The sequence below is a fragment of the Myxine glutinosa genome, chromosome 2, assembly GCF_964187855.1.
Source record: "Myxine glutinosa chromosome 2, kmMyxGlut1.1, whole genome shotgun sequence".
NCBI classification, from domain to species: domain Eukaryota; kingdom Metazoa; phylum Chordata; class Myxini; order Myxiniformes; family Myxinidae; genus Myxine; species Myxine glutinosa.
The window spans coordinates 96463167-96589826 of NC_136262.1; the positions used below are offsets into that span (position 1 = coordinate 96463167).

General features: G+C 44.4%; 3 protein-coding genes and 1 non-coding gene across 6 annotated transcripts in view; 1 reads left to right on the forward strand and 3 right to left on the reverse strand.

Moving 5' to 3' along the window:
• Window positions 1–1092: 1092 nt before the first annotated feature.
• LOC137422748 (U1 spliceosomal RNA) lies at window positions 1093–1254 on the reverse strand. Its single transcript, XR_010983585.2, has one exon. It is a non-coding gene; the product is annotated as a U1 spliceosomal RNA (small nuclear RNA).
• A 14835-nt stretch (window positions 1255–16089) lies between these two features.
• Window positions 16090–74889, reverse strand: PDIA6 (protein disulfide isomerase family A member 6). Its single transcript, XM_068107716.2, has 13 exons — window positions 74699–74889; window positions 73384–73528; window positions 71882–71939; window positions 71411–71537; window positions 70926–71056; window positions 27525–27631; window positions 27102–27216; window positions 26748–26891; window positions 19641–19725; window positions 18798–18870; window positions 18418–18576; window positions 17549–17645; window positions 16090–17417 (listed from the first exon to the last, which is right to left on the reverse strand). The coding sequence occupies exons 1-13, from the start codon at window positions 74739–74741 to the stop codon at window positions 17349–17351; spliced, it is 1353 nt and encodes a 450-aa protein (XP_067963817.2). The 5' UTR covers window positions 74742–74889; the 3' UTR covers window positions 16090–17348.
• A 20365-nt stretch (window positions 74890–95254) lies between these two features.
• On the reverse strand, window positions 95255–96434 carry LOC137422336 (ornithine decarboxylase antizyme 2). The gene is given in 5 exon segments (XM_068109088.2): window positions 95255–95633; window positions 95761–95846; window positions 95928–96100; window positions 96295–96378; window positions 96380–96434. Coding segments are annotated over 5 exon segments (486 nt in total). The 5' UTR covers window positions 96407–96434; the 3' UTR covers window positions 95255–95517.
• Window positions 96435–97442: 1008 nt separating this feature from the next.
• Window positions 97443–126660, forward strand: part of DCTN6 (dynactin subunit 6) — a 40240-nt gene continuing 11022 nt past the window's right edge. The window contains exons 1-3 of one of the 3 annotated variants that reach the window (XM_068107713.2): window positions 97443–97673; window positions 113960–114024; window positions 114168–114273. In XM_068107713.2, the coding sequence (XP_067963814.1) occupies window positions 97633–97673; window positions 113960–114024; window positions 114168–114273 (212 nt within the window). In that variant the 5' untranslated portion in view covers window positions 97443–97632. Of the gene's footprint in view, window positions 97674–108187; window positions 108515–113959; window positions 114025–114167; window positions 114274–119854; window positions 119878–126660 lie in introns of those variants that run through there. The other 2 variants (XM_078771265.1, XM_078771266.1) reach the window with 2 other exon arrangements.

Here is a 126660-nt window from a genome sequence, read left to right on the forward strand (position 1 = left end):
TCTTCCCGTCATAAAACAGTGAATTATTTTCATTCATAAAACTTTGAATTCTTCCCGTCATAAAACAGTGAATCATTTTCATTCATAAAACTTTGAATTCTTCCCGTCATAAAACAGTGAATCATTTTCATTCATAAAACTTTGAATTCTTCCCATCATAAAACAGTGAATCATTTTCATTCATAAAACTTTGAATTATTCCCGTCATAAAACAGTGAATTATTTTCATTCATAAAACTTTGAATTCTTCCCGTCATAAAACAGTGAATTATTTTCATTCATAAAACTTTGAATTCTTCCCGTCATAAAACAGTGAATCATTTTCATTCATAAAACTTTGAATTCTTCCCGTCATAAAACAGTGAATTATTTTCATTCATAAAACTTTGAATTCTTCCCGTCATAAAACAGTGAATCATTTTCATTCATAAAACTTTGAATTCTTCCCGTCATAAAACAGTGAATCATTTTCATTCATAAAACTTTGAATTCTTCCCATCATAAAACAGTGAATTATTTTCATTCATAAAACTTTGAATTCTTCCCGTCATAAAACAGTGAATTATTTTCATTCATAAAACTTTGAATTCTTCCCGTCATAAAACAGTGAATTATTTTCATTCATAAAACTTTGAATTCTTCCCGTCATAAAACAGTGAATCATTTTCATTCATAAAACTTTGAATTCTTCCCGTCATAAAACAGTGAATCATTTTCATTCATAAAACTTTGAATTCTTCCCATCATAAAACAGTGAATTATTTTCATTCATAAAACTTTGAATTCTTCCCGTCATAAAACAGTGAATTATTTTCATTCATAAAACTTTGAATTCTTCCCGTCATAAAACAGTGGATTATTTTCATTCATAAAACTTTGAATTCTTCCAGTCATAAAACAGGGAATCATTTCCCGAAGTAATTGGTTCAAAGCTTCAGAAAGGCCTCGTTTCTCCCATCACTAATCGTTACCTGGTAACACCGGGTACTTTCGCTCGTTCAACCAATAATTGTTTTATTTCACGATTGGTTTCACGTGGAGAGACATAACTACTGCAGCAGTAGATAAAATCTGTTGTTGAGTTTGTAATATCAGGGGACAGCGCGAACGCAGTCCCCACTACCACAAATTGTACGGTCGAGTTTCCCACATTTGGGGAAATCGCAGGGGTCAACCCGTCCGGAGTGCAATGGCCAGGCCTCGCCCTGAGAGAACCACCTTCGTGATCATGGTATCGCCCCGTCAGGTAAGTATGAGTTGTTATCGCCGCGTCGGCCTCTTGTTCTCGCTGCACCTCGCACGTCGTCCGAACGTTTTCTCCAAATGGTCTGTGGTGGACCGCCATCGCGCACACCTCGTGTGTAGAATTTTCCTCTTCGTTATTCCATTTACAAACATTCTTCCTTTGCTGCCGCGATTTGATAATTTATACATTTCTTTGGAATTCACACCCTCTTGATATACCCGCCCTGCGTGACGACATGCAACAATGAGGTGACGTAATCATTACCTCCGCCACCGATGGTCTCTGGGGATTATGTTTTGGATTCTTTCTTAATTAATAATGTCTGTTTGTTTATGTCTGTTTGTCTGTTTAATTGTTTAATATCTGTTTTAATGTCTGTCTGTTTGTTTCTCTGTCTGTGTCTGTGTTTTAATGTCTGTTTTAATTGTTTAATGTCTGTTTAATTATGTCTGTTTAATTAACTAGGGCATGCCCGTACTATATATATAGGACGTGCCCGTAAGTGCGTGATGTTACCGTACAATGAATGTATCGTCCCGACGCCGCAGCTCGGATGGCGCTGCAGTTAATCGGGCCCCCAAATTCCTCATCGACGATAACTAAACAATATATTATATGAATCGCACCGTACATACCTCCTTCTAGATCTTGTTCTTGTCTTGATATACTCACTCAGGCTCACTCTATCACGCCTGAGTCCTCCCAGCTCCTCCAAATGGCGCCCGCTAGCCGCTACGTAAGTCCGGAAGTGACGTCCTCATTTGACTGTCCGGAAGGTCGCAAATCGCAGTTACGATGAATCGCAAATTAGTTTTAATTAGTTTTAAAACATAGTTTAACGGCAACATAGTTTGCCGACGGGAAATAAATGAATACGCTCTCAAATGTGCCATCCGAGGCAGAGTGTGTTCGCCACGTTCGGCACACGTGATAGCTCGCTGCTCTCTGATTGGTTGAATCGTTTTTTGGACATAGCTCGGTAACTACTTCTGCGATTAATTTAAAACCTTGAAAAGGCACATCCTCGGGTCCCCAGCAATATACCTGGCAAGTTTCAAGTATATCGGACCGGTAGTTGTCGAGAAACAGCGGTCACAGACATACAAACATACAAACATACAAACGTACAAACAAACATACACACAGAGATTAGTGGAATTATAGATAGAATAATGTCTGTTTGTTTGTTACTTGACAAAAAAAAAAATTATTCACGAAACTTCACCAAATGTTAGAGTTCGTGGTCCGACAAAATCTTATATATTTTTGGGGTCAAAAGGTCAACATAGACCAAGGGTCAACCACTTTTTTCAAATTTCTAAAATCGTCAATTTTCATTGAAATTTGAAATTTTTACATTGATTTTTACATTTGATTTTACATTGATTCACTTGAAATTTGAAAAGGATTTACATATCGGCTAACTGAATTCAACCACCAACTATATTTGAGGTCAACATAGGCCAAAAGGGCAACATAGGCCGAATTTGTAAAATTGTCAATTTTCATCCGATTAACTTAAAATTTGAAGATGATTTGCACATCAGGTCACTGAGTTCAACCACCAATTCTTTTTTTTAGGTCAAAAGGATGCTCTACTGAACGCCATTCTACTTTGTTCTCTTTTGCCAATGGTAGCTCTATAAGTGATTTTTCATTTGTTTGTTTGTCTGTTTGCCTGTTTTTGAACAAGATATCTCAAAAAGTTGTGGACGGATTCGGATGAAATTTGCCAGAGACGTAATAGTAGACTAGCTATTTATGAAAAAATGCTCTAAAAAAATTTTGGATAGCATTTTCTGTTAAAAGCAGGCATCCATGCTGGATCACTTGGTTGGGGTGTGTGGAAAATTATGTGGGTGGATGCCACCTGGATTTTGACCTTGAAGGTCAATTTCAAGGTCAAATGGACCGAAAACATGCAAAAATGGGTATATCGTTAGCCTATTTTTCATAACAGTTTCTGTTGCACTTAGAAATTTATAACCTTATTAGATCAATTGCCCGTAGGATGTAGAAGAATATGTGAGTCTATTCCACCCTCAATGTTGACCTTGAAGGTACTTTTCAAGGTCAAATCGACCAGAAAGTGCTAAAAATGGGTATTTTCGAGCCTATATTTTATATTACAATAACTTTCTGTTTAATGTAGAAACAGGCATCTGCATTGCATCAATTGCCTGTAGGTTGGGAACAAATAAGTGGTTGGATGCAACCCTGGTTTTTGACCTTCAAGGTCAATTTATAGGTCAATTGACCCCCTAAAATAGGGAAAAAAATGGAGATTTTCTCACCTATGTTTTGACAGCATTTTCTGTTGTGTGTAGTAACAGGCATCCATGTTGAATGCTTGGGGTGTGTGGAAAGCTTGTGAAAAAGTGGTGTTCTTTGTCAGACCTGAAGATATACAGTGATATCATTATAAATAAATAATTATAAAGAAATAATCGTGAATTTATACTTTAATTGTACAAAGGTATCACATAATTTTGTATGAAAAAATGTGAAAGAAAATATTGTCTCAAAATGTTTGTCAAATGTGTTGTGTAAAGTAATTAATATTTGCTTTGCTTCCTTTTTTCAGCATCCTGCCTTTGCAGTTGAGCCCTGGTTGACGCGATGGAGCCAGTGGCCATACTCAAGCGGAAATGTGGACAGAGAGTCACAGAATCTGCATCATGCTTTTTGCATCATCATGCATCATGCTCAAACTATGCCAGTTGCTGACCTTCGCACAGGGTCATCTCAAGGGAAAAAGAGAGCGAAAGTGGTTGCAGCGGAGCAGAGAAAACTGTGTGATAGAAGCAACGTGGACATTGAAGGAGCTGGGGCTCCCACGTCGATCGGAAGAATGGACGCGACAAAAAGCTGGAATTCATCCGAGTTGCTTTAATCAAACCAAACACTCAGGCACTCTGAAAAGCCCGTTTATCGGGCAGCAATATATATACATATTATCCCGGAGCGTTTGCCCAGGAAGGGCGAGAGGGGGCGTGGCCCAGCGTCCTGGCTGCGGCCTGGCAAGTTGAGGGCGAGCCTGCCCGGGCGTCCTGGACGAGCCCGGCATGGTGATCGCTCCGCGTCCTTGATAGGTGCAAGGCGATTGTGAAAACCCAGCGGTAGCCGCTACACACGTCCCCCCAGAATCGACTTGCACCGGCAGGGTCAATTTGAGGGGGGTCCTGATGACCCGGCCGAAGCGACCCCTGGCGGGTCGTGGGAGGGGGTCCGGTGTGGTGGTGGGCGGTCGAGTGGGGGGCACCGTGGACGGGGGGCGGCCTCGCCGCGGCGGAAGGGCCACCCGTGGTGGGTGGTCGACGTCCACGTGCGCCGGCTTGAGGCGGTCCACCGCAATCCGGTCCGACCTGCCGCCGATGTCGATGACGAACGACTTGTTGTCCCGTCGCAGCACCCGGAAGGGCCCGTCGTACGGTGGCCGGAGTGGCCCCCGATGTGCGTCGTGACGCACAAAAACATACTCCGCTGTGCGAAGTGCTGGGGGGACGTAGGACTGGGGGTCACCGTGGTGGGATGTTGGCACGGGGGCAAACCGTCGGGTGGCCTCCTGGAGGTCCGAGCGCTGGTGAGCTGTGGACCAGGGACTGGTAGCGTCGGGCACGAATTCGCCCGGGACGCGTAGCGCCTGGCCATAGACAAGCTCGGCGGTGGATGCCTGGAGGTCCTCCTTGGGGGCCGTGCGGAGGCCCAAAAGGACCCACGGCAGCCGGTCGGCCCAACCGCCGCCTTGAAGGCCGGCCATGAGCGCGGCCTTCATGGAGCGGTGGAATCGCTCGCACAACCCGTTTGCTTGGGGGTGGTAGGCCGTAGTACGGTGGAGCTTGACCCCCAGGTTGCGGGCGACCGCGCCCCACAGCTCGGAGGTGAACTGTGGTCCGCGGTCTGACGAGATGTCCGCAGGTGCGCCGAAGCGGGCGACCCAGGTGGCAATGAAAGCCTGCGCCACGTCGGCGGTGGTGGTGGAGATGAGGGGAACGGCCTCCGGCCACCTGGTGGTCCTGTCCACCATGGTGAGCAGGTGTGTGAACCCCCGTGACGGGGGGAGGGGGCCCACCAGATCCACGTTGACGTGGTCGAAACGTCGTTCGGGCACGGTGAAAGGTGCCAGCGGGGCCTGGGTGTGTCGGTGGACCTTGGCCCGTTGGCAGGCCGTGCAGGTGCTGGTCCAATCGCGGACGTCCCGACGAAGGCCGTGCCAGACGAATCGCGCCGACACCAGCTTCTGGGAAGCTTTCCGGCCCGGGTGGGAAAGGCCGTGGAGGGAGGCGAAGATGCGGCGTTGCCAGGTAACGGGCACGATGGGGCGAGGCTGGCCTTGGGAGACGTCGCAGAGCAGGACAGTGTCCGCGAAGGGGATGTCGGCCAGGCGGAGGCCCGTGTCCACCGCCCGGAGGGCTTGCACCGTGGTGTCGGTGGTTTGGTCCGCCGCCATAAGCGCAAAGTCCACGCCCAGGTGGACCGCGTTCGCGCTGGCCCGGGAAAGACAGTCGGCCACGGCGTTGTTTTTGCCGGCGACGTGCCGGATGTCCGTGGTAAACTCCGACACGACGGAGAGGTGGCGCTGTTGGCGGGCCGACCATGGCTCCGTGACCTTGGCCATGGCGTAAACCAACGGCTTGTGGTCGACGAACGCCGTGAAAGGTCGGCCCTCCAGGAGGTGGCGGAAATGGCGGACGGCCAGGTGTAGACCGAGGAGCTCCCGGTCAAACGTGCTGTATTTGAGCTCGTTCGACCGGAGCTGCCGGCTGAAAAAAGCGAGTGGCTGCCAAACCCCGTTCACCCATTGCTCATGTACGGCGCCCACCGCGTAGTCGGAGGCATCCGTGGTGAGGGCGATGGGAGCGTTGAGCACCGGGTGAGCGAGCAGTGTTGCGTCGGCGAGGGCCCGCTTTGAGCTTTGGAAGGCCGCATCCATTGCTGCGGACCAGGCGATGTCGTGCTTGGCCGGCTTGCCCCGGAGGGCTTCGTAGAGGGGCCGCATGAGTTGAGCAGCGCGGGGCATGAAGCGGTGATAAAAATTCACCATTCCCAGGAATTCCTGCAGGGCCTTTATGGTGCGGGGACGCGGGAACGTGGTGATGGCCTCGACCTTGGTTGGCAGCGGCACGGCCCCGTTCTTGGTGATGTGGTGGCCCAAAAAATCAACGGCCGTCGTGCCGAAGTGGCATTTGGCCGGGTTGACGATGAGGCCGTGCTCGCTGAGGCACCCGAACAGTGTTCGGAGGTGGAGGAGGTGCTCGGCCCGGGACGTGCTGGCGACGAGGATGTCGTCCAGGTAAACGAAAAGGAACGGCAGGTCACGCAGCACGCCGTCCATCAAGCGCTGGAACGCCTGAGCTGCGTTCTTGAGACCAAACGGCATCCGCAAGAATTCGAATAAGCCGAACGGCGTGATGACTGCCGTTTTAGGGACGTCGGCCGCCCTGACAGGTACCTGGTGATATCCCCGTATGAGATCAATTTTCGAAAAAATGACCCATCCCGCCAGACGGGCGGAGAAGTCTTGGATATGCGGGATCGGGTACCTGTCGGGGGTGGTAGCGTTATTGAGACGGCGGTAGTCGCCACACGGGCGCCATCCACCCCCCGGCTTTGGCACGATGTGCAGTGGCGAGGCCCACGCGCTATCGGAGCGCCGCACGATGCCGAGGTGCTCCAACGCGTCGAATTCGGCCTTCGCCACGGCGAGCTTGGCTGGGTCGAGGCGGCGGGCCCTGGCATAGACCGGCGGGCCCGTGGTTGGTATGTGGTGCTCGATCCCATGCCGTACTGCGACGGCCGAAAACGTCGGCCGCGTGAGGGCCGAGAACTCCGTGAGCAGGCGAGCAAACTCGTTCGCCGCCGGGACGGCGCATGCCAGCTCGGTCGGCGCGGAGCTGCTCAATGTGCATACCAGGGAGCTGAAGGTTTCGGCGTTGATTAAACGACGCCGTTGGACGTCCACCAGCAGTCCGTGTGCGCAGAGGAAGTCGGCGCCTAGCAGAGCCATGGGCACGTTTGCGGTTACAAACGTCCAAGCAAAGCGTTGGCCGCCGAAGCAGAGGGTGACGTTGCGCGGGCCGAAGGTGCGGATGGTCGATCCGTTGGCCGCAACCAAGGAGGGGCCGCCAACCGCGGATTGCCTGTCCTGGTCAGAGGCGGGTATGACGCTCAGTTGGGCGCCGGTGTCGCACAGGAAGCGCCGTCCGGACGCTTTATCCGTGATGAACAGTAAGTTGCCCGTGTGGCCGGCGCTCATGGCTGGTAATGCGCCTGCCGAAGGTGCACGGGGGTCGGCATGTCCGGGCCTTCTGTCCGAACCTGGCATGATAGTAACACCACGCTTGGTCAGGTGGAGGCCCCGGTCGTCGTGCTGGAGGTGGTCGGCTCGGTGTAGCGGCCGCCAATTGCGTCGGCAGTTCAGTCGTCGACCATACCGGGTGCTCGGGCGCCATGGGTGTTGCGTCGGACGGCGGTGGGTCCCATGTCGCCGCTGCGATGCGCTGTCCTGCGGCGGAGATCTTGTCGGCTTCTCTGGCAAGGGCCCGGGGATCTGTGATCGTCGTGCTTGCCAGGGCGAGGCGTACCGGGTTAGGCAGCTGATGGATGAACAGCTCCCGGAACAGGAATGCCGGAGAGTGCTCGCCGAGCAGTGAAAGCATGTAGTCCATTCGCTCGGAAGGGCGCGTGTCGCCGAGCTCGGGCAGGTCGAGCAGGCGCCGTGCGCGCTCCGCCGATGGGAGGGCGAAAGCGTCGAGGAGAAGCTTCTTAATCGCGCCGTATTTGTCAGCGGCTGGCGGGCTCTCGAGGAGGCTCAGGGCGCGGGCCGCAGTGGCCGAACCGAGCGCTGCTACCACATGGTGGAAGCGGGTGTTGTCGGCCGTGATGCCTTGCAGGGCGAACAGGGAATCCGCCTGTGCGAACCAAACCGCCGCGTGAGCCTCCCAGAAGGTAGGCAGTTTAAGGGCGACTGCCGTGTCCATGTCGGTAGGTCACCAATGAAGGAGCTGGGGCTCCCACGTCGATCGGAAAAATGGACGCGACAAAAAGCTGGAATTCATCCGAGTTGCTTTAATCAAACCAAACACTCAGGCACTCTGAAAAGCCCGTTTATCGGGCAGCAATATATATACATATTATCCCGGAGTGTTTGCCCAGGAAGGGCGAGAGGGGCCGTGGCCCAGCGTCCTGGCTGCGGCCTGGCAGGTTGAGGGCGAGCCTGCCCGGGCATGCCCGGGCATGCCCGGGCGTCCCGACCGAGGCCTGGCAAGTTAAGCGCGGGCCTGCCCGGGCGTCCTGGACGAGCCCGGCATGGTGATCGCTCCGCGTCCTTGATAGGTGCAAGGCGATTGTGAAAACCCAGCGGTAGCCGCTACAACATCATAGAAAGACTCGAGGCACTATCTGAATCAGACTTTGAAGGATTAGAAGTCAAATGGCACAAGATATGCTACAGTGTATTTACATCGGACTCCAAGCTCTCCAGACTGAGAAAACAACGTCTGCCATCGAGTACCAGTACTGATGTTCAGGCAGGCCCTTCCAGCAGTACTGCATTACAACCAACACGACGCAGCTCCTTACCTGCTGTTGACGGAAGAAATGCATCTTTTGCCAGCAGCAAAGCAAGGTACCACTTCACAGAGTGACCACGCTGGGGAAGTCAACAGAAATAACTGAATAGGCCAAATCGGATCTGGTAATGAGGACACGACTGGCAGGGGTTAGTGACTTGATTGCAGCCGAGGGATGCTACCATCTACCTTGCTGGGTTGCTTTTGAGCGAAGATGCAAAAGGCAGAAAGCAACATCAACATCACGAAGAGCAGACAGAGACTGGTGCATGGGCAGGCTATGTATGGACTTAACCAGAGGATTGTCCCAGGGTCATGTATACGACATGGGGAAAGTATGGGTCTGGTATGAGAGCATCTGCAGGGAAGAGGGTGCACAGGTGCCTCTGAGGTACAAGAGACGATCAACGTTCTATGAAGAAGTCCAACAGTCAGTCGGATCGAAAGCCAGCTACGTCCGACCCCTCTCTCAAGGGCACTTGCTGAAGTATCCTGGTGAGCAATCAGATGTCATCATTTCGAAACATCTCACAAAGTCATCTCAACATTCCATGTTCTTATCTGATTCGGAGTCTACAGGAGATGAAGGAGAATACAGCGAAAGAATAGGCTTCCAAGAGAACAACATCTTCCAAGACATGGTGCACGTTGCGCTCCAAATAAAGCAAGACCTTCTTGAGACCCCAGGACATCCCAGCATGTGGCGAGGAATTGATGAGGAGCATGTGGCACAGGTGATCCCAGATAGCCTCTACTTGTTCCTCCGGCTCCTGTTTGGAGGCACCGATGTCGTGAATGAGGGTCTGGTGGATGATGGCGACATCAGGCGGAAAGCTTGTAGTATAGCTCAGGACATTGTGTATGCAGTGTCCAACAGTCGGAAACTGACACCAAAGCACAAGGCAGAGTGTGCAGTCGACCATCAAAGCTGACAGAAAGCTGATGCAGCGGCTGCTGAATGCCGTAAATGCTGGCCGGATAGTAGAGATGCTAGAGGTTCTGAGACATGAGCTTTCTCCAGTGCCGCTGGCATTGGCTAAGCCAGGGGGCGTGATGAACTCCACCCAAAGGCAGAACTGATTAATATTCTGTCAGCTACAATGGAAATTCCTTCCGAAATTCCAGATGCTGACATGAAGGCATGCGTCCTGATCGATGGCCATGCCCTCATCCAAGCGATGGGAAAGCCTCATGGGTGCCACACATTTGGTGACTATGCTGCCGTCTTCCAGCAGTCAGTGACGAGGCACTTTGGTCAGCACACAACAAGGGTCGACATTGTGTTTGACCGCTACATTGGAGTCCACTCTACAAAGGCAGCTACAAGAGCCAAGAGACTTGGGAAGAAGAAGCCCATACAGAAGATCATTAATGGTCCGCAAGTCCCACTCCCGCAGGTCTGGAACCAGTTTATTGCATTGGATGAGAACAAGGCCAGCCTTGCACGCTTTCTTTCAGAATCCCTCATGAAAAGTGCGAAGGAGCTGCCACAAAGATACGAGCTGGTCGTAGGAGGCGGTTTCGCTGATGTCAAAGATGCAAGATCAACCAGGAGAGATGACGTCAGACTCCATGGAAACCACGAAGAAGCAGACACAAGGCTGATCCTGCATGGATGCGAGGCAGTTGCTGCAGGCTATGAAAGAGTGCTGGTGATCTGCAGAGACACTGATGTCATGGTACTCTTGGTGCACTTCCTGACGCCGAAGGCATGCCAGGTATGGATGGTTTCAGGCACTGCTAAGAAGCGGAAGTGTTATCCACTGCACACCATATCGGAGAAGCTTCCACAGCATTTGAAGGAGAACCTGGTCAGCTTCCATGCTCTCACTGGGTGCGATACGTCATCATCCTTCACGGGCCATGCGAAACAATCATGCTGGAAAACCTTCCAGAAACAGCCAAATCTTGTCAGTGGGGTTGGGCGTGATGGAACCCTGGAGAACGTTGAGCGGTTCGTTTGCCACCTGTATGGCACTGCAGAGCAACCCACCATTGATCACGCTCGGCTACATCTGTTTGATAAAGGCAAGAAGGGCCTTGAAATGCTGCCCCCAACGAAAGATGCCCTGGAGCTACACATAGCTCGTGCTAACTACCAGGCCAAGATATGGTTACAGGCAGACTAGGAGAACATCATAGTCCCCTCTCCAAGTGAAACACCAGGATGGAAGCTGGAGTCTGGTAATCTGCAGGTAATCTGGACCAGGCTGCCATCTGTTCCAGGTGCCTGCATCCAACTTGTCACCTGTGGATGCAAATCAAAGTGCAGAACTGCTCGTTGCAGCTGTTACAGACAGGACCTCAAGTGCACCACTGCCTGTGGCTGTGACGCCATTGACTGCTGCAATCCTGCAGGCCAGTGAACACTTAAACATTTGCAGGATATCAAGCACATCAAATCATGCCCAAAGACACTTGCGTATTCACCTATTAGTATAGTTAGTGAGAAAATGCCTATTTTAAACATTATTCTTTGTTCAATTTGACCTTGAAAATGACCTTCAAGGTCAAAATCCAGGGTTTCATCCACCCTCATATTTTTGGCCATCCCACAGGCAATTGATTTAGTATGGATGCTTGCTGCGACATGCAACAGAAAATGCTGTAAAAAAAAAAACAGAGAAAATACCTGTTTTTACCCTTTTTTTTGTACATTTGACCTTGAAAATGACCTTCAAGGTCAAAATCCAGGGTGGCATCTACCCACATTTTTTTCCACATCCCCCAAGCAATTGATCCAGCATGGATGCCTGCTTTTAACAGGAAATGCCACCCAAAGATTTTTTGTGTGACTTGGCTGGTCCACTATAATGTATTTGACACGGACGAAATGATTAGATTTTGGTGAAGATCCGGATTCGGATCCGGCTAGTATAATTTTTTAAGTGATTCTTTACCACTGGGAGATATGGCCAAAAACGATATATAGCAGGATATCTCAAAAGGTTCTGGACGGATTTGGACGAAACCTGGTAGCGAGGTTGTGTGTTTGACAAGGACTAATCGATTCGATTTTGGTGAAGATCTGAATATGGATTCGGATACGAGAGTTACTTAATTATTAAGCGATTCTTCACCATTGAGAGATCGGGCGAAAAGCGATATATAACATGATATTTTAAAAAAGTTATGGACGAGTTATGACTAAACTTGGTCGATGAGTTGGTTTGGTGACAAGAACACGCTGATTAGATTTTGGTTCAGGTCCGAATCCAGATCCGGCCTATCACTGGGATACAAAACAAACTGGTCGGCCTGGCGGAGGTATGCGCTCTACCGAGGGCGGTTCTAGTTATGTAATGGGAAGATGATTTTTTTTTTTTTTTTACAGGAACGAGGCTCACGGAAGAGCATGGTAGACTTGATAGTGGTACAAACATCGAGGTAATGAAATTAGTAATACCAGTATTGTATTTCTTAATCCTTATTGCTAATCAATCAATTATCATACGAGATTCATTGCCTCCCTTACTGATTGCTAAAACAAACGTTCTTCAACAGTACCCGTTTGCTCTTCCACCAAACTCGAACCCACTTTCATCAACAACTACAACAATGCGACTGTGTTGCCAATATGCCTCCGCATAGTCGCACAATGGGTAGATGCCCTCGTTCACTGTCCTAAAAATAAACAAGTTTGATTTAAATCCCTTCAGCTGTTTTCAAGTATCACATTTTCACCAGCCATGACAGGTTTCACATCGATCGGTGAAGCGGTTTCAGAGAAGGGATTTTTTTAAATATTGGCTTTCAAGCTAATATGGCTGCCATACCACATGACATATGACCTTTTAAAATGTACATTCTGCATATGTATGGGTTGGGGATCACGTTTGTGAAGTTTCGTGTTGATTGGATAAGGTTCGTTTTTCTATCCAAGATGGCTGCCAAACCACGTGACCTATGACATCATTTTCAAACTATATGCAAGATATTTGTAAAGTTTTGCATTGATAGGGTAAGCGGTTTCAGAGATATAATTATTTAATATTTTCCTTCAATCCAACATGGCTGCCGCACCATTTTTTATTTTTTTTTTGTATACTGAATCGAGGCTCGTGAAAGAGCTAACATTTACTTCACAAACAAATCAACCAGACAAACAAAATATATAAAAAGAGGGAGTGGAAAACAAGATGGGGAGAGAAGGGGAAGCACACAAACACAACATTTGAGAGCAGGGAGATGTGTGGAAGGGAGAGGGCTTGGGGGGAGGAGGCGTGGGAATGGGGGGGGGGGGAGGGAGAAGTATAAAACACTAGGACACCAAGGACTTCCAGGACAGAAGTTGGTATTTCAAAAAAGTGGAATTGGGGTGAAATTAGCGGGGGTAGAAAAGATCAAGGTTTTGGATGGGGGAAGACCTGGAAGGTGGAGTGGGAATGAAGAGAGTGAGGGAGTTTGTTCCAGAGGTGGGAGAAAAGAGGAATGAAGGAGTGAAGGTGAGCAGAGAGTCTTGATTTTGGCAGTTTGACCATAAGAGGGTTGCAGGCAGATCTTGTGCGACCTGTAGGAATATTTGCGGGACAGAGCCCAGAGAGAGCTGGGGGGGCAAGGCCAGAGAGGAGTCGGTAGAAGACGGAAAGACCACCAACCTGCCTGCGGTGAGTGAGTGAGAGGCCCTTGGAGTTAGCTTCATCGTGGGAGATTCCAATGATTCTGAAATGTGACCAATGATGTTTTCGTGATCATCTTTTAATCGCCATGCCTAGTCAATGACGCACAAAGTTTCGAGTCAATCTATTTGGTGGTTTGGGAGAAGATGTTTTTTTAAGGTTTTAGGTTAAATCCAATATGGCTGCATCAAGAATTCCTAATCCAATATGGCTGCATCACCAAACCATGTGACCGATGGTCATAAATTTCATATTTCAATACAAATGGGTCATAGAACATGTGCATGCAATTTCAAATTTTTAGGATAAGGAATTCGAATAAAAGTTTTGGCTGGTGTACCACTTCACCAATGATGTCATCATTATCATGCTTTTTTCCACCATTGTGAGTACTTGGCAATGTGCCAAGTTTCAAATTTTCCATTTAGCAGTTTCCAAGAAATAATTTTTTAATTATTTGCATTTAATCCAAGATGGCTGCCATACCCCATGATCTATGACGTCAAAATTATAAAAACATTCTGCATGGGTGTCACTCCTACCCTGAAAGTTTCGTCTCAATCGGACATATGGTTGCTGAGAAAAACGGGGTTTAGCCCGTACGGACGAACGGACTTACGGACGGATGGACAACCCGAAAACGTAATGCCTCCGTCCACCTTTGGGGGCGGAGGCATAAAAATGTACACATTGTGAAGTGCCCTCGATCAGTTGTAGGTGTTCCACAATATTAAGATTGGTTCTTCCAATATCTCCAAATACCAACGTGCAGGCATTTTACCGCCTGTTTCGCGAACACTGAGATTATAAAAATGGTGAATTGTTTAAAAAATCGTCTATTTATAAATACAGGATACAACGCAGGAGAGATATAATATCTGCCTACTAATGGGAAGAGTGGAATCTAGAAAATATGATCAATTTATACAGGTCAATGTAGCACACCTGTAGATGTGATTGTGTGATTGTGAATGACGAACATTTTTGAAAATACAGATCGAAGGCCCTCTGGCATATTAACCATGGTGGGTATTTTGGATTATAATGCCAGCCATTTGTGTTGGACAGATGCTTCTGAAAACTATAACAGCACTCGTAGAGCACAGAGTCACGCCTCACGCGTTCATTCTGAACAAAATTATCATCGTTAACTGAACACGCTACTATTATGGCCCATATACACATATCATCCATGCACCCTAATATGTCACATAGTTTTTTTGACATGGGATATATAGGCTTATAGGGCATACATTTAATTCTTCCCTCATATTAGGTCATAGATCAGATATATGAGGTTTGATTATTTGCATGATTTAAATTTAACGAATTAGGGCTGGAATACCACTTCACCGATGGTCACCATGATCACACTATTTACCCCATAGAGAGTTGATGACATATGCCAAGTTTAATTTTTTTTTCATTCAGCGATTTTGGAGAAAATGTCCAAATTTTTTCCTTTAATCCAATATAGCTGCCATACTCTGTGACCTATGACGTCAGTTAGCAATGGAATATTTTCATTGGAGAGTCCCTCATACGTTTAAACTTTAACATTAATTGGCCAAGCGGTTGCAGAGAGAAGCATTTTTAAAGCAAAATATATTGGCGTGGACACAGACAAACGCACACACAGAGACAGACAGGGGCATTGCAATAGTCTCGCCTCCCCCTTGGGGCGAGATTAGTGATGCTGCTTTTACTTGTTTGGATGAAGTAGATTCTGTTCTTTCTGAGGATGATGACTTGTTGTTGGAGGGCAGATGATAATTGACTTGAAATTTTTAACTTCCAACGATGCAGTGTATGGTCATCTTAAGGGTGTAGTGAGCAGTATGCCCACCTTGTGGGGGTGGCTAGAGAAAGTTATAGGCCAAAGTATTTCACGAATCAGGTGGCCAGGCCTTATGTTCAACTGAAGGTGATATGGGTAGGAATTTACTTATCGAGGGTCCCACCGATAATTCACCTACTCTTCACAACACACCATGGAATCTTAGTACTTGAACAACCACTAACTATGCCATAGCAGATGAGACACCCAGGGCACACTTCACGATGCAACACTCTACCCGTGAAGTACCAATCCAAGTCGACTCAGGTATCAAACTCAGACTAGAATGATCAGAGGCAAATGTGTTACCGCCACACCACCCTGCTCGGAACAAATGAAATGATATTAAATGAACAAATGAGCATATTACCCATAGGGCAGTGGTTACCAAACGCAGCGTCACAACCCAAACTTGCCAAACACAACATTTGAGAGCAGGGACATCGGGAGATCTGTGGGCCGGAGAGGGCTTGGTGGGAGGAGGCACGGGAATGGGGGAGGGGGTGAGGTATGAAACATATGGACACTGCTCGAACTTCCAGGAAAGAAGTCGGAATTTCAAAAAAGTGGATCTGGGGTGAATTAACGGGGGTAGAAAAGATGAGGGTTTTGGATGGGGGAAGATAAGAGATGGTGGTGAATGGCTGTTTTAAAGACCTGGAGGGAGGAGTGGGATTGAAGGGAGTGAGGGAGTTTGTTCCAGAGGTGGGAGAAAAGAGGAATGAAAGAGTGAAGGTGAGCAGAGAGTCTTGATTTTGGCAGTTTAACCAAAGTTAAAAAGTTTTAAAGCAGAGTGAAGGAAAGAAAACCACCAACTTAGTCAGAAAACCATTTATTCAAATAAAAACAAAGCGGAGCAGTAATTTGGCACCAACATTTGGCTAAAAACTGCATTACAAAAAAAAGCTTTGCATTTCATGTCAGGTCCACATCAACAAACCTGTAAAAACCATCATGTTAAACTAGTTTTTCAATGGCACCAGAAAAAAAATTGAAACCTAACAGAGACAACTTGGGCCAGTGCAAGACAGATAATGAATTCCTGAAAATGGTTTCCGAGACTGAATCGCTCAAAACACGTCTGCAAGGAAGCTTCAGCGCAAAGTTGTCATGGGTTGTCTCATGGGTTGTCATGACTCATGGGTTGTCAGGGAGGGGCGGGGGGGGGGGGGGCATTCCCAAAAAAAAAAATCCAATAAATAATGATTGTGGCTTTGAAGGTTCGAAAAAGATAACTTCCTGTTAAATAACTCAGTATTTGATGAGTAGTGTGTTGGGATCTTTCCAACAGCACACAATTTCCATACCCAATAATCAACAACAACTTGTAGAAACCTCACTATCCTCTGTGAATGATTGTGACGAGTTGTGTCGTGCTCTCTACATCCGTGGAAGCCCGTAAATAAACCAGCACACATGCTCCGATTTACAAAAGGAAATTAAAGGTTTATTCGTCAAAAGCAATGGAAATAAAGGGTTGTTTATGCCTCAGCACTGCAAGAAACCCACTCTCAATCCAGCTAGCCATCTCAAAATCATCTTGAGGAGGCGAGGACGCAGTCGAGCGCATTCTACAATGATGTGCATCAGGAGCATCACCAGTGGGGGAGGAAATAAAATAATGCCAACAATAACAATTTACAGACCAGGTGAGCCAATGAGCTCATTTACAACCTCGACTTTCCAGGTTCATCACCAACAAAACTTGTGGTGCGGTCACGGAAGCCAAAGTAATCGCTCCGAGAGACAACTGCGATACACGGAGAGCAGATATTTGTAACAAAACATGAAAGTTACGAATCAATTTGTGTGTAATACCAAATCGATCTCTTCCATCTTTGTACTGAAACCGAAAATAAACTTTATAAAAACCTGCTGCAGCTTATTGGGTTGAGGGTGGCACAAGAACTGTGAGGATGGGAGCACAGCTTTTTACCACTGTGCACAATTTGGTTATAGAAAGACCGGCAAGAAATAAAGACGTCAACCTCAGGTGACATGAAATAAGTGTGCAAAATGAGAGGACACGAGTCAGAGACATCAGAAACAAGGGTTGCAAAATGAGACAGGTATATCTACAGTTCATCTTTGTCCAGGTCATCAAGCTCCACGTCACTGAGATCATACTCCTCTTCCACAGGCAGCTGCAAAGACGGAGGACAATGCGTTAATCAAACTGGATAACCGACATGAAAGATTTGGCCGTAATGATGCAAAACACAAATGTATTCGTTAAGTTCAAACAATCTGCTCATTTTCCCAGACCCATGCAAACCTGCCCATCTTTCCCATCCCAGGGCTCCACGGTATTCACAGACGGTACAGCTGCACCCTTCACCGGTGCCGTTGAACCTCGTCCTAAAGACACCTCCCTGCAGACAAATCCATATTGCGTTGAAAGGAGAATCAAGAGGGAGGTTTCACGCATAATTGGACAATTTTCCACGTCAAAAAATAATTTTTCAAAAAAGAAAACGTCAAAAAAACTAGATTATAATTTGACGTCGCGACGTCGACCGATATGCCTCTGCCCACATTATCACATCATAATACATACTTGTACCAAGTTTGATTTAAATCCTTTCAGCTGTTCTCAAGTTATCACATTTTTACCTGACATGACCTCTGACCTCTTGATGCAAAAATCTAATCAGTTCATCTTTGCATCATAACATGTACTACTTGTATGAAGCTTGGTCAAAATCCCATCACTCGTTCACAAGATAGTGCGGTAACAGAATTTTTACTCGATGACCTGACCTGAAAATCTTTAAAATCTGACCTTAAAATCTGACCTATGACCTCTTGACCCCATAATCTAATCAGTTCATTTTTGCATCATAACATGTACTACTTGTATGAAGCTTGGTCAAAATCCCATCACTGGTTCACAACAAGATAGTGTGGTAACAGAATTTTTACCTTGCGGGACCTTTGACCTCTTGACCCCCATAAGCTTAGCAATTCATATTTACATCATAATACATACTTGTATCAAGTTAGACTTGGATCCCTTCAGCCGTTCTCAAGTTATTGTGGAAACGAAAACCTATTACGGACGCCGACGGTGGAACGGACAAACCGAAAACATAATGCGGCTGGCGACTTCGTATCAGGCGCAAAATTAACCACTCTGGACCGTACCAAAGAAAGTCGTTGATTCCATTATCGTTGAAGGCTCCCCGAAGAATTGCATATTTCATTTTACGTGCATTCATGGCCGCCATCGCTGGGTATCCAAAACCTCCAATACCAACAGCATCCTCCAGCGCAGGCTGAGCACCAGCCTCGGTCCATACCCATCTGGAGAGAAGAAAGCATACCAACCGACTCTATCCAGTAATCACAACTGGAAGAACGATCCAAAGCAGGCATGGGATGACTTGGAGATATTGGTTCAACGATAAAGCAGTCTCTACTGGGTGTCTGCCATTTGCCAAGCGTTAAAAGGTTGCTCTCACGTGTGTGCTTCGGTGGGAAATAATTTTGACATGCTCATTGGGCACAGTCTGCTGCCCACTCACCCCCATTGTTTCTTCTTGAACTTGTCTGCCATGGAGCGCAGCGTATCCAAATAGTTATTCCTTCCAGAAGCACCTGTGAATGCCAAAAATAGGCAAATAATGCATTGTGGAAAAACAAATAAATGAAATACAGCTGCTATTATTGTCAATCTACAAAAGCTTTTTTTGTTGTTGTTTACTTCATACGAGGTATGAAGAAGGAACCCTGGTGTTGGCTTAGCGGCTAGGGCACCAGCTTAGGATCCTAGTATCCTGGGTTCGAATCCCGGTCGATCGCTGAATTAACGCCAGGGGGGTTGACTCAGCCTGTCATCCTTCCGAGGTCGGCTAATTGAGTACCAGTTCACTGGTAACTGGTAATTCCCTGTTTGTCGTAAAAGGCGACAAACAGGGTTGGCGGCAGGAAGGGCATCCGGCCGTAAAACATTGCTTCAAAGGGGACCAACAAAAACAACAACAACCACGGTGCTCGAAAAAGGCCAACCCCCGCTTTGCGGGGAAAATGGCCTCTAAAAGGTGGGTTTACTTCATACGAGGTCATGTCACTCGTATGCGATTACTAGGTCGGATTTTTTTCTTATTCCAAAATCCCAAGCCGAACAATTATGAATGCATTCGAGACTTGTTCAAGTCCAGCCCTTTCAACTTGATGAGATTATTTTGAGAAAAACCACGCAAAATTATATTTACATGTTTTTTTTCCGCCCCCCAAACATGTTAGTATGTACCGTATATTACTTTGGTCCGATCTGGTAAACTTGCTGGTAAGGTAGAAGAGATCCAAAAAGTAATATACAATGACAAGAATAAGCAACCACAATGAAGAACAACTAAACCACTTACCTGTGTCGAGGATGTGCGGAAGGACAGAGATGATGCACAGCTGGTGGTCATCTGAGCACTTGGTAAGTACGTTTTGATCCAAAACCTGTCAGGGAAGGAAGAGATACAAGGTATTTGAGCGAAAGCAAAGGCCCAAATAATCCCAAATCCACACTGTATGAAACGTTACACCCATTACCTTTTCACCACACATACTGTGTATTGTATCCCTCCTTCCTAAACGATCGTGTAGACATTTGGAAATAAATAAATAAAAACTCCCTTAAGGCCATTTTCCCTGCTAGAGCGGGGTTGCGCCTTGTGGGGCCCCATGACAATCATCATGGTACCCTTTTTGAGGCAATGTTTTTATGGCCGGATGCCCTTCCTGACGCCAACCCTTTAGTCGCCGCTTACGACATGCAGGGATACGGTGTACCTATTCTAAACCGGGGTACACCAGCATGGAAATGAATATAATCAATGTTTATATTGTGTTCATCTGGATGCTGGGCCTGGCTCTATCTCCTGTTGGTGAGATGGCAGTCTAGTTTGCTTTTTATGGCACCAGAAAAGAAATTTTAAACCGAATGCTACAAGATCCGATCATCATCTTCTTTTTTTTTTTTATGCCTCTGCCGACGAAGTCACCGGAGGGATTATATTTTCATGTTGTCTGTCCTGCTGTCCATCCATCCGTGATAGGTTTTCGTTACCACAATAACTTGAGAATGGCTGAAGGGATCTAAGTCAGACTTGGTACAAGTATGTATAATGACATAAAGACAAACCGATTAGATACTGGGGTCAATAGGTCAAAGGTCCCGTTGGCAAAGATTCTGTTACTGAGCTAACCTGTGAACCATTGATGGGCTTTGACGAAACTTGGTACAAGTATACACTGTTATGATTTAAAGAAGAACAGATTCGATTTCGGAATCAAAGGTGAGAGGTCACTTCAGGTAAAAATGTGATACTTGAGAACAGCTGAAGGGATTTAATTCAAACTTGGTACAAGTATGTATAATGATGCAAGATGTAATAATGTGGGCGGTGGCATAATTGGGCAACGTCACAATATCGAAGAGTGCCGCTCTAGTTTTGCTACATTACATATTTGCACATCCACAAAAGGTTTTCCTGGAAAAATCAAGCCAAAAGCTTGCATTTCACACATTTCATATACTAGCGCTGAACTTCCCATCCATAGCAATCGAAATGTGCATGTGTGTGTGCGTGTGCCTTAAAGTTTGGGTAAGTTAAACACATCTATATGAAAAGAGATCATGAGGGCAACAAGAGCGAGTGAATCTCTGTCAAAGTAAAACAAAAAATCATTTTAAGTATCTAATTGATGTAATATTTATACTTCACCGGGTGGTGTTAATTTGTTCAAGTTCTCTTCTACCACCATGCTACAATGGAATCCTTGCTAACAAAACGTGTATTAGCCAATCGAAATTCTATAGTTGCTTTATCTAAACTTAAAAGTGACCAGCAGATCAAGTTTACCAGACTAATTTGGTTTTTTTATTATTTTATTTATGTAGAAGGCTCCAGGCACAGACGATGTCGTTCTCATCGAGGCTAGGCCAAATAAAATATCTGCATTGATAGAAAAGTAAGGGAGAGAATAGTCTAAGTTTTTGAGAAAGCAATATGGTCCTATATGCACCAATAGCACCAATATGGCCAAAATATGTGCCAATAGCACCAAAGCACCAATATGGTCCTCTTTATCGGCGAGCGACAAGAGCCCGAGTTTGTTTTTTGACAATGCCTCACTGATAAAATGGCGCTTTCCAGTCACATGCCGATACAAGGACAGAAGTCATGTTTTTTAACATTATAATTTTTCATCTGATTAGAGGTGGATAGTTTTGGCCGAAACCAAACTTTGGGAAGTTTTCAATTTAGACCAAAACGAAGAAAATTTCAAATCCATCCACCCCTACATCCAATACGGATATCTGAGATGGGTGTTCCAAACATGCAGAAAACACCACGACTGTTTAGAGCCTGTTTCAAGATGAAAGTAATAAAAGTTGCGAAATCAAAAGGAAATCGAGCAGCTGGTTGAGAATTCAATGTGGATAAAACCATAATTCGGCGATGGGGGGAGGGAAGGGGTCAGTCATTGCCGTGCCACAAGAAGGCCAACCGCGGAAGAATGTGCCGACATCCATCCATCGGACAAGACCTTGTTGCGTGGCTTAAATCACTCTGACTCAGGACGTGCCACGTCCACTCTACAGATAAGAACGAAGACCATGGATCTTGCTAAAGATCACAAAATCGAGAACTTCTTCGAATCACCAATGTGGTGTTACCATTTTATGTGATGTCAAAGGTCAACATCCAAACAAGAACAACTGTGAGTCAGAAACCGCCTGAATATTGGGAGGAGAAAATATCAATCTTTTGTGATGAAGTGAATAAAATCATCACAGAGAAGGCATTCCCCCATTTAAAGATTGGCAACATGGATGAAGTGCCACTAACCTTTGACACCCCACCAAATCTTTTTATTTTACAGCTGCGGTTTATTTTACAAAAATATCAATACTTAGGGTGTGCGGATTATACATGAACTTCTTCTCCTCCTCTTACCTTTACAAGGGTAAGGTCCGATGGCATCAGGTTCCTGCCCTGCCTTGATCAAGATACACCTCCACTCCCCTCTGTCCTCAGCAAACTATCTCCACCCTCCAACCACCCCACCTTAATGATATCCCTCGACACAATCCTCCCATCTCAACCAGGGTCTACCTCTTTTTCTCCTAACTTGTACCCTCAATCTATCCACTGTCTTTGCCATTCTCTCTTTCTCTAGCCGCACCAAATGTCCAGCCCATCTCAGCTGGCACTTCACCAATCTCCCCGTCAAGCAGATCTGCTCACCAATCTCCTCCCTTAGTTCATCCATTCTCCTTCCATCCACCCTCTCCACTCCTACAATCCTCTTGACCCAGTTGTTCTCGCAAACCTGCAGCCTCTGTTGTTGTCTCTCTGTCTGTGCCACCATCTCCAGACCACAAAAATAGGCCGGCATTACACAAGACATCAGAACCTTTCCTTTCAATCTCCTTGACATCTGTCTGCCATTATTCCCTCCACCCTCCTCCACATCCACCTGAATCCTCCTCCGCACCTCTGCCTCCGACTATGACTTACAGTCTATGGTCAATGTTTCACCCATATACTCAAGCCTATTTCCTTGTCCGATCTTCTTCCCCTCTAACATGATATTCATTTATTTTCTCTGCTGCCCAACCCACATCTCAATGTTTCTCAATTGCTTCCTACCACTCCCCCAGTAATTCGTGCATCTCCAGCCCACTCTCCACAACGGCCAGATCGTCAGCATACAAAATCCTCCTCTTAATGCATCTCGTTTACCTTCTTGCTTACCAGATACATCACCATGACTAGATGGTACTCACAGAACACTCACCCCATGCAGTCAACTTGGTACGAGCAAACTCTTCTGTTTTTGAAGGTTTTTGTTTTTGTTTTTTTTCTTTGATCCAATATGGCTGCCAGACCACATGAGTGATGACATCATAAATTTACATTCTCCAATGTAGTTGTTATGTAGATCAGACATGAAATTTCAAACTGATCAGACTAAGCATTGGCCCTGTCGATTTATGACGTCATAATTAAGGCACCAATGACATCATTGTTAACACTTATTCCCCATGCAGAGTTCTTTACAATGAGCCACGTTTTAATTTTTTCCATGGGGCGGTTTCGGAGATATAGAGGTACAACCTTTTCATTTTTTACAAGATGGCGCTTGTACCATGTGACCTATGACGACATAATTATCATTAAAAAAATTATAAGGGAGGAGACACTTATGGTGAAAATTGTGTCCATCGGACCAACAGTTGCAGAGAAAAAAAAAATCATTCTGATCGGATGAGCGTTTTACTTGGCGAATTAAGACATCATAATGAAGGCACCGATGACATCACTAACATATCTTATTCCCCATGAGGATTACTTGACATTGAGCCATGTTTCAATTTTTGTCCATTGAGCAGTTTCAGAGATAGAGGTGGAATGGTTTTCCAAGATGGCGTCCATACCATGCGACCTATGATGTCATAATTATGAATTAAAAAATAATAATACAGGCTGAGGCGCTTCTTTGGTAAAATGTTGTATCAATTGGACCAACGGTTGCCGAGAAAATAATTTTTTTAAATGCAGAAACGATCGCACGTAACTGATCGTTTTACCCTGCTTTTCGCTCGCAAGCGCAGGGTAATAAACAGGAGTGGGCCGAGAGCGCTTCCCTGCCTCAAACCGATGTTCACAATGAACTGCTCTGACATCCCAGGACCAACCAAAACTTTTCCCATCGTTGCCTTGTGCATCCCCCCCACCCCAACCTAACCTCTGCTTCCGGCACTCCCATCCCTCTCAGTGTCGCCATCACCATCTCTCGAGACAGTGTCATAAGCCTTCTCCAAATCAACAAATCCCCACGCCATTTTACCTTGCACCTCCAACCTCATTTCCACCAGCTGTCTCAGCGTGAACATCCCATCTGTCGCTCCCCTACCCTTTCTAAACCCCTGCTGCTCTTCTCTGATGGCCTTCTCTACACTCTTCCTTATCCTTCCATCCAGAACCCTCTCCAGCACCTTCATGACATGACGAAGGAGTGTAATGCCCCTGTATTTCCCTGCATCTTGACCATCCCCCTTCCATAAATCGGCACAATCAACCATGTCCTCCACTCCTCCGGAAATTATCCATCTCTCATACATACATCCAGCAAACTCTTCGTCCACCTGACTCTGACTTCTCCCGCTGCAACTATAATCTCTGTACACACCTCATCAATGCCTGGCACTCTTCCCTTTTAACCCTTTTCAATGCAGTCTGCACTTCCTCTTCCATGATCTTCACTAGCTCCCGCTTACTATGTGCTTCTGCTCAGTAGTGCTTCCTTCCCGAGTCAACAGCTCTTTATCCTTCCCAGACCTTCAATACTGCGCCCCTCTGTCACTAACCTCCTGCGACCATCGTTAATCACCCTCCCCCCTTCATGGCCTTGCTATCCTCATCCCTGTCACGAGCCAATTTATAGATCATCTTCTTCCCACCATGCTTTTACAACTTATTATACACCTCCTCTTCCATACCATTCCTTGCCTTATCCACAGCTCTCCTTGCTGCTTTCTTATTTTGCTCATACGTGTGCAGCAACCATGGATCCTTGATCTTCTCTATCCTCTTGTGCTGGGTGGTGACATGCTCTCCTGCCACTGCCTTATAATCCATGATGCTCCACAATTGTCGCTTCCCAACTTCCAAAAAATAGTTCCGTTCCATGCTGTCCACTCCTGCAAGTAATTTTGTGGCTGTCCCTGGCTGCCCCGCTTCTGAAAAAACGAGCCAGCTATGGCCATCCCATTTCTTGCCACCAGCTCCTGACCCTCTATTCTTTGTCCCCAACCAAATTTACCAATGCATTCCTCTTCAACCAGCTCTGCTACTACCACATGCGTGCTAATGTCCACCACAATGCCCATCATTACCTCCAGCTCAACCATTCCCATCATCCTCTACAGTACATCGCCAAATTCCTGCTCTTCTGCCACAGTCCATCCTGATTCTGGCCCATCAACCGACATAAAACACATCATTTGCCTATGTGTCACAACCCATGCCATAACTATCCATCCCTCCCATCTTTCCACTCTGACCACCAGCTTGTTGATTTATTCCCATGCCATTACTCCTTCCATACCCTCCCTTGTGTGCAACAGCTTGTATCCTCCTACCAACCTTCTCACCCTGTCTCCTTTCCATCTGGTCTCATGCACACGCAACACTTCCAACCTCCTTCTCTACATCATCTCCACCACCTTGACTCCTCCCCCCTCCACTCATCCCACATTGAAACTACCTATCCGGACCTTGCTTCTGAACTGATGCCCGCCTGGCACATCCATCTTGATTAGTTTGCGTACCGCACTACAGAATTGGACACTCGTGATTTAAAAAATATCCGAAAGATGCCTGAAACTATATCTTTATTTTGAGCGATGTTTACGATTCCATTCTGTGCATAGCAATTGGGATGATATTTTTATGTCACGTGATTAAGAAAAACTGGTATGATAAAAACATCTGGCACGTTATGTGATAAAAAAAAAAACAGGAATGTCGTCATTGTTGTTTTAGTATCCTTGGTATTTTTGAGATATAATTAATTAAAGCTAATTTATAATTAATCTTTCTCCCTCCATCCTCCATCCTCTTGCAACTTGTACATCTTCTCTAATGGCGGTTTATAATGGAAAAATTACAGTAGCCTTTTTAACTTATTCTAAAATCCCATAATTTTACAGTTGACATTTCATTTCGCAGTTCATTGGTCCTCTACCCATAGGGGAGTATAGGTTTGCTCTCAGTGTGTCTGTTCGTCTGTCCATCCACCTCACCTGTGGTTTTCTGCACTTTTCTTCCATACCATTTAACATATTCAAATGAAACTTGGTACTTGGCTTTATAATGATAAGTTACAGTAGAATTTCGAGTTTTGGGGCGAATCGCCAATTGTTCACGGAGTTATGACCTTTTTGAACTTAGAATGTCACATATTACACATGGGTCTGTTTTCAACTGCCCCGACTCCCACCACACTGCGTTACACCCATTGGCTGGACATCTAGCCTGACCCCACACCCATTGCCAAATGAAGAGGCACAGATCAACAGGCCTGTGTTAATTCATGGCCCAGTGCAATTGCAAAGATCCCAGGTACACATGTTTTTGCTTCATGTATGTACATTGGGTTATTTTTTTTTATTTTCGGAACCGAACGCAGCATGAAACATCACCCAAATAAAGGGATGTGTTTACTCTTGCGAAATTTTCCAGACTTTTCCCCCTAACCCTTTAACATGTTGAACTGAAACTTGGTGGGGGACATGGATTGAAAAGCAATTCTCCCTCCTGTTCTCCCTCTCCCTCAATTCTCCCTCAATTCTCCCTCTCCCCTCTTTGCAGACCACTGAGAATTTGCTTCTAAAAAGCAATAAAAAAATGAGGAACTTAATCGATTGATTGAAATGTCTTTTGCCATGATTGCAAAAAGAGATTCACCTCCAGCACTTCAGGTGGAAGAACATTTTCACTGTGCAAATCCACAGCATAGGAAACTATGTCATCTTTGCTCCGTCCCCCTTCATAGTTAGTTGGCTCACGCTCACCCTTTTGAAAGATCTTGATCGTGGGGAATCCACGAATCTGAAAGCAAGGAGGCAAAAATATTACACAAAAAGTGTTGGTGCAGATTTTACAATTTCAAAGAGGTAATCACACTGCAATCCTGCTTAAAGGACATCCTATGGGATTAGCAATATAATTTTACTCTTTCCTTAGACATCAGGCTAATTATATGAATGGGCTTCAACAGGTGTAATGAGATAAAGTTACAACTCCACCTCAACCACATACTTCATAACGACTAGTGACCATCCGATGAACCGTAGCATCTACGCTCGCAAGCTTCACTTTGCCCTGTGTCTGCTCCTTCACAACCGCGGCTGCAGCCGCCCACTCAGGCTCCAATCTGGTCAAACAATAATTGCAACATCACTCCAACAAAGATACAATTAAACATTCACAAATGCCTATCTCAATACTTTCTCTGCCAAAACCCAAATCTACACAAGTGTTCCACTTGATCATATGCAGGATGAGGACATTAGTAGACATCAATGTACATAATTACATTAATTATAAGGACATTAGGATTAAATAGACCAAACTATACATGACATTTGACCACCGAGATTCCCAGGATCAGGAGCTGTGTGCTCGGACACCACCAAACGCACAAACCTACTCTCATCACCCAGTTTCAATCTGAAAACACACCTCTTGCAGTGCCCACACCATGGAGCAAAGAATTCCACCAGCCATGTTGTCTCGCCATCGAAAACAGTCTTGTCAAAATTGTCGTCGGTCAGCTCGACCACGGCTCCCTGTGAATCGCATTCAATTTTTTTTGCATTCAGTCAAGAGCAAGCAGTTTTCACATAATTACAATCAAACTAATCCACCATGGGAAAAACATCCTTCTTTTACTGTAATGTCCAAGGCTCGTTTTAGAGTTCATGCATACATCATATGCAGGACAAAGATATTGAGATAGATATATATATATATATATACACACACACACAGACTTGGCATTTAATATGGAATTTTTTTTGTTTCTTGACTTGGGTTTACTTTCTTAATTCAGTATATCAATCTGGTGAGTTTCTTTTACACTTTGGTGATTTATTTGTTAAAAGAACCATGTCACTGATTGTCTGTCGCAGCAAGAAGTCAACAACAGGATTATATCACAGGTGGCATGGCAAAATGTACGGACAGGTGCATTTGATGATTGGCTTCACAGTCGGGTATACAAGGGTTGTTGCGTTCTGTATTAGTGGAAAACAACTGCTGCAAGTCTCCAAAAGTTATTGCCGCTTCCTCTGGAGATGGTCCGTCAACTCGACAATGCTGTTTGTCATGGAGTGGTGGCTTTACGAAATTACGGCATGAAACAGCGTGCTATTGCTCGGCAGTATGGCATCACTCAAGGTCAGAAGTAGTGTAATAATGTTGCTTCTGGGACACCTCCGTTTAACATGGGAAATCCCTATCTAATGTCATTTACCCCCTTGTCTTTTTCAAAAATCATAAACACCTCTATTTCTCCCACCCTCATCTTTATGAACCTTTTGTCTGTAGTACCTATCCTTAATGTTGTTCATTAGACCACTCAAACACTACAAATATTTGTTTTCTCTTATAGACCTATCATCCTTCTTCTACATATCATCTGGCAGATTAATCTTTGACCCATTCACTTCCATATTAATTCTTTCCCTCCCTCATTGCCCCTAAACACCTATATTTCTCTCACCCTGTTCTTTACGAACCTTCTAACCTTTTGACATGTTATCCTTATTCATTAGACCACTTAAACACCTGTGATCCTTCTGACCTCATGGACCTTTTAACCTTTTACTCTTAATATCATCTGGTGAATATAACCCACTCAAACAACGACCCTACAAATATTTGTTTATGCGTGGGAAATAATTTAATTCTCCTACAACTCTCTTCACCATCTAATATATTAACAAAAAATATGTTTGAGTTTGGTTCTTTATTAAGATATTTTAACTGAGCTAAGATAAAATGGTAAACCTCCCTCAATGTTCTTGTTTGAGCGCCTCCAGTGCCACATACCATTTTTTGGTAAGCCCCGCCCACTTTTGGTAAACCACGCCCATTTTACTAAGCCCCGCCCACTTTTTGTTAAGCCACGCCCACTTTTTACTAAGCCCCGCCCACTTTTGCTAAGCTCCTCCCACTTTTGCTAAGTCCCACCCACTTTATAAACTCTTCAGCATTGTATCATTTCCAGGTAATACATAACATCATTTTCAGGGAATTTCCATCACATCATTTCCAGTTAAGACACGCCCAGGGAATTTCCACAGGAAATGACACACACCCAGCCCTTCTTATAAAAGGCACCGACCACACAGGCTTTTTCAAACACGCTTTCTGCTTCACTTGAGAATGGACTCCTATGCCGAAATGGAATGGGATAACTTTGCTATTCCTTGGAGTCCTACTACCTGTGTAGCGCTCAACCTTCAGATTGATGAACTGGACTCGAACCTCTTGTCGATGGAGGAAATTGTATCTGAGCTACGAAATGAAAATTCTACTTTTAACACAACTTGGGATAAAGTTATTTTTTTGTTTGAAGATCTTTTGAACAACCAAGACCCACAGAACGAGTTCTACCTTGATGACCCAGCCAAAGAGTTATACCTTGGAGATCCACAAAATCCTGAAAAAGAGTTCTACCATGATGATACTTATTGTGAGTTATCAAAACAAAACCCACAGAACGAGTTCTACCTTGATGACCCAGCCAAAGAGTTATACCTTGGAGATCCACAAAATCCTGAAAAAGAGTTCTACCATGATGATACTTATTGTGAGTTATCAAAACAAAACCCACTGAACGAGTTCTACCTTGATGACCCAGCCAAAGAGTTATACCTTGGAGACTCACTAAATTTGGGAAAAACAAATTATGAGGTCTGCCTAGATGGTTCTAACTGTGGAGCCTACCTTGGAGACTCACTAAATTTGGGAAAAACAAATTATGAGGTTTGCCTAGATGGTTCTAACTGTGGAGCCTACCTTGGAGACTCACTGAATTTGGGAAAAACAAATTATGAGGTCTGCCTAGATGGTTCTAACTGTGGAGCCTACCTTGGAGACTCACTAAATTTGGGAAAAACAAATTATGAGGTCTGCCTAGATGGTTCTAACTGTGGAGCCTACCTTGGAGACTCACTAAATTTGGGAAAAACAAATTATGAGGTCTGCCTAGATGGTTCTAACTGTGGAGCCTACCTTGGAGACTCACTAAATTTGGGAAAAACAAATTATGAGGTCTGCCTAGATGGTTCTAACTGTGGAGCCTACCTTGGAGACTCACTAAATTTGGGAAAAAGAAATTATGAGGTCTGCCTAGATGGTTCTAACTGTGGAGCCTACCTTGGAGACTCACTGAATTTGGGAAAAACAAATTATGAGGTCTGCCTAGATGGTTCTAACTGTGGAGCCTACCTTGGAGACTCACTAAATTTGGGAAAAACAAATTATGAGGTCTGCCTAGATGGTTCTAACTGTGGAGCCTACCTTGGAGACTCACTAAATTTGGGAAAAACAAATTATGAGGTCTGCCTAGATGGTTCTAACTGTGGAGCCTACCTTGGAGACTCACTAAATTTGGGAAAAACAAATTATGAGGTCTGCCTAGATGGTTCTAACTGTGGAGCCTACCTTGGAGACTCACTAAATTTGGGAAAAAGAAATTATGAGGTCTGCCTAGATGGTTCTAACTGTGGAGCCTACCTTGGAGACTCACTAAATTTGGGAAAAACAAATTATGAGGTCTGCCTAGATGGTTCTAACTGTGGAGCCTACCTTGGAGACTCACTAAATTTGGGAAAAACAAATTATGAGGTCTGCCTAGATGGTTCTAACTGTGGAGCCTACCTTGGAGACTCACTAAATTTGGGAAAAACAAATTATGAGGTTTGCCTAGATGGTTCTAACTGTGGAGCCTACCTTGGAGACTCACTAAATTTGGGAAAAACTAATTATGAGGTCTGCCTAGATGGTTCTAACTGTGGAGCCTACCTTGGAGACTCACTAAATTTCATAAAATTAGGAAAAGAGTTTTACCTTGGAGACTTTGAAAACTGGTTTCGTTTTGGAGACTCGGAATGGGGGTTTTGTTTTGATGACTCGGAATGTGATACCTATCTTGGAGGCTCAACAGGAATGTGGTTATACCTTGGGAACTTGGAAAGTTGGTTTTATTTTGGAGACTCTACCTGTGGGGTTCCTCTTGGAGACTCTTTGGATTCTAAAGCAATGAACAATGTTCTTTATTTAATGACGCTTGATTTAAGCAATATCAAGAAAGTTCGAGGAAGAAAATGCTGGAAAATTCTTTCTTCCCATTTCTACTTCTTCAAACTTAAAAGCCTTGAAAGACAGAATTGGAGGAAGAGGAAAAAAAAAAAAAGAAATACGTATTTAAAAAAGAAGAAAAGAAAGATTATGTTAGGGTTTGGGTGGGATTTTGAATGTGAGGGTTAGGGATGGGGTTGGGTTAGGGTTGGGATTTTGAATGTGAGGGTTAGGGTTGGGGTTGGGTTAGGGATGGGGTTGGGTTAGGGATGGGGTTGGGTTAGGGATGGGTTGGGTTAGGGTTGGGATTTTGAATGTGAGGGTTAGGGTTGGGGTTGGGTTAGGGATGGGATTGGGTTAGGGTTGGGATTTTGAATGTGAGGGTTAGGGATGGGTTGGGTTAGGGATGGGGTTGGGTTAGGGATGGGGTTGGGTTAGGGTTGGGGTTGGGTTAGGGATGGGGTTGGGTTAGGGATGGGGTTGGGTTAGGGATGGGGTTGGGTTAGGGATGGGGTTGGGTTAGGGATGGGGTTGGGTTAGGGATGGGTTGGGTTAGGGATGGGTTTGGGTTAGGGATGGGGTTGGGTTAGGGCTTGGGTTGGGTTAGGGTTTGTATATTATTATGACTCACTCGCACATACACACACACACAAAAGTTAAGCCCCAACTAAAAAGTTGTGGGATTCTGTGTTTGGGGTTCACAGATTTAAAAACGTATCCCCATTATACACACACAAAAGTTAAGCCCCAACTAAAAAGTTGTGGGATTCTGTGTTTGGGGTTCACAGATTTAAAAACGTATCCCCATTATACACACACAAAAGTTAAGCCCCAACTAAAAAGTTGTGGGATTCTGTGTTTGGGGTTCACAGATTTAAAAACGTATCCCCATTACATTTTATTTATTTATTTATTATTTTCAAGGGTATTATCTGCTTACTTGTGTTTTTTGTAATTCTTGTGAGTAAAATGAACCCAAGATTTCTTCTCCATTTAAATCATATAATTTGTAGGTCCAAGGGACTGTATCCATTACATCAATGATTTTAAATAATTCACGAGTCCATTTTTGTGTATAACCTTTCTCAAAATGACTTTTCCATTTGTATATTCTTACAATATCACCAACTTTAAACTTGGGCTTTCTCAAATTAATCTCCTTTTCATATTCTAATTTTGTAAATGTTTCTGATGGTTTTGATTGTGTTGATGAATGAACTGTATTATTGTAATTATCTACAATATCCTGAATTAAATACACCCATTTTTGAGAACCGAGTTGTGTGAATTTTTTATATAATTTCTCTTTTAAAGTACGATTAAAACGCTCAATAACAACTGCCTTTCCTTCATTAAAGGTGCTGTATAATTTAATACCCTTCCCCTTAAGAAATTTCATGAATATTTTGTTATAGAACTCTGTTCCCTCATCAGTCCATAACTTCTTTGGTTTCCTTTTATCCCGATCAAATATTAGCTTAAAGGCTAACATTAAAGTATCACCCCTTTTATTTTTTAAAGGGACAACCCAGGCAAATCTACTCCTCAAATCAATAACGGTTAAAGCATACCTGTATCCCCTGTCATTATTCAATTCAATTAAATCAGCGGACCATATGTGGTCAGTGTATTTAGAATAAACCTTCCTTCTTTTAAACTTTGTGATTATAGGTTTGTGTAATTCTTCAGCCAAAAGCTCCTCAGTCTTGATGGCATCATTAGAGCCTAATAGTTTTTTGAGGAATAACCAAGACCAAGTTTCAATTTAGCATTTATCAAATTTCTCACAATAAACCTATCAACTTTCTCTCTCAACGTTGGATTTTGTATCAAAGACAAATTATACAACATTTCGCTGTCGGCTTTATGTTTTTCAGTCAACGTAGTGGTTTTCCCATAAGCAATATCATGCTTCATACACACTTCGTCAACCCTATTTGTAGGTTTAGACCAAGGTTTAGGATTGTCAGCCTCATCTAATCTTTTATCCAAGTTTGTTCCTGGACCACAGAAAGAATACCCTGGAAGGTGTAATTCCCCTGGAATTCCAGTTGTTGTAAATTTACTTCCTGACAGAAACTTTTGTATGTCTCCTCCTCTTTTAGGAGAGATGAATTGGCACTTTTTAGAGCCACATACTTGACATATTCCTTTTTGATAAACTCTATTATTTTTAGCTTTAACATAAGAGATATTTTTAGATTTAGTTTTCTTTTTACATTTGAGACAATAACTCATATTTATTTATCAGAAAAATTCCGACAGAGTATCAAAACCTTTTTGGTTTTCAACATATACATTTCAATCTTTATTTTTAAAACATAAAGAATCCTAAGGAATGCCTTCACTCTCTCCTCCATTTATTTACAAATAAAAACTAACTAAAGTCAATGACACCAACATCATCAATCACATAATCTTTTCCTTCTTCTTCTTCTTCTTCTTCACCACTTTCTCGTTTAAATCTCTGAAATTGAAGACATTGACGTTCTTATTTTTGAAACCATTATCTTCATAAGAGTTGTTAATTCTTTAATTTCCTCTTCGGTGCGTTGAGATTGATTTATTTGCTTTAATACACTCAATCTTTTATGAATCTCAGTGATTTCCATCTTTTTATATTTTTCCTCCCTCTCTCTTTGCTCCCTCTCCTCCTCCTCCATTTTCTCCCTCTCCCTTTCCTCCTTCTCCTTTTTCTCTCTTTCCTCCTTCTCCCTTTTCTCCCTTTCCTCCTTCTCCTTTTTCTCCCTCTCCTCCTTCTCCTCCTTTTTCTCCCTCTCCTCCTTCTCCTCCCTCTCCCTTTCCTCCTTCTCCTTTTTCTCTCTTTCCTCCTTCTCTTCTTCAACTCCTTCCTCATCCCTTGCTACCCTTGAGTTTGAACCCCAAAGAATATTATACATATACTCATCTGGATTTTGAGATATTCTTGTATCTATAATTATTTTTCTCATAATAGGATACCAATAAGATTTGTTGACGATTTCTAAAAGAGTTTTATATTTCATAACTTTGAGAAGTTCATTTTTATTTAATATTTTAAACAAGTCTCTATTTGTGGGTTTAACAATATCAGTATAAGGCCAGTTTTTTATGACAAAATTCCCATGTATATGCTCCAAATCATAAGGTATGTAATACCGAGCACCCTTTTCTTGTAGGTATCCTTGAATACAAAAATTATAATTCTCTTGTAGTCTTCTTCCTGCCATTTATGTATCAGAAATATATGTGAGATTAATATTATGACAGGTAATACCACCCCATCTTCCCACTACCAAATCGGTTTGTATTCCTCGGCTTTCTATCCTTATCTCATTACCTTCCTTCTTTGTCATGCGAACCATCGCTATACTATCATATATTTTTATTTTCTTAAAATCACGTATTTGTTGTTTACTAATTGTACTTCCACATAAATCCTTATCTTCACCAAGTGGATAATATTCTTCTTTACGAGACTGATTTAAATCATGTAGGTCTTCTATGTTTATTGAAAAAGACCAATTATACCCTAAATCAGGCATATCATACCCCCATTTATTAATTCGCATATTAACTAAATGTCCTTCTTTATAAAATTCAATTGTAAGCAGGTAGTTAAATTCAATGAGGAAAGGTGTATGGTCAGTATAACCAGGTGTTGTGGTTGTAAATTTTACTTCTTTCACAAAACGTGCTGTTTTCTTTAAAAATATATATTGTGATAAATCACTTAATCTAATTAAGTCATTCGCATCTGTAGGGTTTGGATAATTGATTAATTTATAAGTATTCTTCATATTAATATTTTTACTTACACTATATTTTTGTCGTTCAGCCTGTGCCTTTGTATAATAATTTGATAAATCAATATCCTGAGAGGATTTTCCAAAGATAGAACCATCTTTTCCAACATAAGTCATTTATATTAGATTAAAAATGATATCATAAAACTTTTCATTATTGTTGAGTTGAAATAATACATATAAACATAATTGACCACAACATTTAGAATTAATTTCTTGAACTTGAAATGTTTGATAAACACCATTCTGTAAGAATTGTATTACTTCAACAGGTGGTGGCATACCATAACTATCAAAATAATATTTATCCTGACTATTATGAATACAAACCCAATGAGAACCATTCTGTGTGTCTAAATTCATAATAATATTCTTTGTATTCTTATTTATATGTATTAATTCATCTCTCATACAGATTACCACATTATCAATTTTTAGTGTTTTACAATACTTGGCTAGTTCTATATTTGACGTTGTATTCTTTCCAAATTGTTTAAACCATTTATCCATTTATTTATGAGAAAGATACAATCCATTACCCCGTTTAGTTAGTTTAACACCCGCTTGAGCGATAGAGGAAAGCATATCACCAACCAACAATCTAGCTTTATCAGGTAGACTTTCAAGTTTTTGAGCAAAATCTACAATTACACCACTTCCACTAATTTGTTTCTCCAACTCCTTGTTATGTCTTTCCAATTCTTTTTGAGCTTTTAGTTGTGCCTTCCTTTCGTTAGCAGTTTTTACCGCTGCTGAAATACCACCAGTCAATGCTCCCGCCGCACTTAAACCAGCAAATAAAGGAATTAGAAACGGGAGAAATCCTCCTCTTGACTCGTCTATTGAATATTTCTTTAACATAGGTTTCGTCATTTTAATTTTAAGTGATCCAACATCATTTAGTGTTTTTACTTGTGTGTGTGTGAGTAAAACATCAATTCTTACAGCTCCTTTTCTTTGAATTGTATTAACATTAATAATACAAGGCTTTTGATTTTGAATACAAGATGTTAATTTATTAAGATTGATTTGATTAACATATACCCCAACCATTTATTTATGAGAAAAAACCTATGTGATATTAATCATAACACCATTATCTGTATTAATCTGTAATTCTGTTTCCTCCAAAAGCAAACAATAAGCATCAACTTCTTCATTCTCCCCTCTTTCAATGTATAGAGAAGTATCCACTCGATTAGACTTTATAGTTTCCTTTTGAGAACTCAGGTCAATTGCGTAGATTGTATATAAACCTTTAAATGCAACCATATCCAAAATAGGATCATTATTACCATTACTTTCACACACCTTTTGGTAGGACTTGTAGGCTTCCGCATAATCATTTTTTTCCCAATCAATTTCCAATCTATCTCGCGGATAAAATGTGCCATCAAGAGAAACCCGAAGTTGTTTCACCTTAGCATTATCACTCAGCGCATTATTCTTATTAGTACCGTCCTCTCCATCTGGTTTTTTAAAAATGAGCCAGAGGTATCGTGGCTTTCCTTGAAGAACACCCAAATTCCAAGTGTAGGTAGTGTGTTCCAGTTTAACGTGTTGACATCTTCTTTTAAGGTATGATACATTTAGCGGTTTCTTTGAGTTAAGTCTTCTATTTAACATCTCTTCCGTTTTAAGATTAGGAGTATATTCACTGATATACCAACACAAATCATTAATAACAAATTTATTGTTGTCTCCAAAAGCATTTTCATCCCCAAAAAGCAACCTATTTACATTATCATTCCTTTGTAGTTGAAATCTAATTTTAAGACCATACAAAACTTTATCATAATCGCAAAATCCAAATATACCTTTAAGAGGTACTGCTACGGTAAAACTATTCACTGCTTTTGTTTCATCATTATACATTGACTTCCTTTGACTATAACCAGGGTCTGCGTTTGTACCCGTTGACATATCAGGAATAAAACCTTCAACAGCTCCCTTACCCATTCTATCACTAAACGAATATAGTGTAAATTTCATCATTTCAGATGTAGCAGAGACATAATCAACCGCTTCAACCTCTTGTGTTCCAATATACAGGCGGACACTGTCAAACATTTTCCAGAAGAAATCATTTACGAGTGTAGCATTAGTATTATTCGCAGCCTTAGTGAATTTAAATTTACACAGCAAGAAACTATCAGCTATATTCAAGTAAGTTTGTTGATTATTTATTTCAAAACTTTTTGTTCCGTTTGAATTCCAGTCTGTTCCTGTTATAGCATTTACCTTAAAATAGTCTTCCTTTTTAGTGGAGTTTGAAATGATAATCGTATCATCCAAATCATAGATACTATCAATCGCTTCCATACTTGTATTTATATAGCATTAAAATTGTTGAAACCCTGACCCAAGTATTTTAATGATTTTTTGTCGTTCTTGTGAAGATAGTTGAGTTTTACCTTTTTTTATTTCTTTGATTGCTTGTAATTTATGAGACTCCTTTTGAGCATCTTTTATACTCTTTATAGCACCCGCAACGGAGCCCACGGCAGAAGCAGTTGAACCAATTAGGTCTTTATGTTTAAGGATGGTTGAACCAATACCCATTAGAGTATCAATTATCCCATCTCCTTTATTTCGAAATTGATGACCTACACCTCGTTGTCTCTTAGGTTTATAGTATCCTCTACCCACATACCTTGTATAGTCTGGTGAAAGGAACATGCCCTCCCCTGTAATTATTTTATATTTTCCCAACTCGTGTTTTCTCACAATAACCATTATTTATTTATTGAAAAACTTCACGTAGGTGAATTCTGATGGATATAATTTCATCATTAAAGGATATCATACGATTATCTTGGTCGGTTATCCTAAAATTTACTCTGTATATGGTTTTTCCTGACACAGGTAAATAGACAAGATTTTTTGGTTCCATATTAAATTTATAACCAATCGGGGTTGAGTATGCACTGAATGAAAATATTGTATTTGTTCTTATTCCATCGTTATAAGCACCATCAATCAAATCACAATGAATTAATACTGAATTTATACCGGAGGATATTTGGATAACATTATCACTGTAAAACGTCCCGTTATTTTCAATCTTTTTTGAAGAGAAACCCAATAGCTCTCTAAACGAATTTTCAATCGTGAAATCAACTTTATAATTATTTTTAAGTTTAATAGTTGATTTTGAAGTGTGTTTTTGAATATCTATTACAATATTTTTTGGTTCATCACCTTTTTCTTTCATAAGGCGAGAGACTTCTGAAGATATTTGAGAAATCTCGTAAGCTCCAGGTGAAACAGTTATAGTTTTGTAGGCAGTGCCTGGATTATAACTAAACTTGTTGTTTTTCTCTGTGATATTAAAAAGGGTATTGTAAGTTTCCATTGACAACAAAGATGCCTCATATGAGGTAAGGGGGTCAAGTTGTAGTGGGTAAGGGAATGAAGCTGTGTAATCGCTCGTTGTGAAATTAAAACTAAGAATTGTGCTTCTCATCTTATTTAATATCTAATAAAATATCTTTGTATTGACATTTATTAATTATTTTCATATTCATCAACTGATCTAAAATGGCTGAGGATTCATTAAAACAATTGTTGTTTCCAGCCTTCTTACTACCTAACAACAATAATAGCCTATTAACTAATTGTGATGGGTCATTTGGAAGAAAACTAACACCTGAACCAAGTTTACTTAAAGCATCAATAATATGTTTCTCCTTCTCATTCTTCTTACTTTTACCAGCAACAGAAACTCCATAATCAAGTGCATTTAACAACTCAATATATACCCTATCTTCCTCTCTTTCCATATCAAGTGGTTCCTCAAAATATTTTGAACCGCTGAATCCGGGGTTTGTTAGAAGAAACATTAATCTTGGAGTTAATTTAACATTTGGTTGAGTAGAACTCAAGAACATCAATTCATCATTAAATATCAATACCTTTTCTTCCACAAGATGAAACACTGCTGGTTCTTCTGTTGGAATGAGACCTGCTCTGGTTTTTGAACCCGCCGAATATTCATTGTTTTGAAGAGCTTCCACAACATAATTAGGGGGTTGATTTACCTGCTCAAGTTTCCGAAATAATCCCTCGTCATCATATTCTAATTCACCAAGTTCTTGTTTTGTTATCTGACTAAAATCTTTGAGCATTTGAAGTTTTTTCGGAGTAAATTCTACCGTGGGAACTGTAGGTGAGTGTTGAGTTTTCAAAAGTGGTTTAAAGAATTTCTCTTGTTTTCTTTCAAAGGCTTCTTCACCAGTTAGTTTCTGTCTCCGTTTCTTCTTTATCTCTTCCTGTTGTTTAACAACTTTTGAAACTAATTGTTGATGTTCCTTAAACTTTCTTTCTCTTTCTTCGGTATTCATTTTCTGTATTTATTTATTGAAAAATATCATTTAGTATCTCATCTTGTTTCACAACAATATATTTATATTTTCCAATCGTGTGTTTCATATAATTTTCAAATTCTTTTTTACTACATAACGTAGAGCAATTATCTCTCCAAAAATTATTTACATCTATTGAATTTAACTTAAATAAAATAAAAGTATTGGCATTGTTTCTTATTGAGCGTCGAGGGAGTTGAAAATATGATTGACTAAGATATATACAATTACAAGAAGAATGTCTCCCTCTTGTATAGTAGCTATCCATTACTGTTTGGTTTCTCTCATTAACACAATCATCAAAGATGACGAGGTTCTTTTTTGATTTATCTAAATCTTGAGGTGAAGGTATATCATCCGTATTATCACTGAGAATACAAGTTATGGGTTTCGATTTTGATTTCTGTGTATCACAAAATAATTGTATTATATCTTCAATATTATAATCATTCAGTTTGTTTTGAAGTTTAAATAAACCGATAATGTCTTCCTTTTTAAGACCTGCATTAAAACCCTGTGAGAGTAGTTGATACTCGGGTTGAAAACTTGACTTTGTAAAAATTATTAAATTATCATAATCTAAAAAATTAGGACCAAGGAGCATCTTTAAAAGTAAACAGGTTTTCCCACATCCGCTTGAACCAACTATTAGACATCTCAATGAATTTGGAATGTTTTTATGGTTATTAAACTTTATCTTATTTTCCCAAACGGGTAAAAAATCATTCATTTATATATTTGGAAAACAAGTCATCTAACTTTTTTTGAGCTATTTTAGAAACTCTATATTTTATCCTGAGTTCGGGTTTAATTTCAAAATAATTCATTATTTTATTTATATAGTATCTTGTATTAACATTTCCATTAAAATTATTTTGAATAATAAATATCATTAAACCCTTATACATTTCCTCAATACAAAGAGTCTCTTTCCTTGTAAGAAATGGTGTATTATCACCATAATGCTTAACATTCATCTCTCTTATTAATCTTGTAAAGTAATTCATTTTTGGTTCTAATTTAAAAGAGTTATATGTTTTTTTATATTTCTTATTATCATTAATTAGAATATAATCACAGAATAAACATTGTTTATATGAACCCTCATTATTAAGCCCTATTCTATCACAAGCTGGACAATTCTCTAATTTATCATATGGAGAGTCTGGAAATTCTAAATATCCTTCAGAACTTATCATATTTATATAGTAAATTTTTACTTAAACTAAACGCAAGTTTATTCATTAATAAATACAATGTTTCAAAGCACAAAAGACAAATTTCAATCAATCTCTACTTCGGTGGAAGATATAGAAAAATATGTCAAAGATGTTAAATTGAACAAAGATAAATATGGAAATTTTTGGGTAAAACCAGTTATGGAAAATAACATGAGCCCCTCTATTTCATTTAAAGGAAGAGCTCTAACTATACCTGGAAAGACATCCATTAAAGTAAATCTAACAAAAGTTTCTCCTCTACTCCTGGCAATTTATTCAAAGCTTGAAAAAGTGATTGACCACGATACTTTGAAAAAGAATGATAAGACCATTAATAATTCTAGAGGAGACATTTGTATTTTCTTTAATAATCCAAAGGGTGTAGATCTAAGTAAAATGAATGATGTTAATATTTCTGGTGAAATGTCATTTCGTTCTATGATAGTTAGAGATTATTTAAAGATAACTTTTGATATTAAAAATGTAGAGATTGAATCCGTTAATGAAAGAAAGTATATTGGTATAGATGGAAAGGTTTTTTCTGCTAATTAAATATGAGTCATTACAGCAGTGAAGATTTTACTATTTCATTGAACTCGGACGATAGTGATGATAGTATTTCATTGAACTCGGACGATGGTGATGATAGTATTTCATTGAACACAGATGATAGTTATGATACTAATAGTTTGTGCTCAAATGATAGTTATGAGAGTAGCTTTATTGATGACTCTGAGTATGATTCTGAGTATTCATGTGATAGTTATGACTTAGATGATTCTGAGTGAAAAAGTGTTTTAGTTTAAGCACAGCGATATATATAAAACGGAGCTGTAAAGCTCAAAAGTGTTTTATTTTAAGCACAGTGATATATATAAAACACCACGTTTTCTCACGCTATAAATATGGTTTATTGTGATACTTGCGAGAAGGAAGTAAAATATTATAAACAACATATTCTCACCGCAAAACATACATACAACATTTTAAACAAACTTTCCCCTCTTCCACCTGAAACAAAACACTGTTCTACATGTAATAAAAATATCCTCAAGAAAGGCTTCAAAATACATCTTAAAACAAATCTACATTTATCAAATTTTATCACAACTAAAAACTCTGATGGAGCATTCAAAGGACATATTAAAATAAGAGTCTTTAACTTCAAACCTCCTGAACCAGAGTCTATAGTTGATGCTGTAGAAATAGTTAAACCTGCTGTTCAAACGTTGATTGAAAAAACACTAAAGGAAATGAAACCACTTAAATTTTATATGGGAGTAAAATTAGAAATGACAAAGGATGAAGGAGTTATAGATGCACCATACATGAGAACTGAGCCACACTTTATATCTTCATATCAAGATTTTAAAACATCAGGAGTCTATGATGAACTTATTAAACAAGAGCAAGATGTGGATAATTCAATCGTAGGAAGTGGATTCAATATAGGAAAAATTATTTACATAGACATTCATATTCTTAAATCAGATCCTCTAAAAGCTTCTTCTTACATTGATTTACCCAGTGTTATCAAAAATAGAAAAGCAGTTATCAATATCAAAAATAAAGACAATAAATGTTTTCTCTGGTCTATTTTAGCACACTTACATCCTCCACATTTTCATGATGAAAGAGTATCTCATTATAAAAAATATGAGAATACATTAAATACGAAAGATCTAAAGTTTCCGATGACTTTAAATGATATTCCTAAATTTGAAAAGATGAATAATTTATCAGTTAATGTTTATGGTCTAACAGAAACAAACAACATTCAGGTTTTAAAGCTTTCTGACAATTGTAAATAAACTCATATTAATCTTCTATATTTTAATTCAGACGAAAATTCACATTATACATACATCAAAGATATTGCTAAATTAATAAAACCACAAGTCTGTAAGAGAACAAATAAAATATATATTTGTTTGCGTTGTCTTAACTTCTTCAATTCACAAGAAAGATTAGATAAACATTCAAATTATTGTGGCGAACATAAATCAACGGTAATCAATATGCCTAAAGAAGGCTCAAAGATCACATTCAAAGATGAAAATAAAAAGATCAAACATCCATTTGTTATATATGCTGATTTTGAAAGTATTTTAGAAAAAATTGATACTGCTTCTCCAGATCCAAAAGAATCATACACAAATAAATATCAAAAACATACTCCTTGTGGTTTTTGTTATTATATCAAATCATCCGTTGGTGATAAATATAACAAGTTAGAGATGTATAGAGGCTCAAATACCCCAGAGGAGTTTGTGAAACGACTAGAAAAAGACTGTGTTCGATTAACCAAGATAATGAGAGAAACCAATAAACCAATGTCCTTAACAAGTAAAGAAAAAAGGGAATTTATAAAAAACAATGTCTGTCATATTTGTGAGGAGAAAATTGGTAAAGGTCTAAAGGTTAGAGACCATTGTCATCTCACTGGTAAATATAGAGGTCTGGCTCATCAAAGTTGTAATATTAATTATCAACTCCCCTCTTTCATTCCTGTCTTTCTTCATAACAACGCTCATTATGATACACATCTATTTATCAAGGAACTCTCAAAGACTTCTGGAAGTATCTCAGCAATTCCAAACACGGATCAGAAATACATTTCATTCACAAAAACAATTCACACATCTCCTATTACTCATATCAGATTTCTTGATACATTTAAATTCATGGCAAGTCCATTGGTTAACTTGGTTCAAAATCTAAAAGAGTTTCCATGTCTTTCAGAGTATTTTTTAGATAAAGATTTTCTAACACAAAAGGGAATTTACCCCTATGACTATATGGACTCATTTGAGAGATTCAATGAAACACAACTTCCTTCAAAAGAAAATTTCTATAACAAATTAAACAACAGTAATATATCTGATAAAGATTATGTACACGCACAAAATGTTTGGGAAAAATATAACATCAGGAATCTTGGCGAGTATCACGATTTGTATCTCAAAACTGATGTGCTTTTATTGGCCGATGTATTTGAAGCCTTTAGATCTGTTTGTCGCACTGGATATGGATTGGATCCTGCTCACTACTACACAGCACCTGGATTGGCCTGGAGTGCGATGTTGAAAATGACAAAACAAGATTTGGATTTGATAACCGATGTTGATATGCTTTTGATGATTGAAAAGGCAAAAAGAGGTGGAATTTCACAAGTCTGCTCGAGTAGATACGCAAAAGCAAATAACAAATATCTTCCAAATTATGATCCAACGAAAGAGAGTTCTTACTTGATGTACTATGACGCAAACAACCTGTATGGCTGGGCAATGTCTCAGGCTCTTCCTTATGGAAAACTTAGATGGGTAAAGGAAAAAGACTACAAAAACGTTTTACAAGATGTATGTATCTCTACACAAAAAGAATTGGATGAAGAAAAAGTTGGTTATTATTTTGAAATTGATTTAAAATATCCAGAGGAACTCCATAACCTACACAAAGATCTCCCATTTGCTTGTGAGAAAGAAAGTCCAAAGAAAGAATGGTTGAGTGATTATCAACGATCGTTTGATATAGGTGAATCAACAGAAAAATTACTTACTACATTATATAACAAGAAAAATTATGTTCTACACCAAAGAAATTTGCGACAATATTTATCAAAAGGTCTAAGAGTAGAGAAGATCCATAGGGTTCTAAAGTTCAATCAAAGTCATTGGTTAAAGGGGTACATTGATTTTAATACACAAAGAAGAACAGAGTCAAAAACAGATTTTGAGAAAGACTTTTATAAATTGATGAATAATGCGGTCTTTGGTAAGACTATGGAGAATGTGAGGAAAAGACAAAATATCAGATTATCAACATCTTGGGAACAAGCATCAAAATTAATTAATAGACCGAGTTTTACTCGAGCTGAGGTCTTTACTGAGAACTTTTGTGCGATCCATTTGATTAAAGAGAGTATTGAAATGAACAAACCTATTTATATTGGGACAACAATTCTTGATTTATCAAAGTCATTAATGTATGATTACTTTTATAATAACTTGAGGAAGAAATATCAAAATGATGTTAATCTACTTTATATGGATACAGATAGTTTTATTTTGAAAATTAATACCAACGATGTTTATTCAGACATGAAAAGAGACATTAATATCTATGACACGAGTAATTACAGTCCAGAGAGTGAGTTGTTCTCTTCTAAAAATAAAAAGGTGATTGGAAAGTTCAAGGATGAATTAGGAGGAAATGTCATGAGTGAATTTGTGGGATTGAGGTCTAAGGCTTATGCTTATAAATACATTGTGAATAACGTTGAAAAAACTGATAAGAAATTAAAAGGTGTAAAGAAAAATGTCATTAAAGAAACAATAAACTTTAAGGATTATTATAACTGTTTAACAACAAAGAAAGAAGAGTTTAGAAAGATTAATGGAATAAGAAGTTATAAACATCAATTATATTCAGAAGAGGTGAATAAGAAAGCATTGGGGGCTTTTGATGATAAGAGGTTTATTTTAGAAAATGGAATTGATAGTCTCCCTTATGGTTATATAAGTATATAAGTGATAAGATATATATAAGTGATAAGATATATATAAGTGATAAGATATATATAAGTGATAAGATATACATAAGTGATAAGATATATATAAGTGATAAGTTAAAAAGGGGGGGTTGGGGATTTTAACGGGCTACCGCCGCCTTTTTTACTATTATATAAATGATAGAACCAAGTATCAACCAGACTAAAGAGTGGAGGTGTAATCAACCTTGGTATATAAATGGAAAACATAATGAATGTGAAAAATATCAAATAGGTATAATTGAAAAGGCAACTGGTAAAAAAATTCACAAAACAAATAAGAGAATTAATTTAAATACCGGTGAATTGGGTAAAAAAGATGGAAATATTTTTGAGTGGACGGAAAACTTTGATGGTTGTCAGGAAAATATATACTTTAATTTAAAAATGGTATGTGGCACTGGAGGTGCTCAAACAAGAACATTGAGGGAGGTTTACCATTTTATCTTAGCTCAGTTAAAATATCTTAATAAAGAACCAAACTCAAACATATTTTTTGTTAATATATTAGATGGTGAAGAGAGTTGTAGGAGAATTAAATTATTTCCCACGCATAAACAAATATTTGTAGGGTCGTTGTTTGAGTGGGTTATATTCACCAGATGATATTAAGAGTAAAAGGTTAAAAGGTCCATGAGGTCAGAAGGATCACAGGTGTTTAAGTGGTCTAATGAATAAGGATAACATGTCAAAAGGTTAGAAGGTTCGTAAAGAACAGGGTGAGAGAAATATAGGTGTTTAGGGGCAATGAGGGAGGGAAAGAATTAATATGGAAGTGAATGGGTCAAAGATTAATCTGCCAGATGATATGTAGAAGAAGGATGATAGGTCTATAAGAGAAAACAAATATTTGTAGTGTTTGAGTGGTCTAATGAACAACATTAAGGATAGGTACTACAGACAAAAGGTTCATAAAGATGAGGGTGGGAGAAATAGAGGTGTTTATGATTTTTGAAAAAGACAAGGGGGTAAATGACATTAGATAGGGATTTCCCATGTTAAACGGAGGTGTCCCAGAAGCAACATTATTACACTACTGTCAGATATCAAAGATCCTGAAACGAAATGCTCAGAGGTGTCCCTACTCCAATACCGAGGCCAGGACGTCCCCGCAGACCCACAAGGAGGGATGATCGCCAGCTGCACCGGTTAGTCCGCAATGGCCGTACCAAGTCAGCTAATCGGCTTAGGGCTGAGTGGTAGCAACTGACAAATGTGCCTGTATCCAGAAGGCGAGTTAACCAACGACTGGTTCAAGCAGGCTATCGTGCCAGGCGTCCTCTGAGAAAGCCACGCCTGACCAGACAACACCGCCAGCGCCGATTGCAGTGGGCCAGAGAGCACCGTCAATGGCAGCCAGGACACTGGAATCACGTGATCTTCAGTGACGAGTCTAGATTTCTGGTCTATCGTCAAGATGGCCACGTCCGAGTGCGCAGACAAGTGCATGAAGCCTACAACAAAGATTGTATAGTGCCAAGAGTCCAAGCTGGATGTGGTGGGGTGACCGTTTGGGCTGCTTTTCATGCAGGGGGCAAAACTGACCTGGTTGTTCTGAATGGAAACCTGAACCAGTTCAAGTACAAGGCCATTCTGGAAGAAACATTGCTTCCATTTGCTCATGCAGCCTTTCGAGGAAACTTTGTCTTCCAAGATGACAATGCATGGCCTCATCATGCTCGCATGATCCAACACTTTCTTGCTGACCGTGGTGAAGAGCCTGTGGAGTGGCCTGCCACGTCCCTGGATATGAATCCGATAGAGAACTTGTGGGCAGAATTAACGTGTCAAATCGACCACTTGGACCAGCAGCCGACCTCTGTGCGTGAATTGCAGCAGGCTATTGTCACTGCATGGCAAGCGATTCCTGTCCAAACCTTGGCAAATCTCGTGAACAGCATGCCTCAATGTGTACGTGCTCTCCTGAATGCTCGTGGGGGTTACACGAAGTACTGAACTGTAATTTTACTGTCCGTAATCCCAGTCGTAATTTAACTTTTGTTTTTGTTTAAAAAATTTTTGGCTAATGTGCAAAATAAAGAGATATTTCTGGAAAACGTACAGAAGTTTAACACAGTACTGTCCATGAATTGAGTTCGATATCAGTTTACATCACTTTCAAGGATCAATTTATTTGCTTCGAAATGTCAAATGTGGTTTTTGTTTCTTTTAAAGGTCACATTAACAAAATCTAGAACAATTTCAACATAATTCCAATGAACTTTTGGTTCTAAGACATCTTGAAAAGTAAGTTCACCCCCACAAAAAAAATATTCCATATTAAAATATTAAATGCATATTAAATTCCAATATATATATATAGTGGGGCGGCTTAGCCCAAATATTCAAAAGAATTGTGCATTTTGTGATACAAGCACCAAATTTGGCACAAATGTACATTAATATGTTGCGAACATTTTCAGATATTGGGCCACTTGAAATTCCGTAATTTTTTTTTTCAAATTTTTTCAAATTTCGTAATTTCAAATTTTTCGGGTGACACCGTCACAATTTCGGTCTTCGAGGCCGGCCGATAGGCAAAGTGTGACCGGAAGGGACGAGGTTCTCCTGACCACGTGGCCCTCGATCTGGGAAGCGAGAGGCGTTCCATTAGTGGACGCGCCCCTCACGCCCGACTTTTGGGCGGCCCCGGCAGGCCGTTTGTTTTGACGTTCCGTGACAGGCCCCGCACCCCCACCTCCGGGCCGACCGGAAGCTTGTGCCGAGTACATCATACCTGAACAACTCAGTGAGGCAGAACACAGCAGTGCACACCAGGGTGACCCCTTCAGTGCATAAACCAATTAACCTGTCCACTGCAGGGCATATAGAAATGAAGTTATTTTCTGCATATAATAATAATATAAGTTCAGTTCTATATAACAATTTCTGTTATCACCACTACCACTACAACTACCACTACTACAAGCTTTGTCTGGAATTTTGTGGACTAACAGACAAACAGACATACAGACAAGCTTGGATCAAAACATTACCTCCTTCCACCATTGAGTGTAGAGGTAAACATCATGGAAATTATATCATGCCCTAGATTTAATTCATGCTTACCCGTGTATTTGCTTCACTGGTTCACAAGGTCTTTTGCATACATGTAATTCAGACTCTCGTCTTCATTGCTGACCACACAATGTTCGCAACATATTAATGTACATTTGTGCCAAATTTGGTGCTTGTATCACAAAATGCACAATTCTTTTGAATATTTGGGCTAAGCCGCCCCACTATATCGGCCGGCCTCGAAGACCGAAATTGTGACGGTGTCACCCGAAAAATTTGAAATTACGAAATTTGAAAAAATTTGAAAAACAAAATTACGGAATTTCAAGTGGCCCAATATCTGAAAATGTTCGCAACATATTAATGTACATTTGTGCCAAATTTGGTGCTTGTATCACAAAATGCACAACAGGTTTGCTATGCTGCTACACTAATACACAGTCGCGTGAAAACGTAAGTACACCCCATGTAAAGTTTTGACTTTTTCAACATATTTCAACAATCAACATACAACTATTTGATCTTCATTTCAACAATATTGATAGATAAAGGTGATATAATATAGCAAATATCATGAAACATTTACATTTTGTAGTCCATTGTATAATTTAAATAAACATAAATGCAAATTTCGCATGTGGAAAAAGTAAGTACACCCTTGGCTCTAATAGGTGGTATTGCCCCCTTTGGCAGAAACAACCTCAAGTAGGCGTTTGTTATAACTGTCTTCCAGTCTCTGACATCGACTGGGAGAAATTTTTCCCCACTCCTCCGTGCAGAATTCTTTCAGTTGTGCGATGTTTGAGGGGTTTCTTGCATGCACAGCTCGCTTCAAATCCCCCCACAACATCTCGATGGGATTCAGATCCGGGCTTTGACTTGGCCATTCCAGAACACTCCATTTCTTTCTTTTCCGCCATTCCTTGGTGGATTTACTGGTATGTTTAGGGTCATTGTCATGTTCCAAGGTCCACCTTCGGTTGAGCTTCAACTTTCCGACAGATGGCCTCAGATTATCCTCAAGCACCCTCTGGTACAATGAAGAATTCATAGTGGATTTTATGATGGTGAGCTGCCCAGGCCCTGATGCAGCAAAGCTGCCCCAAACTATAATATTTCCACCACCATGCTTTACAGTTGGTATCAGGTTCTTGTGGTCAAATGCTGTCTTTGGTTTTCGCAAAACATGTCTTCTGGTACTGTGGCCAAATAGCTCTACCTTTGACTCATCTGTCCAGAGCACATTGCTCCAGAAGTGCTGGTCTTTGCCTAGGTGCCTGTGCTTTTTCTGGTGGAGCAAGGTAACCCAAATTCAAACAAAGCTGAAAATTTCAGGATATGTTCAGAAAACTGTCCTGAATAACATACTAAAAGTCCCCAGACATCCGCCTTGTGCTTCAACGGAAATTCAAGATGGCGTCCAAAATGGCGGCAATTTTAGCATTTTATCATATTACCACCTAAAAACATGATAGAAATGCAAACAGGGTGTCAAAATACATGTTTTCAAGCACGAGGATTGTTTTAAAGATTACATTATGAGTTTATATGACTTATATGTGTCATTCGATCGATTATGAACAATTTCAACTACTTATAAGATTATATTTTATCATCATCGTCTTCATCACTGTCAGGAAAAACTGGTCTAGTCTCTTCATCTTCTCCATCTTCATCCAGCAGTGATGGAAATGGTGCAGCATTGTTGCAGGTCTGGCCATTGCACTTGACGCATAAGGTGGAGCAAGGTAACCCAAGCTTCCTGCAACCGCACGACAAGCCACAGCCATCTGCTTTGCAGCAGCATGATACCATGTTTAGCAGAGTGTCAGGGGCAATGGGCTGGTCTGTTTCAACGGGAATGAGATTGTTATCCTGCAGTCTCCATCCCCACTCTGTTGGCTGCAAGGGATTGCCTGGGAAGTGGTGGTTTGCATGTTATGGTCAAACAAGATGTTACTGGATGTGGCTTTCTTTGCCCGCCGCTGTTGTTCAACTGCCTTTGTGGAGCTGGTGTTATAGCCATCAAATACAACAGTGTTGCCTGCTCCATAATGTTTCAAAGTATAGGAAACGTAACAATGACACACATCACTGTACTTCGATGGTTGTGGCCAGAACACCGACTGCAACAGATGACCCCCATCCACAACGTAGCGACACTTGCCGGGCATGTCCGGCTGTGCAGGGACAAACGACTTCAGGAGTGTACCTAGGGCACTCTTGTTTGTCTTCTGCATGGCGCCATCGTGAAACAGGGAAGAAGGTTGAGGGCCAAGTTCGTATGCCAGAAACTCTTCCAGGTCCGAGCTAGTCCTCAAGACACAGTTTATCTTGTTGAAGAAGAGATCAGGATTCACGACTGTGTTTTGCCCCCTGATGTTGATGCTATTATGCTTATCATTCAACGTCTTCACTTTGTCGCTGTGGTGCAGTGTGATCTCTGTGAAGCGTTTGCCGGCTATCCTAGAGGCCACAGTCAGACCAACGTTCACTGCATCATCACAGTTGACCGAGACATCAGCTACAACTCCAGTCGCGATTGACACCAGACGGTCTCGTTGATAACCAGCAAATGGTGGATGCACCTGCAACCACTGCACGAAAACACCATGATCCGTGTTGAATTTTTCTTTGGTGGATGAACGGAGATCCTTATGTTGTTCCGAGTTAGTTGTGTATACACCAGTGAACTCCTCCAGATCATCACAGACAGGGACACATTGAGGTAAAGCATGAACCCATTTTGCCAAGGTACTGTCGGTAATACCTAGACCATGGGTCATTCCCCCACTCATTTTCAGCATCCTCATCAAGAACTGCTCGATTGTTTGATCAGAGAAATTCCCAGCCCAGAATTAATTAGCTCGGCGGATTGTGAAGTAACCTTTGTCAGTGAACAAATTATACTCATCAGGTGGCATGACTTTGTTGATGGATTCCATCTGCTGGAGGTAGAGTCTGGCAGATTTGGCATAAGGAAGATGACCAGCTGCGTGAAAATGTGGAATCATCTCCCTTACACTGTGAAGGTGGAGCTTCCAATCACCTGTCCTCTCAGCTCTGACAAAGTTCAGCATCAGGATAACCTGATGGATGTATTGCACCCATAGCTTGCCAGTTCTACTATGGCTAGCTGCTTGGTCAAGCTGTTGTGACAGTAGTTGGTGGAACTGCGTAACAATTTCGTCCTCTTCTACATTAGCGGTGCCTACATCTTGGTGAATAGTGTTGTCATGCACACAGGCCAGGTGTTCTCTGTCAGTCTGGTTTAACGAGTCAGACTTCTCCAGCAGGACACTTATGAGAGCTAACAAGGAGAGAATGTGAGCCCGCACTGCTCGAGAGTAAGCATGGCCAGTCAGCATGTGTACCACAGACCCATTGGCATACACTCTTCCCCACAGTTCCGCTAACCCACTCCCTGACATGATATGGCCTATACTACCAAGATATGACATCAGAAGATGAAATCCACCAAGTCGAACAATCACTCTGTCTAAGTCGTTGGAAGCAGCAACTATTTCTGAAGCCTTCTGGAACAAAGGCTGATCAAAAGTTACAGGACAGATTTTCAGATCATGTTTTTCACTTTGTTCTTGGGCAAAACACAGTGCAGAGTAGATGGTGCTGGGGTTACTAGGATCAAGATTGATGAAGGGGAGAGTTTCTATTCTGGAGGTATGAAACTCGACATTCCTCACAACAGTTTTCATGAATCCACTCCAAGGAACTAGAGATGATAGGTTCAACACATACCCAAGCATCCAAACCAAATCAAAAGCTGTCGCTTGAAGAATTTGACTGTCAGAAATGTTCAGAGACTCAACTGTTACACACTGAAGCCCAGGAACTGGCGGTTTGCTGTAAGTCTTGATGGGGATTTGCGTAAATGTACCTAATAGCTCTGTTGATGGTGCTTTCGCTGTGCGCTTGATGGGCGACTTATCCACTGTTCCGTAAGGAGTTACACATGCTATTCCACCCATAGCATGAAATGTGTTGTGACCGGTCAGCGTAGCTACGTTGAAGTCCGCATTGTCAAACACAAATTGCGTAAAACCATTCAAGCCATAGGAAGGTTCGCAAGTGGGTATTAGACTATTCTCAAAGCGTTGCACTTCCTTGTAATCGTCAGCAAAGGTGATACTGCTCAGGATATCTATCAGCTCACGTGAGGCGTAGTTGCGATGTATGTACAATGCAATGGCAAGTAGCAATGGTGAGCTAAATGACCTCGGCCTGCAGGTTGAAATGATGGAATGGGCTATGGCCGTGCACCGTCTGTTTACAACTCTAGACTGTTTATCCTTCGGATCTAGCAATTTTTGCAAGAAACGCTTTAGTGAGTCAGGAATCAAGGTGTTACCATTCTCAGTGTCTTTCATTGTGGGATATTCAGTGAGATCATAAATTGATAAGCGAATATCATCAAGAATAATTGATGCAGCCATTTCAATCATTCGATCATTTTCGTTATAATTCCCAGTTGTTCTGTCAGTCACCCACTTTTCACGAAGGATCCGGTGCGCAGAGTCACGAAAACTGACAATGCTTGTCTTTCCAGGGATACTTGTGATGATGATGTCCTCACCATAACGTTTGTTCAGCTTCTGTTTGAAGTATTTGATGGAATACCCTTCTTCACCTTGAAGAAACGTTTCCATATGTTCCATGAGCACCGAAATAGAAAACTGACATTCATCATTCTCATCTATAAATGAACAGAGTGTATTGAAGGCATAATCTCTTACAGCGTCAGCTGGTTTGCCAACGGATTGTGTTTTCTCAGTATTAGTAAAGAACTCAACACCACAGGCTCTATGGTATTTGGTCTCAGCTGCTACCAAATCTATGACAGCATCTATTCTCTTGGCAACTTTGTTTCCCCACTCATCACATCTTTCACATTGCGCGTTTCGAAACACTGTCCTTATATTCAATGGTCTGAACATTGCTGAAGGGTTTCCTTCGTTTGAGTGCGATTTTGCTACTAGTTTCTATCATAGCGGATATATCACATATTTCTTTTTTAGATTGTCCTTGGCACAAGCAACACAATTCAAGCAAGGTCAAGCGCATAACGTCTTAGCGGAGACACAATGTGCCAAAAATCATAAACTTACCAGTAGTATGTTCTTGAGTACTTTAGATACAGTTTGTTCATTTCTCTATCACAATCAAATACATCGATTTGTGATGATGATGCTAAAAGTGACAACACAGTGACGTGAGACTACTACTGAGAAGTCAGGTCATCTAGCGTGACATCATTCGCCTATGACGTCATTCGCCTATGACGTCATTCGCCTATGAGGTCACAATACCATCGCGTCACCCAGTGGGAATAAGACATTATAAAATAAACCTAGTATAAACCTATAAAAGAATAAACCTAGGTCCTAAGAGCCTAGATAATATGTTTCAGAGTTACAGCCGTTTTTGGCCAACAATGACCTTGATAAATATCATTTGACCTTGAAAATGACACATATAAATCCTATAAACTCATAATGTAATCTTTAAAACAATCCTCGTGCTTGAAAACATGTATTTTGACACCCTGTTTGCATTTCTATCATGTTTTTAGGTGGTAATATGATAAAATGCCAAAATTGCCGCCATTTTGAATTTCCGCTGAAGCACAAGGGCGATGTCTGGGGACTTTTAGTATGTTATTCAGGACCGTTTTCTGAACATATCCTGAAATTTTCAGCTTTGTTTGAATTTGTTCCGGGTTTCACCTTATTTGGTGCTAATGCTCTTGGACTATCAATGATCTCTCCGACTCTCTTGAAAATCCTCTCTATCTCTTTGCTGATGACTCAACTCTCTGCCGCTCCATTCCTCATCCCTCAGATCGGCAGTCTGCAGCCTCCTCACTCTCTGCAGACCTGGACAAAATCACTGACTGGGCAAACAAGTGGAACATGTCTTTCAATCCTGACAAATCTCACACTCTTACGATGTCTCTCCGAAAAGACCGACTGGACAACCCTCCCATCCACTTTCTGAATAATCCTCTCCAAGAAGTTCTGTCACTCAAGCTTTTGGGTCTCACTATCTGCCATGATCTTTCCTGGGAAAACGACATTTCAAATCTGGCCTCCAAAGCCAGTTGCCGACTGGGCATCCTCCGTCGTGCGAAGTCCTTCCTTGGCACACCTGAGCTCCTCACCACATACAAGGCTTTCATCCGCAGCTCAATGGAATACTGCTCTCCCCTCTGGGCTGGTGCTCCTGCCTCACACCTCACTCGTCTTCATGCTGTTGAAACCAAAGCGTTCAGAATCATTGGAATCTCCCGTGATGAAGCTACCTCCGAGGGCCTTTCACTTACTCACCGCAGGCAGGTTGGTGGTCTTTCTGTCTTCTACCGACTCCTATCCGGCCTTGCTCCTCCAAGCTCTATGTCCCCCAAATATTCCTGAAGGTCGCACAAGATCTGCCTGCACCCCTCTTATGGTTAAACTGCCAAAATCAAGACTCTCTGGTCACCTTCACTCCTTCATTCCTCTTTTCTCCCGCCTCTGGAACAAACTCCCCCACTCCCTTCAATCCCACTCCTCCCTCCAGGTCTTTAAAACAGCTGTTCACCACCATCTCTTATCTTCCGGCATCCAAAACCTTGATCTTTTCTACCCCCGCTAATTTCACCCCAAATCCTCTTTTTTGAAATACCAACTTCTTTCCTGGAAGTCCTTGGTGTCCTTGTGTTTATACTTCTCCCCCCCCCCTTCCCACACCGCCTCCCCCCAAGCCCTCTCCCTCCCACACATTCCCGATGTCCCTCACAAATGTTGGGTTTATGTGCTTCCCCTTCTCTCCCCATCTTGTCTACCGCTCCCCTTTTTATATACTTTGGTTGTTTGTTTGATTTGTTTGTGTGATAAATGTTAGCTCTTTCACGAGCCTCCATTATGTATACAAAAAACAAAAAACAAAAAACAAAAAAAGGTGTTCATTGCCGAACTTTAGTCTTGCCCTGATGTTCTTTCTGGACAGCAAAGGTTCCCTCCTGGCACACCCCCCATGTAGATCAAATTTGTGCAGCCTCTTTCTAATGGTAGACTCGTGCACTTTGACATCAACAGTGGCAAAACTACCTGTAGGTCCCATGATGACATTCTGGGGTTCTTCGAGACTTCTTTCAGCATCTTGCGGTCTGCTCTCGGGCTGAACTTGCTGGGGCGGCCAGGCCTGAACAAGTTGGCAGTTGTTTGGAATCTTCTCCACTTGTAGATGATCTTCCGGACAGTCGAATGATTGATTTCAAATTGTTTGGAGATCTTTTTAAATCCCTTCCCAGACTCATAGGCATCTATAACCTTCTTTCTGACGGCCTCACAGAGCTCTTTTGATCTCGGCATGGTGACGCCGCACACTTCAACAACAAAGAGCAAACCAAACGAAATGTCTGAGGTTTAAATAAGACAGGTTCCTCCAAGATCCTCTCTAACGATGTTCTAGTCATTTGCACCTGAATTGGTGCACCTGATTCTAATTTTAGGTATTTGAAGTAGTGATAAATGTAGGGGTGTACTTACTTTTTCCACATGCAAAATTTGCATTTATGTTTATTTAAATTATACAATGGACTACAAAATGTAAATGTTTCTGATATTTGTTATATTATATCACCTTTATCTGTCAATATTGTTGAAATGAAGATCAAATAGCTGTCTGTTGAAATATGTTGAAAAAGTCAAAACTTTACATGGGGTGTACTTACTTTTTCACATGACTGTATATATACATTAGGGTGGAGCTCAAAAAATTTTAAAAAACTAAATTTTTGTTTTTGAAAGTCTTACCCCCTTAATCTGTTCCATATAATATAGAAACACTGTATAAAAAGTTTGAGCACTAAATTATTATGTTTAGGGGTAGCTCAAGGGCCTCAAATATGAAAATTATAAAAATTCAACGAATTACGAGTATATCAGACTATATCTTAATTTATTTTAAACAACACACTTGAACACAGTATTTATTTTTGAACACGTTAATAGTGAATTCTTTGTTCAGTTTCTGACAGAGTTCATAGTATCAGTCTGACAATGTCCAGCAAACCCCAAATTTATTATTTTCATGGCATCCCGGACAGTGTATGTTTTCTGCTATCAGGGTACATTCTGCGATGGTCCTCGACAACTTGCAGCAGGAATTGCAGCTGAGTTTCATCGCGGGTTATCAACCCACTGTACTCCTGAATAAGTGCCACTCCACGTTCAGCGTAGTCATTGACAACTTTTAGAACGTTGACTGTTTCTGCAGCCTGCTTGTAGTCGTCTCTGTCATCCCACAAGTCCGGATCAACCGCGAGAAATCCATCTGGAAGTTCCATCATTCGCAGAAGTTTCATTGACCTTGCTGTGACGAAATCTTCCAAGTTCTTGTCCTTGAATGAATCAAGAGCAACAGTGATTCGCTTGGAATGATCCTGATCTTGGTCTTCTTCATTCTTCATGGCACTCACCATCAGTCTCTTGGTTGATGAACTGACCCGACTGTCGAAGAAAGCCTAGCTAACAAGTTCCTGTGACAAGTACCACACGTGATTGGAAAACTTGCGTGATGTTGACTTTGAGATGGCTGGATGGATTGATGAGTATTCAAGCAGTGACTTCAGCAGCAGCAGGTCACTGTAAGGAGCACCTGATGCTTGAGGTGCAGAGATCCAGGCTGTCAGGTAGACACGTACTGTGAATACACACACATCACGTAATCCTCTCTTTTCTGCAGGAGTCAGTTTGAATTGAGCCTTGAACATCCAGATCTTGAGACAGTATATTACTTTGGACATCCAGCGGGCGTGGTGCATTGCTCCGGGTGACATGAATCGCACTCCTCTGGCAGGAGCAGCACCGAGAAAGACAATCACAAGTTCCAAGAATTCTTTATAATCATCTCTCGGCTGACTCTGTTCAAGATGCTTGTTGGCATAATCGATAGTGCCTTGCTTTATGTCTTCCACTAGACTTGCCACATCATCAGCTGCAATCCCTGGTTCATACTTGGCCGTGTCTATGAATCCCCAGTATTCCTGGAAGCGTTTGAAGAGTGGAACCTCGGGAGAAGATTTGGCTCCCAATCCCATACACACTTGGAACACTGCACCAATTATCAATTCCATAATGTGATGCCTGCAAGCTAGTGACAAGAGCTCCTTCTCAAGCTTCTGCTCTCGGAGGACACAGGCACCAGCGATCCAACCAGTGTTTGAGCTGGTCGTGTCAAAACACATATCTCGGATGCTGTCGGCTATGCCCCAGTCTTCAATGGCTCCAAAGACAGCAGCAGCCTGAGCCTCGCCTGTTCCAGATGGAAGCTTGGCAACTGTGAGTAGCTGAGAAACTCCTTTCCCTGAAACCAATACTGGCAGGCGATCAACCTTCTCTTTTCCAATTATATCAAGGATCAGTTTGCCGTCCCAGTGAACAACAAGGGGAACGTTACCCTGAAACTCCGCCTTTATATTTGCAGATCTCTGGACTCGGTGTTGTACTCTTTGTCGGCGAATTGAGTCTCTGTTTAGAGCAAGTTCATCAATGTTCTGTCCCAAGCTTTTGGCAGTTTCTGCTATAACAAAAACGGCTTTGCGGTCTGACACTTTTGTGCGATCTAGAGCGGCTGCGAGTTCTTCAGTAACGACAGTTTTTCGCCCCCTCTTTCTTTTTTGTGTCTGAAATGTGATGCCTCCAGCAGCTCCCTCACTTGCATTGTCCCCAGTTTCCATCTTTTCACTATCTTCTGCTGAGCTGTTTTCAGATTCAGAACCAGATGAAATCAGTTCAGCTGTAGAAGCTGCTAACTGTTTCATTTGCTCCATTCACTGTCGCCTGGCAAGCATTTCCTCCTCTCTTTTGGACGCCGTTTTCTCCTTCGCAGCAAGCTTTACATCTACTCCAGCCAGCGACCCCCTTCTTCCCTTTTCTCGCTGGGCTAACAAGAAATCCTTGTCTTCTTGTAATACTGACATATTGGTCAGAGCATCAGCATGAGCGACATCAAAAAGGTCTTCAAGCCTGGAAACAAAAGCCGACTCTCTCGCGAGTTGAGTTGGTGACGTTCGCGCTTTGTTCTTTTTCAGAAGACGCCATTCTTCAAATGTCTGCTCAAGCTTGGTTTGGCAGTTTTGATGAGCTCTCATCGGGATTCTAGCTTTCTTCCAAAAGTTAGCTATTTCCGTGATGGTAACATCCGACGATTGTCTTACGGTCTCCTTCAGATCGAGATGGTGATGTAGGAAGAATCCAAGAGCCATACGCAATGATGGCAACTTGCTGCCACTTAATTCAGTCACAGAGTCGCCAAGGAGATACAACTTGGTTTGAGATCTTGTTGCTTTTTCCACAGATGACATTTTCAATCAGATATGAATCTGAAAGAAGTAGAACATAGCATTAAGAAATTAAGAATCAAGAAAATTCAAACAGTTCTATTAATAACTGAGCAGTGAGCACAATGCCTCAAGCAATTACACAAACATACTGCTGCAACAGTGTTGCAGCTGTTGCTTAGTCAGCATAGTCAGTCCATTGAGTCCAAACAGTAAACAAGTCTGAACATGTCTGGAATATAAATTCATGGAAAATTTGCATTATCAATTTATCAGAAAAACAATGGGATTCGGATGATTGGTTGGATAATAGATATGAACCAGTTGAACCACAATGATTATGCTTCTATAATCTGTGATAATATTATACCATGTTTATACACCCATTGTGTCTGTGATTCTCTGCAAAGCCTGTGATAACTTCGTTTTTATTTTCAAATAGTGTTCTGTGATACACCTATGTACAGTGTTTACTTTTAGATACTATGGTGATAAGCGTTCCCAGGTCAGCGCTACATCTCATTTTAGCATTTATTGTCTAGCAGACTCTAGCTCAACGAACATTTTACTCTTTTATTATAACAGATATTGTGTATGTACAATGTACATATTACTACTGTAATTATTTATTTAATGGAGCACAGAGTTTTATAATTTAAAGGTTTTATCTGTGTTCCCAGTAATTAATTTTACCACAATGATTGCATGTTGTGTGTATGATGATAGGAGAGAGTGTCAATTTACTTAGTAGTTAAAATTGGGTTCTTAATTTATCAACAGAATTAATCTATTATCAGTAGTATGCGAAATAAAAGGGCGGCCGCAGCTTTGGGGTATCAGAAACTTTACCATCATTGAGCTACCCCTAAATATTGTTCAATTGTGCTCATATTTTGCCTGAATTTTTATTTCATATATAGGAACAAATTGAGAGGGTAAGAAGATCATATTTCAAAAGTTCAAAAATAAGCTCCACCCTAATATACATATATATATATATATATATATATATATATATATATATATATATATATATTGTTGCGAATATGGAATTTGGCCTCCATATCCGCTTGTAAATATTCCCCTATTTTTTCCAATACTCCCCAACTTTCCCCAGTCCCCCATTCCCTAGTCCCATTGCATGTAAATAACAATCAGTAGAGCCGACCTTCCCCTTATTCCCCCATTAAATGTCGTGCCCAGGTCCACCGCACCACACGTAGACAACTTTCGGACATCTTCCTAGTTATTCTTAATCTATGTCAGTTAAGGCCTCGTTTCCATTAATTATGACTCTTCGTTGCACCAGAATGTGATTATATGGCATCAGTAGTGAGTTTAGGACCTTTCCCATACCTCCTCCCATCTTCTTCCCCAAACAACAACAATAACAACAACTACAACAACAATTACAACAACAACAGAGGGGATGGCGGCGGAGCGGGGGAGGATGCGTCCTCACACCGGCTCGATTAGCTCCAGACCATGCGCTCCACGGGGTTACCCCGAAGGGGCTGGCTGTCAGCTCCTCGTCGGGGGCGGAGCCAGTAACCCCCCCCGCACGCACCCAATGAGAAGCAACGTGCCGATTCCACGAGGCGGAGCTAACGAGCCGAGGGCGTGTCACTCCCCGCCGGATATACGCGGCCACGCGCCGGATGTGACGTCAGATGCGCCCCCAGCTTGGAGTCACGAGTAACCTTTGAGGCTGAGGAGAGATGCGCCCCCAGCTTGAGACGACAAGACGCCACCTCGAGCGCTGAGAGACCTCCTGCATCTTTTGGGCCGCGCCATCCTGTCCCTGAGCACAAGGTGCACCTTGTGCTGGCCATCGAATACCCGCTTTCCTTGTCATCAATCCCCGTGTGAGTCAGTTTTTGTCCTGTTTCTCTGTGGTCTGTCGGGAATAATATAAGGTTGTGTCTAAGTGCCTGTCTTCCTATGATGTACCTCTCGTCCCTGTAATCTGACCTTCCGCACGAATATAACCTCCTCCGGAGGTCTTGAGAACTGAACCCCTGGTGTCGTATTGTGTCATTATAACCCAGCCGGGTGTCTTCTCTTTCCTATTGAGCCAGCGTAGCGCGGCTTCGTCGACGTTCGAGTACAATCGGGTAATTTGTGCGGACGCGACGGCCATTCCGCTCGGCCCACCTTAACATCAAAGTCGTGTCTGTAACAATTGGTGTCAGGAGTGGGATTCGAGGCCCGACCAAATTTTGAAAAAAAAAAAAACGAATAGAGGAAAAAAAAAAATTTGGTCAAAATTTGGAGCGGCCGAAATTTGTTTTGTTTTACGAAACTCGAATTTTGCAAGTCGCGCTATGGCGGATCAAGACGGCTGGGGTCCGGTAGGGGAGAGTGAAGCAGGGTCGGTCCAGGACCAAAATGAGGGACAGGAGGAGAGCGAAGCAGTGAGGGCGGCAGGTTCGCAAAATAGCGCCGTCACGCACGAAGAAGCGGGCGCGCAAAATGGCGCCTCGCTGGTCACCGCGCCCGCGACCGTGGCAGCGCCCCTGGTGGATTCGAACCTTTTCCTCCTGCAAATGAGGGCCCTTATGGAACAAATGGTGGGAATGAGGGCTGATAGTGAGCAAATGAGGGCTGATAGTGAGCGGTTGGGAAACCAAATGGGGGTAATGAGGGACGAAGCGAGGGGTACCAGTGAGGGGTTAGACAATAATTTTAAGGGTTTAGACAAGAAATTTGGGAAGTTAGACGACAAATTTGAGGGGTTAGACAACGGGATAAAAGAGGTGAAAAAGGGGTTAATGGGGGTAGAAAATAGAATGGCTGCCCAGGAGAATCAGATAGAGGGAGTGAAAAATGGGTTAGAGGGGTTAGAAAACAGGATGGAAGGCAAATTGAGGGACATGAGGGACCAAGCGGAAAGGGAAGTTAACCAAATGGGGCAGCAGATAGAGGGGGTCAGAATGGGGGTAGAAACCAAACTGGATGCTCACAGGGAGGAAATGGAGCAGATGAGGGTGGCATCTGGGCAGGAGATGCAAGTGATGGGAGAGGAGATCAGAAGAGGAGTGAGTGAGGAGGTCGGAGGAGTGCGCGAGGAGGTGAGGCACTGTAAGGAGCACATGGAGAAAGAGGTGAGAAAGGGGACTGTAAAGTTACAAGGGGGCATAGAGGTCCTGACGCAGGAGGTGGAACAGCTGACGGAGGGACAAAAAGGACTAACGGAGCAGGTTCAAAGGAACACTGCGGTATTAGGAGGTTTAAAGGCGACACAGAAAGAACTAAAAGATGACTTGGTAGCGACGAAGAGGGAATGTCAGATGGTACGTGAGGGACTGACAACGAGGTTGGACGAGGTGATAGAGGTAATGGAGACGAAGGACCGGCAGGTGAGGACGCACATGGAAACGGTCAAGGTAGCCTTAGAGGATGAGCTTGAGGAGACGTACCGGGGAATAAAAGAGGTGAGGCACAAATTAGAAGAAGTGGAAGAAGGGGTGAGCGAAATTAAGAAGCGACGGAGAGGGGATAACAAAGAGATAAAAGAGGAGATAAAAGAATTGGTCCAAAGTCTGTGTTTGGATCGTGATGTGCTCATTAACCGGATGAGGGATTCGCAGGTGATGGAGGAGAAGCGAAGAGGAAGAGGACCCGGTGTAAGTGGTGACCAATATGGTCGTGCGTATGATGCGCCAGGGGATTTAAGAAGCTTGGGGGTCGAGATGGACCCGGGTGTTCGTGAAAGGCCGTTGGTGAGGTGTGCGACAGGTCTGGTGTGCGAAAAAGGAGGTGTGCAAGAAAGTCCGACTCTGGGGTGTGTGAGGAAAAAGTGCGTGCCAAGGAGTGAGTGTGCTGGCGAGAGTGAGTCGGTCGTAGCGCGTTTGCGAGGGGGCACATGGAAGCGCGGTGTGGTGAGTGTTACAGAGGGTGTAACGGGAGAGTGTGCGCGAGAAAGGTGTGTGACGGACAGGTGCATGAGGAAAGAGTGCGCTGTCAAAGGCAAGGAAGAATGCACACCTGTGGTGAGTGTTACAGAGGGTGTAACGGGAGAGTGTGCGCGAGAAAGGTGTGTGACGGACAGGTGCACGAGGAAAGAGTGCGCTGTCAAAGGCAAGGAAGAATGCACACCTGTGGTGAGTGTTACAGAGGGTGTAACGGGAGAGTGTGCGCGAGAAAGGTGTGTGACGGACAGGTGCATGAGGAAAGAGTGCGCTGTCAGAAGTAAGGAAGAGTGTCCACCTGTGGTGAGTGTTACAGAGGGTGTGACGGGAGAGTGTGCGCAGGAGTGTGCGCGAGAAAGGTGTGTGACGGACAGGTGCATGAGGAAAGAGTGCGCTGTCAGAAGTAAGGAAGAGTGTCCACCTGTGGTGAGTGTTACAGAGGGTGTAACGGGAGAGTGTGCGCGAGAAAGGTGTGTGACGGACAGGTGCATGAGGAAAGAGTGTGCTGTCAAGAGTAAGGGTGAGTGCGTTGTCACGAGTGGAGGTGAAAGTAGTGAGAGTGACATGGAGCGTGAGTTAGTTGTGACAGGTGAGCGAGGATGTACACCTGGGATGGAAGGATGCACACCTGGAATGGTAGAGCGTGAGTGGGAATGCACGCTGGAGTTGGTGGTGAGGCACGTGGTTGGGTGTGCGAATGAGGGCACACCTGTGATTGTCACAGAGGAGGTGACAGAGGAGGGGGCGCGAAGAGGTGTTTTGGTGAGGTGTGCGACCAACGAATGTGTGCCAAAGTGTTCGGTGGTCAGGTGTGTGACCAAGGCTGTGAGTGGAATGGGTGTACCTGGGTGTGTAAGGAAAGGTACGAGGAGCATGGGCACAGCTGGATGTGTGAGCAAGGAACGGGCTGCGGGGTGTAAGCGTCCAGGTGAAGCATCGACGTTACACGGGTTAGAGGTTAGAGCGACTTTTAGCCGAAGCAGGCCCTCGGTGCGTGCCGGGCCTCGCTTTGAACGGCCGCGTCCAGGCTCCACTAGGCGGAGCTGGCAGCCCGATAGGAAGGGTCGTTATGGCGACCACGTTTTGTTGAGACGTGCCGGCAGGTCGAGATCGGGACATTGGATGGCTCCACGCCGAGGTGGTGCGTGGGATCTCGGCCCGGGTAAGCCCCCGTCCCTGCCCCGAATGCCGGACGCATCCAGCCGCTGGCACAAAACAACCAGCATCCATTGCTTGGCTTTACGAAGCCGGGCTTTGGACAGGGATTGGCGCACCGAGAGGTATTAGTGAGTCGACTGGGTGATGAGGTTAGTGTTTTGGACCCAAAATTGGAGAAAAACAAAATTTGATGATTGGCAAGGGATTGGCAGTAGTGATTGGCAGATGATGGGTAGTGATTGGCAAATTTTTAATTTGTTGAAATTTGATGTGCAAAATTGGTAGTGAGAGACCCCCGATGTGGTGGGATGGCATCCCTGCCACCCTTCCCATGGTGGGGCAAAGGAGCTATAGCTTATGGGGTGTATGGCAGTGAAAACTAGCCCGGGTGGGTTAGGATATGGTGTGTAGGGATCTAGCGAAGATTGACATTAGGTAACGTTAAGATTAGTTAGTGACTGATACCTGTAGTGGGGACGCAGGTAGATTAGTGTGGATTATAATGACGAGGGAGCGCAATAGTTAAAGGGACGACTGGGAAGCGCAAGTTTCAGAAGGGAGTAGTTAGCTGAGATGATGCCGTGTGTGTGAGAATTGAACAGGTGTGATTGCACAGGTGTGCAACTGGACAGGTGTGTGGAGCCGTGTATGAGTAGTGAGTGTGTGGATCAGCGCGAATGCGCTTGGGGAGAGAAGGGTGCAGGTGGCACCAGGTGTGAGAGCACAGGTGTGCAGGTACAGGTGTGTGGAGAGAGTTGGAGTGAGTGGTACGGAGTGGTGTGCGTGGTGCGAAGGTGTGGATGGGGGAAGAGTGGACCCCTTTCACGAGTACCCGGGGCGGGTAGTGTAAGTGTTAGGTAGAGGGTACAGGTAAATTGTGGTTGGATATTGGCATTTGTGGTGCGGTTGCAGAATGGTGTTGTGGATGGGTGCATTAGTGTTGTGGAAATGGCTGGGCGTGTAGCCTGTTAGTGTGTGTAGTTGGTTGGGCACTCCACCACTGTGAGGATGTCGGCCAGGTGAGGCCGCAGGTGGGCTCTGGGAGCCGGTAGAGTTGTGGATGGGGCCCGAGGATCCGGAGGATGGACCCGGGTAGCCCAGTGCCAGAGAGGGCACCGAGTGGGGAGAGTGCCAGAGGGCCTTCCCCAGGTAGTTAGGTTAGGGCAAGGAGCAGGTAAGCTCGGAGGCAACTGCAGTGGTGGAGGTGTGCAGGTGGGTAGACCCACTGGGAGAGGTACACGCCGCAGCCCAGAAATTGTGCGAGGGCACCGGGAGATGAATCGGGGGAGTGAGACCCCAAATTGAAGAGCACCACAGTTTGGCCAATGGGAATTGGTTTTTAGAACCCATAGTGTAAGAGGGCCAATGGTTTGGCCGGAGAAAGCCCCCGGGTCGTGTAAAGTTGTTAAAGTCATTTAGGAGATAGTTAGGATTGATGAACCTGTCGCACCATACGCAGCCACTTACCTGTGGTGATGATGATGACTCCACACCTGTGTTTTCTTTGTTTTGTGCAGGAAATGAGATTGCTGTGAGGATTTGTGAGACGCATCACGACGTGGATGAGACATTGGGGTGATTCCATCTCTCCCTCCCTAGGAGGGACTGATGATGAATTGGTAATGGCAAATTATGATGTTGAGTTGGAGATGGCAAATTTTGATGAGAGTTGAAAATGGCAAATTTGATTGGTTAGGAGGGAGAGAAGACGAATTTGGTTTATGGGAGGAACGGGGAAGACAGTAGGGATGTTTGTTGATTTGTAAAGTAGATGTTTATGGGTAGTGTTGTGTTTTGTGGATACAGTAAGGGGTAAGGGAGGGGCCATGTAGGTTACCTGGTGGGTACGATAGGAACGTACCTGTCTCACCTGGTTCCCATGTGCCCCCAGTGTGCATCACCTTACATTGCGTGCACTTTTGCGCCCTTACCACCTTACTCACTTGTTGCTTCTTTTGTCTCCCACCTCCGAGGATCTGGCTTTGGGGTAGAGAGAGAGGAGAGAGAGGTGCTGGCTACGCAGTTGTGGGCCTGCACTTTCGCTGTTGGCTGCCTGGATCGATACACCATATGGACCGCAATGGTTGTGGCCACCCACAATGGACCGCAGTTCGTTTGCGGCCAAGCACCACCCGGGGATGGACCTATGGGTCAACGTGGCACCTATGCCATACAGGTGAACCACTTATAGTTAACACCACCAAGTGCACCACAAGAAGAGCAAGAGACACCTGCAGGGTTAGGGGTTGTCAAATTTATTTTTATTCCAATGAACAATGGTGACTGCACCGATTGGTGGTGGGGTGGTGCTTTTGATGCTCGGGAAGGGTGCTCTGCACGTTATTAAAGGCCGTCGGCCACAGAGCACTCGTGGGTTGGTGTATCGATGCTGGCAAGCGCGCTCTCTCTATGCATAACATCTGCATGTGTTCCTCCAAAAACAGGTCCTGGATCGTAGTGTAAATAGCAGCATAGTCTTGTAAATAATGCTCCCTACCGGCTGTATGTTTAGTTTGAGAATTCTTTCCGGATTCGGTTATCCTGTGGGTGTGTTTCTGTGAGGAGAAGGGTGCAACGTCGCAGGGGGACATATTTACTCATTTGTGAATATCTGTAAAACTGTCGCACTCAGGGTAGAGTTAATAGTAGAGGGAACTACATTGCGTGCCACACTAAAGTAGGTAAAAATTTATCGGGTCGGGTCGCCCCGAGGGTAGAGAAGGGTGCAATGTTGCGAATATGGAATTTGGCCTCCATATCCGCTTGTAAATATTCCCCTATTTTTTCCAATACTCCCCAACTTTCCCCAGTCCCCCATTCCCTAGTCCCATTGCATGTAAATAACAATCAGTAGAGCCGACCTTCCCCTTATTCCCCCATTAAATGTCGTGCCCAGGTCCACCGCACCACACGTAGACAACTTTCGGACATCTTCCTAGTTATTCTTAATCTATGTCAGTTAAGGCCTCGTTTCCATTAATTATGACTCTTCGTTGCACCAGAATGTGATTATATGGCATCAGTAGTGAGTTTAGGACCTTTCCCATACCTCCTCCCATCTTCTTCCCCAAACAACAACAATAACAACAACTACAACAACAATTACAACAACAACAGAGGGGATGGCGGCGGAGCGGGGGAGGATGCGTCCTCACACCGGCTCGATTAGCTCCAGACCATGCGCTCCACGGGGTTACCCCGAAGGGGCTGGCTGTCAGCTCCTCGTCGGGGGCGGAGCCAGTAACCCCCCCCGCACGCACCCAATGAGAAGCAACGTGCCGATTCCACGAGGCGGAGCTAACGAGCCGAGGGCGTGTCACTCCCCGCCGGATATACGCGGCCACGCGCCGGATGTGACGTCAGATGCGCCCCCAGCTTGGAGTCACGAGTAACCTTTGAGGCTGAGGAGAGATGCGCCCCCAGCTTGAGACGACAAGACGCCACCTCGAGCGCTGAGAGACCTCCTGCATCTTTTGGGCCGCGCCATCCTGTCCCTGAGCACAAGGTGCACCTTGTGCTGGCCATCGAATACCCGCTTTCCTTGTCATCAATCCCCGTGTGAGTCAGTTTTTGTCCTGTTTCTCTGTGGTCTGTCGGGAATAATATAAGGTTGTGTCTAAGTGCCTGTCTTCCTATGATGTACCTCTCGTCCCTGTAATCTGACCTTCCGCACGAATATAACCTCCTCCGGAGGTCTTGAGAACTGAACCCCTGGTGTCGTATTGTGTCATTATAACCCAGCCGGGTGTCTTCTCTTTCCTATTGAGCCAGCGTAGCGCGGCTTCGTCGACGTTCGAGTACAATCGGGTAATTTGTGCGGACGCGACGGCCATTCCGCTCGGCCCACCTTAACATCAAAGTCGTGTCTGTAACAATATATATATATATATATATATATATATATATATTGTTACGGACACGACTTTGATGTTATGGTGGGCCGAGCGGAATGGCCGCCGTGTTCGCACAAGTTACCCGATTACACTCGAACGTTGGCCGAATCGCGCTACGCTAGATCAATGAAGGAAAGGACACAACGGCTGGGTTAAATGACACGACACCAGCGGTACAGTTCTCAAGACCTCCGGAGGAGGTTATAATATGGGTTTGCAGAATGTTTAGATTACACGGACAAGAGGTACAGCACAGAAAGGTGGGCACTTAGACACGGTCTTATCTTATCCCCGACAGACCACAGACAAACGGGACAAGACTGACTCACACAGGGATTGATGGCAAGGAGGGGCAGGCAGTCGATGGCTCAAGGTGCACCTTGGCTCAGGGGCAGAATCGACCCGGTCCGGTCCAAAGAGGCGGGAGGTATCCAGCGCTTGGAGGTGGCGACTTCTCTCTCCAAGCTGGGGGCGCATCTTACGTCACCTCCGGTAAGTGGCTGCGTATATCCAGCGGGGAGTGACACGCCCTCGGCTCGTTAGCTCCGCCCCAGATGGAATCGGCCCGCCGCTTCTTATTGGGTGCGGGGGGTTACCGGGCTCCGCCCTTGACGAGGAGCTGACAGTCAGCCCCTTCGTGGTAACCCCGTCGGAGCACATGGGCAATGGCGGCTAACCAAGCCGGAGTGAGGACGCCCACTCCCCGCGCCGCCGCCGCGCCGCCCCTGCTGTTGTTGTAGTTGTTGTTGTAGTTCCATGAGGAAGAGATGCGGGGAGGTATTGGGAGGTCCTAAACTTGCTAACGGTGCCATACAATCACATTCTGGTGCAACGAAGAGTCAGAATTAATGGAAACGAGTCCTTAACTGACATAGACTAAGAATAACTAGCAAGATGTCCTATAGTTGTCTACGTGAGATGCGGTGAACCTGGGCACGACATTTAATGGGGGAAAAAGGGGAAGGTCGGGGCTACAGAGTGTTGTTTACAGACAATGGGACTAGGGAATGGGGGATTGGGGATAGTTGGGGAGTATTGGGGAAATAGGGGAATATTTACAAGCGGATATGGATGGAGGCCAAATCCCATATCCGCAACAATATATATATATATATATATATATATATATATATATAGTTACGGTTTTTAGAACCTTCACTTGTAAATAATAATTCTTGTAAATAACTCTTCATTCAAAGGTCCAAGGTCGCACCCATAGCTAGGCCACAAGCAACAAGTAGGACACCATAGAAACTCTTCAGTTATGTCCTTAGTATGTGTTTAGTCAAGGCTGTGTTCCCAATAGTCGAATCTGCGTTGCATTAATCAGATAAGGTAGGTCCCGAATCCAATTGTGTTCATTTTGCAGCTCTCTCCCTCCAAAATCTATTACGCACCCCAGCCGCAGCCTTATCGCTCGCCCAGGCCGCCATTTTCCATGCAGTCAGTTGGAGAAGAAGGGGGAGAAGCGCCCGGAGCGGGGCGTGGCCCCGTCCATGTGTCATCAAGGGTGGAGTCGGTGAGCCCTCGCGACCAACCAGGGCTGAGGTGAGCTCAATCATGGGCGTAGCCCTATGAAACGCGGCTTGATTTCAACACGCACGATATAAGCGCCGCGGACGGACTACTTAGGGAGTTGGGTGAAGAGTGGCGTGAAGAGAGTTGCGTGAGGAGAACTGCGCGAGGAGGCCACTGCGAGAGAGGGCGTGCTTCCTATGAGAGTTGGGAGAGAGAGGTCGTTGAGAGCTGCGGGAGAGGGCGTGCTCTTACGAGAGAGAGAAAGCCGAATACCTTCCCCGATATAAGAACCCCGCCAAATAAGGTCCGCTCGCGTGCAACAATATATGAGCAGCGCTACCTGCCGGGTTTTGCCGCGGAGCTGGAACGTGGATCGGAGCCCACGCCGACCATCTGCCTGGACCCTTCTCCTCCTACCATTACAACCCATTACCATCTCCCGTGTAAGTCTGTTTGTTTTGTCTGGGGTTTGTTAAGTTAAGACTGAATAGTTAAGGATTGCCCTGTGTCTGCTTCTTCCTCTTCTTGTACATTCTTCCTTTCGTTTCCTCTTCTAATTGTACAAATTGTTAATAAATTGCCCTGTTCTTTTGGTTTCCTCTTATCCGATCATCTTCGTCCTTTCTTCCAATTGAGTACCTGTGGCACGATTTGGCCAATCGCTCAGGATCGGGTTAGTCTTGTTAACGGCTCGAACCGCGGATTGCTAACCGCTCGGCAAATTCCATCTTGTCCGCGGTCCGAGCAGGAGTTATCTCCCTGCTTCACGGCCAGGGGTAGCACTCAGGTATTTGGGACTTCATTGACCAATCACCCTGGCTACTCCCGACCGGAAGGAGCATTATAACTTCTAGGGTTGGGGGAACGGCCAGCTTAAAAGACAAGGGGATTAACCCCCCCCCCCCCCCCCCCCTCGGTAAGGGGAGCGCCGACCCCCGAATCCGTAAATATATATATATATATATATATATATACATATATATATATATATATATATATATATATTATATATATATATATATATATATATATGAGAGGTATAGCGGGGAGATCGGACAGACAGTAGGTGGGATCACAGCATCATGAAGCAAATGCTTTGATGGAAATGCCAGAAAATTCAACTTTGCTAACTAATGCATCTCTATTATGGAAATAAAAAAGTGGGTCGGTCAAATTATTGGATTTTACTATAAATAGATGAGGTGTGTGTGTGTGTGTGTGTGTGTGTGTGTGTGTGTGTGTGTGTGTGTGTGTGTGTGTGTGTCATGTTTTTTGTGGAGTTATACTGGAGCTCTGATGTACAATGTCATAGACTGAAATGATCGTTACAATCACCTGAGTTGATTCGGCCAATTTACTACAAAGAAACCGGAAGAATTCCCATGTTTCTAAACGCACGCCATGTTAAGGCGTATAGAGCAGTTTAATAGGTCCTTCCATAGTATGGTATGCCAATTACAAAACTAGAACGGCACTCGGTAGAGAGCATACCTCCACCAGGCTGAACAGTTTACGGTTTGTACCCACTGATAGGTCAGATCTGGATTTGACATGAACCAAAATCTAATCGTCTTGTTCTTGTCATCGACCCAACTCATCCACCAAGTTATGTCATCGCCCGTCTATAATTTTTTGGAAATATCGTGCTATATATCGTTTTTGGCCCTATCTCTCAATAGTGAAGAATCATTTAATAAATTGTAGTAGCTGGATCCGAATCCGGATCTTCACCAAAATCTAACCATTTCATCCTTGTCACATACTCAACCTCTCCACCAAATTTCCTCCAAATCCAGCCACAACTTCGAGATATTGTATTCACAGACAGGCAGGCAGGGGTGAAAACATAACCTCTATCCGCATTCGATGGTGGAGGTAGTAAATAACAAAAAGAATGATAACATTGTAACAAATCATATATTAATTACTATTAATAATAACAATAATACAATTCGTATAATTTGGCAATAATAATAACGAAAGTATAGTCCCCATCCTGGCCCAAGGTTCTTTTACCTTGTGCCCAGAATGTGAGCCACCCCCAGATCCTGAGCCACTCCCAGATCCTCGACCTCCAAGACGCTCGTTGACCAGAGAACGAGTGGCAGCGAAGGCAGACTCAACAATGCCTTGTGCGTTCCGTGCTCCTATACAAAACAAACTACAATTTGATGCAATCACCACGACCACAACCTCATGACCTCAACCACAACCCCGCGCACCACTACCACGAGCACAACCCCGCCCGCACACCACTACCACGAGCACAACCCTGCCCACGCACCACTACCACAAGCACAACCATGCACACCATGACCACCATCACAACCCCACACACCACGACCACAATAACCCCACCACAACACCACCCCACGCATGCCGTCTCGATGATGCATAACAGGTGGTTTCGAGCAATTGCACATTTGTTCAACATTGGGAATCTTTAATCCACATGATCCAATTTTGACCCTGCCATTCAGCACGATCGCCACGATTCCCACCATTATAATCCTCAGGTTTGTTCTTGTTGGCACCAAAAATCTTGATGGTGGGAAAGCCACTAACTCCATAAGTGGATCCGAGCGAGTTGTGTGCATCTGCATCGACTGCTCCCACTTTAACGACTCCCTAGAAAAGGGGATAGGAGGAACATGGTAGTAAATTGGAAATATTTTTCGTTTTCCTTGGTTGTTTTTATTTCTCAAATTATATATTGAAATGTGCTGTGCAATTGATTTCTGTACTTCGACTGAATTTGGCACTGTGGGAGCAGACAATGCGATACCACAGACTACTTGTGGTAGAGCAGGACCATTTCATCAAGCAGAACTTCCCAATCACACACACCAACTGCTGGCTCATTCTTTCCTGCTCGGTTTTCAGCAAAGGTAGCAAATATCATACCCCCCTCAGCAACTTTTCTGAAGAAAACAAAACAATTCCTCACTCATATTGTCTCACAAAGTCTTTACCTTTAAAGCGGTTGCAGCTTTTGTCCACTCTGGAGCGAGACTCTTACAGTGGCCACACCTGCACAAACACCATGGAAGCCCCAATTAAAAACGTGCCATCTGCGATGAAAAAGAGAAGCAATGGTCGCCTCGGTGGCGTAATAGAGCAATCTCTGAGTTTGGGAGGTCGGTGGTTCGAATCATACTTCAGACTTAAAAAACGGTACATGTTGCTTCATTGCTTACCACTCAGCATTTTAAACGGATAGATTATGGACAACCATAGGTTGGCAATACCCTGGTGTTGGGCTAGCGGCTAGGGTGCCGGCTTAGGATCCTAGGATCCTGGGTTCGAATCCTGGTCGATCGCTGAATTAACGCCAGGGGGGTTGACTCAGCCTGTCATCCTTCCGAGGTCGGCTAATTGAGTACCAGTTCACTGGTAATTCCCTGTTTGTCGTTAAAGGCGGCAAAAAGGGTTGGCGTCAGGAAGGGCATCCGGCCGTAAAACATTGCTTCAAAAAGGGGACCAAAAAACAACAACCACGGTTCCCGAAAAAGGCCAACCCCCGCTTTGCGGGGAAAAATGGCCTCTAAAGGTGGTTATAGGTTGGCAATAGTAGCTTGATGGGCCTCGTGGCCTCGTCCTGCGTTGAAGTTCCTTGTACATAAACTTATATTATAAAGGCCACGTCATCAAATACATTCATCCACATCACCAGGGCACAAACTCAAGAGGGGCCACAAAAAAAACAAAAAAAACAACATACGAGGCAAGTGCAAAAAAAATGCAAAAATAATACCACAATAAATGCATTTATTTATGTATAAAGCTAGTATTATTTATTCCCTTGTTAGCAGAGCAAAGATGAGAGACAGGAATTCAAGGTCTAATGTAACTAGCGCAACGTTTATTTTTTATTCATAATTATGACGTCATAATTCAACAAGTACAACGCTTCATCCGTTCAGTATGACTTTTTCTCTGCAATTCTTGGTCCAATTCACACTAAATTTTCACCATAGGAGCACCTCCTCCTGTAGAATTTTAGTGATAATTATGACGCCATGGGTCACGTGGTACGGGCACCATCTTGGGAAACTTCGCACCTCAATAGCTCTGAAATTAAAGTTAGTATTGGGCATTTGTATTATGATCGCTGGGTTTTAATGCAGTTAGGTGGGTAAATAAATGAGTATAAGGTAGACACAGTAATGCAGTTCAGCTCTTTTTTGTTTTTATTTCTTTCCACTACGTTTCGAGGTTGGTTTTGGGGGGGGGGGGGTGGAGAAAGGGGGGAGCCCTCCTATTCTAATGTCCCGGGCCCTGGTAAACAAAAATCCGGTTCTGCCAGGGCACCTTCAACTGTCATCACCACTAAAGTACCACTCATTCACCTACCTGTCAGGTACACATCTACATACCCTTGAGCATTGATCACCGCTGTGCAAGTGAACTAGGCTTGTACCAAGTCTGGTGCAAAACCGGACACGATAGACACACGAAGTACACAATCACTCACCATGGAGCAAAAAACTCCACCAGCCAAACACCATCACTTTGCAGGACTTCGTGGTTGAAGTTAGAGGGAGTGAGCTCCACCACGTCATCACTGGCTGTGTAAAGGGCGGCTGTTTCTTCAAGGTACGTCACCAACATCACCACCACTAGGTCGAAAACCACACACCGCTCAATTATTTGACTCAAAGCATGGATAAGGAACAAGCAAGTCTGGTTTGCATGTACAGTGCATACAAAGGGCGCCAGAAGTGGGAGGCGGAGCATGGGACCCCAACATTGGAGGAGGAGAGGGGAGAGGGGGAGGTGGAGGGGAGGGGAGGGGAGGTGAGGGGAGGGGAGGGGAGGGGAGGTGGAGGGAGGGGAGGGGAGGTGGAGGGGAGGGGAGGGGAGGTGGAGGGGAGGGGAGGGGGGGGGAGATGGAGGGGGAGGGCAGGGGAGGGGAGGTGGACCCCCAACATTGGGGAGGGGAGGGAAGGAGAGGGGAAGGCGGAAGGAGAGGAGGGAAGGGGAAGGAGAGGAGGGAAGGGGGGAGGGAAGGGGGAAGAGGGGGGAGGAGGAGGGGGAGGGATGGGGGGAGAGGGGGAGGGAAGGGGGGGAGAGGGGGGAAGGGGGAAGAGGGGGGAGGGAAGGGGGAAGAGGGGGGAGGGAAGGGGGAAGAGGGGGGAGGGAAGGGGGAAGAGGGGGGGAGGGAAGGGGGAAGAGGGGGGAGAAGGGGGAAGAGGGGGGGAGGGAAGGGGGAAGAGGGGGGAGGGAAGGGGGAAGAGGGGGGAGGAGGAGGGGGAGGGAAGGGGGAAGAGGGGAAAGGGAGGGGAGGAAGGGGAGGAAGGGGAGGGGAGGAAGGGGGAGAGGGAGGGGGAGGGGAGGAAGGGGGAGAGGGAGGGGGAGGGGAGGAAGGGGGAGAGGGAGGGGGAGGGAAGGAAGGGGGAGAGGGAGGGGGAGGGGAGGAAGGGGGAGAGGGAGGGGGAGGGGAGGAAGGGGGAGAGGGAGGGGGAGAGGAAGTGGGGAGGGAAGGAGGGAGGGGAGAGGTGGGAGGGGGGTTTGACACAAAAAGAGAGAAGAGAACAAGGATTTCTACATTACTACAGATAAACTCGGTGAGAATTACTACAAGGATACTATTCTAGCACTTCCAGTTCCTTCACAAAGATGCAAAACCAAAAGCAAACCGAGGTGTCAACTTTATTAATACGATTTTTAAATATTATGAAACATTGACGAAATCATTGTGCAGCAATTAAAGCTGACTGAAGTGAAAGTATGAAGAGTCGCAGACACTCAAATAAATCGATTCAAGATCGTCCTGCCATAAAACTCACGCAATAAACCCCAAGACCAGCTGCATGTCCTCCGATGCGCCATGTCCTGTAAACCCACCAACGATCAACACAAACAGCGGCACCGAAACCGAATACTGAGGTAAACCGTAAGGTAAACGTGTCCCAGCACAGCCAGAAACGCCGTGGCCCTCTCTCATTGGTTGAACCCACTCCCACATCGCGTGACCTGTACGCAGATCTTAATGCGCCCCTTGCGCCGTCTCCTGCTTTGATGCTGTAGTTTAAAAAAAAATCCATGATTTTTATTAACATTCCACATTTTTATATTCTCATTGTTTTTTTTTTAACAAAGGGTATAACGCTTGCACACAGGGAATTGGAGAAATCGGTACAACCAATATTATAGTGTGGTACACCCTAGAACTATCTGATCGAGGCCCTTCTCGATTTGTACATTTCTGGAGATGAAAATGGATTTGAGTGTGGTGAAAGAGCATTAGCTATTGATGAAGAACAATGTGTGACTTAGGGATCTACTGCAGAGTAAGAAGATCAAATCAGGGGAGTTCCGTTAGCAAGCAGCTTGCTTGAAAATCAAAGCGCTCAATCAAGCACTCTAACGGAACAGAGTGCTCGGCACCGCTTAACAACATGGCGGTCTTCATGTAAACAATGCTGTCTGGACTGATGTTGTCAGTTTTACTTGATCCTCTTGTAACAACTTCCCCAATCGAAGTTATTGTGTTAACAGCTGCTACAGAGTACGAGGAATAAGGAAAGAAAGATAAAGGTATGGGGAATCAAGGGAGGAGCCCCCCTTCCAAGCTTATTTTATTACAAGCAAAGGTGCCCGGCGTTGCCGGGCAACGCAGAGTCGCTTCATGACAGGAATATGAAGAGAAGGGGGAGAGAAAGGTGTGGGCGAGAGAGGAGACAGGACAGGAGGCAGAGAAGGGTAGAGTGATGGTGGTAGGTGAGGGAGGACAGAAGAGAAGAGGAGAGGAGGAGGGAGAAACAGAGAGGCGTGAGAGAGAGAAGGGGGTTGTGTGGAAGGAAAAAAAGAGTGAAATGGAAGGAGGGGAAGGGGGGAGGGTGTTAGCAAAAAGAATATGTTGAAGGAGCTGCGCTCCAACGCAAGTCGAAAGAATTGACGCGACCAAAGACGGAATTCGTCCGAGTTGCTTTATTGAAACAAAACAGCTCAGGTATTCTGACAAAAGCCCGTTTATCGGGCAGCAATATATATACACATTTATGTCGGGAAGTTTGCCCGGCAAAAGCTATACCGGGCATGCCCGGGTGTCAAGGGCGAGCCTTGGAAAGGCGAGTCTGGACCTGCCCGGGCGTGTTTGGCTGCGGCCTGGCAAGTCGAGGCTGGGCGTGCCCGGGCGCTCTGGACGAGTACTGGAAAGGCGAGAGCGGGCATGCCCGGACGCTCTGGGCGAGCCCTGGAAAGGCGATAGCGGGCATGCCCGGACGCTCTGGGCGAGCCCTGGAAAGGCGATAGCGGGCATGCCCGGACGCTCTGGGCGAGCCCTGGAAAGGCGATAGCGGGCATGCCCGGACGCTCTGGGCGAGCCCTGGAAAGGCGAGAGCGGGCATGCCCGGGAAAGACGAGACCGGGCGTGCCCGGGAGGTTCGGGCGTGCCCGGGAACAGTGAGTCCGGGCATGCCCGGGAGAGGCGCGTCTGGCCGTGTTCTGGCCGGTGCAAGGCGATTGTGTGCATCCAGCGGTAACCGCTACACACGCCCCTCCAGAATCGACCTGCACCGGCAGGGTCAATTTAAGGGGGGTCCGGATGACCCGGCCGAAGCGACCCCTGGAGGGTCGTGGGGAGGGGTCCGACGTGGTGGTGGGTGGTCGAGCGGGGGGAACTGTGGACGGGGGGCGGCCTCGCCGCGGAGGAAGGGCCAACCGTGGTGGTCGGTCGACGTCCATGTGCGCCGGTTTGAGGCGTCCACAGAGATCCGGTCCGACCGGCCGCCAACGTCGACGACAAAGGACTTGTCGCCTCGTCGCAGGACCCGGAAGGGCCCGTCGTACGGTGGCCGGAGTGGCCCCCGGTGCGCATCATGACGCACAAAGACGTACTCCGCTGTGCGAAGCGCCGGGGGGACGTCGGACTGGGGGCCCCCGTGGCGGGACGTTGGCACGGGGGCAAATCGGCGGGCGGCCTCCTGGAGGTCCGAGCGCTGGTGTGCGGCGGACCAGGGACTGGTAGCGTCGGGCACGAACTCGCCCGGGACGCGGAGCGGCTGGCCGTAGACGAGCTCGGCGGCGCACGCCTGGAGGTCCTCCTTGGGGGCCGTGCGGAGGCCCAAAAGGACCCACGGCAGCCGGTCGGTCCAACCGTCGTCCTGAAGGCCGGCCATGAGTGCGGCCTTCATGGAGCGGTGAAACCGCTCGCACAACCCGTTGGCTTGGGGGTGGTAGGCCGTGGTGCGGTGCAGCGTGACCCCCAACGAGCGGGCGACCGCGCCCCAAAGTTCGGACGTGAACTGTGGGCCGCGGTCGGACGAGATGTCCGCCGGTGCGCCGAAGCGCGCGACCCAGGTGGCGATGAACGCCTGCGCCACGTCGGCGGTGGTGGTGGAGGTGAGGGGCACGGCCTCCAGCCACCTGGTGGTCCTGTCCACCATGGTGAGCAGGTGGGTGAACCCCCGCGATGGGGGCAGGGGACCCACCAGGTCCACGTGGACGTGGTCGAAACGCCGTGCAGGCACGGTGAAAGGTGCCAGCGGGGCCTGGGTGTGGCGGTGGACCTTGGCCCACTGGCAGGCCGTGCAGGCATTGGCCCAGTCGCGGACGTTCCGTCGAAGGCCGTGCCAGACGAAACGCGCCGACACCAGCTTCTGAGAAGCTTTCCGGCCCGGGTGAGAAAGGCCGTGGATGGAGGCTAAGATGTGGCGCTGCCAGGAAACGGGCACGATGGGGCGAGGCTGGCCTTGGGAGACGTCGCAGAGCAGGACGGTGCCCGCGAAGGGGATGTCGGCCAGGCGGAGGCCCGTGTCCGCCGCCCGGAGGGCCTGCACTGAGGTGTCGGTGGTCTGGTCGGCCGCCATGAGCGCGAAGTCCACGCCGAGGTGGACCGCGTTCGCGCTGGCCCGAGAAAGACAGTCGGCCACAGCGTTGTCTTTGCCGGCGACGTGCCGGATGTCCGTGGTGAATTCCGACACGGTGGAGAGGTGGCGCTGCTGGCGGGCCGACCACGGCTCCGTGACTTTGGCCATTGCGTAGACCAACGGCTTGTGGTCGACGAAAGCCGTGAACGGGCGGCCCTCCAGGAGGTGTCGGAAATGGCGAACGGCCAGGAATAGACCGAGCAGCTCGCGGTCGAACGTGCTGTATTTTAACTCGTTCGGCCGGAGCTGCCGGCTGAAAAAAGCGAGTGGCTGCCAAACCCCGTCCACCCATTGTTCATGGACGGCGCCCACCGCGTAGTTGGAGGCGTCCGTAGTGAGGGCGATGGGCGCGTTGAGCACCGGGTGAGCCAGCAGCGTTGCGTCGGCGAGGGCCCGTTTTGCGCTCGCGAAGGCCGCGTCCATGGCCACGGACCAAACGATGTCATGCTTGGCCGGCTTGCCCCGGAGGGCCTCGTAAAGGGGCCGCATGAGCTGAGCAGCGCGGGGCACGAATCGGTGATAAAAATTCACCATGCCGAGGAACTCTTGTAGGGCCTTGATGGAACGGGGACGCGGGAACGTGGTGATGGCCTCGACCTTGGTCGGCAGCGGCACGGCCCCGGTCTTGGTGATGCGGTGGCCCAAAAAGTCAACGGTCGTCGTGCCGAAGTGGCATTTGGCCGGGTTGACAATTAAGCTGTGCTCGCTGAGGCGACCGAACAGTGTTCGGAGGTGGAGGAGGTGCTCGGCGCGGGACGTGCTGGCGACGAGGATGTCGTCCAGATAGACGAAAAGAAATGGCAGGTCGCGCAGCACGCCGTCCATTAAGCGCTGGAACGCCTGGGCCGCGTTCTTGAGGCCAAACGGCATCCTCAAAAATTCGAACAGGCCGAACGGCGTGATGACGGCCGTCTTCGGGACGTCGGCCGCCCGGACAGGTACCTGGTGGTATCCCCGTATCAGGTCAATTTTGGAAAATATGACCCGTCCCGCCAAACGGGCGGAAAAGTCCTGGATGTGCGGGATCGGGTACCTGTCGGGGGTGGTAGCGTCGTTGAGGCGGCGGTAGTCGCCACACGGGCGCCATCCGCCCCCCGGCTTTGGCACGATGTGCAGTGGTGAGGCCCACGCGCTATTGGAGCGCCGCACGATGCCGAGGTGCTCCAACGCGTCGAACTCGGCCTTTGCCACGGCGAGCTTGGCCGGGTCGAGGCGGCGGGCCCTGGCGTAGACCGGCGGGCCCGTAGTGGGTATGTGGTGCTCGATCCCATGCCGCACTGCGACGGCCGAAAACGTCAGCCGTGTGAGGGCCGGGAATTCCGCGAGCAGGCGAGCGAACTCGTTCGCCGTCGGGAACGCGCACGCCAGTTCGGTCGGCGCGGAGCTGCTCATCGTGCACGCCAGGGAGCTGAAGGTCTCGGCGTTGACAAGGCGACGACGTTTGACGTCGACCAGCAGCCCGTGCGCGCAGAGGAAGTCGGCACCCAGCAACGCCATGGGGACGCAGGCGGTCACAAAGGTCCACTGAAAGCGCTGGCTGCCGAAGCAGAGGGTGACGTTGCGCGGGCCGAAAGTGCGTATGGCCGAGCCATTAGCAGCGACCAAAGAGGGGCCGCAAACGGCGTCCCGCCTGTCCTGCTCGGAGGCGGGTATGACGCTCAGTTGGGCGCCGGTGTCACAAAGGAAACGCCGCCCGGATGCTTTGTCCCGAATAAAAAGCAAGTTGCCCGAGTGGCCGGCGCTCATGGCTGGGAATGAACGCCGGCCCGGCCGTTTCCCGACTTGCCGAAAGTGCACGGGGGTCGGCACGTCCGAGCCTTGTGTCCGAACCTGGCGTGGTAATAACACCACGCCTAGTCAGGTGGAGGCCCCGGCCGTCGTGTCGGAAGCGGTTGGTGCGGCGTGGCGGCCGCCAGTTTCACCGGCAGTTCGGCCTCCAACCGTGCAGGGCGCTCGGGCGTCGCCTCGGACGGCGGCAGGCTCCAGGTAGCCGCGCCGATGTGTTGGCCCACCGAGGAGATCTTATCGGTTTCCCTGGCGAGGGCGCGGGGATCGGTGATCGACGTGCCAGCCAGGGCGAGGCGTACCGGGTGAGGCAGCTGGCGAAGGAACAACTCGCGGAACAGAAAATCCGGAGAGTGCTCACCGAGCAACGAGAGCATATAGTCCATGCGCTCGGACGGGCGCGTGTCGCCGAGCTCGGGCAGGTCGAGCAGGCGCCGTGCGCGTGCCGCCGGTGAGAGGGCGAAAGCGTCGAGGAGGAGCGTCTTCAGCGCGTCATACTTTTCGGCAGCCGGCGGGTGCTCGAGGAGGCTCAGGGCGCGGGCCGCGGTGGCGGAACCGAGCGCTGCCACGACGTGGTGGAAGCGGGTGTCGTCCGCGGTGATGCCTCGCAGGGCGAACTGGGAGTCCGCCTGGGCGAACCAAACAGCCGCGTGAGCCTCCCAGAAGGTAGGCAGTTTAAGAGTCACTGCCGTGTCCATGTCGGTAGGTCACCAGTGAAGGAGCTGCGCTCCAACGCGAGTCGAAAGAATTGACGCGACCAAAGACGGAATTCGTCCGAGTTGCTTTATTGAAACAAAACAGCTCAGGTATTCTGACAAAAGCCCGTTTATCGGGCAGCAATATATATACACATTTATGTCGGGAAGTTTGCCTGGCAAAAGCTATACCGGGCATGCCCGGGTGTCAAGGGCGAGCCTTGGAAAGGCGAGTCTGGACCTGCCCGGGCGTGTTTGGCTGCGGCCTGGCAAGTCGAGGCTGGGCGTGCCCGGGCGCTCTGGACGAGCACTGGAAAGGCGAGAGCGGGCATGCCCGGACGTTCTGGGCGAGCCCTGGAAAGGCGATAGCGGGCATGCCCGGACACTCTGGGCGAGCCCTGGAAAGGCGATAGCGGGCATGCCCGGATGCTCTGGGCGAGCCCTGGAAAGGCGAGAGTGGGCATGCCCGGGAAAGACGAGACCGGGCGTGCCCGGGAGGTTCGGGCGTGCCCGGGAACAGTGAGTCCGGGCATGCCCGGGAGAGGCGCGTCTGGCCGTGTTCTGGCCGGTGCAAGGCGATTGTGTGCATCCAGCGGTAACCGCTACAATGTTATAGGTACTTAATGACCGCACACACACACACACACACACACACACACACACACACACACACACACACACACACACACACACACACACACACACATATATGATAACTTCTTCCACTAATGATCCGTCCATAACCTTTTTAAAGATATCGTGCTTTATATCGGTTTTCATTCAATGGTGAAGAATCTCTTTTAAAATTCTCTGATCCAGATCCAGATCTTCACCAAAATCGAACCATTTCATCTGTGTCACATAGCAAACCTCTCCACCAAGTTTCGACTGAATCCGTCCACAAATTTTTGACATAGCCTGTTCAGAAACAGACAAATAAACAAACAGACAAGAAAGACATCATGCAGAGCACAATGCTTGCAAAATCCATCCCCACCTGCACCCCTCCCCCCCCCCCTAATAGTAAGGGAAACATATGAAAATCTGTTAACTAAATTGTTACCAAAAAATTTCTTCACCAATATGTTTGTAAAGGTGTGTAATAACATGTGTTAAAATGTTGAAGGTCAACTCCCGTGGGAAACCCAGAAAAAAAGCTGTTGAATTCGGGTACCGAAAAATTATTTTCGAGAATTTTTATTTTTTTTAATCGGCCCTTAAGTAACTTATGAGGGGTCAAATAAGGGTTTTTCATGATTCTGAGTTGATTGTTAACATTTATATTTCACCACAGACACTCCTTTGTGGAAAAATAATTTCTAAATATATATCATTTTCTACTTTGCAGGACATGGAGTCTAGCAATATGGATGAAGACGTTACTCCACCTGTGCTCAATTGCTTCATCTGTGCACGCTCGGATACACCAGCTGAAAGGCTCATACAGGCAACTCCAAAGGGATACTCAACTTTATTGAAACAAGCAAAAACTGTCGAAAATGTTACTGTTGTGGAACGTATGAAGGAGGCTCAAAAGGAAGGCTGAGGTACCACCAGAAGTGTAAAAATGATCTGTACAACAACTTTGTTGCAACCACCAAGAAGTCAGCTCAAGCATCAAAGGCAGAGAAAGAGTCATCAAAGTTGAAGAGAAGACGCACTACTTGTGAGTTCAGTTCATCAACTGGCTGCAGTTCTAGAAGATCACAGTCAGTTGACCTCCTCTATAAGGATGTATGCATTCTTTGCAACCAACCAGCCCAGCTCTACAAAAATAATCCAGCACAAGCTAGAAAGAAATACAGAGTGCCAGATAATTTGACTGCAGATACACTGAAGGCAAGCTTGCTGAAGACAGCACGGAGTCGCGGGGATGACTGGGGCACTGAAGTCACTGGACGCCTGGAAGGGATCAACGACTTGGTAGCAGAAGAAACACTGTACCATTTGCGATGCAAACTTATGTTTGCGAGAGGTGACAGTTTGTCCAAGACTGATGAGGAAGGAAAAAGGAAGAGAGGACAGAGGAGTATTGATGAGGAGCGAGAGGCAGTTTTTATTGAATTCTGCGAATGGTTAGACTCAGAATTAGAGCATGGGGTAATGAACATGGACCAAGTCCATGAAAAGCTGCAGGAGTTTGATCAGTCACCAGAGAAGAGCCTTTCTTATTCAAAGCATTGGCTAAAGATAAAACTTCTAGAGAAATACGAAGACACCTTGTATTTCACAACACAGGAAAGAAGGGCAGATGTACTCTGTCTCAAAGATGGCACCGACAATATTCTGCGAGGGCATCATGCTAATCTTGACCATGGAGATGAGAAGACTCAGATCATAAAGACGGCACTCAAGTTCATATCCAATGATATTGCCTTGATTGATTTAGGTCCAAAGTCATACCCCACCACACACAGTATGACTGACATCGATAGTCAGCTGACACTTGTTCCTGCAAGCCTTCAGATGTTCTTGAGACCGATTGTCAAGACAGACGAAAGAGTTGCCGTTTGGGGGCAGAATTTTATTAAGGCCTGTCGACCTCGGTCTGGAGTATTGCCACATCAAATGGGGCTTGCCATACAACTTGATCATAGATTTGGGTCAAAATGGATGCTCAACAAGTTCCACCGGCTGGGATACACTGAGTCTTACACGGAGACACAAAACTACAAATACTGCTTCCTTAATAGTAGGAGTGGAGATGATGTTCCAGATACTTCTGGCACTCTTGACACCATTGTGGAGGAAACCGATGAACAGATCAATGATGAGGTTGCGGTTGATGCTGCGCTTGAGGATCAATCAGTGATGACAGCCAAAGTGCCAGCCAGTGAAAGTGAATTGTCAAGTAATGATCAGGTGGTCTTTATGGAGGTTGGGGAAACAAACAATGCAGTCACTCAGTTTGTTGGAGACAATATAGATTTAAACATTGTCTCTATTCACGGAAACACTCCCTTTCACTCAATGGGTTGGATCGAAGTCACCTCTCCGGCACCACCTTTGCCAGATCCACAGACAACAGCAGCTTTCCCCCGGGTGAAGTTGAAGGCACTCGACAAAGCTAAGATCCTGAGAGGAACTGAAGTAAAGATTATTCCATTTACGAACAGGAAACAGATAGGAACGAACGCGATCATGTTTCTCCCCCTCGCTGAGCTTTCCTCCTCCCTGGCTCATGATCAGCCACTCCTCACTCCAGGTGACACACTCTGGGCAGCGGGGTGGGTGATCAAAGCCAACGATCCTGAGTTAGGTGTGCATGGGTATGAGCCAGTTCCAACACTGGACCCCACGGCTCCTGAGGAGCTATTGCAGTTCACGAGCTGTAATTGTCATGGAGATTGCAGCAACCGGCGATGCAGCTGCAAGAAGAATGGGGTCACGTGCATCTCGGCCTGTGGAGTCTGTAATGGCATTACATGCAGAAACTGCAGTCATGATGTTGTTGAGTCTGAAGAAGACATAGACAATGACTGTTGAAACTTCTGACATTGTGAATGAGAAATAACTCTTGAGTATTATATATTGTTGCGGAGATGAGGACTGTATTTTTTTGATTGTGTGCTGTATTATTATTATTATTGTTTATTCTGCACCCCCCTACCTCCGGAGCTGTGTAAAGGTGAAAGGGCATCCCATAATTAGTCCACAAGCATACACATCAGCCAAATAATAGAATACCCCTGTTTGATAGTTATCTCTTATTATGTGTTTTTAGAGTAAGGCTGTGTCTCCCATTAATTGAAATACTCCATTGCACCAGTGAAAGAGATAGATTCCCTTCATTCCCACTCCCAACACTTCCATTCCCCCCTTTTCGTCAATTGCAATTCGCATTGCCAACTGCATGTTGGGCGGTTTTCCCTTCATCCGCCATTGACCACGAGGCAGGGTTGGGGAAGAAAGGCGGGTCCCCACCTCGTCAGAGAGGGGAGGAGTGAGCCAGCCCCACTCGACCAACCATGAACAAGGGGTTTGGCTTGAGAGGGCGGGGAGAGAACGTTTGGGGGAGGTTCGAAAAGGTTGAGGGGCGGGGCCTATATAACCCACGGCGGGGGTGTTCCCAGGGGAGATGCACTTTGAGTTGAGACAAGGAGGGACGAAAAAGAGCTGGGTCATCAGAGCAAGAGCGCGTAAGGAGGAGAGAACCCGTCACGCCAGACCCCCCCCACCAGCGCATCGGCTCCACCAAGCAGCTCCGACCCGTGATCCCGCGCACACGACAGGCCCGGTGGCATCAGCGGCCGTCGAGGTCCAGCCCGACGTCCCGTGCGGGATCAAGCTCCAGCCAGCTCCGTGCCGTCCCCCCCCTCCAGCCACACACCTCCTTCCAGCAATCCACTCTGCAATTCCCCGCGTGAGTCAGTGTCTTTGTTTGTTCTGTCCTGGGAATAAGTTAAGTCTGTAGGTAAGCTAATAATTGCACTGTGTCTCTGATTCTTCTGTATATTATTTTATTATCTTTCCTTCTCCTTGGTTACTTTGAGCATGTAAATAGTAGGAATAAATTTAGTAGTATTTCCAACCTTTTTGTCTTCTTCTTCTTCTTCTTCTTCACATCCGTGTCGCCTTTGTCTTTTCCCTATTGACTAGCTGCGGTGCGATCCGGCCAACGTTTGGGTGGAATCGGGTGAGTCGGGATCCTGTAAGTGTAACGGTCGCGGTTGGACCATCCGCTCGGCCCATCATAACATCTAAACCGCGATCAGTAACAATATGTATGTGAAATAAAAGCTACTTTGTGTGTAAATGTAAAAGTGAAAATATAAATGTTAACAATCAACTCAGAATCATGAAAAACCCTTATTTGACCCCTCATAAGTTACTTAAGGGCCGATTTAAAAAAATAGAAATTCTCGAAAATAATTTTTCGGTACCCGAATTCAACAGCTTTTTTTCTGGGTTTCCCACGGGAGTTGAACTTCAACATTTTAACACATGTTATTACACACCTTTACAAACATATTGGTGAAGAAATTTTTTGGTAACAATTTAGTTAACAGATTTGTGAAATATCTCATAAAATGCCCATAAAAAAGAAAGTTGCCATGGAGACGTCAAATTGTGCATCCATTAAGATTAATTGATGATCTTAATCATAGCTCGGGTCATTTGGAAGAAAATTTATTATTTTTCATATAAAAATTGATGATTTTAGAAGCTTGACCTTGAGTTGACCTTTCACCTTTTGACCTCAAAATTAGTTGCTTTTCCAAATCAGTTATGCACTATGCAATTGCTGTTTAATTGCCAGGTTAAACAGATTAAAATTGATGATTTTAGAAGTTTGACCTGGAGTTGACCTTTGACCTCAAAAATAGTTGCTTTTCTAATTCAGTTATGCACTATGCAATCACTGTTTAATTTCCAGGTTAATCAGATTAAAATTGATGATTTTAGAAGTTTGACCTTGAGTGGACCTTTGACCTCAGAAATAGTTCTTTTTCCAATTCAGTTATGCACTGTGCAATCACTGTTTAATTCCCAGGTTAATCAGATGAAAATTGACAATTTTACAGATGAAAATTGATGATTTTAAAAGCTTGCTTGACCTTGAGTTGACCTTTGACCTTTTGACCTCGATAATAATAGATGCTTTCCCAATTCAGTTATGCACTATGCAATTGCTGTTTAACTTACAGGTTAATCAGATGAAAAATTATGAATTTAGAGGTTTGACCTTGAGTTGACCTTTGACCTCAAATATAGTTGCTTTTACAATTCAGTTATGCACTATGCAATCACTGTTTAATTTCCAGGTTAATCAGATGAAAATTGACAATTTTTCAGATGGAAATTGATGATTTTAGAAGCTTGCTTGACCTTGAGTTGACCTTTGACCTTTTAACCTCGAAAATAGATGATTTCCCAATTCAGTGATGCACTATGCAATTCATGTTTAATTCTAAAGTTAATCAAACTAAAATACGCAATTTAACTCCAAACGAACGTGTTTGCTTGCAACAGTTGCCCTTTGTCTGTTTCCTTCCACCTCGTTGTAGTTGTTTTGGTAATCTTATACAATATACTAGTGGGATATGCTTACACAATGCTTACAATGTGTAAGCATTGTGTAAGCAACAACAAATCTTGTTTCGTATGTATACAACAAACAACAACAACAAGCATTTTAAGGCCATTTTCCCTGCTCCATGCTCGCCACCCCTGCATTACGTATTTTGAGCCGGCACCCCTCGGCTCAAAGCTCAATGCTCCCCCAAAGCTCCCTGCTTAACCATAAGAGCGGGGGTTAGCCTTGCGGTCCCCATGACAATCTTCTCCATTTTGCCCTATTTTCTGCATCTCCCCTTGTTAACCCCCTTGCCCGCATTTCTTCTTCCACCACCTTTAGCCAAATCTTTCTCGGTCTTCCCCGTCCTCTACTTCCTTCTACATTAATTTCCATTACTCTTCTCAACCAGTCACTTTCATCCTTCCTCAACACATGACCAAACCATCTCAACCTGTTCCTCTTCACAGCATCAATCACAGGCTCTATTCCCATCATCTTTCGCAATTCATCATTTGTCTTCCTCTCTCTCAACGATACTCCGCACATCCACCGAACCATTCGCATTTCCACCCTTTCCAGCCTTCGTTGCTGCGCTACGTTCATTACCCATGTCTCGCTCCCATAAATCATAACACTTTCGTATGTATGTACATAATAAATAGAAGCTTTATGATTATGGGCAAGCATCACCGACCTGCTGCTAGATATTTCAATTTCAATTTATTTATTTATTTATTTAATGGCCGCGTTTACGGCTTTTATGTAAATTATCTTTTAAGGACATTTTCCGACGGTTCTGTGATATTTTTTCCCCAGTGTACCGGCTTTGATGTCCGTCGGCACACCAAATTTCAGGTTTCTACAACACCCGAAGGTTCCGAACATTAATATCAGTCAGTCAGTGGTTAGAAAGAGCTTTATATATTAGATGATCAGCATTGCAATGGAAACTTGACATCTGTACTGAATAAAACATCCATCAAAGAGTGTCTCATTGTATATTGTTGATAAGCTTTATTGTCTGTTTAATCCAAATCCACCAGAGATTGGTGCAGTAGTCATGTTGAAGCTGTAGCCGAATGTTTCCCTTTTATTAACCTGCCTTTACTGCGACATCTCAATGTCATCCTCCAGCCATGATCGACTGGTTTGGGTGCTTGACAATTGCAATGTCTTGTACTTCAGAGAGTTTGTTCTTTTTTAACACAAGACTGAGACTCATGGAAGATTGTGCTTTCTCACGCTGGCCTGAAATTGAAATATTACATAGTTAGAGGGGGGTGCATAAAAACCACAAAACGTTCCGGGGGGGAGGGAGGAAGGGGCAGTGTGGGGGGAGAGAAGTGGGGTTGTGGTTTTCATTTATTTTTTATTTTTTTTGTATACAGAATCGAGGCTCGTGAAAGAGCTAACATTTATTTCACAAACAAATCAAACAGACAAACAAAATATATAAAAAGAGGGAGCGGAAGACAAGATGGGGAGAGAAGGGGAAGCACACAAACACATTTGAGAGTAGGGAGGTGCGTGGGAGGGAAAGGGCTTGGGGGGGGGGGGGGGGAGGCGTGGGAAGGGGTGGGGGTGGGAGAAGTATAAAACACAAGGACACCAAGGACTTCCAGGACAGAGGTTGGTATTTCAAAAAAGTGGATTTGGGGTGAAATTAGCGGGGGTAGAAAAGATCAAGGTTTTGGATGGGGGAAGATAAGAGATGGTGGTGAACGGCTGTTTTAAAGACCTGGAGGGTGGAGTGGGATTGAAGAGAGTGAGGGAGTTTGTTCCAGAGGTGGGAGAAAAGAGGAATAAAGGAGTGAAGGTGAGCAGAGAGTCTTGATTTTGGCAGTTTAACCATAAGAGGGTTGCAGGCAGATCTTGTGCGACCTGTAGGAATATTTGGGGGACAGAGCCCAGAGAGAGCTGGTGGGGCAAGGAGAGGAGTCGGTAGAAGCCGGAAAGACCACCAACCTGCCTGTGGTGAGTGAGTGAAAGGCCCTTGGAGTTAGCTTCATCAAGGGGTTCCAATGATTCTGAACGCTTTGGTTTCAACAGCGTGAAGACGAGCTAAGTATGAGGCAGGAGCACCAGCCCAGAGGGGAGAGCAGTATTCCATTGAGCTGCAGATGAAAGCCTTGTATGTGGTGAGGAGCTCAGGTGTGCCAAGGAAGGACTTCGCACGACGGAGGATGCCCAGTCGGCGACTGGCTTTGGAGGCCAGATTTGAAATGTGGTTTTCCCAGGAAAGATCATGGCAGATAGTGAGACCCAAAAGCTTGAGTGACAGAACTTCTTGGAGAGGATTATTCAGAAAGTGGATGGGAGGGTGATGTGGATTTATACTCTATAGTTACGTAAATACTCTTTTTTAAAACAAGATGGCAATGCACCACCACGCCAGGCCATCCTCCATCCACACCTGTTATAGGATAATATGTGCTTTCAGTGTTTGTTCATTCCTCACCAGTCACCTGACAACCATCTTCAACCTCCTTCACACCCACACCCCCAAACTCGAATAATGCGACTGTGTTGCCAATATGCCTCCACGTAGTCCCTGCCCGTTCAACGGGTAGATGGCCTTGTTCACTGTCCTAAAAATAATCAAGTTTTGATTTAAATCCCTTCAGCTGTTCTCAAGTATCACATTTTTTACCAGACATGACAAGTTTCCCATCGATCGGTGAAGCGGTTTCGGAGAGGGTTTATTTTTAAATGTCGGCTTACAAGCTAATATGGCTGCCAAACCACATGATATATTACATAAAAAATGTATGGGTAGGGGATCACTTTTGTGAAGTTTCATGTTGATCGGATAAGGTTGGTTTTTCTATCCAAAATGGCTGCCAAACCACATGATAAAACTAAATGCAGTAATGGTGGTAGATAACATTTGTAAAGTTTTGCATTGATAGAGTAAGCGGTTTCTGATATATAATTATTTAATATTTTCCTTCAATCTAATATGGCTGACACACCATGTGACCAATGACGTTTTTGTGATCAACTTTTAATTGCCATACCTAGTCCATGACACACACAATGTTTCGAGATGAATGCTTTGGTGGTTTGGGAGATGTTTTTTTAAAATGTTTTAGGTTAAATCCAATATGGCTGCCAAACTATGTGACCTATGATGTCATAAATGTGCTCACCATGTACGATCAATGTGCACACTAGAAATAGCTGTATAATTAGCACTGCCAGCGGGTTTCGTCCTGATGGTATATTGCCGAACATTCCTGGCCTGTGAGGTCAAAAGTCGTCATCCATGCAAACGATTCCATAATCAGTAACATTGGCTAAAAGTTGGGAAAAACCACCAAGGACATCATGCAATTGCCACTGAGCAGACAACTGACCTCAGACAAAATACCAGACTTTGCAACTATCATAACAGATACACCCAACACAATCACCGTCATGTCTCACACTGTGACTGTGCATACAGTTACTTATTGCAATGTCCTCAGGTAGGCTTCTGATTATTGTGAAGTTAAAACAGCATGACCTTCCCTACATGGTGAGCACCAAGGCTGCAGTCAAAAAGGGCATTGCAGACATGATCGTGGTCTGTAAAGAACCTCAGCCTCATTACATGTGCTATATGTGTATTGAAGGTGTCAGAGGTTGGGAAGGGGAGCGGGGATCTTTCTGCCACTCCAGTGAGAAATAATGGACAAAGCAAGGTGAAAATGAGTTCGTATTTGGTTTTCCATTTCATTACGATTGTACCATATCCTGATGCTGTGTGGCCTCTGCTTCCCCTTCCCCACTGACCTCTGGTAGCTTGCAACCGTTCCTGCGTTTTTGCCTGAGGAAGTAATGCTGAAATCCATATATCTGGGTTCTTCCCAACATCTTTCTAGGGCTAGGAGCTAGGGATAGGAGTTAGGGCTAGGAGTTAAGGGAAGGAGCTAGGGCAAGGAGTTAGGGCTAGGAGTTAAGGGAAGGAGCTCGGGCTAGAAGTTAGGGCTAGGAGTTAAGGGAAGGAGCTAGGGCTAGGAGTTAGGGTTAGGAGTTAGGGCTAGGACTTAAGGGAAAGAGCTAGGGCAAGGAGTTAGGGCTAGGAGTTAAGGGAAGGAGCTAGGGCTAGAAGTTAGGGCTAGGAGTTAAGGGAAGGAGCTAGGGCTAGGAGTTAGGGCTAGGAGTTAAGGGAAGGAGCTAGGGCTAGGAGTTAGGGCTAGGAGTTAAGGGAATGAGTTAGGGTTAGGAGTTAAGGGAATGAGCTCGGGCTAGAAGTTAGGGCCAAGAGTTAAGGGAAGGAGCTAGGGCTAGAAGTTAGGGCTAGGAGTTAAGGGAATGAGCTATGGCTAGGAGTTAGGGTTAGAAGTTAAGGGAATGAGCTAGGGCTAGGAGCTAGGGCTAGAAGTTAGGGCTAAGAGTTAAGGGAATGAGCTAGGGCTAGGAGTTAGGGTTAGAAGTTAAGGGAATGAGCTAGGGCTAGGAGCTAGGGCTAGAAGTTAGGGCTAAGAGTTAAGGGAAGGAGCTAGGGCTAGAAGTTAGGGCTAAGAGTTAAGGGAATGAGCTAGGGCTAGGAGTTAGGGTTAGAAGTTAAGGGAATGAGCTAGGGCTAGGAGCTAGGGCTAGAAGTTAGGGCTAAGAGTTAAGGGAAGGAGCTAGGGCTAGAAGTTAGGGCTAGGAGTTAAGGGAATGAGCTAGGGCTAGGAGCTAGGGCTAGAAGTTAGGGCTAAGAGTTAAGGGAAGGAGCTAGGGCTAGAAGTTAGGGCTAGGAGTTAAGGGAATGAGCTAGGGCTAGGAGTTAGGGTTAGAAGTTAAGGGAATGAGCTAGGGCTAGGAGCTAGGGCTAGAAGTTAGGGCTAAGAGTTAAGGGAATGAGCTAGGGCTAGGAGTTAGGGTTAGAAGTTAAGGGAATGAGCTAGGGCTAGGAGCTAGGGCTAGAAGTTAGGGCTAAGAGTTAAGGGAAGGAGCTAGGGCTAGAAGTTAGGGCTAAGAGTTAAGGGAATGAGCTAGGGCTAGGAGTTAGGGTTAGAAGTTAAGGGAATGAGCTAGGGCTAGGAGCTAGGGCTAGGAGTTAGGGCTAAGAGTTAAGGGAATGAGCTAGGGCTAGGAGTTAGGGTTAGAAGTTAAGGGAATGAGCTAGGGCTAGGAGCTAGGGCTAGAAGTTAGGGCTAAGAGTTAAGGGAAGGAGCTAGGGCTAGGAGTTATGGATCTTTGTTTCTTTCACATTTCTTTCTACTTTTTCATATTTCTCCTTATTCATTCTAAATCTTGCTTGTTCTTTATTTTTCTCTTCATATATCTGTCCAAGGAGAAGTGAATTCTTGCAGAGGTTTTTCTGGAAGGCTCACTTGGCTGCACCTGGATGGGTTTGAGGGTTGTGGAGTAGCGGCTGAAACATGAATCCTATCCAGGTTCCTCCTAATGACTCCATCTTTGCTTATTCAGGTTCCTTCTGATGACTCCAATGTAGTATTTGGTTTTCCATTTCATTACTACAAAGATTGGTAGCATGAGTTACTCCCTTCTCTCGAAGGGTTAACATCCGAAACGTCAGCTTCTCCTTGCTTCCCACAGCGGTTAGCATACCTCAATCAATGTTCTGTTGATTCCATCCATTGTTCTACCTGTCTGCCGATGCAGCATCACACTAGATTTCACGAGCAGGACTAGTTATTCATTCTATAAACATTTTCCATTTGAGCCCCACTGACGTTCATCAGCGCAGAATGGATTTCCCTTTCACAGGTTCAGCTGGCACACGTTGCAATGAGGTGGTACCTAGAAGTTGCAGCTCGTATCTGGAATAGTGAGCAGGTAGGTTGGTTGATGCAGCGGTTAGCAGTGAAGCAAGAAACACTGTTTTCTATCAGTGAATAGTTCTGTCTTTCATAGATGGCAAGTGAGAGCTTGAACTGAAAGATATTTACAGTGGCTTCAGAAAGTAATCACACCCCTTGACCTTCTTTCATATTTTGTTGTGTTACAGCCTGAATTTAAAATGGATTAAATTGAGATTATTTTTTTTGTCACTGATCTACACATGATACTCCATAATGTGAAAGTGAAAATGTTGTTTAGAATTTTTTATCAAATTAATTAAAAATGAAAATCTGAATCTTGAGGCAATAAGTATTCAGCCCCTTTGCTGTAACACTCAAAATTTGGCTCAGGTGCATCCAATTGAATTTGATCATGCTTGAAAATATGGCGAAAACGTGATGGAGCCCTTCTATTTGATGGTCCGCAGGATCGCTCGGTCTTAAAATTTTCGATAGTGGATTCGAGGGCCTCCCAAGGGATCAGGGTCTCTCTTTTCTCCCAAATCAGCGGAGGTCTGAACTCCGACCTCAAGAGATGACCGCCCACTCAGGGTTATTTAGTGTCAAATGGTATGCTTGGTGCTTCCCAATGGTAGTCAGGGCAGAAATCTGTACACGATGCCGGCAATAACTCGCCTACTATTTGCGAAAGACGCCGTGGGACCTTTAACATCAACAGACTATAACGCTAGCAGTCGGGACACTCAGCTTACTGGATGGTGTAACACCGTACCTTGCGAAACATCAATACGACTTTTTTTCGTCAGGTCAGGAAGTGAACCCAAAGCAGATAGCTCAGAGGTCGGTGTACTACCTCCACTACCTGTCGGACTTCATCATCGACCTTTTGTACTATTTCATGAAAGAACGGGAGAGGTTGAAGGTTGACATTTTTATCCTTGGCACAGATTTTATTTGTGAATAACACGTCAAGCTGGAAGATGACTTCCTGGTTGTGTGACAAGAAAGCCACGACATTTAGACGAGACCAGCTGCCACTCACATGCTTCCTCGGAGCACAACCAACGTTACCTCATATCATGTGTCAGCACAGGAGAATGTTGCCAAAAACAAGATGGTTTGTCTTTCACCAAACGCATCCGCTCATCGTTCTGATCAGTTAACAGAGCTGAATGTGGAACACCATTTATAAATCACTGTTAAATCTTGTGACCATCACATGAGCTGGAGAAAGGGGTTAGACCTGGGACGTGGGTTAAAAAATAAATAAATAAATAAAATAAATCCCATCCCTCCCCCTCCCCCCCCTCTCCTCCCCTCTCCTGCCCGCCCCCTCCCCCCTCTTCTCCCTCACGTTTATACACGGAATGCCGGGTACTTCCCCCCCCCTCTTCTCCCCTCCCCCCCTCTCCTCCCCTCCCCCCCGTTCCCCTCCCCTCCTCTTCCCCCTCCCCTCCCCTCCCCCGCCCGGCAATGCCGGGTACCTCTGCTATTTATTTAATAAAATAAATAAATAAATAAATAAATAATGCACTGTAGAAGAATGTCCACAAATAAATCATGAAGGTTGTGCAAGTCTCTAATGATTCACCTGCCAGAGTCATTAGAATCATGGAAAATAAAGAACACTATCCGCTTGTCTTCACATTCTCTATCATCGGTTGTTATTAAAACAGCGATTGATGTACTTTTGACCATGGGATTGGTTATGTTTAATCAACGAACCGAAACCAAAACCAACAGTGGCCAAAAAGGAGTTCGTTCGTTCGCACGAGTCTTAAATCAACCGTGGAGTGGAATTCTCTGCGGCAGTAAAACAGGTTCGTTCACCCTCTTTTGGGGAACTAGGGATTCGTAAACCTCCCCCTTTCAAAATCCGCCCACAGAGTTTATCTTTAAAGGGCCGTTGTTGCTAGCGTCAGCTGCTTCGCTTAGCAACACCACCCTGCTCGTGCTCATTGGACAAAAGGCACCCCACCCACGCGCCACGACGGACCAATCAGGAAGAGGCTGCGTGGCAGGGGAAGGCGTGTCCATTCTCAGCAGCAACGAATCGACATCGAAATGACTTTTTTCGCCACCTTGCACCTTTATCTGACAACGGTTATTTAAATTGTAAAAGGAAAGCTTTCCAGCACAATTAGCATTTAAACATCGAGTTGGGCTAGAGATAGGGAGACTGCCAGATAGGGAAACCAGTAAAACGTTACTTGTCCCTTTGTCCTCCATGACGGAGAATTAGACAATAGTTAGCCAAAGTTCCGCTTCTTACACGGTAGGTTCACCATTTCGAGATATGGCATCACATTCTCTACAAACATCTGTCTTCTACCCGACTCCTCTCCGGCCTTGCTCCCCCAGCTCTCTGTGCTTTGTCCCCCAAATATTCCTACAGGTCGCACAAGATCTGCCTGCAACCCTCGTATGGTTAAACTGCCAAAATCACGACTCTCTGCTCACCTTCACACCTCTGAAACAAACTCCCTCACTCTCTTCAATCCCACTCCACCCTCCAGGTCTTTAAAACAGCTGTTCACCACCATCTATCTTCCCCCGACCAAAACCTTGATTTTTTTTCTACCCCCGCTAATTTCACCACAGATCCACTTTTGAAATACCAACTTTTTCCTGGAAGTCCTTGTAGTATCCTTGTGTTTTATACTTCTCCCACCTCCCCCCAGATCTCCCTGCTCTCAAATGTGGTTGTGCTTCCCTTTCTCTTCCTATCTTGTCTACTGCTACCCTTGTTTGTGTGATAAATGTTCGCTCTTTCACTAGCCTCGATCCTGTATACAAAAAATAAATATATATATTTGGGGGGGGGGGGGGGGGGGGGGGAAGAGGGGAAACCCCAAAAACACTAATTACATATGCAGATATTTAGCGCCTACCTTGTCCCGATGTCCCTTATAGCCAGCTCTCCCAAATCAAAATCTCTCCACCCAAACGATGCAAGATTGTGTCTACTCTACTCTGTCTACTGATTGTCTATCGATTTCAAAGTCCAAGTCCTGTTTTCCCTTTGGTTTGAGGTGGGACAGAGATCGAGAGTATGTGTGTACATGTGGGGAAGTACACATCTGTGGGTTTTGAATGGAGGGAGAGGAATAGGGCAAGAGTGAAGGTGTGTCTGTTCGCATGATAATGTAAAGCGCCATGAGGGTAGTTTACTCTGCTTGATGGGGCTATAAGATTATTATTATTATTATTATTATTACTCACCATACAAACCAAACAGGGTGAAAAATCATATTTAATTGGAGAAATCAAAAAAAGGCAACAAACGCCACAAAGTCAAAATACCCACATGGAAAACCCAATGCCATCACAAGACAGCTGATCAAGCACATTCTAAACCAAAAACTAAATAAATACGGGATATTAAACCAACACCAAAGAACAATTCCTACAAACTCGGGTAAAAATCTACAGGAAAAGGTGAGCATGTTAAAGAGCTGTTAAAATGTGGGCAGAAAGGGAAGTTGCTTCACCCATCTTTTAGGAACGATCAATAACATAAGCCATAAAGATGACATCAGGCTTTGCTGGGACCAGGGGATGACCAGGTTTCACGATCTCAAAGCCCAGATACGAAAACACGCGCAGCATGGAGGCTGTGGGGGTGGGAGGGGAGCAGGGGGGGGGGGGGGGGGGGCATGGACAAGATCACCTTCAACCAGCATGTAACGAACGAATGATGACAAACATGAACAGGGAGGAGATTACCTGTGACCTGCCTACCTCGATCAAGACGATTTTTGTAGAAGCAAACAATGACGTAGTCAACCAAAAGTTTTTCCTCTGCATATTCCAGCAAGCTTGTGAGGCTGTGGGGAAGAGGACGTCAATAAAAAGCCATAAAAACCTCCCACAAAAGGCAAAGCTAACAGAACACGAGGTTCGAGTACCTCTCCTTGCTGCCTTCAGGAAGCGTCCCCGAGGGAACCTCAATGAACAGGTTGGAACCACGAAGCACAGCATCCCACTGCACTAACCAGGTACTCGTGAGTTTCATGCAGAAGTGCAGGATGTTAGGCTTCCCACCTCCAGAAGAATCTTCAGTTACAATTAGGCGGCTATCCTGGAAGGTTACGCGTGGGGAGGAAGAAGAAGCCGCGAATGTCAAATCAAGGGTATAACTTACAACCACCCACCCAAACGAGACAACATGAGTCCTTTGAGATTGGTGAAAGAACCAGAAAAATTAAATACTTTAAACGGCATTGGAGGTAAATCGAAACAAGACAATGAAGTTCAAGAGAAAAAAGGACTCACAGAAGCGAGTGGAACCAAAAGATCACGATCCCATTGGCCATTCCCCCCCCCATCCGGGATCCTCAAAGATGGGTGAGGGGCATCAGGAACACCACAAGGTACCTGGACCCATGTGGTAGGAAAACTGGGGAACCACCAGACTGTGGGAGAAACAGCATCGATCAAATAAGGCACAGAAATAAATTAAATAAATAATAACAAATAAATAATAAATTAAATTAATAATAAATTAAATAAATAATAACAAATAAATAATAAAATAATATCGACAAATAACAGGAAACAAGATGGTGATACCATGGAAAGTGAATAAATAAAACGTGTCGAACTTACCTCACGTTATTAGATTCCGTAAACATTTTCAACATCGGTTTGTTTCCTTTTTTTTCTCTGGAAAAACAGTGACTGTTGAGTATACGCTGGAGCGAGGTTTTTACCATTCGGCTTCAGCGACCACCTCACAAAAACCTCCCGAGCTCCTCGAAACTCGTGACCAGCACGTATAACCTCCTGCAGCAAACAACTCCGATTGAACAATGGTCGGAATGACGCAAGCGCTTCGCGCGCCTCTTATAAGGGCCGCGTTGCATGATGGGATTACGTATTTTTAGGAACATAAATCTTTTGAAATTTCTGATTAACTACAGGAGGTTAATATTTACACAGGACTATAATTTTGTTACGCTTCCCTACGGTATAAAATTTCGCTTTGATTAAAAAGGTTACGAAACAATGAAGTGACATCATGGAATATAAGCCGATGGCTTTTTTCATTGGAACGCTATTTATTATTTATATTTGTGCTCAGGTGGTTTGATATGGTCCCTTTCATTATCACCTTTTATCCCTAAATTATTCCCGTGTTTAATTTGTTCGTGGCGATACTTGATTTACATTTGTGAATTGCGCTTCCCCGAAATTGGTCTTTATGGGGCCTTATGTTAGGGCCCACCTGATGGTGCTAGTGATAGTGATGAAGTTGTACGGCTGCTTGGATTGGGCCTGGGGGTCTTCTTTATATTGATGTTGTTCCTCCTCCTTTATTTTTTTTACAATGATCCTCCATTTCATTCAACCCCGTGCTTTTCATTGCCATTTTAATGGAAGGCTGAGAAAAATTTCCCAAAAAACAACAACAACAAGAAATCAATAGCAAGGCGTGACAAATCGACCGCCGGAAACTGTTTCTGTACATCGGCTATCATTATGGGCTTTTCATTGCCATTTTAATGGAGGGCTGAGAAAAATTTCCCAAAAAACAACAACAACAACAAGAAATCAATAGCAAGGCGTGACAGATCGACCGCCGAAAACTGTTTCTGCACATCGGCTATCATTATGGGCGATGTTGGTGCGTTTAAGGTTTCCGGGTCTCGAAGGTAGGCCAAGGTCGTGGTTCTGGACATCACTTAATATAATCTACTTTTTCAGGAATAGATGTAATGAAGCCTCCATGTTATTCCCTTTGATATTATTGAAGGCCTATGCTAATCTAGCTGTTACCGCTCTAAACTGTCACCCTGGTATAATCGCGTGCAGCTCGTTTCATCAGATCAATGTAATGTGTATGTTGTCCATCGGTAGGACATTAAGCCGGATGACTACTGTCATCACTCGTTGATCGTCACCTTGCAAAATCATCACACTATTTCATCACGGATTGCACAAGTAAATAATTTAAATGTCTCTGGCCTCCTTTGGTGTCTCCACTTGGCTCCCTTCCCACGCCAATCCTCATATTCCCACCCAGATCACGCTCGTCAACATCCCCAGAAAATTCGAATCGATCCCCTCCTCCTATATAGATTATAGTATATGTTACCCTAATGGCTCTCCGCCCTCATTCCACCCCCAACCACCATTATCGTCTATACCCTTCCACTCATATCTCCCACCCCACCTCCAACTACCCTTCTCTACCTCTACCTTTCACTATCCTCCCCCCTCCAACCTCCCTTCTCTCCCCTCCAACTACCCTTCCCTCCACTCCAACTACCCCTCTCCTCCTCTCCCCTATAGCTACCCCTTGCCCCCACCCCCTCCAGCTACCCTTCCCTCCCCTCCAACGACCCTTCCCTCCCCTCCAGCTACCCTCCCCTCCAACGACCCTTCCCTCCCCTCAAACTACCCTTCTCCTCCTTTCCCCTATAGCTACCCTTGCCCCCACCCCCTTCAACTACCCTGCCCTCCCCTCCCCCTCAAACTACTCTCCCCCCCAACTACCCTTCCCTCCCCTCCAACTTCCCTTCTCCCCCCCCTCCAGCTACCCTTCCCTTCCCTCCAACTACCCTTCTGTCCCCTCCAACTACCCTTCTCTCCTCTCCAACTACCCTTCTCTCGCCTCCAACTATCCTTATCCCCCTCTCCCCTATAGCTACCCTTTGCCCCCACCCCCTTCAACTACCCTTCTCTCCCCTTCCCCTCCAACTACTCTTCACTCCCCTCCAACTACCCTTCTCTCCCCTCCAACGTCCAACTACCGTCGCTCACTTTATATCATTCCTAATGGTTCATTTAATCGAATTGGTTTTGTCCACTATGAAATAAACCCATCTCAAACGAACCCAATAAGTTATATGTCCAGTTGTTTGAATCCCAGCTGTCCTTCGTGAAGAGTAGGCGAGCTATCGCTGGCATCCTGAACAAATTCCAAATTCCTGCCCTGACTTCCTGTGTCGGAGTGGCGACCCATCCACACCCAAGCCATAAAAACTCCTTTGGCAGCACCGACGCCCTGTACAGAGCATGGTTCACGATCCAGATGTGTATTCTTTAATGGTGTGCATCATGTGGGCTGCCACTGCAGCTTAGACCATTTATTCCTTCTTTATATATGTACTCTTCAAAATGAATCGAGCAACAAATCTTTTGAGGGTTTTATTGCTTTATTGTAAATTTGAACCGGTTCAGATGATATAGTCAGGTTCACTCTGTTTTTTCGTTCAAAATTTTGGTAGATTAGCAAAACTATACATTTTTGGAATATTCAGAGCATGAGGAATCCAAAAATTAATGTTTACATTTGCGTAGACACCTTTGCGAAAATGACACTCAGGACAGTGATGAAGATCTGTAAAAGCATATTCCTGAACGGTATAGACCTCGTAGATCCTGTGTATAGGACTTATAGTTCAATCTGATACTACCTATAACTTCCTATAACAACCTATAACTTCAAAGGACTTGCAATATCATGTATTATGTAATACAGTTATATCACAAATATAAAGACAATGGTTTTCAATTACCTTTGTTTGCTGCTTTTCTATAATCCTGAGCACTATTTTGAGGCCTTTATTGGATTCCTTGACCCAGAAAACATAGGATTAGCATATTTAATTAAGTCTCTAGGTTGACTAGAAGCCGAGATCGCGCAAAATATGTATTTTATGGCGGCCATTTTCAAAATCCAAAATGGCGGCCAAGCAGGTGTCTGTGCAAATGCCAACATTGATTTTCAGATTCTCCATGCTCTGAAGATTCCAAAAATGTACAGGTTTGCTAATCCCAAAATTTTGAACGAAATTATATTTGTTAACATAGTGAACCTGACTATCTTCATCACTGTCCTGAGTGTCATTTTCGCAAAGGTGTCTACGCAAATGTAAACATTAATTTTTGGATTCCTCATGCTCTGAATATTCCAAAAATGTATAGTTTTGCTAATCTACCAAAATTTTGAACGAAATTATATTTGTTAACATAGTGAACCTGACTAATTGTTGAAGAGGACCAGCACGTTGATCTGTGCACTCCATGAACAAATGCGATGTCAGTGAAAGCCAAAGTTAAGTTGTTATGAGAAAGTTTCGTGGCGATCTGAAATGAGCGTGAAAATTGGGAATGGTGCCAGTCCACAAATTACAATTACTGCTAATTATACATTGATGGAAATGACTTTGATATAATGTGTGACCACCATTCACCACAATACAAGCTTGTACACGTATTGTCATCGACCAGGTCAGACGATCCAGCTCTTGGTGTTGGACGTTGCGCCATTCCTCAACAAGGACCACTTTCAGCTCATCAAGAGACGATGTGACCATAGGATGTCCAATTAGATTCAAGTCTCGAGATGGTGAAGGCCTGAATTTGCGAGTGACGTGGTCCTAGCTGTCCACGGTGTGGATGGGTGTTGTCATCCATAAAGATCAAGTTGGGAGGTCACAGTGCCGGTGCGACCTCCCAACAGTCTCCCTATCTGTAACCCAGGATTTTGGCCACAGCTCACCTAGCTCACCTAGCTCACCTACTCTTCGCGAAAGTTCTGTCACCCACTGCATGTTGTGCTGGCGATGGCATTCTGTTATAGATGGATGTGGAACAGTTGTATTCTGAACCTCATACCACTGGCATCAAGCTTGTTTTAAACTGTCTGGGTCAACATTTTATGGCTGATTGCTCTTTGCAGGTCTTTCTGTGGAGATGATGCTTTTGAAAAGCGGTTCCTTCGATCAAGGGGTGACAATATGTCGATCTTCATGAGGGGTTGTAACCCTCGGGCAACTTGAATGATATCTCTCTGTGAACTGTTTGGTTTGACGGTACATTTCCAGGGCCCAAGAAACGACACTGCAATAAATCCCACCATAAACCATCCTGATGGCGTGAGTCCTCATTTGGTGTTGAATGACATCTTGAATTGTTGAACTGGATCGAGGTCACGTGGGTGGCCAATGTAAATCGGGTATTGACATGGGTCGTGCGCAGGCATGTACGGTACAGTGCGTAGATGCTCTCGGTGACGTGATAGGCACGTGAATTCCCTCTAGGCTCTTGAGGTCAATGCAGGTGAGGATAATTGAAACATGATGTTGTAACATGACTATTCATGACTTGATATGTCTCTTCAACGGCTACCATTTGCACACACATGACGGCACGGCGCATTTGCACACATCTGGATCTTTGGAGTATTTAAGGGTCTTCGGGGTATTTTGTGTGTTTGGGGTAATTTTGGGTCCACTGGGTCCTCAGGGTTTTTAAGGGGCTCTGGGGTCTTTTTGGTCTTTTGGATTGTTTGGGTCTTTGGGGTTTCTTAATACAGTAGTGTATCGTTTCAGTAGTATCGTTTTCGTAATAGTAATAATAATCATATAGTAAACATGACCATAACACTTTAATCCCAATGTCGTGAATACAAAGTTAATGGATCGAAGCGGTGTATGGTTCATGATTCAATGATAAGCGGTGTACGGTACTAACAATAGCGGAAGTAAGGAATTCGCCTCAGTTTTTTGATAGCATGTTATTAACCCAATGCTTGTGAGGTATATAGATTACAGTAGATCTTCCCTCAGTTCGTTAAGTAAAACCTACCTCACGGATGTTGGGATTCCTTCATATTTCTTTGTTTAATGTTATCAACAGCATTAGCGACTGTTTAAAAGTATAATATACTAGTATAAAGCCCGTCAAAAATGACGGGTTGGAACAGTTTTTGACGGGACAGCCATGTGAGCATGCCAAAGTCTGAAGTCTGGGCCTAGTGTCAGTGCTTATATCATTTTTATTTATTAGACATTGTACAGACGTAAATGAACACTCGTTTTACTCTGCGCGCATTGCACATCATCTGCAGCAAATTTCACATCCCTGTGCCCTCTATTTATTGTGATTAAAAAAAAAAAATACCGCTTTGCACACCGAACTTGAGGCTCAGTTTGCAAGCCACTGTCTACAATTCCAATGTAAGAGGCATAATTACTCTTCTTTTGGGTCTTCAGAGTCCTTGGGCTCTTTTGGGTCCTTGGGGTCTTTTGGATCTTCAGTGTCTTCAGCGTCTTTTGGGTCTTCTGGTTCATCAGTGTCTTTTGGGTCATTTGAGTCTTTTGGGTCCTCTCGGTCTTTTGAGTCATTCGAGTATTTTGGGTCCTCATTCTGGATCTTTGGGGTATTTAAGGGTCTTCGGGATATTTTGTGTCTTTGGGATAATTTTGGGTCCACTGGGTCCTCGTGGTTTTTAAGGGGCTCCGAGGTCTTTTCGGTCGTTTGGATTGTTTGGGTCTTTGGGGTCTTTAAGGGTCTACAGGGTATTTTGGGTCTTTGGGGTCTTTTCGGGTTTTTTTTGGGTCACCGGTGTCTTCGACGTATTTTGGGTCTTCTGGTTCATCGGTGTATTTTGGGTCATTTGAGTCTTTTGGGTCTTCTAGGTATTTTGAGTCATTCGAGTATTTTGGGTCCTCAATCTGGATCTTTGGAGTATTTAAGGGTCTTTGGGGTATTTTGTATCTTAGGGGTAATTTGGGGTCCACTGGGTCCTCAGGGTTTTTAAGGGGCTCTGGGGTCTTTTTGGTCTTTTGGATTGTTTGGGTCTTTGGGGTCTTTTTGGGTCTTCGGGGTCTTTTCGGTCTTCTGGGTTTTTCGATCCTTTCAGTAACCGGGATCTTTTGGGTCTTCGGGCTCGTTTTTGGTCTTTAAGGTTATTTGGGTCCTTTGGGTCTTTGGGGTCTTTCGGTGTTCAGGGTCTTTCTGATCTTTTCAGTCTTTGGGGTATTTAAAGGTCTTTGGGGTATTTTGGGTCTTTGGGGTATTTTGTATCTTTGGGCAATTTTGAGTCTTCGGGGTCTTTTGGGTTTTTGTGGTCTTTTGGATCTTTAAGGGTCTTGGTGTCTTTGGGGTATTTTGGGTTTTCAGGGACTTGTCGGTCTTTTAAGTCCTCTGGGTCATTTGGGTCCTTGGGATATTCAGGGTCTTTGAGGGTCTTTGGGGTATTTTGGGTCTTCAGAGTATTTAAGGGTCTTTGGGGTATTTTTGGTCTTTGGGGTATTTTTGGTCTTTGGGGTATTTTGGGTCTTTGGGGTATTTTGGGTCTTTGAGGTATTTTGGGTCTTTGAGGTATTTTGGGTCTTTGAGGTATTTTGGGTCTTCGGGGTCTTTTGGGTCTTTGGGGTATTTTGGGCCTTTGGAGTGTTTATGGGTGTTCGGGATATTTAAGGGTGTTCAGGGCCTTTAGAGTCTTCATGGTCTTTTGGGTCTTTAAGGATCTTCGGGCCTTTTGGAGTTTTTAGGTCTTTGGAGTATTTTGGGTCTTTAACAGTCTTTAGTGCCTTCGGGGTCTTCAGGGTATTTTAGGTGTTTGGGGCCCATTGGGTCTTCAGGGTCTTTTGTGTCTTTGGGGTATTTTGGGTCTTCAGAGTCCTTGGGGTCTTCTGGGTCCTCGGGGTCTTTTGGGTCTTCTGGGTCCTCGGGGTCTTTGGGGTACATTGGGTCTTCAGGGTCATTTCAGTCTTTTGTGTCTTTGGGGTATTTTGGGTCTTCTGGGTTCTTGGGGTCTTCATGGTCTTTTGTGTCTTTAACAGTCTACAGGGTATTTTGGGTGTTTGGGGTCCATTGGGTCTTCTGGGTCCCTGGGGTCTTTTGGGTCCTCAGAGTCTTTTAGGTATTTTAACCGGTTGACACACAGAAGTGTTCAAAGATTGCCCCTTAACTCCCCCCCCCCCCCCACTCAAATCCCTCCTAAAGTACTAATCAAAGCCTTTAAAACCTATCCTTATGAAGGGACACACACACACACGCACACACACAAACACACACACACACACACACACACAAAAAAAAACACACACACACACACACACACACACACACACACACACACACACACACACACACACAAACACACACAAAAAAACGCACACACACACATTGTGTTTTATATGGTAGATTACAAGCCCAGCTACGCCGCTGTTAGACTTTCGGTCTTGTTTTGTGTTGATTATACAATATATAAAGTTAATCTGATGTTGTTTTCCGCAGTTCTCCTCGTTCTTATATTAGTAGGACCACCATTGTGATCAAATTTCGATCAGACCGGCTGGCTAACCCTCGGACTTGTTCCATTCACCATGCCTTTTGTTTTTCGGAAGCTTTAGGCTTTGAAGCATGGTCTGTTCATGAGATTAAGATGAAGAGATAATGGAGTGAGGCCTGTGCATGAGGTGGAGATGGAGAGATAATGAAGACTGTGCAATTTCAAACAAGAGGCCAAAGCAGTTTCACTAGACGGATCACATTCGTTCAACATAATCCCGCACGCTCAAAGTAAGCACAGCTTGCTGAGCTCTCATTGCAGTGCCAGGGTCTCTTTTTAGCCAGCCTGGAGTGCTAGATCTTCCACAGGTGTGCATTTAAACAGCTTGGGGTCTTGGTGGCAACTTTGTTTTCCATAATCTCTCACCGGAAGCTGGCGTCTCATGAGGCAGCATGATCGGAAAATATGTTGTTCTCGCATTCTATCAAAACACCTTCGTGCTTAGAGCACTTCATACCTGTCTCAAGGTGACTTAATGCTCTGATGGATAATTATTCCGTACTTTTAAATAGTCCGTTTGTTGTTCTCTCCCTTCTTGTTGATCACAGAAAAGATGATCTTGCTCTTTCCACAAGTCTTTAAAACGAAGCGTTTCATTTAACCGCCGTTGTGGAGAGAAAGTTGAACATATGACACAGACATGCACTGTTTAAGCTCTTTCTTGAGCCTTGAAACGTGTAAACAAAACAAAACAACAAAGAAAATGTACATAAACAGCAGAAACAGAAATCTCGGTAAATCGAATGTTGGAACCTTACCAAAGATTGATCGAAATGGATGAGTACCGTAATCACTCGTGTATAAACCGCACTTTTTTCCCCAGAAATATCTGATCAAAATTTGTGATCTGTGAATTTGTGAATTGTGAAAATTTGTGACAATTTGTGATTTGTGAATTGTGAAAATTTGTGAATTTGTGATTTGTGATCTGTAAGGTACTGTAACCAACTAAAGTGAAAGCTCCATTTCTTCAGAATTTTCGTTGGCCTACCTTTATGGTATCCAAACGGTGGCACTGACAGAGAGACGACAACAGAGGTTGCAGGTCTGCAAGAACTGGGTGAGGAGGATTGCGGGAGTGTAGAGGGTGGATAAATGGAGGATGGATGAAGTGATGGAGGAGACTGGTGTGCAGATGAGCTTCACATGGAGATTGGTGAAATGCTGACTGAAGTGGGTTGGACATTTGGTGCGGATGGAGGAAGAGAGAATGGCAGAGAGCGGATAGGTTGAGGGACAAAGGCAGGAAGAAAAGAGGTAGGCCACGGTTCAGATGCGAAGATTGCACGAGAAGGGATATCAATAAGGTGGGGGTGGTTGCAGAGTGGCGAGAGAATGCTGAGGGCAGGGGAAGTGGAGGAGTAATAGTGGTCGAGGCAGGACAAAAGTTTGGTACCGTTGGACGAGAAGATGAGAAGAAGAAGAAGAATGACTAACTAAAGGCCTGAGAGTTACGAACAGCCCTTACTCTGCTCATCTGATAGATGTCATATGGCGCTTTTCCATTGTGGTACCGTACCGTACTGTAACCAAAATCCGTTTTTCCATTGTCAAGCGAACACGAACCGTACCTAAGTACCGGTGCTAAATTTGGTTCCTGCTCTGGATAGGTACCAAGTGAGCCGAAGCCGGACCTATGGGTGGAGCTAGCAATACTGCAGACCGTTGATTGGTCAATCGCAATCGTCACAGAACCGTCACGCTATGTTCATTCTTCGTTTGGGCCGACGAACACAAGGCCCAAATCTTCGTTGTCGGTCTTCATATGAATGAATGATCGTTTTAAGGCCATTTTCCCCGCTAGAGCGGGGGTTAGCCTTGCGGGCCCCATGACAATCATGCTTCCCTGTTTGAGGCAACGTTTTTATGGCCGGATGCCCTTCCTGACGCCAACCCTTGGTCACGCTCTTACGATGCGCAGGGATACGGTGTACCTATTCTAAACCGGGGTACACACCGGGATCATTCATCCCAGCAAGCTGGTACTCAATTTGCCGACCTCAGAAGGATGACAGGCTGAGTCAACCCCTCTGGCGTTAATTCAGCGATCGACCGGGATTCGAACCCAGGATCCTAGGATCCCAAGCCGGCACCCTAACCGCTAAGCCAACACCAGGCTTTTTCATAATTGTCTGCAAAAGTTTCTTTCTCTTTTTAGGTGTCCTCTTTCAGCCTCTTCTCAAACACGCCCTCTCTCCTTTTGCATTTCGCTAAAAAACTCATGTTCCGATAAAACCAAAACCCGACGAAGAAGTAAAACACAGATTCAAGTTCCTCCATAGTTGCGGAGCTGTTTACACTTTATAGTGTCGCAATGAGAAATGACGTCACCACAGCGGTCGTGTTATTTTTTCGTCACTTCGGATAACTCCGCCTATTTTCACGGTTCTGTTGTGCGATGGAAAAACGACACGGGGATTACCGAACCGAACCGTACTGTACTGTACAGTGCAATAGAAAAGCGGCAATATATCACTCAGTTGCATGTTACATGCCACGTCGTTCATCATATTGTGTTTCATACAAGTTAAATGTCGTCTGTTATGCAGGATTAAACACCATTCTAAAATGTCTCTCTCCATAGATCGACAAAACACTGCTTTTGAGTTAACTAAATTTCCATTCCTGAGCTGGAGCTCATTTTTGCTAAAGTTCATGTTTGGGCTGTGGGTTTTACATACTTTACAAACTGCTATTTTCATGGGAATTTTGTGTGTTACACGTTACAGGGGATGATAGACGAGTGATTACGGTATGTCCATGTTTATCATTTCACTCTGATGTTTTTGAAGGAACTGAGCGTGCATGCTGTTCTCGGATTTTCTGCATGCGTTTCCTGTTTTGTTTGTGGTTTTACCATGGTTTGGCCACGAGCCATGCTTGCTTACTTTATGTTCGCCAAACCCGAGGGACCTGGTTGTGCACTTTATTTTTGTTATTACCACCATCACCAAAGGTGGATGGAGGTTATGTTTTCACCCCTGTCTGTCTGTCCGTTTCTTTGTTTGTTTGGTTTTTTGTTTGTGAACAAAATATCTCAAAGTTGTCGATGGATTCGGACGAAATTTGGCAGAGAGTATGTGACGAGGCCGAAATGATTAGATTTTGGTGAAGATCCGGATTCGGATCCGGCTACAACAATTGTTTAAGTGATTCTTCACCATTGGGAGATAGGTCCAAAAACGATATATAGCAGGAGATCTCAAAAAGTTGTGGACGGATGATTTCGATGAAATGTGATTCTGTATTGTGATTTTCTTGTCTACTCTGGGATACAAAACATAAACTGTTCACCTGGTGGAGGTATGCTCTCTCTCTACTGAGTGCCGTTATAGTTACCCTCGCCTGAGGAGAGGGTATTGCATTTGAGTCGGTTTGTTACTTGGAAAAAAAAAAAAAAAAAATTTGTGTGTGTGTGTGTGTGCGTGTGTGTGTGCGTGTGTGTGCGTGTGTCCGTGTGTCCACTCACTTATACTTGCCTACTGGTCACAATTTTAAACCGATCTTCACGAAACTTCACCAAATGGTAGAGTTAATGGTCCGACAAAATCCTATATATTGTTGTGGATATGAGGATTGTGGTTTTTTTATTGTGTTTTTTATTATTAGTGCTTTATTCTGGACCCTCCTTACTCCAGTTATGTATAAAGGTCAAAGGGCGTCCCATAATTAGGTCATAAACAATCACGTCAGCCAATCATAGATTTCCCCCTTTGTTGATAGTTATATCTTTATTATGTGTAATAGGGTAAGGCCTTGTCTTCCATTAAGATGACACTCCATTGCACCAAGTGAAACAAGATAGATCCCCTTTCATTCCCATTCCCAAAATCTCCATTTCCAGCTACATCCCCTCCAAGTCTCCATTGCCAACCGCACTGGGCAGTTTGCCAGGTTTGTTACAGCGGTGGGTTGCTGATTTCGCCCCAAAGCCGCCATTAAGCATGTGCTCAGTTCGGGGAAGAAGGGCGTGCCCGCCCATCGTCATCAAGGGCGGAGCCAGAGGGCCGTGCCGACCAATCAGGGCCGAGGCGAGCTGACCGATGGGCGTGTCCTGAAGGCCGGCGGCTTGATCGCCTGAGGCGCTATAAAAGCGCGCACGCAAGAAGCAAGGACGTTGTTGAGTTGTGTGGTTGGACCAGATGAGCTTTTACAGAAGTGGTTGGACCAGATGAGCTTTGACAAGACGAGAGAGACGAGTCCTGAAAAGAGCACGCGACGTCCACACAGCCACAGCAGCAGCAGCAGCCACAGCAGCAGCAACAGCAGCTTGGGGGCTTTGACGGCAGTTTTGAGCAGGGCCGCGAAGGAACGGCGGCTGCTAAACGCGCCGATCGTGCTGCAGTACCCGTTGGACCTTCCTCTCCCTCCAGCCATCCACCTCCTGCCTTTCCATCCTTTTGTGTACGTGAGTTTGTTCTGTGTGTCTTGTCCCTGGGTTAATTAAGACTGTAGGTAAGCTAGCGTTGCACTGTGTCTCTGAATTCTTCTGTAAATTATTTTCTTATCTTTCCTTCTTCCTTGGTTACTTTTGGTTCTAAATAGTAAATAAATTATATTCGTATTCCCTACTTCTGTCTTCTTCTCCTTCACATCCGTGTCGCTTTTGTCTTTTCCATATTGAATATCTGTGGCGCGATCCGGCCAACGTTCGGGAATCGGGTTAGTCGGGGTAACTGTTCGGCCGCGGTGCCATCCGCTCGGCAAACCAACATCCTTATCCGCGGTCCGTAACAATATGTTTGAGGTCAAAAGGTCAAAAAGTCAACACAGGCCAAAGGTCAACCACTTTGTTTCAAATTTCTAAAATCCTCAATTTTGATCTGATTGACTTGAAATTTGAATAGGATTTACATATCGGCGAAATGAATTCAACCACCAACTATTTTTGAGGTCAGCTTAGGCCAAAAGGTCAACATAAGCCTCAATCATTCTGTATGCCTCAATGTAACCACCAATGTAACCACAATTCTGTAACCACCAACTATTTTTGAGGTCAGCTTAGGCCAAAAGGTCAACATAAGCCTCAATCATTCTGTATGCCTCAATCATTCATAAGCCTCAATGTTCTGTATTCCATCCTACCTGGCTGACCACCTCTCCAGACACACTCCCACCCGCAACCTCCGCTCTGCTGGTACCAACCTCCTGACCCCCCCCCCAATCCGGACCAAATTCAGATCCTTGGGGGACAGGGCCTTCTCCATCGCTGCTCCCACCCTCTGGAACTCACTACCTCACACCATCAGAGACTCCTCCTCACTCACCACATTCAAAACATCACTCAAGACCCACCTGTTCAACACTGCATTCAACATTTAACCCACAGCATTTAACCCCTGACTATCTCCTCTCCTTCTCCCTCCTTTGTGCTTTGAATATTTCCCTATTGATTCTTCTTTTTTTGCAATTGTTTTTATGTTTTGCTATGTATTATGTTTTGCACTCTGTCAAAGCGTCTTTGGGCTCCCTGAAAAGCACTATAGATCTTTTCTATAGCATTATTATTGCATTATTATTGCATTATTATTAAATGCATTATTAAATACATTATTATTTATGCATTTTATGCATTTATGAGGTCAACATAAGGTCAACATAAGTTGTATATGTTTTATACAACAACGTCAACCACTTTTTTCAAAATTCTAAAATCCTCAATTTTCATCCGATTGACTTGATATTTGAATATGATTTTCATATCACCGAACTGAATTCAACCACCAACTATTTTTGAGATCAGCATAGGCCAAAAGGTCAACAAAGGCCAAAGGTCAACAACAATTTCAAATTTCTAAAATCCTCAATTTTCATCCCATTCACTTGAAATTTGAATGGGATTTAGATAGCTTACTGAATTGAACCACCAACTGTTTTTGAGATCAGCATAGGCCAAAAAGTCAACATAGGCCAAAGGCCAACAGCCATTTCAAATTTCTAAAATTCTCAATTTTCATCTGATTGACTTGAAAATTCAAAGGGATTTACATATCAGTTAACTGAATTCAACCAACAACTATTTTTGAGATCAACATAGGTCATAAGGTCAACATAGGCCAAAGGTCAACCACTTTTTTGAAATCTCAAATCCTCAATTTTCATCCGATTGAATTGAAATCTGAATACAATTTGCATATCAGCTTACTGAAACCAACTACCAACTATATTTGATGCAACATAGGCCAAATTTCTAAAATTGTCAATTTTCATGGGATTAACTTAAACTTTGAAGATGATTTGCATATCAGGTCACTGAATTCAACCACTAATTATTTTTGAGGTCAAAAGGCTGCTCTACTGAGTGCCATTTTGCTTTGTTCTGTTTTGCGAAGTGTCGCTCTATGAGTGATTTTTCGTTTGTTTCGCTGGCTGTCTGTTTGTTTGTTTGTTTGTTTGTTTTTTTGGTTTTTTTTTTGTCTGTCTGTTTGTTTGTCCGCACAGAATAAATATGATTTTCTCTGCAACAGTTGGTCTGATTGACAGGAAATTTTCACAATAGGTGCAACCCCACCTGTATAAAATTTTAATTATTATGATGACGTCATCGGTCACGTGGTTCTGCCGCCATCTTATAAAAACCGAAAAACTTTGCACTTCTATATCTCCGAAAGCACTGCATAGAAAAAATTGAGACATGGCTCATTGTAAAGAACTCTCTATGTGGAATAACATCTGTTAATGATGATGTCATAGGTGCCTCCATTATGACGTCATAATTCGACAAGTACAAAACTTCAATCAAGATTAAATTTATTGAGCATATTCTAAGGATAAATTGGTGGAGAGAAAAAAATTAATGATGACGTCATCGGTCACGTGGTTCGGCCGCCATATTTGTTTTCACACAAAAGCCTTAAAAACCACTGAAAACACATCCTGGCAAGGGTCTGCAATCTCTGATTGCTCTTTCTTGTTTTATGTTTGTGATGATGATGATGATGATGATGATGATGATGATGATGATGATGATGGCATTGCCTTTCCCACTCATTGAATTGCAAACCCTGGAAGTATTGTGCATTGTCAATCCATCTCCTCCTTTTGGTACAGGATTGTGCCTTTGAAAGCCATTGTGTTTGCAAATGCAGCATCGTATGCCACTTCCTCCTTTACTAAAGACATTTAAAAATGTGTTATGCAGAATATTTGTGTCTAGTTTTAATTTCAACCTCTTTGTTTTTATCGTTCCAATAATTAACCTCGCCAGAGGAGAGGGAAATATTGCATTTGAGTCAGTTTGTCTGTCTGTTTGTTTGTCCGCACAGAATAAATATGATTTTCTCTGCAAATGTTGGTCCGATTGACAGAAAATCTTCACCATAGGTGCGCCTCCTCCTGTATAATTTTTTTAGTGATAATTATGACGTCATAGGTTACATGGTAGGTGGCATCTTGGAAAAAGCGAAAAACTTTGCACGTCTATATTTCCGAAAGCATTGCATCTATCTATAATTCCAGTAATCTCTGTGTGTATGTATGTATGTATGTATGTATGTATGTATGTATGTATGTATGTATGTATGTTTGTCTGTGACCGCTGTTTCTCGACAACCACGGGTCCGATATACTTTAAACTTGCCAGGTATATTGCTGGGGACCCGAGGATGTGCCTTTTCAAGGTTTCATATTAATCGGACAAGTAGTTACCGAGCTATGTCCAAAAAACGATTCAACCAATCAGAGAGCAGCGAGCTATCACGTGTGCCGAACATGGCGAACAGACTCTGCCTCGGACGGCACATTTGAGAGCGTATTCATTTATTTCACGTTGGCAAACTATGTTGGCGTTAAACTATGTTTTAAAACTAATTAAAACTAATTTGCGATTCTTTCGCTTTCCTGCGCGTTTGTGCACGCTATGGCGATTTCTTTACCAAACTCCGCAAGCCGTTCGCTTTGGACCAAACCATTTCATGTAAATAGAGGGGGGGGGGGGGGATTGTCACCGTACTCGCAAGCCGTTCGCTTTGGACCAAACCATTTCATGTAAATAGAGGGGGGGGGATATAATTTTAGATATAGATATAGTACGGGCATGCCCTAGTATAATAAATTGAGACATGGCTCCTTGAAAAGAACTCTCCATGGGGAATAACAAAAGTTCATGATTATGTCATACGTGCCTCCATTATGACATCATAATTCGACAAGTACAAAACTTCATCCGATGAAGATGATTTTTTTTTTCTCTGCAACGTTGGTCCGATTGACAGGAAATTTTCACCACAGGTGCAGCTCCTGTGGATTTTTTAAAATGATTATGACGTCATAGGTCACGTGGTATGGGCGCCATCTTGGAAAAACTGAAAAATTCGCACCTCTGTAGCTACGAAAGTGCTGCACTGAAAAAATTGAGACATGGCTCATTGTATAGAACTTTCCATGGGGAATAAAATATGTTAATGATGATGTCATAGGTTCCTCCATTATGACTTCATAATTTTACGAGTACAAAACTTAATCCGATCAGGATGAAATTTCTTGAGCATCATTCATGGTTAAATTGTGCAGAAAAATACAATGATGTCATCAGTCACATGGTTCGGCCGCCATATTTGTTTTAACACAAAAGCCTTAAAAAACACTAAAACCACATACTGGCGAGAGTCTGCAATCTCTGATTGCTCTTTCTTTGTTGTACCTGCATGTGTTTCCTTTTTGGAAAACTACAAAAACTAGGCCCATGTGTTTTCTGCATACTATTTCCTTTTTCAATCTCGTTCTTCCCTCCATGTCTTTAATACAGCTGTTCACCACTACCTCGTATAATTACCAAAAACCTCATGATATTTTCACACCCCATCATCTCCTCTCCCTCCCCCAAGCCCACCTGTTTCCAATTTTCCAGTTTTTTTCTTCCTGAGAGTTTTCTTCTATATCCACATCCCTTATTTATCCAAGTTTCTCTCTATTTTGCCTCTTGTTCTTGCTGTTGGTGTGTTTCCCCCCTCTCTTCTTTTTGGTCTGTTGCGTTCTGATCCATTCTATGTTTTAGCTCCTCCACAACCCTAGACTTTGAATTCAAAAAAACAATGTGGGTAAATTGTGTAAATTGTAAATGTACAGTTGGTTTTCTCTTACCAACATTGCAGCACGATCCCTCTTTCACTAGTGTTTGGTTAAATGGCTTGTTTACACCAACCGCTTGAATTGTGGACTGCAACCAGGTCTGCGACTCTGGGTGTAGTCTGCAACGTCTTGGGTGTGGTTGCATTTTTGCGCCTTGTGGCTGGCGGTGACCCTTTTGCACGCGAAAATATTCCGCATGTATCATTGGCACTCATTTAATCGTGGTACATTAATTAACATTACCACAGGTGCCATGCCTTTGTTGACATGGTGGTTGCTGGGGGAAATAGAGCCAGTGTCAATTACCTTGATCTACGAGCAGGAAATGTCTGGTTATTGGCAGAGAACAGAGTCTTGGAAATTGAAGTTATTGAGGAATGATCCCTTCAATGATTATTGGGATTTATATTATAAATTTATTTCTGAATTTCTTACAATGCCGAAGGCTCATAGAAGAGGTTTTATATTTGTATGCAAAACAAGAACATCAAGATATATCATTGTAGTTTAACATGAAGGACACGAGTGCAAAATGGACAAATTGGCACAATACTCGTACTGAGGATTTGAACCTGCAACCACAACATAAAGAGCCATTTGCCCAGATAGTAATCCGAAACACGCCATTTTCGATAGCCTCATGGATTTTCATCATCAGTATTGGCATTGTGTGTTTCTTGCCATTTGAGCTTCTCAAGTCGTCGAGTGGCAGCCTGCCCTATGACGGAGTGGGACAGAGTTTGTGCACTTTGTAATTTCGTTTTAATGTGTTTTGCACAGCATCAAGATAGCCCCAGGCGCCGTGGTCTGCGTGGAGAGTGACATCCGAGGAGAGGTCACCATAGGCAAGTCTTCCCAACCAATTTGCAGGGAAAGGGTATGCTGTGCCATCAAATGGCGATGATCAACGTGGTATTAATATAAAGTAGAATTACGAGGGCCTTTTTGTAGCCCACTGTTTTGATTCCATGCTCTCTCTCTTCGGCAGGAGCGCGCACGGTTGTTCACCCAAAGGCAAGAATCATCGCAGAAGCTGGCCCAATTATTATCGGCGAGTCCAATCTCATTGAAGAGCAGGTTCTCATCATTAACCGGTACATCTTGGCATCGCACTCTCATACACATGGCTCTATCTAATCTGCTGAGGACACGTAGATTAACGGAGGCGGCTGTTGCACCAGGTGCCATTGAGATCACATCTGCTCGACGTTCTAAAACCGATTAGGCTTATAGCTGAATGGTCTGGTAACTTCTCCTTCCACAAGCCAAGCTTCCTGCTGTGTTTTTATTTCATTTTAACTTTTTTTTTACAGGGATACAAGTTTCACGGAGGAGCTTCTACACGTATCACACGCAGGACAAAAATATTCGTAGACATCAGTGTACTTTACATGAATCACAAGGACATTAGTAGACAAAGGATAAATGCGTATTATATATAGACTTACAACATGGGTTTCCTGTATCGTGAGCCGCCGTTTTAGATGGCAAAACAAACATGCCAACCTTGTTAGTGGTTAAACAGGAAGTTGGATTGTTTCACCTCTTCCCCTTTTCCATCCATTGTGCTGGCAAAACCCACAGCATTCTTTTTGCGTCTTCCATAAATGTACTGATTTCACACCGAGAACCTTTTTAATGAGCTCAAGCAACTCAACCTGCTCAGTGGGAGGTTTAACAACGAATCAGGGAACCAAATATCGAAGAAAATGCTTTGGTTTTGAAAGTGCCATTATTTTGTCTGTTAATGCATCGGTATACAGGAATAGCTCTATTGTCTTTCCAAAAGGATATTCTCATGTTGCTGGCATCCTCCTGACCTCTATTTTATCGCTTCAGCATTTCTCCAGTGTAATGGTTCCAGGATTTCTGTTGGGCTTTCTGCAGCTTGTCAAACCAAACTGAATACTCCCTCACCTATCGAGCCTTGGTAAACACCACATTGATGAACCATTGTTGCAAGGGACCAGTCAATGAGAAAAAAATGAACATATTTGGCCCAAGATGTTAGACACGTTAAAAAAATTGCGATAACCTTTGAACACTTGTAGTGGGGCGGCTTAGCCCAAATATTCAAAAGAATTGTGCATTTTGTGAAACAAGCACCAAATTTGGCACAAATGTACATTAATATGTTGCGAACATTTTCAGATATTGGGCCACTTGAAATTCCATAATTTTTTTTTTCAAATTTCGTAATTTCAAATTTTTCGGGTGACACCGTCACAATTTCGGTCTTCGAGGCCGGCCGATAGGCAAAGTGTGACCGGAAGGGACGAGGTTCTCCTGACCACGTGGCCCTCGATCTGGGAAGCGAGAGGCGTTCCATTAGTGGACGCGCCCCTCACGCCCGACTTTTGGGCGGCCCCGGCAGGCCGTTTGTTTTGACGTTCCGTGACAGGCCCCGCACCCCCACCTCCGGGCCGACCGGAAGCTTGTGCTGAGTACATCATACCTGAACAACTCAGTGAGGCAGAACACAGCAGTGCACACCAGGGTGACCCCTTCAGTGCATAAACCAATTAACCTGTCCACTGCAGGGCATATAGAAATGAAGTTATTTTCTGCATATAATAATAATATAAGTTCAGTTCTATATAACAATTTCTGTTATCACCACTACCACTACAACTACCACTACTACAAGCTTTGTCTGGAATTTTGTGGACTAACAGACAAACAGACATACAGACAAGCTGGGATCAAAACATTACCTCCTTCCACCATTGAGTGTAGAGGTAAACATCATGGAAATTATATCATGCCCTAGATTTAATTCATGCTTACCCGTGTATTTGCTTCACTGGTTCACAAGGTCTTTTGCATACATGTAATTCATACTCTCGTCTTCATTGCTGACCACACAATGTTCGCAACATATTAATGTACATTTGTGCCAAATTTGGTGCTTGTATCACAAAATGCACAATTCTTTTGAATATTTGGGCTAAGCCGCCCCACTATATCGGCCGGCCTCGAAGACCGAAATTGTGACGGTGTCACCCGAAAAATTTGAAATTACGAAATTTGAAAAAATTTGAAAAAAAAAATTACGGAATTTCAAGTGGCCCAATATCTGAAAATGTTCGCAACATATTAATGTACATTTGTGCCAAATTTGGTGCTTGTATCACAAAATGCACAACAGGTTTGCTATGCTGCTACACTATTGCAAACTATTCACTCAGAGATTAAAGCACTCATTCACTTGGAGATTAGTTTATGTCATTCCCAAAAATGTGATAGCTACCATTGGTTGTTTTCAGCATGTACAGGTAGTGGACAAAAAATGGAAACACCAATGTAAAGTAAACAAGTCAGGAGACGACGATGGTTCACGAGCGAGCGGTATTCAATGACAAAGGACGGACTATAAAAGAAAACAGGCCCGGACAGGCCAGGCCCGGAAATGTCAAAACGAAGGTTACTGACCTTGAAATGAGATAGAAAAAAATGTATAACCAGTTATGAGGTTAGTGAGCTACACAATACCGAAAATTCGGTGAAAAATGAAATTAAAAAAAAGGAAAAATGTAGCTCCTTGGGGCTAGACACATGACATTGGCCTAACCAAATACCGAAACCCCTGTCAGATTCCACCAAACCCCTCGGAGAAGATGTAGCTTGAACTCGATTACCCCCTAAAAAGACATCTTTTTCGGGCGTGGCTCGCCCACAATGGGCGCAATACGCCCACTCTAGGCAGGACACAACTAGATCATGATATCAACCTCCCACCCAAGTTTCATCAAGATCGGATGATATCATCGTGTAGTTATGCTGCGGACAGACAGACACACACGCAGACAGACACACACACATGACAAATATCGTGGTCACTTGATAACTCGTGAACCAATATTAGGGCGTTGGGCCATCACATGTGGCTAGTACGGCCTGTATGTGCCATGGCATAGAGTCCATCAGCGTCTGGAATTCTGCAGAAGGGATGTGGCACTATTCTTCCACGAGAAAGTCGATCGACTCACACCTGTTTGATGGAGGTGGAAACGCTGTCTCAGGCATCATTTCAGAATATCCCATAAATGCTTTATTTGGGTTCAGATGTGGTGACTGAGAATGTCATGACGTTTGGATAACATCAGTGTCATGCTCATGAAACCATTGGGCGACCACACTTGCTCTGTGGAAGGGAGTGTTGGGGGGTTTTAATGGCCAAAGCCTTTTTGATTATAGAAAGGTTTAAAAACGTCAAACCGGAAATCAAAACCATAATCAAAACCAAATAATTGACAATAAGTCAAAAACAATAATAAAGAAAGTAAACAAAAATCTAGCCATAAATATATTCCATCCAACAAATGCAAAACAAACCCCAAAGCTCACCCCTTCCCATGTTTAGCCCCTTTGCTTCTGCTGCCCCCAGGAGGGGTGGGGAGGGGAACAAATGAGGGGCGGGGGACCTCCTCGCGGGTAGCGAGAGCGGAACCGGGAGTGGACAGGAGAAAGGGTGTCCAAGCGATCTGGTCAGGAGTACACCTCCACCTCCGAATTTCTTCCCTTATAGTCATCCTAGAGACGGGGCAGCCCTTTGTCACCCTGTTATTATCCCATTAGGAGTTGTGATTAACTACAGTGCATTCAGAAAGTATTCAGACCCCTTCACTTTTTTCACATTTCATATTTTTCACATTTTTACCTCAGTACTTAGTTGAAGCACCTTTGGCAGCGATTACAGCCTTGAGTCTTCTTGGGTATGACGCGACAAGCTTTGCACACCTGTATTTGGGGATTTTCTGCCATTCTTCTCTGCAGATCCTCTCAAGCTCTGTCAGGTTGGATGGGGACCGTCGGTGGACAGCCATTTTCAGGTCTTTCCAGAGATGTTCGATTGTGTTCAAGTCAGGGCTCTGGCTGGGCCACTCAAGGACCTTCACAGAGTTGTCCCTAAGCCACTCCTGCGTTGTCTTGGCTGTGTGCTTAGGGTCATTGTCCTGTTGGAAGGTGAACCTTTGGCCCAGTCTGAGGTCCTGAGTGCTCTGCTTCAGGTTTTCATTGAGGATATCTCTGTACTTTGCTCCGTTTATTGTTCCCTCAACCCTGACCAGTCCCCCAGTCCCTGCTGCTGAAAAACACCCCCACAGCATGATGCTGCCACCACCATGCTTCACCGTTGGGATGGTATTGGGCAGGTGATGAGCGGTGTCTGGTTTCCTCCAGACATGACGCTTAGAATTGAGGCCAAACAGTTCAATCTTGGTTTCATCAGACCACAGAATCTTGTTACTCACAGTCTGAGAGTCCTTTAGGTGCTTTTTTGCAAACTCCAAGCGGGCTTTCATCTGTCTTTCACTGAGGAGAGGCTTCCGTATGGCCACTCTGCCATAAAGCCCAGATCGGTGGTGTTGCAGTGATGGTTGTCCTTCTGGAAGTTTCTCCCAACTCCACACAGGATCCCTGGAGCTCAGCCAGAGTGACCATCAGGTTCTTGGTCACCTCTCTTACCAAGGCCCTTCTCCCCCAATTGCTCAGTTTGGCCGGGCGGCCAGCTCTAGGAAGAGTCCTGGTTGTTCCAAACTTCTTCCATTTAAGAATTATGGAGACCACTGTGCTCCTGTGAACCTTAAATGCAGCAGAAATTTTTTTGTAGGCTTCCCCAGATCTGTGCCTCGACGCAATCCTGTCTCTGAGCTCTGCAGGCAGTTCCTTCGACCTAATGGCTTGGTTTTTGCTCTGATATGCATTGTCAGCTGTGAGACTCTTGAGGATATCTGACCAGTCAATAATTCTTGTTAGGTTAGGGACCTTATATAGACAGGTGTGTGCCTTTCTAAATCATGTCCAATCAATTGAGTTTACCACAGGTGGACTCCAATCAAGGTGTAGAAACATCTCAAAGATTATCAAGAGAAATGGGAGGCACCTGAGCTAAATTTCAAGTGTCATAGCAAAGGGTATGAATACTTATGTCAATGTGATGTTTCATTTTTTTCTTTTTAATAAATTTGCAAAACTTTCTAAAATCTTGTTTTCTCTTTGTCATTATTGGGGTATTGAGTGTAGATTGATGAGGGAAAAAATGAATTTAAACGATTTCAGCATAAGGCTCCACATAACAAAATGTGAAAAAAGTGAAGGGGTCTGAATACTTTCTGAATGCACTGTATTTCCCTTTGTCTGTGTTTGGGTCTGGTGTGGAGGGTCCCTCAAGTAAGGAATTTAGTTTATCGTGCGTTTCTTTGTTACCGGCATTTTCTTTAATGAACCTGTTTATTTTTGTACATTTTAATTCCATTTCGTTTGAGTTATTTATTGCAGGGTGAAGACTGCCGTTGGGATCCGGGAAGGTAAGGCAAGAGGGACGGCTCCCCCATGCGTATTTGCCGCTATATTTTTTAACTGAGCGCCTCGGAGTAACAGCTCGTTTGGTCATCTGTGCTACCCTTCGGTCATCACCAAGGGTCGTCACGCGACAGTATGTTTGCACCATCTAGTAGTTTTTCTGATTTATTATAGCAACTCCACAGTGCACTCCATTTGAGGTTGAGCTTGTTTTACACAAGTGTAAGGTGTAAGGTAATATTTAAAAACAATAGTTTGATTAAGCACTTTGGTTGCTTTATTTATTTATTTATTTATTTTTGCAGGATTGAGGCTCATGGAAGAGCAATGTAGAGCGGGCAGTGAGACAAACATCAAGGGAATGAACGAATAGGAAAAGAGGAGAGAGAGAGGAGGTGAGGAAACACTGAAACTCGCAAGTAAGATGGTTGAGCTCGGAAAGGTTGAGTGGGATGATAAGGGTGATGACAAAAGATGACGGCGCACTGCTTGCTTGAAGCTATGGATGGAAGAGTGATACAGAACAGCCTCTGGAAGGTGGTTCCTTCGATGGGAGATGTGTTCTTTGCCAAAATGTAGGTCTGGATAGGATCCAATATATTTTACATTTCCCTTGATATTCTCTGATTTTCTTTTTTTTTTCGAACATAATTTATTTGGCACCATGTATCCCTACACTGAATTAAACAAAAAAATAAAATAAGGTGACTAATATATTCCATTATTGTGAAATGGGCCTACGCCACAGAAGAGTTTCTTCATCTTTTTTTGGATTAAAACTAGTAACAGTGATTTAAAAAAAGATTTTAACACAGCAATCTTGAAATTTGGTCAGGTTCAGGCAGAAGACATCCACATTTGGGACTCCTTCTTATTTTGTATGCAGTACAAGATTGTGAGTAGCACCATTGGCTGAGGGTGTGGCCGTGCCGCTGATGTACCAACCTCTGTACGTTACACCGGGTTTGAACCACCTTTAGAGGCCATTTTTCCCTGCAGAGCAGGGGTTGGCCTTTTTTGGGCACCATGGTCCCCTTTTTGAAGCAATGTTTTATGGACGGATGCCCTTCCTGCCGCCAACCCTGTTAGTCGCCTCTTGCAGGTTTGATAACTGATAAATCACCCACCCTTCGCAAGAGATTGCAGGATCTTTAATGTTCAACAACAATCTATGATCGCAGATGGGTCATCCAGTTTAACGGCCGCACACATCGATGCCTCGCTCTGCCTTCGAAACACCAGGATGGCAGTTTATAGCTAGGGTGAGATTCAAACCCAGGCTAGATGGCTTAGAGGTGAGTGTGCGTACCTCTAGAGTCTAGACTATCCTGCCAGCCCTGTTTAGGGTTGAATTGTGGTCTGTGGGAAATGTGAACATTTAGACAGGTGTACTCAATCAGGAATTCATTATTGAAGGACACGGGAGTGCAAAGCGAAGTGACAAAAGTCACTAAGACTGTTTGTGGCAGTTATGCAATCCATTGGGCTTTTCATTTTATCTACTATATTCCAGTGTCTTACTTGGTTGGCTTTAATCACCTTGTGCAGGTGTCAACACTAAAAGGTGGAACAAAGTCATCCCAAAAAACAAAATAACTGCTTATTTATAGGATTAAGTTTTGAGGACAAAGTTGTTACGTTTTGAGGTTTTTATCACTGGAGCACATCATGTTCTCTAATTTTTGTTCCAAAGGCCCTTTTAAGGATTTCACTAGGCCCCAACATGTTTGGGATTGCAGTTCATTTGTTGTGATATTTCTGGGTATCAATTTCAAAATCTGAAGTTCTGCTTTATTATTCCAGTTGCTCTACCACTTCTCAGTTTCCAGGTTCTCTTCCCTTAGTTTGTTTTTTTGAAATTGTTTTTAGGTCATGGTACAATGACGTTTTTTGAATTTCAGTATCTCTTAGGCCAAATCACTGGATACTGATAGATACCTCAATTAGCAATGCCATCACATACTTTCTATATATGAGCACTATCTCCAGTCGCAATGCCTTGTTTTCAATCTTCTTGTTTTGATAGGATTGCCAAGTTGTTTATGACCACAGTGTCCTCATTTTTTATGATTGCCCTTGGCTCGTGCCTCCACAACATTGCTAGGGCTGGGATATTGAATTTTTTTGTGAGTGTCTTATTCCGTGTGCTTTGTGGTGTTTGCCATCTGGGTAATAATACTCCCAGTTTTCCCCACACGTTAATTTGTGTTGTACGAAGGTGTGCATTGAGGGGGACAAGCTAGCTAGTTAAGTCGAATGGCATTGCAAATTCACCTTCTCACTGTAATCGATTGATTCCACCTCAATCCACTCTAATGACACTGAAAGCGGAAGATTCCACCCCGGATGTGTAATCTCTCGGTGATGATTTTCAGAATCATTGATCATTTTAAGGATTAGTGAACATTTGCAGATCATTGATCATTTTCAGCATTAGTGAAGATTTGCAGCATTATTGATCATTTAAGGATTCTGAAACAAAAGACCATTTCCAGGACTGCTTTATTGAAAACTAGCAAAAATACCTGGGATTGCCAGGCAACGCAGAGTCGCTTTGTGCCTGGAATATGAAGAGAGGGAAGAGGGGATGGAAGGGGAGAGAAGGGGGGATGGGAGGTGAAGTGTGGGGTGGGGTGAGGGAGGCAAAGGGTGGTGGAGGATATGTGAGGAGGGAGAGGGTGTTATAGGGGAGGTGACAGGAGGCAGGTGGGGTGATAGGGGAGGGGAGAGAGGCAGGGTAGGGAAGGGGGAATGGGAAGGATGAGGGTGAGGGAGGGAATGGGGAAGAGGACGAGGGGAGGGTAACGGAGGAGGAGAGCTGGAGGGAAGGGAATAGGGGGGGGGGGGGGGTGCTCCTTACACCTTTCACTCACTCGGAACAATTCACGGCCTTCTTTGTACTGTTAACACACATGGAACATCACACCACTCACTCACATGATTCACTTCACAGTTTTCCTTGATCGCTTCCTCATATCACGCTATTTTAGTAAGAACAGAATACCAAGTTTGGACCATGTCCAGACAGCTATTTTCGTTTGAGAAAAGAGAAAACATTGTATTCACTCGATTTTAAAAAATTGTCGAAAAAGTTAAGTTTAATGATTTTGCAATATGGATAAGGAGGAAGGGCAGCATTGCTGAAAGCTTAGTAAAAGATATACACTTTGTTATATGAATTGCAAATATGTTACATTTTGTCAGATATCACTGCAGATTTCGATACTTAAGTGAATGGGATCCAATCCTCAAATCTGAGTCCAGATTTCGATTATATGCTTTAATTATTCCGTGATATACATTTAGTTATAAGAATCGGCGTCGATGTGACCGTTAAATTTTGTCAGATTTCACTCCAGAATTCATACTTTTATAGTGTACTGGATCCTTGTGTTGTGTACTGGATCCTAGCCCTGGTGTTGGCTTAGCGGTTAGCATGCCGGCTTGGGATCCTAGGATCCTGGGTTCGAATCCCGGTCGATCGCTGAATTAACGCCAGGGGGGTTGACTCAGCCTGTCATCCTTCCGAGGTCGGCAAATTGAGTACCAGCTTGCTGGGATGAATGATCACGGTGTGTACACCGTATCCCTGCGCATCGTAAGAGCGTGACCAAGGGTTGGCGTCAGGAAGGGCATCCGGCCATAAAAACATTGCCTCAAACAGGGAACCATGATTGTCATGGGGCCCGCAAGGCTAACCCCTGCTCCAGCAGGGAAAATGGCCTTAAAACGATCATTCATTCATACATAGTGTACTGGATCCGATTCTCAAATCTGAATCCAGATTTTGATTATATGCTATTTTTATTTCCTGAGAGGAGATTGTGTTTCCAAGGCAAGGCACGTTTGAATAGGCCAAAACAAAATGGTATCTTTAGAACTCAGTGATGTGACTGTGTGCTGACCAATATGGCTGACTTCCATTTTGGTAAGGTTTTTTGTATTTTTTTTGTTTTTGTTTGTTTAATGCCTCCGCCCCGAAGGTGGCCGAAGGCATTGTGTTTTCGGGTTGTCCGTCCGTACTGGCTAAACCTTGTTTTTCTCAGCAACCATATGTCCAATTGAGACAAAACTTTCAGGGTAGGAGTTACACCCATGCAGAATGTTTTTATAATAATTGTGATGTCATCGGTCACGTGGTATGGCAGCCATCTTGGATTAAACGCGAATAATTAAAAAATTATTTCTCCGAAACCGCTGAATGGAAATTTTTTAAACTTAGCACATTGTCAAGTACTCCCAATGGGGAACAAAAGCATAATAATAATGACATCATAGGTGAAGTGGTATACCAGCCAAAAATGTTTTAATTGAATTCCTTATCCTAAAAATCTTAAATTGCATGCACATAATTTATGACCCATTTGTATTGAAATATTACATTTATGACATCATAGGTAACATAGTTTGGCAGCCATATTGGATTCAACCTAAAACCTTTAAAAAACAACTCCCAAACCACCAAATCGATTGACTCGAAACTTTACGTGTGTCATTGACTAGGCATAGCGATTTAAAGATGATCACGAAAACATCATTGGTCACATGGTGTGGCACCTATATTGGATTAAAGTACAATATTAAATAATTATATCTCTGAAACCGCTTACCCTATTGATGCGAAATGTTACAAATATCATGTAACACCACTTGCATATAGTTTAAAAATTATGATGTCGTACGTCACGTGGTTTGGCAGCCATCTTGGATAGAAAAACGAACCTTATCCGATCAACACGAAACTTCACAAACATGATCCCCTACCCATGCATATGCATTTTTTAACGTCGTATGTGTTACGAATTCCGGATTTATGTGAATTACTATTCAGGTCATTTCTTATTAATGTTTGTTCTATTAAAGGTTGTTGTGGTTAAATGGTTAGAAGCGCTCCTGGTAACAACGAGACCGGAAATGGGATCGTGAACCGGAAGAAAAAAGGAAGACAAGGTCTGGAGAAAAGCGGCCATCTTGATCTTCGACCAGCTCCAACGCGAGCCGAGTCGATCTTTACCTGCTTTGGAATGCTGAGTTTGAAAAGCCCGTCTGGCGAAAGGAGTTACCTGCACGGGGTGATTGCCTGTTACATGTCAGGTTGCCGTGGGTTCCTGGAAGGAACCAAGCGTCCGGCACTGTTCGCCTCGACACCTACGAGAACGAATACGGGTGGCGCCTGGGGCCTCGCGCGCTTGGCGAGCCGTTCACAGCCCAGAGGCCGCGATCACGGGCTCCGACCTCGGTGGCTTGCCGAGAAGGGGTCCGCTGCAGCAGCTGTTCCCGTTACGGGACGTGTCCGTTTGGAGCACGTCAGGAAGAGGTCTGTTCAACCGCCCGCGTGCGGAGATCGAGCTACTGGGGCGCAGGGTCGGCGCGAACATCGCCATCCTAGTCGACCTTGTTCGGCCATTGACTTGAGATCGCGATTCGCCGGCGCGAATCGACCTTCACCTGGGTCGGGAGGGGCCCAGAGACATTGTGAGAGACATTGACCATTGAGGGTGCCGTAAGTAGGGGGCAAGGTGGGAATATATAAGATGGCCATCTTAGAAGTATTGTAGGAATGCATATGGAGGGTTGAAGTATTGTGTTGTTGATGATTCTACTCAGGGGTGAATATATTGTTGATTGATCCGGATCCTTGGTGTGGTTTCCTTATTGATTTGGATTGTTTCCTTCGTTGGTCCACTGGAGGGTTTATTTAGTATTGATTGCGTTACGAAAGCGTATAAATCATATATCTTTCTGGCGGGGTTCCTCTCAAGGTCCGGGGGTCACCGAGACCAGGTGGTCACAGGGAGGACCACGTAACAGAATTGGGGGCTCGTCCAATTGAATTCCGGGATATAAAATTGTATAAAATAATAATAAAAAAATTTATTAATTAAAATTAATTAATTAATTATTAATTGGTAAAATTATAAGCTTCCCTGAATTTAGTCTGGTACATTTTTGGGAAATTGTGGTAAAGTCTTGGGTGAAGGTTAACAGGTGTTAACGATAGTCACCATGGCGTTTGTTGCACAGAACTTTGCGGTAACCCCTAGTGAGGCACAGTTCCGAGCGTTACTAAAATCGGACCTCTTGAAATTGGCCAAACATTTTAACTTGGAGGTCCGAACTAATTTGAGGAAGGCAGAGTTGCAGACCGCGGTGATACAATCTATGGTGGGATTAGGAACATGGGACGAGTTAGCCTGGGAGTGGCTACCCGAAGAACCAGAAGACGTTGAGCTCCGGAAACTGGAGTTGCAATTGCGGAGCCAGGAACGGATCAAAGAAGAAGAAAGGAAAGCAGAAGAGAGGAGAGAAGAGAAACAAGCAGAGGAAAGGAGAGTGGAACGAGAACTCCAGGAAAGGTTAGAAGTGAGAAAAGCAGAGGAGAGGAGAGGAGAGCTGCAAGGGAACTCAAAGCAGAGGAGAGAAAAGCCGAAAGGGAGTTAAAGGAACGTGACATGGCGCTTCAGCAAGAAATTAAATTCAAGGAGCTGGATTTAATGAGAGAACGGGGAGAGGTACCACCCTTGCTGACTGGGCCGACACCTAGCCAGAACACCTGGGATGTGGGCAGACATGTGAGGCTGGTTCCACCCTTCAGTGAAAAGGAAGTCGCTAAATTTTTTCCACACTTTGAGAAAGTGGCTCGACAGTTAAACTGGCCGGAGGAGTCCTGGACCATACTAGTGCAAAGTGTGCTGGTGGGTAAAGCTCAAGATATTTATTCGGCGCTACCAATGGACCAATGTGCAGATTATGAGGTATTGAAGAAGCACATTCTCAAAGCCTGTGAGTTGGTTCCTGAAGCTTACCGGCAAAAATTCAGGAATGCCAGGAAGAGGGAGAGTGAGACCCATGTGGAGTTTGCCAGAGTGAAAGAAAACATGTTTGATCGGTGGTGTGAGTCAAAAGGAGTCGGGAAAAACTTCGAAGCATTGCGTGACTTGATCCTGGTGGAGGAATTTCAACAGTGTGTCCACGAGGACATCAAAGTGTACCTGCAGGAAAAGAAAGTACCAAAGTTGTGGGACGCAGCCACCATGGCAGATGATTATGCCTTAACACACCGGATAGGGGTCCACAAACCTAACTCCTCGCCTAGACTTCAGCAGGGGAGTTGTGGAACACCCGGTGCGGAGAACGACAATACATGGCGGCGGCCTCGAGATGATAATGGGGACAAC

Bases quoted from the DNA above. Each gene is read 5' to 3' on its own strand.
- PDIA6 (XM_068107716.2), bottom strand. From the start codon at position 74,741: ATGGCGCATCGGAGGACATGCAGCTGGTCTTGGGGTTTATTGC. The intron at 18,871-19,640 runs GTAAGTGGTTTA...TGGCATTCACAG, and splicing joins TCCGCACATCCTCGACACAG to GTGCTTCTGGAAGGAATAAC. The intron at 18,577-18,797 runs GTGAGTGGGCAG...TCTTCTCTCCAG, and splicing joins TTCAAGAAGAAACAATGGGG to ATGGGTATGGACCGAGGCTG.